This window comes from Styela clava, chromosome 7, assembly GCF_964204865.1.
Source record: "Styela clava chromosome 7, kaStyClav1.hap1.2, whole genome shotgun sequence".
Lineage (NCBI taxonomy): Eukaryota > Metazoa > Chordata > Ascidiacea > Stolidobranchia > Styelidae > Styela > Styela clava.
The window spans coordinates 11,803,441-11,947,240 of NC_135256.1; the positions used below are offsets into that span (position 1 = coordinate 11,803,441).

The 143,800-nt window shown below is 34.8% G+C and overlaps 12 protein-coding genes and 1 long non-coding RNA gene across 17 annotated transcripts in view; 7 read left to right on the forward strand and 6 right to left on the reverse strand.

The window, feature by feature from the left end:
• Positions 1-5,262: 5,262 nt before the first annotated feature.
• Positions 5,263-6,712, forward strand: LOC120327498 (inorganic pyrophosphatase-like). The gene has a single exon (XM_039393805.2). It carries the CDS (start codon positions 5,457-5,459, stop codon positions 6,405-6,407), a length of 951 nt encoding a protein of 316 aa, XP_039249739.2. The 5' UTR covers positions 5,263-5,456; the 3' UTR covers positions 6,408-6,712.
• A 573-nt stretch (positions 6,713-7,285) lies between these two features.
• Positions 7,286-9,731, reverse strand: LOC120327500 (uncharacterized). Of its 2 annotated transcripts, XM_039393807.2 has the most exons (4): positions 8,474-9,730; positions 8,257-8,310; positions 8,103-8,158; positions 7,286-7,818 (listed from the first exon to the last, which is right to left on the reverse strand). In XM_039393807.2, exons 1-4 carry the CDS (start codon positions 9,525-9,527, stop codon positions 7,372-7,374), a joined length of 1,611 nt encoding a protein of 536 aa, XP_039249741.2. In that variant the 5' UTR covers positions 9,528-9,730; the 3' UTR covers positions 7,286-7,371. The 2 variants fall into 2 exon arrangements, with proteins under 2 accessions (XP_039249741.2, XP_039249742.2); XM_039393808.2 differs by lacking the exon at positions 8,257-8,310 and having other exon boundaries at positions 8,474-9,731.
• An 8,133-nt stretch (positions 9,732-17,864) lies between these two features.
• LOC144425120 (uncharacterized) lies at positions 17,865-19,688 on the forward strand. Its single transcript, XR_013477274.1, has 2 exons — positions 17,865-18,245; positions 18,539-19,688. It is a non-coding gene; the product is annotated as an uncharacterized LOC144425120 (long non-coding RNA).
• Positions 19,689-26,214: 6,526 nt separating this feature from the next.
• On the reverse strand, positions 26,215-32,333 carry LOC120328768 (uncharacterized). Of its 2 annotated transcripts, XM_039395306.2 has the most exons (7): positions 32,231-32,333; positions 29,614-29,690; positions 28,973-29,125; positions 28,581-28,797; positions 27,982-28,048; positions 27,652-27,708; positions 26,215-27,195 (listed from the first exon to the last, which is right to left on the reverse strand). In XM_039395306.2, exons 1-7 carry the CDS (start codon positions 32,276-32,278, stop codon positions 26,804-26,806), a joined length of 1,011 nt encoding a protein of 336 aa, XP_039251240.2. In that variant the 5' UTR covers positions 32,279-32,333; the 3' UTR covers positions 26,215-26,803. The 2 variants fall into 2 exon arrangements, with proteins under 2 accessions (XP_039251240.2, XP_039251238.2); XM_039395304.2 differs by lacking the exon at positions 32,231-32,333 and having other exon boundaries at positions 29,614-30,857.
• A 111-nt stretch (positions 32,334-32,444) lies between these two features.
• LOC120328769 (sodium-dependent glucose transporter 1C-like) lies at positions 32,445-37,789 on the forward strand. The gene is made up of 8 exons (XM_039395307.2): positions 32,445-32,668; positions 32,937-33,044; positions 33,353-33,490; positions 35,394-35,665; positions 35,743-35,880; positions 36,259-36,352; positions 36,628-36,761; positions 37,316-37,789. The coding sequence occupies exons 1-8, from the start codon at positions 32,518-32,520 to the stop codon at positions 37,490-37,492; spliced, it is 1,212 nt and encodes a 403-aa protein (XP_039251241.2). The 5' UTR covers positions 32,445-32,517; the 3' UTR covers positions 37,493-37,789.
• Positions 37,790-40,425: 2,636 nt separating this feature from the next.
• LOC120328854 (uncharacterized) lies at positions 40,426-42,035 on the reverse strand. The gene is made up of 3 exons (XM_039395404.2): positions 41,850-42,035; positions 41,514-41,706; positions 40,426-41,234 (listed from the first exon to the last, which is right to left on the reverse strand). Exons 1-3 carry the CDS (start codon positions 41,892-41,894, stop codon positions 40,630-40,632), a joined length of 843 nt encoding a protein of 280 aa, XP_039251338.2. The 5' UTR covers positions 41,895-42,035; the 3' UTR covers positions 40,426-40,629.
• Positions 42,036-51,286: 9,251 nt separating this feature from the next.
• Positions 51,287-54,046, forward strand: LOC120328853 (translocon-associated protein subunit alpha-like). The gene has a single exon (XM_039395403.2). The coding sequence runs from the start codon at positions 51,442-51,444 to the stop codon at positions 52,348-52,350; it is 909 nt and encodes a 302-aa protein (XP_039251337.2). The 5' UTR covers positions 51,287-51,441; the 3' UTR covers positions 52,351-54,046.
• A 36-nt stretch (positions 54,047-54,082) lies between these two features.
• LOC120327978 (mitochondrial import inner membrane translocase subunit tim16-B-like) lies at positions 54,083-54,898 on the forward strand. Its single transcript, XM_039394351.2, has one exon. It carries the CDS (start codon positions 54,089-54,091, stop codon positions 54,479-54,481), a length of 393 nt encoding a protein of 130 aa, XP_039250285.1. The 5' UTR covers positions 54,083-54,088; the 3' UTR covers positions 54,482-54,898.
• Positions 54,899-54,905: 7 nt separating this feature from the next.
• On the forward strand, positions 54,906-63,858 carry LOC120328852 (uncharacterized). The gene is made up of 11 exons (XM_039395402.2): positions 54,906-55,041; positions 55,628-55,791; positions 57,541-57,671; positions 58,167-58,293; positions 58,440-58,561; positions 59,491-59,697; positions 60,083-60,177; positions 60,558-60,837; positions 61,528-61,656; positions 62,127-62,289; positions 62,557-63,858. Exons 1-11 carry the CDS (start codon positions 54,913-54,915, stop codon positions 62,861-62,863), a joined length of 1,854 nt encoding a protein of 617 aa, XP_039251336.2. The 5' UTR covers positions 54,906-54,912; the 3' UTR covers positions 62,864-63,858.
• Positions 63,859-66,585: 2,727 nt separating this feature from the next.
• On the forward strand, positions 66,586-71,171 carry LOC120328879 (uncharacterized). Its single transcript, XM_039395439.2, has 7 exons — positions 66,586-66,796; positions 67,583-67,994; positions 68,252-68,368; positions 68,584-68,836; positions 69,200-69,351; positions 70,191-70,319; positions 70,604-71,171. The coding sequence occupies exons 1-7, from the start codon at positions 66,778-66,780 to the stop codon at positions 70,809-70,811; spliced, it is 1,290 nt and encodes a 429-aa protein (XP_039251373.2). The 5' UTR covers positions 66,586-66,777; the 3' UTR covers positions 70,812-71,171.
• A 121-nt stretch (positions 71,172-71,292) lies between these two features.
• LOC120328880 (uncharacterized) lies at positions 71,293-80,697 on the reverse strand. Of its 2 annotated transcripts, none has more exons than XM_039395440.2 (16): positions 80,522-80,697; positions 79,630-79,745; positions 79,340-79,423; positions 78,655-78,753; positions 78,152-78,299; positions 77,715-77,865; positions 77,178-77,296; positions 76,496-76,636; positions 76,071-76,177; positions 75,656-75,739; positions 75,142-75,240; positions 74,595-74,742; positions 74,246-74,393; positions 73,983-74,101; positions 73,480-73,599; positions 71,293-72,133 (listed from the first exon to the last, which is right to left on the reverse strand). In XM_039395440.2, the coding sequence occupies exons 1-16, from the start codon at positions 80,577-80,579 to the stop codon at positions 71,955-71,957; spliced, it is 1,920 nt and encodes a 639-aa protein (XP_039251374.2). In that variant the 5' UTR covers positions 80,580-80,697; the 3' UTR covers positions 71,293-71,954. The 2 variants fall into 2 exon arrangements, with proteins under 2 accessions (XP_039251374.2, XP_039251375.2); XM_039395441.2 differs by having other exon boundaries at positions 73,498-73,599; positions 80,522-80,696.
• A 27,373-nt stretch (positions 80,698-108,070) lies between these two features.
• On the reverse strand, positions 108,071-114,305 carry LOC120328900 (uncharacterized). The gene is made up of 8 exons (XM_039395464.2): positions 114,151-114,305; positions 113,446-113,585; positions 112,771-112,904; positions 112,497-112,681; positions 111,561-111,684; positions 111,020-111,141; positions 110,291-110,395; positions 108,071-110,029 (listed from the first exon to the last, which is right to left on the reverse strand). The coding sequence occupies exons 1-8, from the start codon at positions 114,254-114,256 to the stop codon at positions 108,495-108,497; spliced, it is 2,451 nt and encodes an 816-aa protein (XP_039251398.2). The 5' UTR covers positions 114,257-114,305; the 3' UTR covers positions 108,071-108,494.
• Positions 114,306-117,256: 2,951 nt separating this feature from the next.
• The window catches only part of LOC120328585 (uncharacterized), a 45,351-nt gene continuing 18,807 nt past the window's right edge, over positions 117,257-143,800 (reverse strand). For both annotated transcript variants that reach the window (XM_078114220.1, XM_078114221.1), the window contains 44 exons: positions 143,291-143,413; positions 142,811-142,945; positions 142,590-142,684; positions 141,169-141,349; positions 140,547-140,712; positions 140,132-140,229; positions 139,888-140,001; positions 139,367-139,525; positions 138,459-138,725; positions 137,172-137,432; positions 136,520-136,647; positions 135,644-135,764; positions 135,238-135,501; positions 134,975-135,096; positions 134,447-134,585; positions 133,752-134,015; positions 133,234-133,381; positions 132,940-133,067; positions 132,485-132,748; positions 132,032-132,185; positions 131,573-131,709; positions 131,383-131,494; positions 130,158-130,306; positions 129,298-129,561; positions 128,410-128,661; positions 127,880-127,990; positions 127,607-127,747; positions 127,248-127,505; positions 126,675-126,873; positions 126,485-126,594; positions 126,223-126,330; positions 125,417-126,131; positions 124,774-124,889; positions 124,163-124,305; positions 123,338-123,461; positions 122,955-123,209; positions 121,243-121,432; positions 120,710-120,810; positions 120,136-120,289; positions 119,355-119,533; positions 118,915-118,941; positions 118,458-118,536; positions 118,024-118,070; positions 117,257-117,694 (listed from right to left, as the gene is read on the reverse strand). In XM_078114220.1, the coding sequence (XP_077970346.1) occupies positions 117,570-117,694; positions 118,024-118,070; positions 118,458-118,536; positions 118,915-118,941; positions 119,355-119,533; positions 120,136-120,289; positions 120,710-120,810; positions 121,243-121,432; positions 122,955-123,209; positions 123,338-123,461; positions 124,163-124,305; positions 124,774-124,889; positions 125,417-126,131; positions 126,223-126,330; positions 126,485-126,594; positions 126,675-126,873; positions 127,248-127,505; positions 127,607-127,747; positions 127,880-127,990; positions 128,410-128,661; positions 129,298-129,561; positions 130,158-130,306; positions 131,383-131,494; positions 131,573-131,709; positions 132,032-132,185; positions 132,485-132,748; positions 132,940-133,067; positions 133,234-133,381; positions 133,752-134,015; positions 134,447-134,585; positions 134,975-135,096; positions 135,238-135,501; positions 135,644-135,764; positions 136,520-136,647; positions 137,172-137,432; positions 138,459-138,725; positions 139,367-139,525; positions 139,888-140,001; positions 140,132-140,229; positions 140,547-140,712; positions 141,169-141,349; positions 142,590-142,684; positions 142,811-142,945; positions 143,291-143,413 (7,427 nt within the window). In that variant the 3' untranslated portion in view covers positions 117,257-117,569. The remainder of the gene's footprint in view (positions 117,695-118,023; positions 118,071-118,457; positions 118,537-118,914; positions 118,942-119,354; positions 119,534-120,135; positions 120,290-120,709; positions 120,811-121,242; positions 121,433-122,954; positions 123,210-123,337; positions 123,462-124,162; positions 124,306-124,773; positions 124,890-125,416; positions 126,132-126,222; positions 126,331-126,484; positions 126,595-126,674; positions 126,874-127,247; positions 127,506-127,606; positions 127,748-127,879; positions 127,991-128,409; positions 128,662-129,297; positions 129,562-130,157; positions 130,307-131,382; positions 131,495-131,572; positions 131,710-132,031; positions 132,186-132,484; positions 132,749-132,939; positions 133,068-133,233; positions 133,382-133,751; positions 134,016-134,446; positions 134,586-134,974; positions 135,097-135,237; positions 135,502-135,643; positions 135,765-136,519; positions 136,648-137,171; positions 137,433-138,458; positions 138,726-139,366; positions 139,526-139,887; positions 140,002-140,131; positions 140,230-140,546; positions 140,713-141,168; positions 141,350-142,589; positions 142,685-142,810; positions 142,946-143,290; positions 143,414-143,800) is intronic.

Below are 143,800 nucleotides of genomic sequence, written 5' to 3' on the forward strand. Positions count from 1 at the left end.
ATGCGAATTTTTTGGTGAAATTTCTGAAATATTCTGGTTGAACATTGATTTTAAAAATCTTAAATCTTCAAATTTGAGGTCTTCCTGTTCTTTAGACGATTATGCTGATTAATTGCTTATTTTTAGGGCATACTTTGTTGAATTTTGACAGAATGACCCATTGTGCCCCAGGGTCTGTCCGAATGTGCCCCACAAGTCGGGTACAGTGGGACACTTGACAAACGTTTTTCAAAGCATTTTGGTGGTAAGATGTGTGTCGCAAGGGAATTTCTTAGTCGCTGAATAAAAACTACATTTACCCCTCTCTGCATCAATCCCGCAAAGGTATATGAATGTGCAGAATAAAGGGCTCCAAATATGCAAACGAAAAAAAGTGTCCCAACCTTCCCCACTTTCCCCTACATTAGATTTATGCTTCATTTCACATTTTAGACGACGCAACTAACCACTTGTTTGAAGATGAAGAGCAATTAGCACAACATACTATAGCGAATAAAACAACTTAGAATGGCATCATGATTTTATTTTTATTTTATTGAATTTGTTTTAATCAGAATATATATATACAGTAAAGTATTCATTTGATCTAAGTGAAATTCAATATACCGTGTTCTCATTTTCAAGTCGAATCTGCAAACTGTACAGTTAGTTGCCTGTCATTCTAATCGGTATGATCCACAATATAATATCGACTTTCAAGTTTAGGTTGAGTATCCCTTAACAAGTAGATGAATATCCCGTTAGGTCATGCCCAGGTCGAAATCCTGCGAGATTGAGGTATTTAGATCATTTTGGAACCTAAGCAAAAACATGCGCTACAGTCGGAGGTTGGCACTCTTGACTTTCCAAATAAGAAATGAAGCTATCCACTACCTAATAGGCATCTGAAACTTGAAAGCTTCAAGTATAATACTCTATTGACATTGACAACTTCAGCCAATCCCGGATTCCAGCACATGATCTAAAAAAAAAATTCTGATGCTTATTCTATGTATAAAATGGTTAGGTAGGCCTTAGAATGTTATCGAGTTACGCAAACCCAATAACGTATACGAACATAATATAAACTGTCATTGATAAAAAAGGCGAAAATGAAAAATTTGTTCATCACATACAGACTATTGAAACTGTACGCTGGACTACTCAGTAAGAAGAAAATTAATACACGTCTGCACTTGCTTTTCAAAAAATCAAATTAGGGCAGGGTAAAATACAATTTGCAGAATTTAGACTAGTTTATGTCTGTCAGTTGAACTGCAATGTAGTAGCACAAATTGATAGAAGTTTAATGAACACTTTTCTGATGTGGCAACAAGTTTCACAACCATGACAAATCCACCTCTCATATCTCAGAAAACATTCCACCATGTTTTTAGTCGACAGCTTAGAACGGATTTTCATATCAGGTCGAAAGAAAGGGTAATGAGAAGACTTTATCTGATAAAGGCCTACGTTTCCCCATCTGGTTACCAGTCCATGTCGAACATAAGCAGTGGTGTGTCAAACTTTCGCGCTACTCGGGGCGAGATTCTGATAATGCTGCCCCTTAAAAGTTATACCTCGGGTTACCATATTTTTTGGACTTCAAAGCGGGACGCCTCCAAAGACACGACCTCTTAGCTGTGATCCTGTAACTTTACAGTTTCCGATTTTACTACATAGGCCTACATTTTAAGGCCATCCCGGCTGTCTTCATTGACCATATTGTCATCGAGAATTCATGCGCATATTCTATATCGGATTCAGTTCGAAAAATAGAAAGGATTAGACGCTAACGATACAAATGATCCGAATTTAGATTTTTCTATGTACAGCAAAAGGAATAAAGCATAATGAAATAGTCTGCCGTTTTCAAGCATTGGGAATTTACTTATTCACTAAGCATGCTTTTCTGTAGATAACACTTTCTCAAGAAGACGTTGCTCAATGTTATATTCACGTGAACGTTCGAACAGGACCAATTGGAATTGATTTTACATGTGATACGTTCGCTAACATAACGGAACAAATAAAATAACGCATTCACCTTCAGTAAGTAGACTAGCGTTGCGCTACACGGCAACAACAGTAACGAGAACATGTTCGTGTATTATGCTGGATGGCAGAACGCAAAAGCGGGACTTTTGGTTGACTTGTCGGGACGGCGGGACAAGACGCTAAAAAGCGGGACTGTCGCGCCTAAAGCGGGACGTATGGTAAGCCTAGTTATACCTAACTTCAAAAATAATTATTATAGATGTTGTTATACACGAGAATAAATATATAAGTTAAAGGCCAAGTGAGAGAAAAATGCTTGTAATAGTATCATTTAAATGCCAAGTGAGAGAAAAATGCTTGTAATAGTATCATTTAAATCAGGGGTGTGCAAAGTGCGGCCCGCGAGGGAAAATTGTGCGGCCCGCGGAGTAATGCCAATTTTGAATGGTGTGCGGCCAGCTAAACTAGTTTTTATATTAGTTTGATATGGTGTCCTTTGCGTTGCAAAGCCTATATTCGAGTCCAATTTATTATCTATGCCTATGACGTTACAACGTCCAAACAGCGAAGCAGACAACGCGATGCAGCGAACAATTTAAAGGAAAATGCGGAGAAGACCCTAATGAATTTGTATGAACGGGCAATTGAAGATTAGGCAAATGGAAAGCAGTTTGAAAAAATTTAATATTAAGAGATACAAAAGCAAAATGAGTTTTGTTTCCAGTTTATCAGTTGATTTTGTTCAAATCTAAAACTAGAATAAGATTTAACAGCAAATTATTTGGAAATGAATCTTGGCGTATTTTACCGAAAACATCTCAACCAAGATAACTTTGCAAATTTGAAAAAAGTCATGGCTTCAAATATGGCACTTTTCGGCTACATATTTTATTCTAAAATGGGCGTCATATCGAATTGCCCGCACTTCCATTAAAGCAAATTTGGATAAAACTAGTCCGGAAAAGAATCCAGCAGCAAATTTCTCACTGAATTCGTCAACATTGGGTGTGACAATATATTTGAATTACAGTTTTAAGAAATTTATGCGTTTCAACCTATCATTTCTGTATGGACCCTAATGATGACGACATGAGATCAATAACAAAAAAGACACTATTTTGTGCCTGCAACTAATAGAAAGCATATGTTAAATGAAGGTGCGGCCCGCGGGTTTACCCAGTTATTGATATTTGGCCCGCCTGTAAAAAAGATTCCCCACCCCTGATTTAAATCATCAAACTGAGCAACAAACTCACTCCTATAACGTGCTGCTCGGGTCGGTTTCCCCTTTGCCCCCTCCCGACACGCCACTGACCATAAGACTTTTAACCAGTTACTTTTTCAGGACGCATGTACTTTTATATAGTGGATGTCAAATAACCATCCAGAAATCCTCTTGTATAATATTTCCATTAGATGTATTCGTTTTTGCAAACTCAAGGTTAATTTGACAAACTGTAGAACTTATGTCAGGAGTAGTTAGCCGACCCATAAGTATTGGCAAGCGTCTTGTAATATCTGCAGATTACAATTTTACATTGCAATAAACGTTACATTGCATAACCGTTTTCAATATTGATAACTACAAAAACGAAATAGGCTGGATGTAAGAAACACGTTACGTGCGTCCATGTCGACCATATCTCGAATATGTGAACAATTAATGGCCATCAAACAAATAAAGATATCTCATTAAATAGCATCGCGTCGTTTTTAGTACATTGTCAACCTAAATTCACTAATGCGTATAATGTATTGCATAGGCTTAGTTCGTTTGTATAAAGGTGGTCCGCCAAATGTTTGGTCATGCTTTACCGGTCCGTCACTTGAAAAAGGTTGCCGACCACTGTGTTGAAGGAACACACGGATAATATTCAGTATATGCTTGTACAGAAATCAGTTTATAGCATATAATTTCGAATAAATACTTTTCATATCTCAAAAGTTGCTTGTTCGGGCCTATTTCAGAGAGAAGTTTTGAATAAACACCATCATGCTTTTGTACCGTAGAGTAGTGTTCCGCAACCGGTGTGCCGCGAGACGATGCCAGGTGTGCCGCACAGGAATTGCAACTTTTCTCTTCTTTTTCAATTTATTTTTATCTTTTGTTAATTTTACGTCAGTCTACTTCTCTACTAAAATGAACTTGCTTTTACGTTAGCTTGAGCGACACCAAATCAAATTCCTGACTTCCCCACTATACATTTGTGACGTAACGAGGAGTACCCCTATATGTCAAGTAGATTGCAATCATTGTCGAGGGTAAAACATAGCGCGTGTAGTAATCGAATATAAATAAACCTGAAATGTGAGTTTGCAGAATCATTGCCCATAGTGGTCTTTGATTAAAAAAGTCAAGGAACGTTAAAGTTTAGCAAAATGGATAAATTTTTAAAAAGAACATCCAAAACATCTGATACTGAGCAACATATTGTACCTAGCACAAGCAACGTTATAAAAAAAACTTATCAAAAGGAAATACAGGGAAGATTACATAAACTATGGATTTTCTTGCTGTGGTAACGGAGATGCTCCAAATTCAGTCTGCGTTATTTGTGGGGAGCAACTTTCAAATTAGGCAATGGCTCCGAGTAAACTGATGCGCCACTTAAATACAAATCACGGTTTCGTGTGAAATTTGGCGAAAAAGCACTCAAATCTAATGGAGCAAAGATATGACAAGTACTGGTACTTTTTCGCAATTACCAATGAGCGATACGACTGGATCCGAAATCCTTTATCAACTAGTGCTGAAATGTCAACAAAAGAATTACCCCTGCGTATTCGAGAAAATTTCTTTGAAGTAAGAAATGACAGAACGTTAAGACTCAAATTCAGTGAAATTCCACTCGATGTGTTTTGGATTTCAATAAAAAGAAGACTATAAGCGCACATTTCCAATGCAGCTATTGAAGTATTGCTCCATTTTTGCATAACTTATATGTGCGAACAAAGCTTTTCCTTTTTATTACTGATCAAAAACGATGAACGATCCTACATAAATGATGTTGACGGCGAACTTCGAGTTGCTCTTTCACGTATTGATCCTAATATAGAGCGATTGTGCTCTATATACAACCACAAATTTCTCATTGAAATATGAACATACAAAGTTACACTTTTTTTTTTGTTTGTTGTGGTGTGCCGTCGAATTTGGTAAGTTTTATAAGTGTGCCGCAAGGTAAAAAAGGTTGCGGAGCACTGGCGTAGAGCGACAGACGACACTGATGTACAATAGATGTTTAGTTTGAGCTCTGCACGGACTTTGCTCGAGTAACTGGTACATCAAGTTTGATTGAGTCATTCACACCGTTTGCGGCGCCGGCCACGTTTTCGTTGCGGCCGCGTCTCTAAATCGCGGAATTGTCTTTGATTGTTTAGTGGAGGGCGGGGTGATCACTTTTTGTTTGTCAAGGCATAAGTTACGGTAAATCTGCGTAGCAGGCTTTTTATAATAATATACGACTGTACACCGGTCTATGTTGTCTTTCGTGCATAGAGGATTTTGCCGAGTAATTTCGAATAATTCACCCAATATATCAAGAATCATGTCTTATGTCGCTGAAGAAAGAGGGCGTCCAAACACGCTTGATTATAGAATATACTATAAAAACAGCGAGGGGCAATACATCTCCCCTTTGCATGACATTCCATGGCTGGTTTCGGAAAGCCCACGAGTGTACAATATGGTCTGTGAGGTTCCAAGATGGACGAACAGCAAGATGGAAATTGCAACAAAAGAGAGTCTAAATCCAATTAAACAAGATGTGAAAAAGGGGAAACTCCGATATGTTGCTAATTGCTTTCCACACAGAGGATATATTTGGAATTATGGAGCAATTCCACAGACTTGGGAAAACCCAGGACACAAAGACAAGAATACAGGTCAGTGTGGTGACAATGACCCAATTGATGTTTGTGAAATTGGATCAAAAATCTGCAAGCGTGGTGAAGTTATTCAAGTAAAGGTTGTTGGTGTTCTTGCCATGATTGATGAAGGAGAAACTGACTGGAAAGTGATAGGAATCAACGTTAACGATGAAGACGCTCCAAAAATAAATTCAATTGGAGATGTTGAGAAGATGAAACCTGGATACTTGGATGCCACTCGTGAATGGTTTAAAATTTACAAGATACCAGATGGAAAACCAGCGAACTGTTTTGCATTTAATGGAGATTATAAAGACCGTGAATTCGCTGAAGAAACAATTGCTGAAACTCATAGGTTCTGGGTTGAAAGTCATTCCGGAACCTTGAAATGTGATTTTGCAATGGAAAACATTTGCTGCAGTGACAGCAAATTCAAAATTGATGGTAAAGCCGCAACTAAAATCCTAGAAGCTGCACCGGCACTTGACGAAGCAGAAGAGGTTACTGATGAAAAAGCTGAGAAGTGGTACTACACCAGTTTGCTTCAAGGTCAACTTTAATTAGCCAAAGAAATTTACTTTCTGCGTGGAACTGCTGCTACTATCTATGATTAAGCAATTTATGGAAGTTGTAGAACAAGGCCAGGTGCACGCTAAATAATTCAATATCTACGCAATGCACTTTTTACCTTTTGTTCAATTCATGAAAAACGAAGTCTGGTAAATACAGATATCTCGCTTTGGTGATTGTCATATTATTTGTTAAAATCGAAAGTTCATCTTTATATTTTTGATTTCTGTATGTCGGATTCTTGTAGACAAATTGGAACATGTGTTTCTGTTTTGAATAAAAGTAATTAAAGCAATCCAAGAGTTTGCTATTCCTTGATAAGCTATCGGAACTCGACCACCTTTGGACGACTGCTTGACTTACACAGGCTTGTGCAACCCTAACCCATTCTTTATAGTTAAATTTTTTTTAACTTGCTCGAACATGTTTCATGACATTCCTGTCAGGGTGTGTAAAAACACCTGATTGGAATGCACCCAGTCAAGACAAAAACCCTGGTCTAATAGTTGGGTCTTTACGTGATGATTTCCCAATAGTATAAAAGCCTCGGGTGTTTGCAAAAAGATGTATAGTATTAGGTGCCCACATCAGAGTGAATACTATTCGATACACTTTCACTGCTTCGATCCATAACACGCGATTCTATTACATTTCATCCCTTTTGCCACTGCTTTGATGGACCTTACAAGCCTCGGGTGTTTGCAAAAAGATGTATAGTATTAGGTGCCCACATCAGAGTGAATACTATTCGATACACTTTCACTGCTTCGATCCATAACACGCGATTCTATTACATTTCATCCCTTTTGCCACTGCTTTGATGGACCTTACTTACTATGCTATCACAATATTGTATAGATGCCATTGCCCTAAAGGACAGTGTATTGGCGCTTTATCTACACTCATAAATACATTTTTCATGAACAAACACACCCTTTATATTATTAACTTAGTTTAGTCCAATGCTATAGACTTCATTTTATGAATGTCAATGTAGTTTATTTTCCCTTTTGCTGGATCTTCTTCAAATCCCAAGCCTTTTGCTGCATTGCCCTCTTTTCTTTTTTGTAAATTAAATGAAAGTGTCTGGTTATATTGGGTCTCAAGGTTATTAGCAAGTTTTTTAGATTCATTTTCATCTGGGGCCATTGTCGAAAATGTTTTGTTATTGTTTTGTAATGTACCCCAAAGTTTCCTTCCTTGTGGTGGTTTCCAAACTCCAGTTAATTTACTGAGCAAGCTTTGACAATTTGTTTGAGTTAATGAGGTTTCTGCTGAATCTTTGGATTTAGCACAACCAAGTAATCTGGCAAATTTATCCTGCTGAGCAGATGATGCTAGTTTGGCCGTCTTCCATTGTCCAAGCTTATCAGTATCTAGATGTTCTTCACCTGTGACAATCTGCAGAGACATGACAATATTTTTACATTTGATATTATTAGGTCTGAAAACTAAAGGTTCTCATCTTTTATCAGGGAGAAGGTGGTATAATATGGGGATAAGATAATTATAAGTGGTATTGCAGTTTCCAAGTGCAAGCCAATAACATAGAATTGGTCGTCATTTTCATTATTTTGATTTGTCACAGCAGCTTTCTTAATGAATATTGATACACAATTTTCTCTGATATTTGCAAAGATATATCTGTAAGATAGAAGGTCAAGAAAAGCTAATGTGATACATACTTGGTGCTGACCATCTTTTTTCGGTTTGTCAAGAACATCATTTCCAGAAATATGACCTAAAATAATGAAGTATTTTATTGTATACCAACGTTAAAAATGCCTAACACTATATGTTCGTTAGGCAAATACTTGAAAAAAAACTTAGTCAATTTACCATATTTTGATTTCTTCTTCTTATGATTCACATCATTTTCAACAGAAGATGAATCTATTTTAAAATAGTTTTATCAAACTTATTCTCCTGAAAATTATTTAGTTAAAAAATGATAATGACTGGATATTTTATATTGCCACTGACAACAGGATAGAATTTTTTCATATCACAAATACTTAAATATATTCTTAATAAACAATCATTTTTAATCACTTACCTTTCATGTTCGCAACAACTGATGCTTCAGATGATGTTATTTCTTTGTGCATAGCTTTTTTCCGTTTCTTTTTCTTAACTGGAAAATCAGCTGAAGTATCATCTTGCGTGATTGCACTGCTTTTTCTTTTACGCTTGTTATTTTTCAGTTCATCGCTTACTGATATATTTGATTCATTTTGCGGGGACGTACTCTTACTGTCCAGCTCTTCCATCCCAGTTTTACTGGCAAGAGTTTCATTCACACCCAAAATAATTAGGTTGCTTGAGGTATTTTCTACGTCCTTTTTATTTTTCTTCTTTTTCCTCCGTTTTGTTGTATTTTCTAATGTTATAGATGTTGAAGTGTTTTTTGTTTCCTTTAATTTTGACTTTTTCTTGTCATTGAAACTCTCATTGACAGTAACAATCTTTTTACTTTTCTTCCTCTTCTTATTTTCAACAGTCTTTTCAACTTCAGTTGTAACGATGCCTATATCATTCCCCTCATTTAAGTTCTTTTTTGTTTTTTTCTTCTTTTTGACAGGCTTTTTCTCTATAGCAATTTCAGCATAAGGTATGTTACTATCCATGGCTGTGTTATTGACTCCAATTATATCAATTTCTACACCATTCTCCATTTCTTTTAACTTTCTTTTACTTTTTTTTTTCTTTTTGATGGATTTCTTAATGGAAATTTCAGCCTCAGTCATTTTACCATCAAGGGTAGTAGTTTTCTCATTATTATTCGCATTGGTTTCCACTTCCATTATGTCATTTTCTACATCTTTCAATTTCTTTTTTTCCCTCTTTTTGATGGGTTTCTCAATAGGTGTTTCAGTCATCTTATTATCATGAACCTTCTCCACTTTAATGTTTAGTTTCTTCGTATCTAATTTCTTTGTAACAACCAGGCCCACAGAAACTTCATTTTCACTTTTGATAGTGCTTTTGTCTATACATTTTTTATGTTTTTCCTTTTTTGGCTTGGATACTTTGTTTTTCTTGCTACTTTTTTCCTTGTTATTTTTCTGCACGCATTCAGCATCTAAATCTCCAGTTTGTTTGAGCTGCATCTCTTTTATTCAAAATCAAGAGGTGAGTTTTAATGAATTTCAGAATTTAGCAATGCATGTCAAGTTATCTGACGCTTGTGAGGTAAATGTAAAATGTTGCTTTTGAAACATTCACACCACGCATTGAGAATTATAAGACTATTTGGCCAGATTAATCCCCCGGGACAAATATGTAAATCTTAAAAAGTGACCAATAATGATATTAAAAAGAATGCTTTGTCAATGCCCTGTTCCCCTACAGCCCTCTTGTTCTCTCTATTGTACGGTGTGCTGGTATGTTGCATTGTTCTGTTGTAGTTTGGCACATGTATGTCTGTGAAGACCGTGATGTTGTTATCAGTTATGCTAAGAAACAAACTTATTTCAGCGCCTGATATCACCTTGTAAGTTATAGATTCGAGTCCGAGGGGTCTGGTATACTGGTATAGAATAGTGATCATGCAGATATCAGGTTATTGCAGAATGGTCAGATGGTCGGTCAGACAATCAAGTTACCTACAGTACAGTTCTGGGGGCCTCATGTAGTTTCTTACCTAACATCAGAACATACTTCTATTGAGCCTAGCATGACACTTTTTTCACGTATCAATCCTAACCCCCACCTGACTACACCATCCAAAAATTACGTCATATCGACGTCACAGTGACGTAATAGAGCCCTTCAAACTATACGAACTGCCATCCAAGACGCGCAAACGAGCACCCGAAATCGAACAGTTATTTCTCTCGTTTTCTCATCGCAACGATTCCAATAGGAGAGAGACCGATAACGTCAGTCAGTTCTTTATCGTCGGCGCCAATGCCATTTCGGTCGATCGTGCGTACATTTGGCAAGCTCTATGACGTGATTGTGATGTCGTAGTGATTTAGTTTTTGGATGGCGTAATCAGATGGGGGTTAGGATTGACATATCAAAAAAATGTTATGCTACGCCCACTAGAAGTACGTTAGGTACGAAACTACACGAGACTGCAGTACCGGTACTTCCATTACAGTTCACGACTTTGTAGCGCATCTGAATGAGATGATCTGCGCTGCCACCTGATGAAGCCTATACGGTATACTGACATACCGGTACCAACTACTGAACTCCCCAACGCCGACACACCAACATATCTAATAACGTACCGTATACTTCCCGACTATCACACAAGGACAACACTAAAAGGCTGAAGGAAGAAACGGATGAAGTGGAGGGAAAACGGAAGTTGAAGTGTTCCCAAAGGTGAAAAATTAAAAAACACTAAAAGGCTGAATACTAAAAGGAAGAAGTGGATGAAATTTCTTCCGACGGGTAGTTAGGTGGCTGAAGTCACTAAAAAGCTGAACACTAAAAGGAAGAAGTGGATGAAATTTCTTCCGACGAATAATGAGGTGGTTGAAGTCACTAAAAAGCTGAACACTAAAAGGAAGAAGTGGATGAAATTTCTTCCGACGAATAATGAGGTGGTTGAAGTCACTAAAAAGCTGAACACTAAAAGGAAGAAGTGGATGAAATTTCTTCCGACGAATAATGATGTGGTTGAAGTCACTAAAAAGCTGAACACTAAAAGGAAGAAGTGGATGAAATTTCTTCCGACGAATAATGAGGTGGCTGAAGTCACTAAAAAGCTGAACACTAAAAGGAAGAAGTGGATGAAATTTCTTTCGACGAATAATGAGGTGGTTAAAGTCACTAAAAAGCTGAACACTAAAAGGAAGAAGTGGATGAAATTTCTTCCGACGAATAATGAGGTGGTTGAAGTCACTAAAAAGCTGAACACTAAAGAGAATAGGTGGATGAAATTTTTTCCGACGAATAATGAGGTGGTTGAAGTCACTAAAAAGCTGAACACTAAAAAAAAGAAGTGGATGAAATTTCCTCCGACGAATAATGAGGTGGTTGAAGTCACCAAAAAGCTGAACACTAAAAGGAAGAAGTTGATGAAATTTCTACCGACGAATAATGAGGTGGTTGAAGTCACTAAAAAGCTGAACACTAAAAAGAAGAAGTGGATGAAATTACCTTCCGACGAATAATGAGGTGGTTGAAGTCACTAAAAAGCTGAACACTGAAAGGAAGAAGTGGATGAAATTTCTTCCGACGAATAATGAGGTGGTTGAAGTCACTAAAAAGCTGAACACTAAAAGGAAGAAGTGGATGAAATTTCTTTCGACGAATAATGAGGTGGTTAAAGTCACTAAAAAGCTGAACACTAAAAGGAAGAAGTGGATGAAATTTCTTCCGACGAATAATGAGGTGGTTGAAGTCACTAAAAAGCTGAACACTAAAAGGAAGAAGTGGATGAAATTTCTTCCGACGAATAATGAGGTGGTTGAAGTCACTAAAAAGCTGAACACTAAAAAGAATAGTTGGATGAAATTTTTTCCGACGAATAATGAGGTGGTTGAAGTCACTAAAAAGCTGAACACTAAAAAAAAGAAGTGGATGAAATTTCCTCCGACGAATAATGAGGTGGTTGAAGTCACTAAAAAGCTGAACACTAAAAGGAAGAAGTGGATGAAATTTCTTCCGACGAATAATGAGGTGGTTGAAGTCACTAAAAAGCTGAACACTAAAAAGAAGAAGTGGATGAAATTACCTTCCGACGAATAATGAGGTGGTTGAAGTCACTACAAAGCTGAACACTAAAAAGAAGAAGTGGATGAAATTTCTTCCGACGAATAATGAGGTGGTTGAAGTCACTAAAAAGTTGAACACTAAAAGGAAGAAGTGGATGAAATTTCTTCCGACGAATAATGAGGTGGTTGAAGTCACTAAAAAGTTGAACACTAAAAGGAAGAAGTGGAGAAAATTTATTCCGACGAATAATGAGGTGGTTGAAGTCACTGAAATGATGAACACTAAAAGGAAGAAGTGGATGAAATTTCTTCCGACGGCTGGTGAGGTGGATGAAGTCACAAAAAAAATGAACACTAAAAGGAAGAAGTGGATGGAATTTCTTCCGACGGGTGGTGAGGTGGTTGAAGTCACTAGAAAGCTGAACACTAAAAGGGAGAAGTGGATAAAAAAAATTCCGACGAATATTGAGGTGGTTGAAGTCACTAAAAACACTAAAAGGAAGAAGTGGATGAAATTTCTTCCGACGGGTAGTTAGGTGGCTGAAGTCACTAAAAAGCTGAACACTAAAAGGAAGAGGTGAATGAAATTTTTTCCGACGAATAATGAATGAGGTGGTTGAAGTCACTAAAAAGCTGAACACTAAAAGGAAAAAGTGGATGAAATTTCTTCCGACGAATAATGAGGTGGTTGAAGTCACTATAAAGCTGAACACTAAAAGGAAGAAGTGGATGAAATTTTTTCCGACGAATAATAAGGTGATTGACGTCACTAAAAAGCTGAACACTAAAAGGAAGGAGTGGATGAAATTTTTTTCGACGAATAATGAGGTGGTCGAAGTCACTAAAAAGCTGAACACTAAAATGAAGAAGTGGATAAAATTTATTCCGACGATTGATGAGGTGGTTGAAGTCACTAAAAAGCTGAACACTAAAAGGGAGAAGTGGATAAAAAAATTTCCGACGAATAATGAGGTGGTTGAAGTCACTAAAAAGATGAACAGTAAAAGGAAGAAGTGAATGAAATTTCTTCCGGCGAATAATGAGGTGGTTGAAGTCACTAAAAAGATGAACACTAAAAGAAAGAAGTGGATGAAATTTCTTCCGATGGATAGTGAGGAATACTTGAAAATTTAATATATTAGGAATTGGGTAATTTAATGTTTGTTCTGCTCGTATTTATGAGACAATGTCCTTGTGGATTCGTTTTTTGTTAATTTTTTATATGTTATGCTCAGTTCGAGCCTGGCGAATTGAAGGCCATGACATTCTCGTTATATTCTTTTTAATTTTGATGTAATGTGCAAACAAATTAATATATATATATTTTCATATCTAGCTGTTCTAGATCAACAAACCTTGTAATTTTTAATATGTTTGTGGCCCACCTCAAAATGCCTCTGAGGCTTACCAGTGGCCCATGGCCCATTGGTTGAGAACCAGTGGTCTAACAGGACTTCGATTTGACTAATACATAATTATTCAAAGTTTTCGTGCGTGAACTGCTTGCAAAATTTATAAAAACAGATATTAAGTTCAAGGAATGAAATACGGAATCAAAAATAAATTATATTCGGGCACAATATCACGGCAATCTATTATTAATCACGGCAATTATCACGGCAATTATTATTAATTTTTGATTCCTATTTTCGTATTTACTAAATACAACGGCGATCCATGGACTTAAAATGTGTGGTAAACTGCCCGATTATAATTAATTCTTGATACATATTTTCGTATTTATAAAATAATAAAAGATATATATGCGGACATTGAAGTGCCCGAATATAAAATAAATCCATTTGTATTTACGTACTCACGAAAAAGTTGTCGCAAGTCAGAAATATAATTTATACTTTATTCCGCTTTTTGGCAAATAATTTAGATAATGGTTGGTATTTAAAAGTATGGACTCTTACTAGGATGATTTTGTGTTGCGCAAAATGTTCAAATCTATGACCGATAGCACTATTTTAAATGCTTGCCGTATTAATTTAATTCTGATAACGTAACTCATGGTATATAAAAATATATCGCAGTAATCTGCAAACATGAAATGCATGGTAATATAGTCATGTTGTATATAACAGTTATTCCATTGTTTATTGTATGCAAATTTCCTCATATACTATAGATCAGTAGTCGGCAACCACCGGGCCGCGGCCCATCGCCGGTCTGCGGAAAGGTCACTACCGGTCCGCAGAAAGGTGACATGAAAACGTACAATGCCATTGGGTATCTTCATGTGAGGTTGGGTTTTTAAAATGGCAATTACAAAAACGAAAGATCGAAGTGGGGGTAACGTAAGAAATACGTTACGTGAATAGTATCACCTTCGTTTTTGAATGTATTGTCAACATACATTTTCTAACGCATATTATTTATTACATTAGATTAGTTCGTTTGTATAAAGGTGGTCGCCAAAATTTTGGTCAGGCTTTACCGGTCCGTTACTGAAAAAAGGTTGCCGGCCACTGCTATAGATCATTGATTTTCAACCGGTGTTCCGCGGAACACCGGTGTTCCGCGAGAGACCTCCGGGTGTTCCGCAGAAAATTGCTTTTTTGCAGTATTATGACGTCATAACTGATATTTAACCGTCCGATGGATTTATATAAATTTCACAAAGCGGGTTCACAACCGCTTCCAATCTTGCTATCATTTTCCACTACCTATCTTTGCGAAATGAGTTTTTAAGCATGGCCGGTCTAGGGCTGTGCAAAATATTCGAATAGCGAATACAATATTAAAATATTCGAATGCCATTTTACTATTCGTATGTACAATACCACATAATCTGTACCGCTTTGCTTGGGCACGGAATTCACGCCGGTAAATCGATCGCTTGGATTACGCGAGAATTCACCCTCGGCTTCCACTGTTATTATGCAAAAAGCGTGCCGACACTAGTCCGTAAATGTAGAAACGTCAACCCAAATAAGATATCTAAAATAAAGTTACCAGATTTTAAAGATGTTATTAGCCTCCGCATGCATGACCCGAATAGAAAATCATTTTCGGAAATTAAGAGTTACAATGACGTTTTTTTTGGAGTGTTGAATTCGCAAATTCCGTAAATAAAATTATGAATTTCCCGGTAACGATATTAGCTATGATATTGGTCGGGGTATTGATTTGTTGTAAAATAAATGGTGACTTGAGGTGATTAATTATAATTAGCGTCTTCCCTTCTACTAGGTACGAAAAGCACTTGGGCACAAAATTGTTTACAATTTTTTTGGTATCAGGTCGCGTATGTAAAATATCGTTCAAGAGTGCTGCCAAACGTAGAAATGCCTTTATTTCAGATTTTAAATCAACATTCTTTATTCACGCAATCACAGATTTATCTAATCACAGTATCAAATTGATTTATTTCGAAAATAACACTGAGCCTAAGAAAGTCAATTGTCGTCTCAATAATAAATGTGTGCATCCCGTTGACGATAATGATAATATTATTTGCTTAAAACTGGGACATTTAATTTGCAAACGGCGATAAGTTAGATCAGAGTCGGCGCAAAAGATAAATATCAGAATACAATTAATTTGGCTTTGAAATCACTCCTTAATGTCATTAAAATCTGTCGCTGATGTGAACTCATAGTTATATCAATAATATGAAACTTTGATCTCCGCCGACCCACGGGAATTAATAGTTGCGCAAAAGAACAAATGGCGGGAATTTAAAAACGTTCAGGGGGACAAAATATCAGCGCATATGACGAAATTAACCAGTAAAAATCGCTTTGTTGCCGATTTTCAATGTTTCTATTAATTTCCAAATCTACCTCCGACGTTCTGGACCCTGCTGCGTATAAAAAATATTCGGTATTGGACTATTCGGTATTTGTTAAGAATATTCGAATTATTTGATTCGAAAAAAATATTCGATTTTGCCCACCCTTTTCTTGGCCGCCATAAGAGTATAAAAACACGAAAAATTGAAAGTCGTCGAGAAAGAGCTGCGTGTTTGTCTCTCTCAATTAAATTCCAGCCAGAATAAAAAAATGAAACTCATCGAAACAGGCCCAGATATTACATTAAAATACCATTTCTGTTCCTAGCTCATCGGTAGCTCTGAATCGGAATATGTGTAACGTCTTTTCCAGCTGAAGTTGACAAGCTAATATTAAATCTCGTTAATTTATTTTTTTCCGAAATGATCGATGTCAGTTAATTGCATAATATAGTTTATTTCCAAAAATCTCATTTGGTGTTCCGTCACAATTTTAGAATAAAAAAAGTGTTCCGCGATACAAAAAAGGTTGAAAATCACTGGTGTACGAGGTTAGGGATCAGGTTGTGCGACATCTTGGTGCGCATACTTCAGTAGTACCAATATTTCATATTTCAACGAAGTTTAAATTAAATTTCAATCAAAATTAAATGTTTTCTAGAAGTCGGTATCTGATCGTTTATCAAATCATGTCAAGGCGTACCATAACTTAGTCGCAGAGAAGGTGTGCTGTTGCATATTTTTAACAAAATTGCAACGAACTTTCGGGTATACGATTCATTTAAATTTGCGTGTGATAGAAACTTAGGTCAGTCACTCAACTGACAGATTGAAGGAAATTAATTACCCACACAGCACGTCAGCATCTCGAGTGATGATCAGGGTGTGTTGCGCTGAACATGAAAATGAATGAAGGCAGATCAATAAAAGTAAATAACGAAAAATTCATTTACATTCCCGTCTGGCAATTGGTGTTATTTGGAGTGTTTGTTTTACTTCGCTAAACGGCTCTCTTTCTTTCGAATCGCGTAAATCAAATTCGAAAAAAATTGCGATTTGAATCGATTCAATTCATAAATCTAAAAGGGGCATGCCTACTCATCAGTCCGCTTTCAGGGTCTTCATCCAATCTCACTTCCGTCGGGATATGTTTTGGCTATTTAACTCTCCCAATGTTCGGTATTTTGGTGACTTCAACCGCCTCAAAATTGATAGGACAAAATATCATCTAACCCTAACGTACTTCTTCCTTATAGTGATTAGATTTTTAGTGACCTCAGCCACCTCACCACCCGTCGGAAGAAATTCCATCCACTTCTTTCTGTTAGTGTTCAGCTTTTCAGTGACCTCCGCCACCTCATTATTAGGCCGCGAGCCGAGGCCATTTATCTTTCAGTTTCGTAGCGCACATCAGGTAACTACCTGAAAATGATTTCAAAATGTTCCTTAGAAATTTAGTAACAAATATTGCCTTGTTCCCACTTCCAAAAGTTGCACGTTTTACAGAAAAGACGCTTTTACTACAATAAATATGTGTTACCATCTGTCCTATTTTCTCTGCTTTTCCGGTATCATGGGCCAATGAACGCAGACTTATGTACGACGTAACAGTCAAGTTAGTCAGCTGTAGGTGGATCCCCAGTGGTCGGATGAATATCAGATGTACTCAACTGCTCGCTTTTGCGTTGAGTAGCCTTTCCATAGCTTTTTTCAGTTACCGGTAATATTAGTCCAGTTATTCTAAGGAGGTGTTGAAAAGTACCCGGTATAGGTAAGAATGCTTAACTAATGTATTATTAACTTGAAAACATCTTGATATCACTGAATTGATATTACGGATTATACATGGATTATTGAACATTGGAATACTGAAAAATGGAAACTACGTCGGATATTATGGATTACAATTTGAGATAATAATGATTGTAAAAATTTTATTTCCCATTTTTTCTATGATTATTACTGTATCACATTTAACACATTTGTGAGCGTTTAAAAAAAAAAAAAAAAAAAAAAAACACTTGTATATCCTTGCCATAAATAGCAATTTTAGTTGAGCACTAGCTCATAAGACGTTGTTAAATAGGTACGGTGCGGTAACTCCAAGGAAGGCTAGACCTAGAATAATATGTCACAAACAACGATATTTTCTGGCTTGCATGAAATGTTTATGATTAATTTAATGACTCTTCTTGACTATTCAGCAGACTTATACTACTATATAGGCCACAGCATATTTGGAAATAGAAATGAATGGCTGTTTCTGTAATGCACGGTTGTGTGAAAGAGAAGAAATTAATCAATTTTACTAATGTCGGTTGGTCTAAATCTAAATTCATAGAGTCGACAAGAACCTGGGAAGCAATGATAAGTTATGCCGGAGTGGAAAGAAAGGTAGCATTGGAAATGATTGAGAGGTGAGAAATGAAGTTGTAGACAAACAGTTGACTGGTTGATGTTTCAAAATATAGTCTATAGTCCATACTCATACTGTCATAGGACATTTCAGACTGTGATATATCAAAATTTAGTGTAGATATAGTCTAGTAATGGTATGCAAACACTGCTGGACTGTAGAACATGCAATGAGCATATATACGCTCATTTAGTACATCAGATAAAATGCATTATGTATTCAAGGTATTAGTTAGTATTTAGGGGTATTTTTAAAATCATGCTGCTCCAAATATTATTTTCTTCCTCATTTTAGATACTGTACTACAAAAGAAAACGGCAATGTTCCACCAATCCGACCTAACGCAGGCTCTGATCCCTGCTGCTATCAGAGCTATAAAATGGATTAAACAAGAAGTCTTGAAGCTTAAAGGTATATGAGAATCATAATAGTTGCAAACAGCTTAGATGGGCTATTCATATTGAAATACTTTAGCACTTTTCTGCAATTGGAACTGCCCATCAAATTCATGTTGGAGACTTCATTGAGATTTTCAATTCATTTTTTTCCCTCGACTATGAAGATCTTTTGAGGTTAACGAGGTATTAATAAATAAAGCTGAGGAATTTGAAGAGGATATGAAGAATGTAAATGATACCAGGGCACGTCTATTTAACACTGTCAAACATAAGGATTATACTCTCCACCCAACAATGATTCACTGAAGAAGCATGTGGCCCTCAAATCAGTTCTTGAGTTGGCAAACTGCAAAGAAAAGTAGTCAAAATAATTTATGAAAGTGTGCCAAAATCAACTTAAATTGCACAGATTTTTGTTTTTGTATTGACTGCAGAAATCACAGTACACCTATAGAGGAAAAGTCGATTTTTGAGATAGTGGATTTCGAAAACAATTCAGAAGAAAGTGAATTAGATATTACAGTTGATTTAATAAGTATCATACATTTTTTTTCTTTTTTTCGGACATTTGTTAGTGTCGTAGTCCTGTTTCTAGAAATATTATTGCCTTTGTTCAAATACATAACCACATAAACTAAAAAAAGATTAATTGTAAATTGTAATATTTCTGTTCACTATGTTATGTACATATTGTACATTCATTTAATTTTCTTGACTTTTGCGGTAAATTTCTAAGTGAGAAATAACTGATTTATTTGTGTTTTCGTGCTCACGATGTTAATTTGTGACTTCATTGCTTAAAAATAAATACGTTTGATACTTGATAGCTTCTATAAAATGGATGTAGCTTTTTATGCTGTTCTTGTTGTAAACTGCTTGTGGTTATTACATAAAATTTATTCTCAAATGTGAATCAGCGTTGTTGGTGTCGCTGCTTTCGAGGTCACTCCCGACTCCTGTCACACAATTAAAGTATTTTTTGTTGTTGGTTACATGTATGCCATATTTTTCGTAATCTACCTAATAAATTATGATTGACTGAGGAAGTCCGATTTTGGTCAGGCAAAACATTACAGGAATACATTTGTGTTAGTGTGCTGTAGGGCTCTCGAATTGTATAGTTCTTATGTATGCGTTGTAAACTTATGGTTATTGAATTTCCGGGAACCTCTTATATTCAATTTCGCACCAGGATTGTGGAACAAGCTGTAATGCGTTCATTATGTTCGTTTTCACACAAAACTGAAGAATTTATTTAGTTACCAGATGTGCGCTACGAAACTCATTTTCTGGGCGTTTCCATGGTTTCGTCTCACGGCCCATATCCGTGGTAAGGATCTACAAGTGTTTAATAATTTACTTATACATTTTTCAACAACGTCTTAGCATAACTTAACTAATAATAACTAAACAGGGCTATGGAAAGCCTGCCCAACTCAGCGCAAGGTCGAGCAGAAATAACTAATATTCATCCGCTCGCTAACAGCTGGTTTAATTCAATTGTTACGTCATGCAGAAGTCATTGTTCAGTGCCGAAAATGTAGAGAATATAGGACAGATCGTAGCACATATTTCTTGTAGTAAAAGCGTCTTTTCCGTAAAACGTGCAACTTTTGGAAGTGGGAACAAGGCAATATTTGTTACTAAATTTTTAAGGAACATTTTAAAATCATTTTCAGGTAGTTACCTGATGTGCGCTACGAAACTCACTTTCTAGGCGTTTTTCAGGGCCTCGGCTCGCGGCCTATATCCGTCGGAAGAAATTTCATCCATTTCTTCCTTTTAGTGTTCAGCTTATTAGTGACTTCAACCACCTCATTATTCGCCGGAAGAAATTTCATCAACTTCTTCCTTTTACTGTTCAGCTTTTTAGTGACTTCAACCACTTCATTATTCGTCGGAAGAAATTTCATCAACTTCTTCCTTTTAGTGTTCAGCTTTTTAGTGACTTCAACCACCTCATTATTCGTCGGAAGAAATTTCATCCACTTCTTCCTTTTAGTGTTCAGCTTTTTAGTGACTTCAACCACCTCATTATTCGTCGGAAGAAATTTCATCAACTTCTTCCTTTTAGTGTTCAGCTTTTTAGTGACTTCAACCACCTCATTATTCGTCGGAAGAAATTTCATCAACTTCTTCCTTTTAGTGTTCAGCTTTTTAGTGACTTCAACCACCTCATTATTCGTCGGAAGAAATTTCATCAACTTCTTCCTTTTAGTGTTCAGCTTTTTAGTGACTTCAACCACCTCATTATTCGTCGGAAGAAATTTCATCAACTTCTTCCTTTTAGTGTTCAGCTTTTTAGTGACTTCAACCACCTCATTATTCGTCGGAAGAAATTTCATCAACTTCTTCCTTTTAGTGTTCAGCTTTTTAGTGACTTCAACCACCTCATTATTCGTCGGAAGAAATTTCATCAACTTCTTCCTTTTAGTGTTCAGCTTTTTAGTGACGTCAATCACCTTATTATTCGTCGGAAAAAATTTCATCCACTTCTTCCTTTTAGTGTTCAGCTTTTTAGTGACGTCAATCACCTTATTATTCGTCGGAAAAAATTTCATCCACTTCTTCCTTTTAGTGTTCAGCTTTTTAGTGACTTCAACCACCTCATTATTCGTCGGAAGAAATTTCATCCACTTCTTCTTTTTAGTGTTCAGCTTTTTAGTGACTTCAACCACCTCATTATTCGTCGGAAGAAATTTCATCCACTTCTTCCTTTTAGTGTTCAGCTTTTTAGTGACTTCAACCACCTCATTATTCGTCGAAAAATATTTCATCCACCTCTTCCTTTTAGTGTTCAGCTTTTTAGTGACTTCAGCCACCTAACTACCCGTCGGAGGAAATTTCATCCACTTCTTCCTTTTAGTGTTCAGCCTTTTAGTGTTTTTTAATTTTTCACCTTTGGGAACACTTCAACTTCCGTTTTCCCTCCACTTCATCCGTTTCTTCCTTCAGCCTTTTAGTGTTGTATGATTTGTGTAACCACATGTCCTGCACTGTTTATTCCTGCAACCTATGACCCCGACAAATCACCCGACTAAAACTCTTGGTTCTAACCTTTTCTTTCTTGGCCCACTTTCGTTGCATATAAATTCTGTGGTCCACTAACTTTCTCATGCAAGGGCAAAAACTGCAAGAAAAACGAGAATCTTTCTGCAAAAATAATTTAATAATTAGAATAAAAAGCGGCAGCATCATTCATTGCTACTACAATAGAAATGTGACTATAATGATACAAATGAAAATAAACTTTTCAATAACTACAGTAATTTTTAATAGGTTCGTGGCCCACTCGAAAATGTCTCTATGGCCCATCAGTGAGCCATGGCCCACTGGTTGAGAACCAGGCGTCTATAGGGACATTTCCCCGACCTTTAACCCCCGTGAAATTCTTCCTATACTTTACCATTGCAAAATTTTCGGGGCTATTTTAGGAGTGCTTTTGCGAGTTGGCGCCTGTAAAATGGTGCATGTGTTTCAAACCATCATTATCATTCATCGCATACAACAATCTGTTTTTAAAAGTACCTGTAAAATTTTTTAGCCTAGTCTATCACAGCTATTTCTACACTATTTTTTTTTATTACTGCAATTAAATTAAAACTCCTAGGAAGACAAAGTGATCATTGACTTATCTGATTTATATTTAAGTTTCCGAAACACAACTGAAAACTAACAAAAAGAGTTCAAAACGCGAAAACGAGGTAATGTTTACGACCACGCTCGAAAATCTGTCTGAGTGAGAAAAGTGTCTGAGCGGATGCGAAAAGGGGGCATTGTTACGTCACTCTTTGCATCTTGTTGATTGGCCAATGTCACGAAGTTAACAAGGAAGTCGATGCTCGGGGAAAGATCCAATAAACAACTGCCCGGAAAAAAAACATACAGTGAAAAATGTAGAGAAATGAAATATAGCTTTTGGTAGAATTTTAGAAGCACACTACAGTACAGTACATGATTATGCGGTCGAGATAAGTGTGTAATTAGGGTTGGGACCCCGGGAAATTCCGATCCCGGATTTTAAGGCTTTGTTATCCACATATAGATACTCTCACAAATGGCAGGTTGTCCCATTTTATTTAATACTTATTTTCAAAAAAGGCCATCCACGCTCACAGTTTGAGTCAGTCAGACTAAGTGGAATTACTGTGCGAAATTGTTCTCAGATTTTACCAAGGAAGTAGTATTTGACTAGTAGAATTGCCATTATTGCCGACTTATTTAATCATCATTTGAAACCAAAATAGCATTCAGGGTTACCGCAATGACTTTGCAGGGTTTTTATTCACTATTTAATACAAAAATAAAACAGCCACAATAGAAAAGTAAAATCAAGAAGGTCAACTATCCGCTCCATAAATATCCGCATTTCGGCGTCAGAAATGATAATATTTTTAGCTTACGATTGGGACAGTTAATTTACAAACGGTGACAAGAAAGATCAAGGCCGATCCAAAACATGAAAATCGGGAGAAAATCCCGAATTCAATCAATATTCGACAATTTTGTTAAAATTATTCGATTCGATGAAAATATATACTATTTTGCCACCCTTGCGATCTGTAATCACGCCAGTAATCTGCAGAAACGCGTGATAGTCCGAACACTCACGCAACGAAACTTAATAAATCCTAAAATTAGTAAATTGCATTACTTCACGAAAGCGTGGTGGAATTGACGATTATTTCATATCTCGAACACAAAAACGGTTATATCTTTTCGGATGGTTTCTGCGGTCTGAAAATTCGAATAAGCGTTTCGACAGAGTAAATGCTAAGATCAAATTATGCTCGGTCCTTGCACGAAATTCATAACGTGAAAAGATACGTCCAGCGGCAAAAATTGTATATAATAACTTTAGACCTATTTAGTGTTTTTAGCGATAATAATTGATTGTTGTAATGAAATACAGTTTGTTTGCTTCTTTCATTTCTCTCGCAAGTGCCGACAATAACACTATTTATAGATTTTGGCAATGAGAGAAACATATATATTAAATTGTAACAAAAATGAATTAGGCTTTGAAAAAGTGAGAATACATGTGATAATAAAAAGGGCGTAACGTGGAACAGAAACAGCGAGCAAAACTGAAGCGTGTGATCGGCGGTGCGTCTGAAGACCACGTATTACCCGTGCGGCCGCGCAACTTTCGAAATAATCTGAGGTGCTCCGAAGACGCTCTCGTTTACATTAATGTAAGAAAACGGTTGTAATATCGGTAACTATTAACCATTTGTTCGCGTTCGACTACCGTACTCTTTATGAGTAGAAAATGTTCGGGTTTTGTGATAGGTGTGCCGCGATATAAAAAAGGTTGGGAACCAATGCCCTAGGGGCCTAGTGCCTAGATGCTCTGATGTTTCTGCGTCGATATTACATGAAATAAATACGCGATATAAAAAAGGTCGGGAACCAATGCCCTAGTGCAGGGGTGGGCAACCTTTTTCGGCTCGCGTGCCAAAATCGGCTAAATTTAACGACAAAATTCTCCCGCGTGCCGACCAAAATTAAAAACCACGCTTTGCTACTTTCAAAGCAAAAATACACAATAATAAACATTTTAAAATGAACAGACAGATTCACTATTCGGGAAAATATCAGTCCGGGAGGGTGGCACAGACGAACTATATATACTACGTAAGAAATAGGAATGTAGCCAAATTAATGCTGCGCTCTTCTCGACAAAATTTCTCGAGAACTCATTCATTTGTTACGTCATAATATATTTCTCTGTAGACATATGTCATAAAAGGACGAAAAGAGTTTGAGAAAATAACGGATTCTCAACGAACGATAATGAATAAACGAACCCTAGTTTCATCAGATAATTCCAAGTCTTGAAACTTTTTATCTGAAGGAAAATGATCTCGTTTCCGAGGCATCGCTCGCATGCCGAATAAATGGGCTCGCGTGCCAGGGGTTGCCCACCCCTGCCCTAGTGCTCAGATGCTCTGATGTTTCTGCGTCGATATAACAGGAAATAATTACGTGATTTTATTGTCATGCAAATTGTTTCAATCTTTTACCTAATCCCGAAAAATCCCTCGGCTCAATCCCGGGATATCCCGATACCAGGATTTCAAAAACTGGCTCCAAAATCCCAACCCAATGTGTGATCGCAGACAAAATTGTCGCCATTACGGTAAGTAATTTACATGAAACAATGTGGTGTCATTTCATTGTAGTATGTAAAAGTCGTATTGTAAATACTTCGGGATTCATGTCGGGATCTAAACATATATGTAATTATTACCATCATCATATTTTCGTTAAGTTTGGGATTCAGTTCGCACCTGGTGCATGAAGTTTTCTATCTATGCAATTCGTTGTCATCTCATGTTTTGTGCATACTGTGTTTCCCCGAAAATAAGACTGGGGCCTATTTCAATTTTCTTCCAAAAAATAATACTAGGGCTTATTTTCAAGGGATGTCTTATATCTTCATTTATCAAGAACAAAATTACGAAATAGAGCATTACGAGATCTTCAAATATACAAAATATGAAAACCGATATCTATTTACTTATAAACAAGAGAGCTACGCCCAAATATATGGACACGTCTGTTCGCAGTACAGTACGGTTTACCGTACCGTCAGATCACAGTCTACAAATATATTCACACCAAGCGAAGCAGTACAGTAGGACACAAAATGGCGTCCGATGTCCGCAGAACGTGCATTAAAGACGTCATAGCAAACAAAAACAAATCTCACAGAGCTAACAGAAATATTTAAAATGAATAAAAGTAAAAGCCTTCTGGGGAAATTTTTATCTTCAACCACTGAAAATTTCAAAGCAATTGGTCCAGTATTCGAAGAGAAAAGCGGTTTTTTAATATTTCCACTAGGTGTGTTACTCTGTGTCAAACAACAAGAACAACATAATATTGAAACGATCGTTATGTCCACTACGTGTCCAATAACAAGTTTTTATTCAAAATACCTGCAAAACCTAACTTTTCATCATTCAAAACGCGTAGGAGAAAATTTCTTGCTATCGACTAGGTCAAAATTTTTTTTCGCATTTTCGACTAGGTCTTATTTTAGGGGAAGGGCTTTTATTAAAATCATTTTGAAAATTTTTCATTATTTTTTGTTTTGTTTGTTTCGGTATCAGCGGTATTAGACAAATAATCAACTCAGCGCCAAGTGGGATAATTTGAACATGAGAGGTTCTTCTCACGCAGGGTTTGTATAATTTCAGAGTATGATCTGTGATGTGACAATGTCTACTGGTGGTAAGGGCATAAGGTCCACTACACATTTACCATTACTGCCAAATGAAGACACAATAGTTTCATTTCTCGCAAACTTGCCCAGACATTGCTCTGCTCTTCTCCAAAAATGTGGACATGCTTCACTTGAAACACCTTTCCTGGAGTCGACGCTTCCAGTACACAATTTTTCCATGCTGAAATTCGTTTTATTCTCTGAAGCTCGAAATTTGCCGTCGTCGATTTCAACCAAATCCATCGCCGTGCTCGCTACTGCCACAGATAGATTTTTTCTACTGTGATCGTAAGATCAGAAGACCCAAGATTTCGAATTGGTTATTTATTGATACGGCAACTTCAAACTTAAAACTCAACACAGCAAAAACAGAGGACATAACAAAACGCGGCCGGAGAAAAAAGATGCACATAAATCAAATTGACTTGATGGGAGAAAAATAAATTTTTATTTGAGAGAGAGTAAGAGAAATATTTTATTTCCACAAACGATGAAACATTATAAAACAATATCGACAATCGCTATAGAAGTATAGTATATATAGGCCTATCTAATTTACACATTGTTTTGTGTAAAACGTTTTACGTGAGTAAACGAATGCTTTTCAAGATCGGTGAATTGCGGTAAAACAGAAATTTATGTTGGTTTTGCACATAATAAAAATTTTTGGTTTAATGACTGTTAAGCGTATTTTAACAAAAACTTCTGTATCTATTTTTTGCTGACCTCGCGATGGTTTCTCATTCAAATAGTAACATGTGTTTATAGTATATATTCCCCTTTCCTCGCTAATTATTTATAGGTAGCACATTCATATCAGTTTCGATTTCAGTCGGCTGTGCGAGTATCGTATTTCTATAGGTCACTTGTATACTTGTTCGATATTTACTTCCAAATCTTGTTCAATAATGCAATCCTATGTTTACGCAATCACCCAACTGGTGTCAAAGAGTTTTGCGAAAACTTACCTACTGTACGAATATCTTCGTAGCATAAAGATGAAAACGTTGTTCCTGATTCCATCGAAGAAAGACCGTCATCGTCTTCTTCAATGACATCAATGTTCATGCCAGTATAAATTATTCCATGCTGCGGAAGTGCGACATTGCTATTATTACTAAAATGTCGTGCCTGGGATGACATCGATCGATGGTGATAATATATTTGACTGGATGGGGGTTCAACCGCAATGGAGGGCATTCCACTGGCTTGAATCAGCATTCTTTGTTGGTAATTTCTGTTGTGTTTTCTGTACCAAAGTCCAAGGATGATAGAAATGATAGCAAGAGCCACAATGACCATCAAAATTGCTAATAATGGACCTGTATTGAAATAGAAAATAAAAATAAAGAAAAGTTTACTGTCATACGTAAAGGATGTGTCGATTACGTTATCAAATTGTACGCGCCACATTTCACCAGCAAACGAGCCACTACCATTTTTGCCCAGGATACCGTATATTTCTACCAATTTGTGGCATTCGGACTGGAGCCTTTATAGATATGCTATAATTGCCACTATTTTTACTGGGATAGGACGTGTATTCTGGCGAATTGTAAAGTAAACCCCATCGCTCCATCTCGGGTCTATTTTGTAAATCTCTAAAATTAAATGCCACCATTTCGCTCAGAGTGTAAATCATGCTCAGGATGATTTATAGTCTACAAAACTCAGTATCCACATTTAAGTAACTACTTGTGCAAAATCTCGTTAGGAGAAAATGCGATAACGCCTAATAAAAAGTCAATTGATTCACGGAGTAGAAATTCACAGCTTACTTGATGCAGCGCTGATACGACTTGGCTTTGTATTTCCTCCCTTCGGAATTATTCCACCTGCAAGAATGAAAATATCGAGTATCTTTATTTTACTTCCGTACACTATTTTTTTTCAGATTTACCATTGCTTCCATGTCAGTTTGTTTCGCTTAAACAACTCAGTACTGCCGCTATGTTTATATACTTTTTTCCAGTAAAACGTATTTAATTCACTCATGTGGTTATTCACAGCAGAGGAAAGTATACAAATGACAAATCCATCAAGAACTTGTTTTGTTCGACATCTAAAAATGTTATTGTTCTTCCCTAAATTAGGTATTCAGCAAATACCTCCGATGGTTTCGTTGAATCCAGGTGTTTCTTCGTTAATCGGGTTGTAATTCATGGACGCGGTTGCCTGCATAAATTAATAAGATGAATATTTTATGAGATTTCAAGGAAATTAAATATTAAAGGTTATTATTTCTATTTATTTTTGCTAACATATGTGCAGCGCCTTGCCTTCATATGGTTGGAGTGAATATTTTACGAAAAAATATTTTTGTTAAAATTGATAAAATAATAATTTTTCCTATATATATCAACACTTCGAGCTACATTGGGAAGGTGTAAAATTCAGTTCAATATGAGTTTTTATACAATCGAAAAGAAGGGGAGTTTTGAATTGTCGAAAATCCGCTTTGTTTTGTACAATTTGTCATTTCTGTGATGCAAAGAAGAGCAGAATCATGATCTGTTCTATTTTACAGAGTAAAAAGCTGAACGTGTCATGATTCGAATGCAAAATAGATTCAGAACGATGTATTAATTTATTCAGAAGCACCAGGTATTATCCAAGCCGAGTGGTCACAATTTTTACTGAAAATATTGTATACATTGAAACCAAATTGCACTTTGTTTTAGATAAAAATGCAATCAAACAAACTAACTTCACAAATGAAATATTGTGGAGTCCAGCAGTCCAGCGGCACCCAATTTTCTTCATATATTTCTCCGTAAGCTGTAGAATTTATATTTAAAGCCACACATCTCTGTTCTACATTGTTTGAATTTTTATTGATATCCTTCCCCATCCACGGTTGATAGTCACCACTCTCCAACCAGCCATCTTCACAGTTCAGCCATCGGAATTTGTTTTTAAAAAATCTGTAAAAATTTATAAGTTGCCTATTTTTTTCATCACCAAAGTTAACAAGTCCTACCATTTGTCTGAATATGTTTGTTAGTCTTCATCCAGATGGAGATGGTTCCTGGTAACTTTATAAAGTATAACGTTGATAGAAGAAAGTACTCTTAAATAAGCTTAATAGCTAATAATTACCGGTCACTAAGTCCAATCCAAAAAAATATGTTCGACTCGTTTCCTTTCGATGCAGTTGAAGTCACATATTTTTGTGTTTCCTCATTTTTCACAGTAGCCAAGATTCCACTATGATTATTACAAAATTCAGTCGCCTCCCAATACGCTGCTTCCCTTGTAAAGTAAAATATCCAACTTAAAAATGAATATAAAACCACAAAATGAATTTGGGTCGTTTTTGAAATAGAACTAAAAAATTATTTGTTGGAATATTTAAGCTATGATGTAAAAATGGCAGATACAGCATAAAACGTTGACATTACATGATGTCAAGAAATCGAAATTTCATTTTCTTTTATACCGAATGTGTGTTTTTACTTCTTTCGGTAAAATGCACCACAATTAGCGTCCTAAATCATGTTATTAAACTTGTTTGGTTACTTCCCAGATTAATGGAACACAATAAGCGTATTCTAAAGAGCAAACCGCATTGATTTTGTTGGTATAATAATCCAAAAATTAAACAATTTTGTTTCCGTTCAGAAGTATTCTTTCTTTTCTAAATTAATTCACAAATTATGGAATGGTGCACGTCACGCCATTTCAATAACCCTCGCTCACTCACTGTAGGCTTTGTGGGCAACCATCATATTATCACTTACCTATTTCTGACGAATAGATAACAAATTGCAGTGTTGTTCCTCAAAGTGTAGTTCTCTGGACAGTCCAACTTGCCTACCTTGATTGAGAAAGATAAAGACGGACAAATTAACAACATAAACAAAATTGTTGCTTCAGGAATCATTATTCAAACCAATATTTCAATCTATACCCGAACTAATGCTATGAACTGTTGGCAGGTGTAAGTAATATTCTAAAATTCATACGTCGCTCAATTTTGTGCCCGCGTTCGAATGAATAATTTACTAGAGCAATATGAGGACTTTCAGATGACACGGTTTAGACAATAATATTTCCTGAAAATGTTTTTGAACAAGCAAGACTTTCAAATTAAATAGAAATATCAAGCATCGTGTTGATTGATTCAAAAAATACAGTAAAATATTACTCTCTTATTTTAAACTAAAATTTTGATTCCCTGTTTACTTTATTTCAGGTGATCCAATTATATTTTTTATCTGTGCGAACCCAAGGTTAAGCTGTAATCTGTAGCGGCCTATCCATTCCTAATACCTGATATAGTATACTTTATAGAAGAGAAAGGTTTGATTTAATGATCCCACTATACCGTGTAAAACATCTACTCTCGTTGTTGAGATTTCGATTTGCGGCAATGCCACAACTTTCTATTTACAGAAAAAATGGGTTTCAAGATTAGCATTTTTCGCGCTCGCCAATGTGGAACTCTATTCTTTGTTAAACGATTTGGTCGAACCTTCCTATTGTGTCGAATAATATATAAGTGAAATAGCAATTTTGTTTGCTGTTGCCAGTCGAACGATTGGAACATGTAATTGAAAAATGAAAGCTTCGAGTCAACCGCATTGGGCGAGTGGCTAACTTATTGGACCTCACTGTACAGTATACATGGAGTAGCAGGTATTTCGGGATGGTACCCTGCAACGTGAAAACAGCTTGCAAAAATATGGAATAGTTACATACACCATAATACTAGAAATAAAATATGACATTCAATAAATACAAACAAAATCAAATAAGTTCAAAATGGCTTTGAATTCAAACAGAAATGTCAAAAAAATTAGAAATATACTTCTGAAAGTTTGGCGATCAGTCGCCTGCCTCTGACGTAAATAAATGCAAACAAATTCAAGGACTGTTGTATTGAATGCTGCATTGCAAATATTTACGCCAGGCATGCCATACAAGCTATGCCTATTCAGATAATATTGACTCAAACATATAATATACATAAAGTGTGCAGATTTACCAACACGATTCACTATTAATCAATTCAGCAAACAGCGATAGGTATAATAGTAATAGAAACAGATTTATCAGATTTATCTCTTTACGAACTGATGATGAGATATTTTCGAAAAACTATTGAGTTGATATACTGAAGACTTTTGTTATCATCAAAAATTGCTCTTGACGTTAATCTATGTTCTAGTTGATGTATGGTTGACTTAGTGAGTAGACAGTTGCGGAATACTATTTCTACGTCGTTGATCACCTACGTAAATTTGTGGATCTTATAGAATTACTTAAAGTTAATGTGTGCTCGTACTTTGAGACATATATATATACAGCAGATTGCATTTAAAACTCAGTTTTTTTCACGTCGCAATGACACCAATATCCTATTACTCCGGATTTGGATATCGATAAATATAAATTACGGCCGTGAGGTAAAGAGGTGAACATTCAGAAATTTCCATAAGGTGTTGTGGGAGACGGCGGCATCTGCAAGAATTCTTCAAATTGCGTTAAATGCGTTATGTCGTCACGAGGGATAACATTATCGAGTGGTGAATAAAATTTAAAATCCGTTAAATTACAAAACTGTAGTAGCCAGTATATTCGGTCGGTATCAACTTGAATTGTATAAAACAGGGATTTGTAATAAAGTTTTTCGAACATACTTCTTTTATACGAATCAAATGATTTTTATCCAAGATTCTTCTAATAAACTATGAAATCTGACACAATATGGAAAACTTTGTTCGTGACATCTGTAACATTGGCACGGATTGGTCAGGTAATACAGCCTAGTACTCTTTTCGAATGATATTTATTCGAATCTAAACCAACATGATACCCTCAATATAACATATAGCTCGGTTGATTTCAAATCGCAATGAAAATTTCAATAGAATCATTTGATATAAGATATTTTGATTTTAAGAATTATTCAGAATGTTAGAAATAAAAGATGCAGTTCCATCGATTGATTCAAAAATATCAGAATACATGTAGTAATGCTATTTGTTTATCATATCCAAATTGATAGCGTTAGGAACGTATTCGTAGTAAAAGTTTTCTGTTTTGGACATTCTTTAACTTATATCCTACGATAGCACCGAGTATCACTTATAGTACACCCTAATCCATGTGTTATTTTTTCTTTCCTACAACAAGTATCTTGCAACCAACTCCCCCCCCCCCCAAAAAAAAATGGGGTACTTGTCCGGGCTATAAGAGTCATTGCCGCGATTGGTAAAAAATAGGTGATAAATCTTAATTAACAAATAAAACTTTCTATTTTCAGGGAATGTATCTGTCAATTTCTGGACCCACATTACTTTACCTTGCTGATCACTTCAATGTGGACGTTTCTGAAATTTCAATCATGTTTACCTTGAGATCTTCTGGAGCAGTTGTCGGAGCAGTATCGTACGGTGTCATTATGAATCGTTTTTCAAGGAAGTTCAATCCATTACATGCATTCGGTGAGATCGTGCATTTTAAAAAAAATTATCTTAAATATTGAGATCAAAATAAACATTGTTACTTTTCATCTTGCGATTTGGAATGCATATAGCCTACATGCGCTCACATTGAAGTCTTAGAGTTGTATCAATATAAGTCCCATAAAATTTTACCATGTTCTTGTTTGGTGAGTTAAATGATTAGTCGCGTTTTCAATGCACAAACGAATATTTTTTAATATTCATCAAGGTCCCACAACTGCACTTCTCGGCTTGATGATTCTTATAATACCGTGGTTAAATTCACTGGCCGGATTGTTGGTTTCGGGATTCGTTGCTGGATTTATGTTTGCTTTTGCGGATGGTGGTAAAATAGGCTATTTTATGTTTGTTAGATAATTAGTTCAACATTAAATTTTTTATTACTTTATTTATGTATATATATGTTTAAATAATCAAGCTGGATACATAGATAAGAGGTTTCCCGCTATTTGCACTCGCTGTTCTAACATTTGAAAGGGCGGGTTACAAATTTCTTTTTTAATTACGAGCATTATGTCAATTAGTTGGTATTGCAAAGTATTTGACTAAATCTACTATTTTAATGACTTTAACAATACGTTATGTTGTCATAGCCATGCAGTCGCTCTATTTACGCATTTGGGGCGAAGAACGTTCAAGACCATTCATACAATCTTTTCACTTTGGTATAAGCGTCGGAGGATTAATAACTCCCAGCATAGGTAATTATGTATTCATATACTATTTCTTGTGACATTGAGTATATTGCACGACCCATGCTCTGAACATATGTAATTTCCATTCTGTATATGTATATAGTAATATTCCTGTAGGGCAAGCATTTTTTAGAAATGTAGGAAACGTATATATGTGAAGCAATATAAATATACTGAAATCATCATCCAGCGATGAAGCATACTTAGAGAAAGTGCTGTCCTTTTTCCTTCTATAAGAGTTGCACACGCTGAACTGCTTCGAACAACGTCAGCTAAGTTGCAATGCAGTTAGTTTCGTATTCTTTCTTTTTAAGCATCTCCGTTTTTGGAAATGGCAAATAGCGACCAAGGTACCGATCCAAATTGTCCGGACTCTTCGAAACTTTTTCAGGACTATACAGGATTTACAAGTTCTTACCACAACATCAGTACCACTTTTCTCCCACCAACAGGTTCCAATTATGTGCATTACATTTTTTTTTCTTCATTTTTTATAATTAGACTTTATAGTGAATCCACTAAGCCAGTGAATCCCAACTTTTTTTTTAAATTTCTTCCTTCGCCTATTTTGGAACGCTTCATTCCTTCCTCATTAAGAGAAAAAAAACATTTTATTCATTGAATTTTTATAGTAACACAACGGTTTTCTTCTTGACTTTCCTTTTGCGACCTCCTTCTGTCTCTGCGCTGTTTTCTCCTATAAGCCTTTTTTTCCTGCCACCAGCTACTTTCTTCACTTGACCGGTCTCCATTCGTCCCCTTTTTTCTGATAACCGGGCCACACAATCGACACAGTTAGTAGTCTGTTTCCTCCGTCACGGGCCGCACAATCGACGTTGACCTGCCCACAGGGTTATTTCTTCCTTTTCTTTTTTTTTCCTGCCACTTTCTTTTTTCTCTTGACCGGTGGTAAAAGAATTCATTTTATTCATTGAATTTGTATAGCAGCACAAAGGTTTTCTATTTGACTTTCCTTTTGCGACCTCCTTCTGTCTCTGCGCCGTTTTCTCCTATAAGCCTTTTTTTCCCTGCCACCACTTACATACTTTCTTCACTTGACCGGTCTCCGGGTCACACAATCGACCTTTTTAAGGCAGGCAGTTAAGTTTTTCTTTCTCTACATCTGTCGGCTTTATCCCCTTACCTCTATCCCACTCTGCCTGGGGGTTCGGTCGCTCTGTTCGTCGGCCCTTCTTCACACCCTGGCGCATGCATCTTGTCTCTGTCACTTTTCTTCTCTTGACCCCTGTCATTCCATTTTCCAACCAGTGCACCAACTCCCTCAGTTAACCTGGGTTCTGTCTGTGTTTTTCATTCTCTCGACCTCCCGCATTTTCCCCACCTGTCACCCGCTTTCCTAACCACTGCCTTAGTTTTGACCTGTGCCTTCCACTCTTTCGACCTACCCTGCGCAGACCGTGTTACCTTCTAACTAGCTTACTACTTCTCAACCCAGTGGGTTTCGAACCCGTCCTCGCATCTGGCTTCATGTTTACCATACCATCACGCTTCCTTTGCACCACCGGTACCGATGGGTGCAGTCTTGATTAAAATCTTAATTAACCGGTTTTATCAACGTCGTCACACTTGGCTACCCGTGGCGAGGCTAATTGGGAAGCAACGTGCTGTGTCGGTTCGTAGCAGACGTTAATTTTGCACTATCGTGTGCGCTTTGTTTAACTTAGTGGTTCTCAACCTTTTTCGATAAATGCCTCATTTTGCTTATTATGGAACTCTTTATTTCTTTCCCACTTTGCATAAAAATTCGTTTTTGTTTGTTCAATCTGCTTTAGCTTAGGATACGTGCAACTCGCACTCTGGTTAAATATTTTGAGTATAGATTACGATAATAATGAATAGGTGAACAATACTTGTAAAACTACTCCAAATATTAAATGATTTTCAATTAAATGATTAAATGATTATTTCCTCCCCAAGAACATCAAAATTCCTCTTTGGAAATGAATTCCCATGTTGTTTACCCTAAGATAAACATGAAAGTACGTTGATCCATTCTTACCCTGTAAAGTTTTCAGTAGCCCAGATTTTCTGGACTCCCAACGTGATATTGCTAGTGGAGTCTTTACTACTAATATTGATTCATTATACAAAATCGTTTAAATTTCGAGATCGAATCAAATAGGTACTGGCTGCTGCAGTACACGTGTCACTTTGATGACTACAATTCTACTGTCTGCGTAAAACAGTTTTAATAGCATAATGCATTTATATGTTTTTATTAGTAGTTGTGTTCTACCTGTTCCCGTGTAAATTTTTGATTTTAAAAAATAATTCTTTTGCTACCACCAAAACCTGAAAGCACCGTCATCGTAACATCATAACAATGTTTTTCAGACGAACTAAATCCAGTTGCCTGGAGTTACGTCATTGTTGGAGGATTTTCTCTTGTTGCATCGATTCCTCTTTTTGCTTTCTCTTTTTGTGGACTCGATAGAAAAATTAAAATGCGGGGAGCAAGTACAAAACCAGATCACAAGGAAGAACCGTTACACGATGTTTGGCCCATTCTTCTTCTTGTATTTTTCTTTTATTTCCTTAACGATATGTTGGAAGCAATATATACCAACTACATTTATTCGATATCAGTCTGCGCGTCAGGATTCACGGTAAGATGACTCGTAGTAATATAACAAACTAACTTTGTCTAATTTGCCGCTTATTTCAACTAAAATCCATATTTCAGGTTACGCAAGCAGCTAATTTGACCTCTTTATTTTGGTTTGGAAACTTAGTAGCAAGATTTGTTGCTATTGTATATTCAAAATATTTTCAACCGCGAACAATCATCATATATGACATCTCTCTTGTGCTACTGTCCATGGTGAGATTCATATTTTATTGATCGGTTCTGCTACGAGCCAGCTGTGACAGTGACATATTGAGATTATATTTTATAAAAATATGAAAACCCTATGTTTACCAACCTTTTGTAAGACGAGTTATGGAAAATAGGTATACAAATATATAATACCAGTAGACTGAAGATAGCGTGCGTCGGTAAGAACAACTTTGGAACAAATGAAATTCGAAAGTGCGTGATTTTCACCTACACTGGTAGTTTCACTGAACTTTTTTTTCATCCATTTTCCTTAGTATACAACTGATATGGGAAAGATAAAAGATTTCTAGACACAATGGTAGCTCCTAAACGAGTAATACCGGTAAAAATTACTTTATTAATGTAAATACATAACTTCAGATTGTGATATGCATATTCGGAGAGTACATAAATCTTGTGCTTTGGATTTCTACTTTGTCCTGTGGGATCGGAGTTGCAACAATTTACGCGACAGGTAAATGATGCTTCCTAATTCGTTTATTAAAGGTTTATGCTTTATACTGTATATTTGACTGACGTTTCGACACAAAGATATGTCCAGTTGAATTTTTAAACTGACAATCTGGTTCTCCAATATCAAATTGTGATGACATAATCGAGTTCAAAAGAGAGATGAATATGAAATGAAAGTGATGACTATAGTATGGGCTCATTTTTCCTTCAAATTACAACATATATTGTATAATTGTTTTTTACTTGGTTTCTGATATAACCAATATTATTCAACAGGTGTTACTTGGGCGTCGAATGTGACTGATGTATCGGGAAGTTATATGTTTGTATTTTTGGCTGGAAGTAATACGTCTTCTATGATTACGTTGCTCATTGCAGGAATATTGTTTGATGTGGATCCGTGGAACGTAGTAAACACATTATACTAGTTTCTTTTGTATTAATAACGTTTTTACAGCCTAAGTCTGCATTGTACCATGTGTGGTATTTCGTTAATATTTGATCTGTTATTTCCCCCAGTTGTCAGATTGCGAATATACTCATATGAGACTGGCATTCCACTAGAAGCGCTTCAGCGTACTTGAATTCCTTCTCTTGGTGCGTTCGTTTCACGGCTAGTCTAGTTCCAAACGCTATCCCTGTGAACGCAACCCACATAACGCAACACCAAATTCGGAACCATCGATCTTGTGATATTCAGTGAGATTGTGGTCATATATTCCTTGCACAAGACGGGTCAAATATAATTGGTCGAAGAAGAAGGACACTCATTCAAGAGTTAGAGTAGTCTATCACAGGAACGATTCTGACCTACAGCTTACATTTGCTCCAGCTATATCTATCAGTCTTCTAGGGTCTAACCTACCACATTCTAAGAATTTATGTGAAAAATCACTAATCTCTTAGTTATTTTGACGCAGATGCATAAAATGCTTTGAACAAAAATAATTTTACCTTTCGACAGATGTACTTAATTCTCTCTGCTGCATTGACGATTGGTTTCGTTTTTACTGGCATGGAGATTGCAGCTCGCCGTCATGAAAGCCGAATAGCAAGCGTTTCAGAAAACAATCAAGATTACAAAGTGGATGTTGATTACAAAGTTTCTATAACAGACAATATTCAACAAACTAGATTGTGAGATATATTGAACTCGAATGAATCTCTTGAAAAATCATAACAACAGTAACGTTACTACTGCATCTGTTGTAGTTACATCGAACACTTTCATCGAAACCAAATACTTACTTTGATTATTTTACGACGTTTGAGGTACATATATGCTTTACACACTCTCGTTAATTTTACGATATTTAATCGACGTGCGATGTAAGCGCGATGTTATCAACTACTATCTACGATATCGTAATATGAGTCGTAAATTCTCGATTACATCACGTAGGGTCGTAGATTTACAATCAGGATTCAGTATATACAATTTCATACGGTGCAAAATCAATTTGATTTCGATTTCATTTTTTAAGAATAAGGTCTATTTCTCAATGTTTATCACATTTTATATCTTTCAAATTTTGTCTTATAAGAAACCTTTGACCTCTTGCTAGTCTCTAGTCTATTTATTATCCATATAATTCCATCACACAAATTGAACCAATTGCTGCGGCCACGATGACTAAACAATAGTCTTTTTCAATTGGTTAAGCTGGTCGAAGCATTGTTCTATGTCGCTACATAACAGTCCGAATATAACACTCCAGGTATATGAAAACCCTTGGTAATTTAAATTGCAACGATAGCAGTATTATTTTCAAGTTAATCGAGTCAACGTTGTTGGAAATCGGTATAACTGAAATTACTATTCAGTAAATTCAGCGTATGAAAACGTTATTGTTCGAATTCCTCAATTTTCCATGCAAGATAAATAACAAGTGGATCTATAAATGCAAGTATATTTTGAACATATTTGACTGATTTCAAATCACACGAGGCCTTAAAGTTACTTAAACTGTGTAAAAATTTTCTTGGGGTTTATACAATACTTTGCGACTACAACCAAATGCATACAGGATGGCATTTACTGTACTGCATTTGCCTTATTTGGGCGATGGCAAGCTCTATTGAACGACAAGGTGACTTTGGGAATAAATTTATTTTGATCCAAATATGCCTGTCTCTTAGCTGTGAGGACACAAGCCTATTTAATTCACACTTCGGCGAATAGGACCAAAATATATAATTGCACGAAATTTTTAGAGACCAGGACTAGTCTATAACAAATTTTATTTTTCATGGTAACAAATTGGAACACGGAGCATGATATTTTGCGACCACTTTCATTATTAAATGTGCAATGATTAAACCATGAAAATATTAATTTGTATTTCAGTCGTTTGCAAGTCGTAACTTAGTAAGCAATTACCGATATATGATCACTTTTTAATGTTCGCGGTCACAACAAAGAACAAGTTGTTTGATAGCTCCCACGAGGCCGAAAACTAATTGCTACCCCGCGTGGTAAACTATACTCTCGCATGCAATAAACTGACGTTTTGACAATTGCAATTTCGCGACTAATTAGTGACTCACGAAATTTAGACCAGCTAGTAGATTGGAAAAGAGTTAACGAGACTCCTGGCGACAACAAAAGTTTGAAAAAAGGTTGAAGTCGGGATACTTGGAGACATTATTCTATCAATCTAACTTTAAATCGCAATACCCGCGTACGACGTCTTGTAAACAAGCACATTATCGAGTAATGTTGATATACTAGCCTGCTGAATCCTTTTTGTACTTGTTCATTAGTGAAATACCTTGATAAGTACATGGTACATTTGAGTCATAGCGTCAAAATATAAACACTAAGCATGCCATACATGTCGTATTTTTGTAAACTTGAAGATAGCATGGTTTAGCTGAATCATCAAATATAATATATATATACATGATATTTTCAAAAATTTTCTGCCCATCGCGAATGATATCGCTAACATTAGGGTAATAGATTCCGATATTTGTTGCAAGGTTTATGTATATGTTCAAGTTGTAGTCGCAAATGTATAGTAAAATACATAAAACGACTGATGACAACGTGTTCTTAACTTTTGTGGAAAGGCTGCAAATTTGACCTTGAATTGAGAAGTACGTCGCTTTAAATTAAGTATACAAATAAAAACATCATATTATCGACCAGAATTATCTTATTAGACAATCACAATTAATGATGATATTATTACTCCAGCTTCATCTATTTACACAAACTAATCTTGTTTAGCCACGCTCAGTAAACATTCATTATCATAGATATATCTCGCATTTTAGCTATCGGAATGAGGGTCAACGAATGAATGATAATTTAATAATACTATGAACAGTTCGTGTAGCTGTCATGTTAACACCTCAAAACTATACAATTCAAACTTTAAATTGCAAATTTCTGTTAGATCATCCAAAAATGTTCGCAACATGTGGATGGGGAGTCGGTATGCATTTCAACACTCGGGAAAATAAAAGTTGAAACTATTTTGCCAGTTAACGTGACCTATACTGAAAAGTTATACTATTGGGGAAGCATCATTTTCCGTACTTTACATGCGAATGGGTTTTTGAATTTACAGAAAATTGATCGACGGTTTATTTATGATTTACTTCACTTAGATTGTACACAAAATGCAGGTCTGACTAGAAAATTGGGTTATGTATTTTTTTGATGTAAGAGCCGGAGTTCGAATTTTGAGAGACAACGGAAAGCAGCTTTTTTTGAGTTAAACTTGTTGTTAACTTTACACGACTCGAACTAAACGTTCGATATATGTGTGTTAAATTAATTATATTTGCTCGGTCTTCAACGAAAAATGTTATGTTTGTTTCTATATGTTATTGTTGTATCCATTGGTTGCTGTATGCCTATTGCGAATGCCTAAGACAGGCGTGTTTATTTGATACTTGTTTATATATACTGATACGGCAGTGCATTTGATATGATAGAATTTATTTTACTAGTTTTCTTTCTTTTATAGCGCGCGCAAGCAAACCAAGTTTGTTCATATAATTTCAGCTAATGATCGGTTACGATATAGGCTTCTCCTTTCTTTTTGACTAAAACGTATATTCAAATACGTATAAAGTAAAGTTTCATATTTTAAAGGCAGGTCATAGACAATGACTGAATTTATTGCTTATGAACAATATGTAACAAAAGCATCAAAGAAAATTCCACAGCTGAAAATGTGGCACAAACTTGAAGGCACGAACACAAATCAGAATATATAAACATAAGAAAAACTGAAAAGAAGATAATAATAATAATTATATAAGGTTTTAGGAAGCAACTCCCCATGGTCGCCATAGAAAATCTTCTGATTTTGGACAAATATTGAAGGATTGAGTTGATGAAAATTCGATGGATGAACTGCAGGAGCTTTCAGGTGAAAAACTGCGATTTCCGTTGCTCATAGTACAAGCGTTCGATGACATCGAGGTCCAAACAGGACATTGGACAGGTGGACTTTCCGGGTTTGTATTATTTGGAGAAGGTACAACTTGACAGCTGTAGGCTTGCATGCTGTTTTCCACTGGTCGAAACCTGCATATTTCCAATTCGTCAAATGTTGAATCAGTGCCACTCGGAGATGGCGATTTTGACGACGCTGAAGAAATAGGTGATACTGGAATCGGTGAATATTTTCCCGGAATGTTGAATGGAATAGTCGGAACTGGTAGTGTCTTCTGTGGACCATAACGTCCTATGTTAGACGGTACTACCATATGCGATGCATTTACCATCGGTCTTCGATATGGTTCAAATCGGCTGTCTCTTCTATCTTTGAGTGGAGGATATCCTAAATATTCGCATTTCATTGCTGGCTTCTGATGACTTTGCGTAGACTGCCGATGGTAACCATTTGAGTCCGAAAAGAGTGTTCCTGTTAATAAACATATTAGAGTTTTAGCTTTATTTTGAAATTATAAGACTATGTTAAGCAGAAAGTAAATCCGAGATAGTTTCAGTATGAGATTGGAGTAAGAAAGATACCAGTTAGTCACATTCGATTTTTCATAAAAGTTTCCAATAAAACCACTGGAAGAGTAATCACGCACAAAATTTTGTGAGCATCTAACAGAACTAATACTGGAGGAAATTCTTTATAAAAAAATCTTCGGATATTATAGGGCTGTCATGAACAAATGTTACTGGATCTTACCTTCTGAGTTTTCTGTTACAGTAGAGTGTTTCATGTTTCTGAGATATCGAACCGTCATTTCGAGAATATCTGCTTTTTCTAATTTGTTCGGCCTAGATTCTTCACTGACAGATCTCAAGACGATACTTTTTAATTCTTCGAGACATTTGTTTATTCTTTCGCGTCTTTTCTTTTCCATAATGGGCTTGTTAGTCTGTGAAAATTAGCAAATTTCATGCATAAAAAATCATAAATCTTTAAAAAATTAACTCACAATACGTGTGAATGACTATTTACTGTATATCATTTAATTATTACAAAATTCATAACTGTAACAACAAAAATTTAAAAATATACCTTGCGCCTAAGTTCTGCGCTTGTGAGTCTTCTTTCAGCTGGCATAGTGACGAATATAACTTATAATATCCAAATGATCTATTATATCCAGTTGTATTTGATGGTCTATTGAAAACGTTGCAAGTTGTTCCTTAGTAAGTTGATTGATAATAAATAAACCGATATGATTTGTAATCTTGACATAAAGAGTATATAAACTATTGGAGGTCCAAACCTTTTTCTCATTTAATGACCTCCTTTTTTCTGATTTCGAACGCGAGCACGTTCTCTCGACCTTATGCTGGATCTGCGCGTGTGCGTCGTTCGCTAATAGCTTATCTGTTTCAAATTCGGCGATAAATGACGCGATTTATCTGTAATTAAAATAGCTAACAATTACATAAACGTGGACGCTGGACAAACATTACATTTGTAATGATAACAGATACTATTTTGTGTCAGCCTTCTTGATGATATTGTAACAAAAATCATTTGTTCAAAATTCATTGTTACCCTGGCAATTATTACGTGATTGAAAATGAAAAGACTATTGTATAAACATTTGCGCTTGACCTTAGATATAGATATTTAATATTTTATATTAGGCAAAATATTATCGGCATAATTATTAGCAAACGCGGTGCAATCGACCGAAAAATTATTTTTGTCAATAATTACGTAAGAACAGAACATGGAGAACGACGACCTTATACATTAGGTAATATATAAAATAAAATTTTATTCCAAACTAATTTGGAAGAGCAAGTTTCGATATTCTAGAATACAATTTTTTAAAAACGAATGAGATCAACGTACAAGTGCTCTAGATAAAAATTACGAAAGTTTAGAATATGAATGAGACATAGGTTACGTAATATTATGTAATTCTAATACATGTAAAGTTCGTTTGAGGACAATTTACGTTTCACAATTCATTTAGGAAAAAAAACAGAAATTATATCATTATATGGCATCAATTCTCAAAAGAGCGTGCTCAGTGAAAGTTTATTTCAGAGAGTACTACACCTCGTACAAAAATTCTTGGAAAAATTCTCATTTTCCAAACGAGACCCAAATATTCCTTTGATGAATTTGTTTTTAATAAAGGTGAAGGCAATCTCTGCACGAGCGCTAAATACAACCTTGAACCATTTTATAAAGCAATTGAAATTGAACTAGATATAATTACAGGTTGTCGAACCTTGTAGCATTGACTGATGGATGAAGCGAGTTGTGAATAGAGTTTGTGATAGTTAGTTGTAACGTAGACGCGCTTTGTAAATTACCTCATTAAGTTACAAATGAACTTCGCTATTGTTACAGTTTCACCGCGTAAGTTGAACAAAAGAAACACAATGTCTGAAGCCCAAACTCTGGCGCTTTGATTGTTATTGAGAGACAGTGTTTCATGTTGAATGTACTCACTATGATTGGAACCAAATATGAATTTTTGCTCACGTCAAACTACCTACCCTTGTGCTGATTTTCAAGCAATAAATGCAAGAACAAAAATATTTCCGGCCTCCACATTTTAACGAATATGCTGCGGGATAACTACACATGTTGCAACAATTATATTCAAATTTTAATTGTAAGCGAATTTTTCGGTATATGGTGAACTCGTGGGACAATTCATAATTATCATCTTAATTGGATATGTAATTCAATAACGGAAGAATTGATGGAATAATAAGCGATTGTTTTAACAATAATTTGTTTATACTAAATGCGTGGAAACACCAACAACCATGGCGATTATTGCGACACGAAAATTTGAAGTAAATAATATGATGGTGCTGAAAACTGGAGTTACATTTGCAAAAGATACGTTTGAGCTTCAATCACAATTTTTTTAATATGATCACAAACGAGTCCGTATTACATATTTATCAACAGTCCCATGTTCAGAACAAATCGCCTGAGCTACATACTGACTGTGGAAATGTCTAGAATTTTGAAGTATTTTTTTTAAATTGGGGTTCGAATCATATGCTTTGGATTATGGTACAGATTGATAAAGTGAGCATATGCAAAAAAGGTTCCTTTCCCACGAGAGAGATTCCAATACATGGATTTCATTCGAAAACTGATACTGTTAGAAACAAGTAAAGTAATATCATTAAAAATATTTTAATGTGCCGATCTCCGGCTGGATTATGTATATACTATAAATGCGATGACGTGTGCGACGACACGATCGTGTGCTTGTATATTGCAAAATGCTGGTGAATTGTTTTTTAAATGGCATTGGCGACCGACACGTATAAACAATTTAACAACCTGAGAGATGTTTATATCCCTGTCTGACTGATTAAACATTAAAAAACTTAATAGAGTTGCATGGTTATATAATAAGAACTTCTATATCGGATGCTATAAAAGTCACGGTAGTATTCATTTTCCTTAAGACTATGATAATTTTCGAATGAATTTATGAATTTAGTATAAAATCACAAAACAAGGATGGTGTATTCCAATCGCAATAATTACCACTGCTCAAACTGCTGTGGCAGCATTAAGTCTAGACTGGGGTCAAACGCCAAATTTTCGGCGCCAAATATTTCCAGGTGTTTTATTGGATCATAATAGTCAGCTGCGCAACATGGTTTTTACCCACTTCTCTCGCGTGCTTCCTGAACACCTCATACAGACTTATTGGTGCCATGTTTTAACCTAACCCCTTTTGCGGGAAAATGTGTAAAGATATGCAAAGCTCCACGCTATTATTCAGTATGTGCTTAATACAACGTGATGAATTGTCACACAGAACACGCTTAATTTTCTGTTAACATTCATTTGAGTCGCGTATTATTTCACACATTATGGGGTAATTTGTTTCACAAAACACTCTGTAACCAACAACCACCGCCCTAGTATGAATCCTAGAATTCCACGTTATGCAAGAACATTTCTCTTAAAAGTTGTTATAATTGTTGGGATATAAACCATTAATCAAATGTCTTGTTGAAGAAAACAATGTCAAATAAGATATAATATTTACTCAATTATATCCACAACAATATATGATTGCATTGAAAAACAATGCACTTGAATAATAACGATAGTATCAAGTGGTTAACACCAAGATTGGGAAATCACTTGATCGGATAATGTCGTGGATGGCACAACTTTTAAATGCGTTATTTTGGCGCCATTTCAAGTGATGTAAATAATATTGCATTATATGGCGGATGTAAACGCCTAATTTCTAATTACTGAAATGCAAACTTTTTAGAATTTGTGTAAAATCTATAAAACAAACATAGATAAAATATGTTGATAGGAAAAATATGTCTGCGTTTTTAGAACAATGTCGCAGTTTTTTCATTGTCCATGTGAATCCGATTAGAAATGATTAGAAATATTTTAATGTACTGTTAAATTATAAGAACAAGAGTTTGTACGGCCAGAAGTTCAAATCAAGTGAATTGATATACACATAATAGAATATATATACATATTCATTATAATGGGATAGTCGAAGCTACATATGCACGAACACATGAAATTTAGTTATTTTTATTATTCAAATCGAGTATGTTGTACATTTACGATTATGATGCTTGTCATGCGAATTAAAATTTTACACTTTCAAATTTAATTGATTTAAAACTAGTGGTAATGTTCTTGTTGACTAATTACCTCGCATGATACAGTATTAATAATAATATTAATTAGTTTCGTTGATAAGAAGTAAATTGTGCAAACAAATTAAATATCGCGCAAAATCTTCATTACAAAGTTGATATTTTATCTATTATCGTGTTAGTTTAGGCACAAATTCTTGTTCGTTGTTTTTCATTGCTTTTCGTATCTTGATTGACGAACTTAATAACATAGAAAATGACCAAAAAACAAATAAAAATACTTGGTGGTAGTTGTCACAATATGCAATTAACTACCCTTATCTACTTTACTAGTTGTTTATACCTACACCACCATCTCACCATAAGGATATAATACTTAATACTGCACTTCATTTATCAAAGAGGCAAACTTACTTGCGACCGACTTGTGGTTCTCGGCCTTAATGTTTACTAAATTTGATACCATATTAAGGTGAATGTTTCGGATATTTTGTAATTGAATTAAAACTTACGTGTACTTTATAGATGACAAATTTTAAATGACATCATTAGTTGTAAACACCGAACTAATTTTGCCAATTTGTTAACGATGGCTATTTCCTTTTCTACTAGAAGAACCAATTCACTTGACAAAAGAAGTCATTCTCAGGGCGCCTCTATGTCTACCCATAGACGTACGGTGTGCAGTTGACTGAGCTCAGTGTAAACAAAATGTTGGCGACCAAACGGTGTGAGATAAACAAGCACGACATAATTACTCTGTTTACAGAGTCGTCAGTAAAGAAAATGTTGGTTGTATCGAATAAATTATTTGGAGTAATTAATGTGGCGCCTGATTTTGAATTAATCCCTTCCTATTTCATTGTTCATCTCCCTTCATCCCATTTCATTATGTCTGAAAATAGTTTCTCACAGATATGAACGTTCACCCAGCAGAAGTTTTTACTAAAACAATTAAGTAGAATCTTGGAAATTATCAAGTATGTGAATGCAATACTTCGCGAAAAACAAAATGTTTTCAAGTGGTAATGAATGTGTTACAATGTGCGCAAAGAGCGGCCCGCGGGTGATGCCACTCGCACATGTTTTTCGCACTTCATTTAGAAATTGCATTTTTATTTATTTTGGGTATCGGCGCATGTTAAAAAAGCAAAGATTCATGCTTTACAATAAGGGACATTCTATACTTTCGGGGCAGTGACAATAATATAGGATGGCCCAAGAACGGAACCCTGGAACATATGGCATGGAATTCTCCGGTTTGTTGGGTGACCCTCCACCCAAAATGGATGGGTTTTTTTGCGCCTATTATGTTTCAACAAGTTTGCATAACCATTAAGCCAGAATGAAATACGAAACCTAAAACAACTGGGATATAAAAAGGAATAGCACATGAAAATATAAAGCTAAATTTGTAGAACTCAAATCAGATATAGTTTGAAAAAAGAAACAAATTGATTTGCAGTTCAGACGACTAAACAAACAACAGCGTTAGCATGGTATTTATAGATAACTTCCTATTTCTCTAGCTTTCAATTAATTATAATGTGATATTTTGGCCCCATTTACTTGAATCCCTTACAATTTGTACTTGACATTTATGTGGAACAATTTAGGCTTGCACGTAATTGACAAAAATCAATTCCGTAATTACGGCCAAATCAATTACGTAATGACCCCGTAATTGCGATATTTTTTTCACACATTTAAACCTATCATAACAACCAATTTAATCCACTTCTATTCCGAATGGGACATCGAAGTTTGGTTTTAATATTCCCGGCAGTACTACACGCCGGCGACAGATGTTAAAGATAAATATCAAGGAGTGAATTCAAAATAATTCTATTCTGATTTTTATCTTTTGTATTAGCTTTGATTTTTTTAACCACTTTATCACCAAATTTTATGCGATCAATTTTATCATTACCAACACTGGTAATATATTTAAGAAACGATAGTTCCCTTTTTAAAATCGTATTAACGTATTAATACGACTTTCGTATTAAATAAAAATTCCGGGTTGCTAATTTATTAATCAACTACAAGCGTATTCTCTCGTTTGATTATACTTTCGCTTGCCTCGCGACGAAGACTTGTTATTTCACCGTTTTTTACAATATCCGACTTTATTACTTAGTTAGCATTTTATAATAATTATTGATGCCGACTTATTGACGATATTCCGAATTCCATGCTCCATTTTACATTAAATCATTTCGCGGCCTAAAAGTTATAACATTATTTGCGATAAATTTAGATCAAATATTAATTATTTGCGCATTATTTAAAATACCATACTTATATGACATGCCTTCTCCGAAAATACAAAGTTATCTCGCAAAACAATGCATTCTGTGACATTTATTTTGCACTCATGAAAATATTAATTTATTTTTCTAACTCAAGTCGACAATCCTATTTGCCAAGATTGACACAAGTTTGGTCGAGTGCTGGTGGCATTCGAGTCGACGATAAATCAAAATAAGTTGCCGCATTTGGTAAAGACAGGTAATCATATTTGGCCGACATATTGCGAGGCATTGTGCAAAACATATTGAGCAATGCCAAGTCCGGACAGATATATAACGATAAAATCGGTAACAGAACATCAAGATTTTGTAATAGAAAATGGATCTCGCGCAGAATAAACACGGGAAATCCCGTCGTATTGTTGTTTCTCTGCCGTCTCAATCTCTTTACCGATGCCGAAAAGACTAAGTTGCGTTGGTTCATTACGCAATTTCTCTTCCGTCTTTATATTGCTGTTTGATAAGCGCGACATTAATTATCACGGCATTTACAAATAGTCCATGTTTTATAAGTTGATCTCTTACATTCTTTAGTCATTTCACCCGAAGAAGTTGAAACCAGGTGTGTTGACGTCCATCGGTCTCAACACAATTTTATTCCTTATCTACGGTTAATATGTACATTGGCCATCCTAGATAAGTTGATAATAGGTTAGTAAATGACGCGTTATGCCTTCCCCATCTGCCTAACAAGAGAGAGAAAAACGGCTGCGAATACCGGAACTCTAACTTCTTTTACTTAAACTTTAATTTTTTACAATCGACGAAATTGACTGCTCTGAAGAGAGCTCGTTTCAATCGCGAAAGCGCTCGACCAATAATTACGACTTTACGTAATTCGTAACTTCGCTTCCGTAACTCGAAATAATTCCGTAATTCCGTAAGTCCGTAAATTACGTGCAAGCCTATGGAACATAAACTCAACCATCAAACTCAAGTTTATCGCGTTTGCCTTATTATATCTATGTGGAGGTATGTGTGAGTGTGTGTGGATTAATTATTATTTTCAGGTAAGTGAACATATAGCATAAATGATTGGTAAATGAATGGTATTTATAGCACAAATGGTTGTTAGATGAATGTGATGTTACCGTATATTGCTATTTCGTAGACAGTCTCAGAACTGCCAGTCGTTCGTTCACCCTTCAGCTTCAACGCCCACGTGAATGAAGATGCGTTAAAAATCTCTATATGTTTTTATTCGTAAATTTCCACAACACACAGAATATAAATTTTAATTTAATAATGACTGGGTGGAACCTGTTATGTTCTTAAAACTGATGTAATTTGATATCTACGAAAGTCTTTGTTCGAATTTTGGGAAAAATTTACTTTGTCATGATGATTTCAACATGAAACGGGGTACATTTAGGGGTTAGTTGCTATAATATCTCCCCATCTTACTAACTGGAAGTTTAAAGATTTGGCACCCTCTAATAAATTGAAAATATATAGAAAAATACAATACACAATGCTAAAATTAATGATATATATAGGTCAAAAAAATATTTACATGTATATGATCTACAATGAGACGAGACATTGAAGTAAAGAAGAATTTATAGAAAGGGTAAAGGTTGTAAAGTAGAATTACAGAAGGATGGCGTATTTTTATTTTAAAAATTGTGGTTTGGACGGTTAAAACATATTTTCAATTTGATGTATTTCGCTACGCTAAAATACTCAACGCTCGCATCATCGCATTGTTACGATTTTGTAGACCTAGTTGGTCAATATATGCTTGTCCCATGTCGGGAAGAAAAAACGCGTTGCGACCTAGTTGGTCTATATATTTGTCCCATGTCGGGATGAAAAAACGCATTTTTAAGTTTATGCCATCTCAGAGCTTTTTTGAAAAAATAACGCTTTTGGATACAATTTTTGTTAAACGAGCTTATTATTTCACCGTTCTATATGGCGGCTTTGTAAATAATTAAAAGTACGACTCGCTCGAATCTACTTTTAAGAAGCATTTTAATTCTAACGAAATCTATTTAATCGAAAAGAAATTCTAACCACAAATATTCAATAATATAAATCTCTTAAAAGGTATTTGAAATTAGATTATTCAAAGTTGTTACTATTAATTCATTTATAAAAATTGAAAACCGAATGAAACGCCATGTATATATAAGAAGAAAAAGAAGTACTTTACCTTAGTATTAGTGGAAGAATGAAAAATGTCTGTCTCAATGAGGAGAAAAACCTGCAAATCATGAAACAAATTGTAGAATTACATGCTCCTGATCTGTATATCCATTAGGTACGCGCGACAATTCCTATCTCTATTATTCGGATTAGAGCGCGTAATTTACCGTAAAACAGTCCATATAGTTCATTGTTTTCAACAGTTCGTTTTTTGATTAGGTTTTTCACCTCGAACATATATCATGTTCTAAAAGAGTTCATTTCGATCGATGTTCAATACAGTCCATATTCATGATTTTAACGTTTCCATAGTCCGTTACCATAGTTCAACTGTTTTCAATTGAGATTATTGTCGTTTCATAATGTTTTTGATTATTTCGGCTTGTCAGCAATTTGCTACTTCAATCGTTGTTCCAGGCAATTTGAATCTCCCCGACGTTCGTAAGTTGGTCGAATTTGATTTTCGCACGTATTATAGAGACGGTTTCTCGGCAATTGTTGAAAGCTTCTGCTTGGTCAGCTTTTTGGTTGATTCCGTCAAATTGTTGCTTGTCCTGGTTGTTGTCCGTTGATCTGGTCCGTTTCAGAAGGTTAATTCAGGTCGGTTTTGTCACCATTTATAGCATATATAATTGGTAAATGAATGTGATGTTACCGTATATTGCTAATTTGTAGATTGTCTCTGACTTGCAAGTCACCCGTTCACTTTTCAGGGTTCAACGCCCACGTGAATGAAGATGCGTTAAAAATCTCTATATGTTTTTATTCGTAAATTTCCACAACACACAGAATATAAATTTTAATTTAATAATGACTGAGTGGAACCTGTTATGTTCTTAAAACTGATGTAATTTGATATCTACGAAAGTCTTTGTTCGAATTTTGGGAAAAATTAACTTTGTCATGATGATTTCAACATGAAATGGGGTACATTTGGGGGTTAGTTGCTATAAACACACATCACTTCTTTTTGGCAGAACTTTTTAATTTAAATTCTGTACACTTCAAGCTTTACTTAAGATTTTGTTTGCTCTCTTAATTCTATAATTAGTTCTTATTTATTCGTTTCGTCAATTATTCCATCGCCTGTTATGCTAATTCCGTTAGTCGAATCAAACTTATACTATTACATTTATTACTATTACGCCCAGGGAAACGCTGTTCAAAATATTCGTTGTTTACTTACGACATCTAACGGATGTATTTATTCCTCGGGCAGCTAGATACAAAATTTTTATATTCTACTTGAAAAATAATCTTTTGAACTGCATGTGTTGTAGTTGTCAAGCAAAATATTTATTTTAAAATGTGATAATTTTTTGTGCTGTGTAGAACATGATAAAATTTTATTTCTATTACGTCACAGAGTCAGAATTTGAAGCGTGGAACTTGAAATTTGCCACGGCATCGCCGCTTTTCAGGGGATTCCCCGTATTTCTTGCCACATCACTGAGCGCGCTGGCAATCCCTTTCAATTTTTCGCTGGAACTGGTTGTTTCTGAGTTAGGTCCGTTACAAGGTTTTGAACTTTTTGTCAATTTATTTTGAATTTTCTGTTTGGAAACGATGTGGAAATGGTCACTACTCTTCGGGGCGTTGTTCGCCACCCAATTTTTAGCTTTCAGCGGCGTCGCTTTGGCAGCTGAGGATCAAGACGAGGTAGAGGATGAGGGAGCTGTAGATGACGAAGAAGATCAGCTTGATGATGAAGGCCAAGTGGAAGACGATGAAGCAGAAGTGGAAGACGATGAAGGAGAGGTGGAGGAAGATTCTGAATCAACTGAAACTGATGTAGAAAAAGAAGATGAAATAGAAACCCTAACTGCCCATCCTGACACTTCTACAGCCGTTATCTTTTCAACAGGCGAAGAAGTGGAATTGGTGGCCGGAAAAATGTTTACTTCATACATTCACTTTGCAAACACTGGTTCAAGAAATTTTATCATGACCAGCGTCACTGGATCATTCAGGTACCCTCAAGATTATTCATACGTCATCCAAAATTTCACTTCGTTACCGCTGAACAAAATGATTGACGGAGGCAAAGAAGGTTCTTTTGTTTACCAATTCTTAGCCGCAGAAATGGCTTCGGGTCGTCCATTTGGCTTAGTATTGAGCCTGAACTACAAAGACACGGAAGATAAACAATATCAAGACACTGTGTACAACAAAACAGTAACGGTTCAAGAGAATGAAGAAGGTGTCGATGCCGAGACATTTTTTATGTATGTGACATTAGCTGCTCTTCTTGGACTTGCACTGTTTGGCATATATCATGTCGTTGGTTCGAAGAGTAAGAGAGTGAAACGAGTAACAACCTCCGCTCCTGTTGAAATGGGCACTGGGGATGGCAATGTCGACTACAGTTGGATACCGCAAGATACATTGAAATCTATGAACAAGGGATCTCCATCTCCTCGCAGATCTCCGAGAAAACGCACTAGCAAAAGAGCACCTGCAAATGAAGCAGAATAATTGAGATATCTTTATATAAACAATGAAAAAATAAAACTTGGGGAGTTGCTTGATAATGATCTAGCAATTTTCGCAATGGAAACAAATGTACTAACTTTTGATGAAATAACTGAAAAGGAAAGAAATTTTTAATAATGGGGCCTTATCTTATTTGCAATGAAGCGATACGTTATGAAGCACAATTAAACATTTTTCTATAGTCCACACATTCGAAAATGTTGCCTATTGCCAGTCATGATTAGTTTTTTTTTCGTTTTGAACTTGAAATTTGAATGGCTTTTTATTATCCAAGTTTTAGATATAAAAAAGCTAGTTTAAAAATATATGTTTGCCAAATTCATTTTGAAGAATTTTAACTTATTCAAAGCTTGTAAAATAAGTATTGCAAAAATGAACCTATGAATTGCCATATTTATATCTAGTATTTGGCCGATGACACCTTTTTTTCCAAACATTATTGGGGACTTTAACTGGAACAAATTGATTGGAACTATCTATGAGGCATAATTTGCTGTAATATTCTCTAATTTATATGGAGTGCAAATATGCATGTGCAATGAAATATCAGTTGAATTTATCCTAAATCTGAAGCCTTCTAGTAATATTAAAGCAGTGTGAAAATGATGCATGTTTCTAGATTTATTCAAGCCTCTTACTTATTTTTGACAATGGCTTTAAATCCTTGGGTGGCTTAATAAGTAAAAATTCCATCATAGCATAGTTTAGATGAAGCTTATGTACCGTAATTTTTCTGTGACCTCTGACTTCGCTCTGTTGTAATATTATTCATGGACAAAATATTGAAGTTTCATAAAATAGAATTTATTAAATTTTTTCGCCAAGTTTTCCCATCATTGTTAAGCATAGATAATTATTGGCAAATTGACATTTTTAGCGAATGGCATGCTATTCTTTGTTATAATATATTAGAATTTATTTGGTTTTTGTCTTATATGAAAAAAAAATATAGAAATATATAATGCCCGACACTGAATGAATACAATAGTGGTCAGTCATATACTTTTAGTGTAGATGCTCATCAACAATTGAACAATGACAGTTAATTGCTTTTCAGTGTAATTTTTCATAATTTTTTGTGAATTATTGATAATCTTTTCAATTAGGTGAATGAAGCTGGTGTACTGCATTATTTTATAATTACGGTTAGGACGTGTTTCTAATTATTGAATATTTGCTAAAGTTTATTACAATTCTCATAGCAATGACCTTGGTTGTATTTCAATGATTTCTTATTCAATGTGGTGTAAATTAGTCGTTAGAAGTTTGTGAAGCACATATAATATTGTTGCATACATTATCATTTCAAATTTCCAATTGGCCACTTATGCAGCGAATTACCGTACTATTCATTTTGGGTATTGCTTTTGTGATATTTGATGCAAATGGTAATCTTGCTGCACAAACTATTTATTGAAAATGTCAATTTTGTTTATTTGTCTCGAAAGTTATACAAACCACTGATTATATTCTGTTTGAATTTGGTTGTAAATCATTGATATCCCTAGACAAATTTCAATTTAATCATAGTAATTGCATTTTTTCTTTGGGTTCATGAAAACTTTATTTCTCGATTCTATGTATTATCTGATGATTTGTCAATGCTATGTTTGCTCGGAAATAATATGGTTTCGATTTATTTGAATGATTTATCATGACTGCTTTCCTTGTTTCCAGATTCTTTTATACGTATGGTCCAAACAAAATATTCAAATAATAAATGGCAAATAATTTAATAAAAGTTATTGTTGCTGGAGTGCAAGTTGTTGGAAGAGCGTTCACGAGGGCAATAAGGAAAGAATTTGCCGCTAGTCAGCAGGCAGCTGAAAAGGCAGGAGGGGGTGAAAAAGGGACTAAATCCGCTGTCGCGACGGGATTCCATGGAATATCATTAGACGAAGCGAAAAAAATATTAAACATTGACAATATACAGGACTCTGAAAATGTTATAAAAAGTTATGACCATTTGATGAAAGTGAACGATAAATCAGAGGGTGGTTCTTTTTATCTTCAATCTAAAGTATTTCGGGCAAAAGAACGGATAGATGCTGAACTTGGCCATGAAAATGAAACTAAATCTGAACCAAAATCAGACTCTGAAACAAAAACGTGACAGCACTACATAAAGTTTGATTTTCTACATTTTGTGTTTTGTTATTTATACGCCATACCACATTTAGTTTGATAACTATATGGCCATGCATAATTACTAATTTGTTATTGGGGCACATGTTCTTGTCTGCTAAGTAAGAGTAGTAGCGGAGATGAGCTTTCATTTGTCATCTATTCAATGAGCGACTGCATTATGCTTCATGATTAAATTGCCATTTGTTATTTCCTTCTGTCGATTTTGAAACAAACTAACAATCACTAGATACAATAACTCAATTATTTGTTGTTAGCATGTAATTTTTGTGTTTTCATTTTTTGAAAGGATTGCCATTGGTATTACACTAGTATTGTGTGCTATTTGTGAATATCTGTGCCTGATTTTTTAACTCTCCCTTCTTGTCATATAAACCTTTCATAGTTTTTCTTGATACAATGGATACTTCAACCGACCAAGATCAGGAAAATAGTATAAAATTCATTCGAAAACTCAGGAAAAAACTTCGTCAAATTGAACGATTAGAAAAGACGCAGAGAGAACTGACTGATGAGGAAAAAATTAAGGTGCAATTTTTGGTTCATTTTGAAATATGTCTTTGTTGCTTATTCAGAAAACAAGAAGCAGGTGTAAATTGTGCAGTATGTACAATTCTGTTCATATTGGAACTCATATCTGTTAGTAATTCTATTTTGTAGATGAAAAATTAAAAATAGTCATTTATAAATGTATGCTTGTAAGTCTTAATAAATAACAAATTGTATAAATGAAGGCATTAGATAATATAAAACAAAGCTGTAACTTAACAACAATTTTTTTCTGAAAAAAATTCAATTACAGTTTATAATTTTATTGAGATGTCCAGGAATCGTAATCAGATAAGAACAGTAGCCTACTATTTAGCTATCCTATGCTCACAAGGCACAATGATTGTTGCCACTCAATTTACCCTCATAAATATAATTTATTTAGAGTCTATAATTTTATTACAAGCAATCAGTGCTGTGATATCAATTGTGTTTCCGTCTTTGGCGTACTGTTATACCAATCTTTCATTCAAGCCTTTATGCATTGACAACTTCTTAATGTGTTAAAGAAATTCCTAAATTTGGGACATAAAAAGTTTTATTTTTTTGTTGTTGTTCAATTCAGCTCTCTTGCAAGCATGACATAAGATCTAAGCTTCAACTGATTCTTTCAACAATAAATGAACTGAATATATCATTCGAATCAAATAATCACGAGAATGAAGATGAAGATGATCATGATGTGATAATCAATCATGAAAAGGATGAACCTCAACCTGAGGTTAAAAGGTTAGCTTTTGAATCTAATACATCACTAATCCTTACTCATATGCTGTTCCCTTTTAGATGACTATTCACATATAAGAAATCATATGGCCAACAACGGCCTCCCGTCCGGTTCCCAGTCCATGTCGTGTGCGAGATTAGTTGGCTATTTATTTTTTTCCGATGCATTGACTTGATGGTGGAGGAAGCCGTACCTACAGCAAGGAGAAGTTCAGCAATCCTCTCACACATAATTATACCCTACAGCAGGGCTACTCAACTATTTTTGCTAAAGGTTCATATACAAAACTTGAAAATTCCTGGGGTCCGGTCTGGCCAGAAAATGTTTTAATACTGTCCAAACTAAGTTTTAGTGACTCTATCTTCTCAGTTTGAAAGTTGAGAAAATTGTGGAAAACTGAGTGGTCGCAAAATTTTTCCCCCTTTTTTACTTATCTAAAGTTAAATGGAGACAATCCTCAAAAAAAAAATCACACACGTTCCGAATCGAATACTTGAAAGGTTCAGATTCGGACCGCGGTCCGCCATGCCTTGCCCTACAAGATTTGAACCGTGATCATGGGTGCGGAGGCAAGCGTGTGCCACACCGCCAAGCCACTGGATACTACTCTCTCAAATTGAATGAAATTAAATGACGTATTTTGTATCTTCTGAAAGTCATTGTACAGATCAGAAACCTCAAAAGGAGTTTAAGGAGTATTGCCATCATACACACAGGATCTTGCAAACTTTCATGTGCAATTGTTCAGTAATCAGTGAAAATCATCAACAGATTCAAAACTGTAATAGTGCTTTATTTTGTCTATAACATGTTTGTTTCGTGGATCCACTATAGACAGTATTAATGTATTATATTAAGAATATAATATTTGTAATTCATGAGAATTTCATATGTTTTACACATTTTCATTACATATTTAAGAATAGAAATGAGTTTTATATTCCATTCTCGACACAACTTTTCGTGTCAGTCAGTCCATCTGATGAAAACACATCCTGATTGTAACTAGTTAAAAAAATCCTTATTATTTTTATGGGTTAGCTCAGTGGTCGGCAACCACCGAACCGCGGTCCATCACCGGCCCGCGGTCCATCACCGGCCCGCGGTCCATCTCCGGTCCACAGAAAGATGACACAAAAACGAACAATGTCCCAATAACACCTCTAAAACCATCTAACAACCACAGACCCCATGATTGGAATTTTCAAGTGATAGTGATTTGAAAAGCGTATTTGCGATATATACCCTGATAGTCTTTTTGTCAATACTCTTTGATACCCAAAGATTGCAAGTAAGGCTTTACAAGCATTGTTACCTTTTTTATCTTGAGTTTTCAATATTGACAACTACGAAAACAAAATACTGAAGTAGGATGGACGTAAGAAACGCATTATCTGTATCATTGTCGACCATATCTCCAAATTGGAAACAGTTAATAGCCAGTTAACAAATGCGTATCTCACAATGAATAGCATTATCATTGTTTTCAAAGATATTTTCAATATAAATTGTCTAACGCATCTAATTTACTACATAAGCTTAGTTCGTTTCTGTTCGTTCGTGCTAAAATTTTGGTCAGGCTCCACGGCCAGTCACTTGAAAAAGGTTGCCGACCACCTGGTTAGCTTACATTTATCATTGTACATATCTAACCATCTAATCCAGGCATGCAATTTTTAGGTGTGGTGAACTGGTGACGAAATTTTATTTTTTGCCATATTGAAAAATAAGTTGTTATAAATTAATTTCAGTGTTAGTCAACCAATAATCAGTGTTGACAATGAAAAATCAGAAAAAGTGATATTGGAAGAAGCAGCACCTCCAGAACAAAATAAAAATGAAGCAAAGGTAGAAAAGGAAAGCTTTGATAAGGGAAAAAAAGGTTACTACTAATATATATTGCTGGAATTGAAAATTTATTTACAAGTAGCCAGTACTTTTATTTATCCATTTGCTGAAAAAATCATTGGATGCTGTGGAATCATTTTATAATGCTTGAATATATGGGGCAAAATTTTTTACCCATTTGTAATGAATGTAGTTGATTTCGCTTATCTTTCTAAACTATTTCATGCGTTCCAGATCTCCATATAATTTTGTTTTGGGGAAATATGAAACTGATAGATTTAGAATCAAATTTGAAAAATTTTGTAGCTTGGCTATATAACAAGATAAGTTACTCAGGTATATTTTTTGTTAAGTTCTATTAAGGAAAATTATTCTTTCCAAGTCTGAGTGAATTTCTAATCCATATAGGGCTACAGTTTTTGAATTCGTACATCCACACCTTCAAGAATTTCAGAAATAGGAGTCACACAACATATCGCTCTATTAATAAAAACCAACTCTTATAGATGTAATTTTTGTCAATTTCTAGTTCAAAATGTGAGATCTTGTCTAAGAAGATTCTGGAGGAACTCGACATTTGAAGTAACAGAGTTGAAAGGTCATAATGACTCAGTAAATTGTGTTGACGCAATGGATAACTGGATTGTAAGTGGTAGGTAAGTGAACTTCCTATAATTTTTTTTAATTTCGTGGTAATAATTTGGTTCCTTCCATAATCTTTTCCCAGATAAAAAAATGGAATGTTTATAAGTTTCTAAATATTTTTTCGTTTGATATTATTACGGTACCTTCGTTTTTTCAGTCGTGATACATCATTGAAATTATGGGATTCAACTTCAGGAAAAATATTAAGAAGTATGGGAGGTCATACTGGGCAAGTTACTGCTGTCAAAATACTCACAATTCACGAAACAGATGAGCTTCGTAAGTACCCTGTGCAAAATATAGAAATTGTGTAGTACGTCACTCCTAGAGACCGATGAGACCAGTGATCTTGTGATGCAGTATTTCAACCTGCACACCGACACAGGCAAATTAGGCATTGATAAAATGTAATTCACTGACTTAAATAACTCTACTCATTAAGAAATGCTCGAGATTTTAAAAATCTAATATTATACCGTATCGTTCTATCTTCTATCTAAATTTTTTCTTTTAGAATTGATTTAATTTCCACTTAAAGTGAGGTAGTTTTTTTACTTCTCTTTGATTTAGGGCTATAGTTTGCATAGAAAGGAAATGAACTTCAAATTAATCTTCTTTTGACTTTGATTGAGTCGGTGTGTGATGGCTGAAATAGTCCAGCGGTTATTAAACTTTTATACTCCATGATCCATCTTATAAAAATGTCTAGTTTTTCTTTCAACACGATCCCATCAGTCATTTTATACACCATGTTTAATGAGAAGTAAGCAATAGCAAAAGAATATGTCCATTTTACAGTCACCTAATTAAACAAATATAAGGCAAACCTTTGCTCGTGGCCCCCAAAGAACCGCTTTGTGTATGAGAATGAGCTTGAGGGCTGAATTTGAGAAACTCTAACCTAGACTTAACCTAGACTGATTTGATATGTTTAACCCATGTTGTCATTGAAAATAAAGCATTTGATAAGTTGGCAGTATGCCATTAGTCACAAGCACTGGGATTTAATATTTATCGCGAGGAAGAAGAAAGTACATAAGACGGCTTAATCATATGGCTTACCAGGGCCTCTCGTCAGGTTACCTGTCCATGTTGGGTATGGGATTAGTTAAGGAGTTCATTTTCATGTGTATGGACTACTTGAGTTTATTCTATGATGTAGTATGTGTTCTACAAAATATGACGGATTCTTTTTATCTCACATTCAGGAAGAAGCATTGATCGATCAACAATAGAAATATTTGCTGATATCGATGAAAAACAGAGTAAAGATGAAAAGATAGTTATCAGTGGATCAACTGATTGCTCGATTCGATTATGGCTTCTTCCACAAGGATTATTTATTAAATCAATTTATAACTACAATCCTGTTTCTACAATTCTATATATGCCAGAAAAAAATTGCGTAGTTGTAGGTATATAATTATGTTTATACTAATAGTAGTGACAAGGCTTACCTAGATATTAATAAGAATCAACAGATATTGGTAGTACAGTATTGTGATGGGATAAAATGCAATAAAATAAATGAGACACTCATCAGTGAATTTGAATATGTGGCAATATAGAATACTTTCAAAATATGTGACATACACTGTTATAATCTGTACTTATAGCCTCACATTGGTTACTGTCAAGGGGGCCTATAACTGTATAAATAATAAATTAGCTGCTTATGCTTTTGTCTGCCTTTTTAATGTTCAGGACTGTAAATCTTTTTTGTCTTGCTTGGGCTGCATCTTGTATTCTTGTGGGAGTTTAAACATTTACCCTTGAATAAATGACATGCTTTTATGATAGGATCATCCAGTGGAAACCTGACTGTCTACAATATTTGTTCGAACTTACAAGTTTATTCTTCAACAATTCATAAAAATCGAATCACTAAAATAAAGGTATGGTATGTTATGTTTTTTACATGACGAAAATAAACGTCATTTTGGTTGTGTTCTGAATTTTTTCCCCCAGGTTTCTTTCTACTATGTCAGTAAAACTTGTTTTGCCTTTTTCTATTTTCTCCTACAAGTTGTTGGATATTCAGAAATTATTTTTCCACTCGGTTCCATTTCAGTTCGACATTGCCTACCTAATTTATTACACCTCGTTCGAAACATGGGATTCGAACCCGAAGGAGGGATGAGTGATCACGTAATTGAGATAATATATTGTTTATTTTTATGGAACTATAATTATGAGAATTTTTATTTTCAAATTTTGCCTTCGTTTCCAATTAGAAAAAGGGTGCATTCATACTTATTTATACATATAATTTCAGTGTAATGGCAATCACCTGTTCACATCTTGTGATGATGGAAGTTTGAAAGTCTGGAAAATTGAAGTGGTAGATGCAGAGCCTACACAGACAAAACGGTCGAAATTTGATGATCTGGACTTCAATATAAAATCTGATGAATTTGACATCACTTTGAAATATTCATTCGATAATCATGATTCCTATATTTGTGATAGATCTATTCATTCTTTCCTAGTTCATGACAATTTGCTTTATTTCGGAGATGATGGTTCTAATATTAAAGTTTGGAATCCAAGATCAGGTAATAAATCATTAAAAGTAGGCGGTACATACCGATCTATACTACACATAGGCATCGAGAAAGAGGCAGTAGTTAGAAACATGCTACTCCGGTTACTAAAAATATTTTTATAATGTAGGATTTGACAAAGCATTAGCAAATTATGTTATGAAGAAACAGAAGGAACCCACCAATGTTATTTATCTTCTCATTTGCGTAATCATTTATCATATTGTATTCAATTAGACATTTATTATATAATTATATCCATTTTTATATTCACACTTCACAGCACAGGGTTTCAAAAATGTTCTGCTGTACTTGTCACTCTTGTTCGGCTAAAGTACTACCTGAGGACATAAATTGAATCTGACTTCATAAGCTTTCATGATCATGGTCTTCTTCCAAAGACTCTCAGCATTTGTGGTCTCCTGCTCTTTTATAAAATACCTGCCGAGTTTTTTGAAACCCAGCGTTAAGCATTTGCCATACAATAGGCAACTACTCCAATTCAGAACAGTGGGGCAGGGCATACATTTTTGAGATACCGTTCACAACATTGATATTTGAAATGTTATGTTTCCTTTTTGTGGCAATTGAGGTAGTGGATGGCAGCACTAAATGAAAATCAGAATCTATTTTTAGATTTAAGTCTGGAAGTATTTTCATGATTTTTACCCTTATCCTTTTTTAAATTTTGCATCAATTTAGATGTTCTGTCGAAACTTCGAAATCACAAAACAAATGTTCCTGGTATTACAGATGCTATTTGTGTATTGAATAACGATGTATTAATATCTACCAGTTATGATCTAGATTCTGGACATGGATCATTGAATAGTAAGAAGTTTCTTTCTATCTTGTCTTCATGTTGTGAAATTATCATTTGAATAAAAACTGTATTGTTACATCTGAAACTCTATGCTTATAATATGATGGCTTGGGTTTTCATATTTATCGCTTGAGAGAGCCACCAATGAAACAACTTGGTATACCATGGCCTTTTGTTCGGTTACCATATTGGGTATTGGAATAGACATCCTGTTATTTGTTCCCAATTTATGGACCTGATGCTGGAGTAAACCAGTGCCGCCAGCCCGAGGGTTGTGTAACTTGACCCACAATGACAATGAGTCCAGCAATATGGTCGTACACAAATTCACCACATGATTTTAATTTGCGAACATATGCAGGGTAATCTGACATACAATGGCAAGCGTGTCCAAATGCTTAGTACGGTGAGGCAACTGCCAATGTGGTACAAATTCATTTGTAAAAGTTTTCTAGAACATGTTTCTTATTATTTTTAGTTCGTTCCTTACATCCTGAATGCAATGGGGCTTACATTGGATCTTTCAATCATGAAAACATTGCACGATTGTCTACGTTCATCTCAAATTTTACTGGTGATATCAAATACCTTGTCACAGGAGGTGAAAAATTATTACTCTGGAAGTTCTATGAACCTGGAAAGTGAGTATTAGGATGTGTAGTAATTGCTTTCATAGCAACATCTAGGATTACTGACCATCTTAATGTCCATGTAAGCATTTTGTGTGGATCTCAGCAGATTCTATTCATGTTCCAGGGTTGGCTGGAAAGTTTCCCTGCAACACAACACCTTACATAATCTGATTGAAACAATTTCGAATTCGTCAAATTTGACAATTCTCTGAACGCATACGATTCATTACAGGGTGTTTTCATGTTGATAAATTGCGTCCATGCTATAATTTTTAGGCAATTGGAAAGTGTTGGCAGTGATGAAAATGCATCTTCTATAAAAATCCGCGGACAAAATATTACAGAATTGACAAAACCAGCAACAGATTCAGATGTTCTGTCTGAAGACGAGAGCAGTGGTGGAGAAGATGAAGGAAAATGGTTCTGGCAATGGTCTAAACCCAAAACAGACAAGTCTAGGAAATTGAGTGACAGTAATCAAAGTGATACACACTCAGAAAGTGATGCTTCAAGACATTGGAAAGATGAAACAACAATGAATGTTAGCTCGTATTCATTTTGGGACTGGTGCTCTGTTGTTTGAAGAAGTTTTGTGAACAAATGACTTCACCGAGTAGTGGTTATTCTCTTTCATATATCGATGTTGTTGATTGTTGCTATTTGACTGCAATAAAAATTTATCTTTTTTTAGTATCAAAATCAAAACTATCTTTGAACTTTTTGAACACTCGGAAAGATGTTTTTGGATTTATACTGCCATCAGTAATGAATCTTATTTAATCATAATTAAGCTATCAATTTGTTGCAAACATATATAAACATACAGGGCTCAAATTTTTTATTATTTTGTTTTTTGTCTTAATCCTTTATTTTCAAAAATCTTCATTTATGTTAAATTTATGATGGGTATTAAATTTGACAAAAGCATGAATTGGTGGCATTTCTCCCACTGTGGCATCACATATTTTCGTTACCTATCACTGAGCCATCGTTATTCTTGTAATTTTGTACATGGTTTTTGATATGAGAGCTTATATACGAGTGTAAAACCATTTCTATCTATGATACTGAAGTTTGACAATTACACTATTACATCTCCTCTATGGTGACATTCAAAATAGTTTGTGAAATTAATTTTCTTATAAATATGAATTGCACTGTATATACACTCTTATGCCATTGTTCTTGTGCTATCGTTGAAGAATAAGATTAAAAAAAGCCCTCGAGTCCTTCTAAGGCGTGGCATCGCAACATGTAATGTCCAATATGACAACAAGAACAAATGGTGCCATCAAGGGTATATATATGTTGAATTGACTGTGGATACGTGTCGGGGTGCCATCTCCATGATCACCTATTCATACCAGGGTCTGGCATGTTTTCACGAGAGTCGTTTTGCAAACTTTTCACAACACTGATTTGCGCCATCTTTGTTTCTATAATTTTGTACATGATTTTTGAAATGCGAGTTTATATATGGGCGTAAAACACTTTTGTTTCTCCTATAGTTCAAAGTATGCCATATAAAATAGTTTTTGCTTTCAATTTCCGAATAAATAAACTAAGAATTGCACTGTATATACACTCTTATGCATTGTTCTCGTGCCATCGTTGAAAATCAAGAGAAAATAGTTTTTTTTTGTTTGTTTCACAAGCCCTCGGCGCCCTTGTAATTATTTTTTTTTTGTGATAATGTTCATATTCTCTTTAAGTCCGTGGGCAATGGGCATCGAACCTATAATATAACGCTCGACTAAAAAACGTCTCGCCGCAAATTACCACCCGCTTTAAAAGTAAGAACAAATGAATGGTGCCATCGAGTAAATGTACTTATTGGAATCGCCGTGGGTAAGTGTCGCGTTATCATCACCACGGTCGCCTATCCAAACCAGGGTCCTGGGGTCGAGGTTGGCATGTTTTCACGTGAGTCGTATTCACATTTCAAGCACGCATTTTGTGAGGGTTGATCAATGTCGCAGTGAGAATAAAAATATCGAACACTCTATGACTCTGCTTTTTGTATTACAAAATGGTAGATATCGCCTAGTGGGGAGACACCCATTTTATCGGGACAAAGTTTCTTGATATCCCACAAAGCAAGAAAGTTAAATGCATGGTGTTTCCTCGCCATGAATTCCTTGCGCAAATATGAATTTGCAAGAATGTGGTATAGGGGAATAAACCCTATCTGCGTGTCCGCACTTCCGTGTTATTGAATTGATGCAAAATGTTCGTATACTGGAAAGTTTCACAATCCAAATACAGATATATTGAAATACACTTAAACTTAACGCAGATGTTGTGATGAAACCAAATTTCTAACTAACAAAGAACGAATGCTTGGGCGTGGGAAAATATCATAAAAGGTTTGAATTAGATCAGGGTGGTCCAAGGTTTTCGGCTCCGAGGGCCACAAAATTATATTTGCATTGTTCGCGGGCCACAATAGCGTCAACAAATAGGTAAACAAGGCAATACAAAACAAACACTATCGCTCAACTTCGCTAGTTGCCCCATACAGCCATACGACTAGTCTATTCAGTAACATTAGTGATGTAATTCTGGTTAATTTTATGACGAAACAATACCAAATACGATTTTTTGATTACTCTCCGACTGCGACGGGGGCCACAAATAATGAGGCTGTGGGCCTGGGTTTGGACCACCCTGAATTAGATCAACAACCTTGTTTCAGGCAAATAACATGCACTATTAACAATACGTGGTGAAGAATATTAAAATATCGTACACAGTAACTATCCTACTGTCCTCATGTACTCGCTACAGTGGGATGCAGTTGATTATTCTTGAACTTTGCGGAAATGAAACCGTGCTAAAATACGCTTTACGTTTTAGATCGATTTCATTTAAAATTCTCGTTCAGAATATTATCATCAAGACCGAAATACCAGGTCCACATGGCACCCATAAGCATCCATTTTTATCCCGCCGATTTATATCTATGTCTCCGTTCGCACGAGTCGTCGTCAAGGATGGTGTTTATTTGCGTTCCAAGTTGTTCTTGCAGATTGCTAAAAAGATTTGTAAGATAAGCTCGTCATAATATTTTCACGCAACTCACCTTGTGACGATTTGTTTTTTATACAGTAGGTATTTATAAAATGCTGCGCTCAAGTCTGTTAAAGCTCAACTCAAATTTTATCAGATGAATGTCGAAACGCATAAAAGGGAAATATTACGAGACAGGCACATTTTTGCAATTGTTATAAATATGAATTGCACTGTATATACACTCTTATGCCATTGTTCTTGTGCTATCGTTTAAGAATAAGATAAAAAAAAAGCCCTCGCGTCCTTCTAAGGCGTTGCATCGCAACACGTAATGTCCAATATGACAACAAGAACAAATGGTGCCATCAAGGGTATATATATGTTGGATTGACTGTGGTTACGTGTCGGGGTGCCATCTTCATGATCACCTATTCATACCAGGGTCTGGCATGTTTTCACGAGAGTCGTTTTGCAAAATGATCAGTTTTTGGATTAAACATGGTAGATACTGTGAATTACATACGTTTTACGAATGTGAGGTTTTCAGGACTGATGGATTTAATTCAATTGAAAAATGCCCTGTCATAATCACGTTTCTGCGTGAGGTATGTCGCGCTATAATGATGTCACAGCCTGCGTCATACATATAAATTTAAATCCGGATTACTTACTCTAGGATTATTTACTCTTAATGAAATAACAATTTTTTTATGTTTTCCTCAAAACCGATAAAATGACTTTCTTTACAATTTTGTTATTAGCGTGAAGGTATGCTATTGCCTGGCGCATTGTGCAAAATCAGAACGCAATGATTGCATTCTTAGAAGTGCATTTTTATTGTATAGATAGGGCGACTGACACAGGTATAACAAAAACGAAATTGGCAAATTTCACGCCGATATAAGTTCAATAATTGATGACGAATATAACGTCATGTATATCATTTCCGAGTAAAAGCTATTGATTAGTTTACAGTGTGCGGTTTCAAGAACCTGGCCTCGAGTAAATTGACTCATTAGCTTTGAGATTAGCAGATTTGCCAGCGTTAATTTAACCTCAATACGTAATACCCGGAGGACAATAAAATTCAGCAATCTAATAATGGGAAATGTATGTACACATATAGTTTCACGTGAAACGTGAAAGTACTTGATAGTAAGATATTCAAAGTAGCAAGCAGGGTGTCAGAGGAATAGCAGTCCGACCTTAATTTCTTAAGCCCGAGCCCATATAAAAGAAATTTATTTAGAAGCTACAATTATTCGGGAGCTCATTTATATTGCACAAGTTAGTTAGAGTATATAAATGACCCAGGTCAAGTGTCAATCATCGTCGGGCCACTGAGTGAAATTTTGACTTCTGCAGGTTGAGATGTTGTAACTTGTTGTTTGATTTGAATTATAAAACCGAGTTGTCCCTTTTTCTGATCAGGTAATGTTTCCTCTATTTAGTTCGTACACAAACGTTTAATGCCTGCAATGCATCATGGCGATACGAATCTTAAGTAAGTATGAACCCTAAATCATTATGTGGAATTTTGCACGCTGAATCAAATTCTTGTTGTGCATTATTCCATATTTAGTTTCAACTAATGTTGGAGAAATTACTTCTTACACTCGAGATATCTACCGAGACACGATATGAATTATTCGGCTAGCATTTGATATTCCTTGAGGAGTTGGCCTAGTGAGAAAGTAGGCTCATTTCATATGTCGTAGGGTAAAGTCAGTATAGACGACTGTGTGTTAATTTCACAAAATTGCACGGAAAGGCAAATAGAAAGATATCATGTATCACAATATCGCGTCTGTAATTTTGCATATAAAAATTTGACCGTCAGTGTTCTACGCATTGTTAAACTTACCGATCGCTGCACGATGCATTTACAATGGTCGTCGTGGGGATGTACTACTTCATTGATCCAATATTTAATCATATTCCAATATCTCTATAATTTATTTTGGCAGAAATATTCATTGAAAAGCTAATAAGTGCAAATTTTCATGTGAGCAAGTTTTGCTATGGTAAATAGTAACTAAACAGGCTTAAATCTGTGTGATCGCAAATTTATATGCATGTACTTAATTCTACGTTAATAAATACGATCGAAGCCAGATAACATTTTTATCCGAGTTCGTCTGTGTTTAGGTTTTATTAGATTAAGAGAGTAAACGAGACGTCACCTGTTGCCTCGAAGAATATTTTTGAAATATTTTCATACGCCGTTCGTACCAGACGACAAATGTTTGATATTATCTTTTGATTCAACTCTAAAACATTTTTTTTTCAGGTGCTCAAAGCAAATTGGTCGTAAAAATGCTATCGATATTACATAAATTAATTATTTTGGTTGGGATGACTAGTGCTATCATTTTATGCCTGCTTGGGTCTTCCGTAAATTTGGTCAAGAGAGAAGAAGCAAAGCATAGAATTTTACGTGAAGCAGCAATAAAGAAAGAAGACAGTTTTGATCAAAAGTATTTATCTCCGTATACTCAGGTTATAACGAGTCCCACTGTTCTTAAAACAACAAAACTAGTGCAGATATCTCATCCAACTACCTCAAGGAAAATGAATACTGAACAACAGGATTACTTTCTTAAAGACGTGAATGAAGACACGATGAGAACATTTAACATAGGATGTAATGAATTACGAAAATTACTGGATGAAGCTAAAAAAGAATTTTCGAAAACTTACAGGTAAACATTTTGATCTATCTTCATTTTAACAAATTTGGATACTGATATTATTTATCCAACTTCAATGGGGTCATTTCTTGACATATGTATAGGACTTGACTTTTTATTTTTAATTATTGTTCAGATACTTTTACCTCTCAATTAAACACACGTACATATTAATTAAACACTTCGAGTTTAGAATACGAAAGCTATTTGAATAAGAAAACTGTTGAATTATACCTTTCAAGTCAACTAATCTCATTTATTTCTTTAAGAACGGAGAATAAATACGGCAACAGAGGAATTTATTTTGCAAAAACAATGAATAACGGTCCGATTGTCTTAAAAATTGCAACAATTCAAAATCAGTCGGATGCAATAGAAATTTACAGGTATAAGAAAGGATCTAATGACACAGCTAAAATGTGATTTTAATGCTTGTCCATTATGGGAATAAAACTGAACACTCCAGAGTAAAAGGGCAGCAATGGTACAGAATAATTTTGTATGCACGGATCCAACAGTTACCTAACTAGATTACATCATTCTTAATAGTTTTATTATGTGTACATTAACAAGTTTTGAATATATCGTCATCTTTATTTAGATATAACTCGGCGCTGAGAGAGATAAGGCTTTTGCAAGATTTACAAGAATTCGGATTTGCAGGTTCACCCCAGGTTTGGGGCAGTTGTGTGTCTTCAAATCATGTCATATATGCTGTGACACGTTTTGTTGATTCTGAACCACTGTGTGCAGGAAATGGTACAGACATGAGTTGTGCTATGGCACAAAATGTCGTTCAGAAAATAAAGATATCGCAATCTCCAGGAACAGCTGCTTTAAAATTTTTAGAAAAGGTATGAAATTCAGGTATTTAATTGAATTTTACACCTAATTGTGTTCGAATTTTACGAAATTGACAATGAAAAATGCATTAGATATTCATTGCGATATGTTTGACAGGTCAATGACTCGATGCATTCAATGATCAATAAACCATAATACCCAGATAGTTGTGAAAAAAAGTTGCGATTCACTGATTTGAAATGCGGTTGGCGTTGAATTGAAACGTTAGAAGTTCTTATTTCATATTTATTTTAGTAACTTTTCATGTTGAGCGCTTGGGCAATGGAGAGAAGTGTGCGTCTTGTGAACGGCGGACCCAATTTAATTAATGAACTGAAATTGGTTATTGCGTAAAATGCTTGCTATATTTACAGGCTACCTGTTTCTTCTCTCAGTTTGAAAAATATCGTATATTAATGGAAGATTTTTCAGGATCAAATTTTCATATTTCTCCAAAAACTCTCGATTTTTATCTCGTTGATGCCGATTCATTAATTTTCTATGAAAATGTCCCTTTATTATCCAGGTTTGTGCAATGATGTTACCACATTATTTTTTAATTCAATTTAAATATCCTACCGGATATCTCCATATTTGTTTACCTCTGATATATAAAATAGCATTACTGTATTCATTTATTGCGAAATCTGCTTAAGCGTGATACGCACATACTGAGCCTAACCTCACAAAAAGTTTTAAGAGATTCACTCTCAAAGATTCAAAATCCAAAACAATAAAACAGAAATGTTTTGAGTAATTGAGTAAAAATCTTTGAGTTTAAAAAAACGAATGTAGTACAAAACTTAAGTAGTTGAACTCGCCGTCAAAAAGTCAATTAAATAATATGCTATTACCGACATCTGATATTTATTCATTATACGAAATTGATATCTACAATAATTAGCATATATCTGACGTCAGCTTCTGTCCAATTATTGAAAAAGAGGTTTATGGATTATTGCAACTCTATTACATATTAGATTAAAACGAAAACATTGCCCGATTTATTCATTCAATTAATATTATAAAATGTGAATCGCAGATGAAGCCGCGTTTTTGTTGCAAAGTATCAACAGCAAAGTATCTAAAAACCAACTAGATTAAGTTTATTGATGATACATTACAACTATTTTGGTTGTCAGTGTTACTTGATTTTAAAATAAAATGCAGTAATTCTCACAAACAGTTTTAAAAATTGATACTTTCAGCTCAATAAAATAATAACATTATTATTTCCAAAACTTCATTTCCCAAATATCGCAGAACTGATATAATTATAAGTATTATATTTAAAAAGCCTGATAATAAGCTAATTTTGGCAAAATATTTACAAGAAGTAATACGTGATAATAATGTCTATTACAGAATGTCTTGTCACAAAGATTCAGACTGCCCAAAACCCTCAGGCAACTTATGGCCATCACACGCACTCAATAGAAAAATATATTACGGCTGTGGAGAAATGTACGGAATTTGTCGTAATAATACATGCCAGTAAGTGGAAAGTTTTGGTGGTAATTTTAAGATTATCGAAGTCGCGGTTAATTTGAAACGAAAATTATGGGAGTGTTCAAGAAATAGTCACATTGTTTGTACTCAAAATTTACGAGGAAAAAAGGAAATTAATCCATACTTGAAACGACCAATGTTCATGAGTCATGACATTCTCTTAGGTCTTAAAAATTACATGAGAATTTGCCTATTAAAATAAATTATTGCAAATATTCCATTGTGATTTCTTTGTGAAGCTAATGTTTCCCCGTTTTTTTCATCACAAGGGGTATTGGATCTGAACTTCATACATGTGGCGTTGGTAGATGGTTGGTTACAGCTGTCAGAAGCTTCATTCCAGTTGAAGTTTACAATGAATATCGTAAATTAAAAGAATGTATGAGCGAAAGTAACCCACTCCGAAGATGCAGTGCCCATTATTCATGCTCTGCAGCTAAGTTTATACTGAATAAATACATTACGCGGGCAGATTGAATTTGATATAACACTCAATCTTCAATTCGAAGCAGAAGTCTCCTAATCTTAGAAATAGGAGCTGGATGTCAAGCTTTGATCTACTTCAAATCTGTACAAGGCAACATCAACGATATATAATATGTAGCAAGTGGCAATATTTGAATGTAATCTGTCATTATACTTTAGACGGTTTCTAGCTGAATGGTGAACCCCATTTATAGATTGCGTTCAGAAGTGTACTCAATTGGAAGATGACCGTTTGAAAGGAAAAAATGCGGAACTTTTAATCCTTCTGTTTACAATACTATAACTTGCTATTTTAAAATTTTTGAAAATATTTTTTCAATGAATATGCACACAATAAATATTAAAATTTCTCACTCTTTCTCTTTTTTTGTGATAATTTACTGATGCATTTCTTGACATTGATGACTAAATTATAAAGTGTAAAATATTATTCACCTTAAATCCTGCATTGCCCAAATACTCAAGTCCAGCATGAGAATTATGTGTATATTTTGAAGGCTGCAATGATAGATTTACATATAAGCACGAGAGACTAAAACAGAGATTAAATATCATAAAACCCAGAAGTATTTAGTCGTTTCAGTTTTCAGGTCTATTTTTATTTACATCTAACAACTAGTCTGATGAAGCTTGTACTGGTATTTCTATTCACTTCCAAGCATGACTATATTCATCTTAACCATTATCGGAGATAACTTTTTACAATGCCTAATCAAAAGGAGGTCAACTGTGATGTAGCAATTGAAATTTGGACAGCTGTTTGAACATCTTGGGACAAAATGGTGACGAATGAGACATATTGCACGCGAAATCTCGCTTCGAATAAGCAATAGAAAATTTGCAATGAAAAAGTATCACCAGGAAAACATCTAATGATCCATAAGCTAATTTGAACAAAATGGCAAAGTCATTTTAGCTCAAATCTATGTTGCACACCATAACTAATAAAACACTAACTAATAACTATAGATAGGTTTAGTATCTAATATGAAATCATCATTTTTTACGTAATAAGTTTTCTTGCACTACACAATAGTTTTTAAACTTCTAATTCTTGGCTGAATATGATACCAAGATTAGATCATGACTGATTATATGTTTCATCATCTGCCACTAATGCCATTTCATCAAAATTCAATGCAAATGTTCGCAGAACATTGCAACTGATGGTAAAATCAGAAGCAAGCCCAAGCCTGGTGAAACAATGGTACCGGCATTCGTGGAAGTCACGTATCCTTTCAGCGACAAAGTCCTGATATTTACCTTCCCATTTTGTAGCTTTTCTACCGCAGTGAGTTTTGCTTTATCTCTTCCTGAAAGATATTGGCTGATTAATTTTCTACCCTAAATTTAGGTATACCTGAGAGAAGGGTTTATCGAAGTATTTTTCACTCTCCAGCCTGACTATATTTACAATAACCATTATCGAAGACAACGTTTTACAATCCCTCATCAAAAGGAGGTCAACTGTGACGCAACAGTTAAAATTTAAACAGCTGCTGGAACATTTTGGGACAAAATGGTGACCAGTTGGACAGTTTGAACGCGAAACTCGCCAAGATACTCTTTGAATGGATGTTTCCCCGATCATCGATTTCTTTGTTTATTTCTGTAACAATGACTAATCAGCAAAAAGTAAACGATGACGTAACAAGGGCCATTTTTGCAGCCGCTCAGACACTTCGTTCGCTCAGACAGATATACAAGCATGGTTGTAAATATTGCCTAATTTTCGTGGTTTTGTGTGTTCTTTGTCAGATTTCAGTTGTGTGTCCAAAAATTAGTTGTAAATGAAGTGATCTAATTGCCCTTATGTCTTACGAGATTTAATTTAGTTGCAGTGATAGACAAAATAGTCCCAGAAAAGCTGCGATAAACTATGCTATCGCTATCCGTACCTGTCAGCGGTATATCTGGTTGTATATTTTATTAGAAATGATGGTTTTGATCAAGTAACTCAGTTTGTGAGTGCCAACTCTCTAAAACACTCGAAGAATAAGCATCCAAAATTTGCAATAGTAAAAGGTGAGTTTTTCTGAGGTCAAGGGTCGGAGAAACATCCATGAGCAATAAAAATTTCGCAATGACGAACTATCGAGATCAATCACCGGGCAAAAATGTAATCCATCTCTATGAGGTGAAAAACGTGAAAAATAAAGGGAAGATTTGGATAGTAAATAGTCTGAGTTTCAAAAGATATAGCACGTTTAAACGTACTTTTATATAATTATAGACTAGATTTAAATATAACCTAATAACTTTTGAAATGACAACAAACATTTGATAGTTGGTTTTTAATATTCTTTAAAAATGAGGTACAATGATATAGAAAAAAAGGTTGCAAAGCTAACTTGAACAGAATGGAAAACTCATATAGCTAGAGAGAATCATATAATGAGCAAACTTGGACTAGTAAATCTCTTTCATACATTCGAGATATTAGCTCAAATGAAATCATGAATTTTAACGTGATATGTTTTTCTTGCATTACGCAATAGTTTATAAACCACTAATTCATGGCTGATTATGATACCAAGAATTAGATCATGACTGATTATATGTTCCATCATCTCTGCCAATAATGCCATTTCATTAAAATTTTAATGCAAATGTTCGAGGAACAATGCAACTGATGGTAAAATCAGAATAAAGCCCAAGCCTGGTGCTGCAGTGGTACCGGCATCCGTAAAATATCCGCATCCTTTTGGCGACAAAGTTCCGATATTTATCCTTCCATTTTGTAGTTTTTCTAACGCAATAGGACATGCTTTGCCTCTTCCTAAAAAAATATTGGCGGATTACTTTTCTACCCTAAATTTAGATACATCTCGAAGTATTATATATAATTGTAACATATCAGAAAAAATCCGATATCCTAATATCTTTGTTTTTTATATTCGGCTGAATAATAATCCACTCTTGAGAATATATGGACTATTTTACAATGTGACAGAGAGGATTTTGAACGAAAATAATTTACGAATACGAAAGTAACTGGATCATCAAAAATATGACAATGTTATTAACGACATAGCAAGACACTAATACCACAACATACTTTCATAACCTTGCTAGTTTATAATCAACTAGCAAATAAATTTGAAGATATTATCTTCAACTATATGAATATTTATGCTAATGCATTGCAAAAGAAACTTTTACCGAAAACAAGAAACGTCATATTTGTGCATCCTTTAGTTATCATATCCAATCTCTCAGCCGTGTGAATTTTTGATAACGGTACTCCCAATTCCTTTGACATTATAATTCTTGCATCAACTCTGAAATAATCAATATCTGCTATTTTCGTGCGTTTTTAATATTTATGTGAACGTAAATGTAAAAGTAGTAATCCAATTTAAAATTTTATTCGAACAAAAAATGAGTAACAAGATTGTATAAAGAGAGAATTTCATTCAACTCACAAATCTTTCAGATTCAGAAATTCAGGAAACTTCACTGGAATATTTACTATCTGTGCTCTTGTCATTCGCGTGTTCAGAATAATGTTAGCACAAGCCCGCCTAATTTTTGATTTAAAGCCTCCATGGACGTTGACAGAATGACCAATCACTGAAAAAAACAGAATTTATGTAGTATTATATATATATATATAAAGTTTTGTCCTATATATAAAGTCAAGCGACAGTGGGAACTGAATCAATGTTTTATTTAATGTATTATGTAACATGGAGGTTTCCGTGGACTCGTTAATGCGCTCTTGGTGCGCTTATAAAATGTTAGAAACTTTTTAATATAGGCTCTCGATATCACCTGTATAAGGTCCAACTACTGGAAGAAGAGGAACATTATAATATTTGATGACATTTTTTCCAACACTTGTCAAAGTTGTCTTCGTACTAATGTCGCCGATCTCGCAATAATCAGGAGTGTTTCCGGAACAATAGGTTGTATAGTTGAGCTAAACATATGAAAAAATACAGAATCAAAAATCCCTTCCGTAAAATACTGAGTTCATATTTGTCAGCTGAAAAACCGTGATAACTGATAAGCATTCACAAAAATGAATACAAATATTTATAAAAATTGAATCAAATCATAGTCACAACAGTGGTTATTAAGTCAAACTAAACTACCAAGTTACCCCATAAATACAGAAACTGTATGAAAACCTTCTTTTTCTATTGTTAAATAATAATGGTACATTACAATTTATTTACTCATAACGTTACAAGGGTGATCTTTATTCGTCGGTTCAGAATTTTGATATACAGCGATGTTGGAAAAAAATGCGACTAATAGCGATAAAACAGCGTTACCAGAAACAACAAAAAACAATGAACTGAAGATCTAATATCACCTGTTTTGTAATTCCAAATGGTGCAAAATGCTTGTTGACAGAAGAACAAGATATGTTTGCTATTGGATCATGCTCAACATGCCACATGTGGTTTATAGTCTGAAATAAAGGGCCCAATATGAGCATGATGTGCAAAAGAATGTGACATTTATTTCCTTTCTGTAAAAGTGTTATTTTTTTGATGCATTTTCACAATTTCGTTCCGTGCAGGGATATGATATGACCCCCCCCCCCAAGACTCTCAAACTCTTAAAGGGTCCGCTATCTGGTATGGCCTAACTTAAACCCATGCTACCAAATTTGCCGATTAAATCCTACCCCGCTCTAGTCACAAACTGTCTGGAATTCGTATTCCGCCATGGATAATTAACGCGTTTTTTATTGATCCCTTTTGTAAGCCCAATAAATATATTCGGGCTCAGATCGGATTGTACATATTTCTTACGACTGCACAAAAATATTATTCTCAATTCTATTTCTACGCAGCAAATACAAAAATCGAAATACGACTTACTGTGGTGTCGTTTGCAGGATGCTTCAATCTGACCATCACATTTGTCACTGGAAAACCATCCTGACTTGATGTTACTTTTTGTTTCTGAATAAAACTTTTTTATGTCAACCCATGTGACGAATGGCGTATGGAACGAATTATTTACCATGCCTTTTATTGGAATAAATTAGGCATAGGTATAGGCCCATTCATCCATCGCCACCTGGATGAGTTTCCTCCGTAAGGGGGCTGGCATATAGGCCGTGTTCTATCAAAGAATGCAAATAATATCTAAATTATATTAAAAGTAAGGAGGAAAATGATAAGGTTGATAAACATTACATCCCAGTTTAGTTAACCGTTTCGGTTCATTTGAAATTGGAAGTTCCGCACGCCTTAGTCGTGGAAAGATTTTGAAATTTGTATTTTTACACACCATTCTAACAATTCCTTCGTAAACTCCTTTAAATACGGCATCTGCATATATATATTCGTCTTCAACTTCGCTTTCATCTGTTTTTGCTTTTCCCTCCTTTTTGCCATCTTTAGAGAATAATAGAATACGAATTTCAATTTTCAATAAAGGAAGTATCTAACGCTGAACAAAATTTTTTTCGAAATTTGATAGTATTCCCTAAAAGTGTCAGAAAATATTTACATTCCAAAATTTCGTAAAATTACTTTTCTCGAATAAGATGCGATTTCGCAATTGTTGTAGTAAATTATAAATTTTGGTATCCATCGAAAATAAATATTGAGTATATATCATGAATACGAGATAAATATAACATTAAAACGTCAAAAAATAGTAAATGCATTGAACAAATATTTCGTTGGTACTGGGGAGATACACATTCCTACCATTATTGGCGCATGTCTTTCTAGAATCAGCCTTTTGAAGGATCTGGCCATCTATAGTGCAACCGACTGGAGACAGGGCACCAATGCTTCGCTTTCCATTTTGTAATTGGAGGAGAATTTTTTCGTCATAAGTTCCATAGCCTATAGTAAATGTTAAAAATAGTACGTCTGATATTGCTGCAAAATTAATGAAATTATCGATAATATTAGTAAATCGCACGTCTATAAATTTTATACCTCGGACAATAAATCAGTTAGAATACTTTTCGATTCCGAGTTGCTATATGAAACAAGTTTTCATAAGTTTACCTCTAACTCGTAGATGTAACTCGTTACATCTCGTAGCGCAAGTTCCCAATCGACATACAATGATTAGTTCCTCTTGCCTGTTGTCCAAATGGAGTGGATTGATTCTATGACGTCACAAATGAGTCTACTTTGTCGTATGTACTAACTACGGTATTTAGTATTAACTTGTCTCATGGTAATCGTTAATTATGTTGTTTATTGTGTTTTTATTTATTTATTTTGACATTCTATACCTAAATAAATTGGAGTACAGTTTTTATATTTCGTGATACAGTCAAAAATTAGTACAGTTGTGATTTCATATTTCTATTGTATGTAATGATAGTTTGAAATATTAACTCATTATAATAGAATTAGGGAAAAAAATAATCACCGAAGACGAGAAACTTTATGGTTGTGCAATTGGTTCCTGTATCGTAAAGTCCGCCAGCGGTTTGGATTTTTGAAACTGCGAGTCCAAGTTCTTCTGCAATTCTTATTCGTGCCTCTCGACTAAAATAAGGAATATTTTTCAATCCAAAAGACATTATGACCAAACAAACGCTTTTGTGACCAAATAATAGCCATAAGTAATTCATGACATTACTCATCGCTACGATTAAATCTACTTTAATTAATTTAATTAACTTTAATTAATTATACACTAAAACTTTGTTGCCGGAATGGAACGCCATAGCTTACAATATTCGGGGTATACGTAATCTGAAACATAATTTGATGTGATGAAAAACTCAATATATATATATGTCAATATAACTTTGACTGCCTCATCTTACTTTGGAATACCCACAAAATTTCAAAAATCAATTTTTATTCTAATTAATTTTATGTCCTAACGAGTTAATCTCGTCCGACGTACTGTATATTTATAAGTTAAAACAGGATTATTACGTAATAAACAAAAACATACACTGTTTTGATGTCCAATACTGGTTGCGATATTTTTACGTTCACTGAGATGACCCTGGCAGGAGTCATTCTTGTATTTAACGCAATATTCCCACAAGCTTGCCGCACTTTTGATTTGTAGCCTCCGTGTATATTAACAGAATGACCGATTACTGAAAAAATATGGACGATTATTTGTCTCTTGTGAAAGAATTTGTAGTTAAGCCACACTACCAAATTCTATTGATACTATAAAATAAGTCTTGAGATATTTTGATAAATATCGTTTCGTAGAGGAATTGCTCAGTTTTTGAGATGACTTATATATATATATATATGCGGACGAGTAAGACAGTGATGTTACATTCTATATGAGAGTTGCGCGACACTGAAAGTTGTAACCATGGTAAATGTACGGTTGTCGTACATTTTATTTATTTACATTTTTTTGATACGTACCCGTCCATGGACCGACGACTGGCAGCATTGGCACATTGTACCAGTTGACGACATCTTTTCCAATACTTGTCAAAGTAGTTTTAGTGCTTATATCGCCAATCTCGCAATAGTCTGGGGAAACACCGGAACAATAGGTTGTATAATTGGGCTAAAATTTGTGAAAATAAAATTATATATTTTGTGTATATTTTTCTTTATAGTAATAGTAGCGATAGTAATAAGAATCTCTTTGATTGTTTATTTGTCACCCTGCGACCAATGCAGACCCTTTTGCGGATGGTCCCATCAGCATTGATGCATCTGAAGGTTAGGACAAAGGGCATGATGGTGTGGCAAGCTTATTACGGTATGCGAAAATTCCTGGTCGGTTAATCTCTTCCTGACACTGATTTGTTACCGATATGCTTAAGGCATTTACATCAACTTCTTTTTTCCAAGGAAATGAATTTCAGACATGACGAAGTGAATAAGCATAATAGAAATTGTACACCATCCGTACACACCTGCTTTGTGATACCGAAAGGAGCGAAATGTTTGTTAACAGCATCACAATCTACTCCTGTTATTGGATCATGTTCAACATGCCACATGTGATTTGGAGTCTGGGAAAGAAATGAAATATTTTTAGGCTGTACCGTATTTTGCCTTCAGCTTAAGAACGCCATTTATTTATAAATATTAATATATAATTCTCTAATTCAAATCTCAGAGCTGTAAAAACAATCCTTCTCGACTTATTTAAAAATTGAAACCAAATATGCCTTCTGGGTTTTCGAATAATTTTTTAATAGTTGTAAACTTTATTTTTTTTGGTACGAAATCGAGACTTCAATAATAGCTGGTTAGGAGTTGAGAAAAATATATCATCATTTATATACCTATTTTGAGCTGCCACACAGATAGATTTTTAGTTACTTCATTCGATTATGGTTTGAAGATATGGTTATATATTAGATAGGATATTCTACATGGCTATATATCAAAAAACTGACTTACTTAATCGGTAATAACACAAACCTAGAGTTATTAGAGTGCACATGACCCAATACGATATATTTAAAACAGCGATCAGGTTTTGTCTGAAGTTTCGGAGAAACATGCAAGTTGCAGTGCAATAAAAGACTTCAACATAAGCAATTAGTCTACAATTAAATATAGTAATATCACAATAAATATTTTTTGTTTTACCGAAGAATCATTTGCTCTGTGTTTGACTCGAACCATCACTGTTGTGGTTGGAGCTCCACTGTCATCGTCACTAACACGTTGAATCTGAAAATACATTCTCCTACACATTATGGCATTTCTTTAAAGAGCACGGACACTTGCATTACGATTTCGTCTCAAGTATTTACTAATGGAACTTTCACGCTTGTCTCTATCGTGCTGAGAGGGAGCCAGTTACAATATAAAATCGAAGCTCAACACATATATAGAACTTTTTAAATATATATATAACAATATTCTTAAACGCATACCATTCGTACTATTCCAACATAGACTCCTCGAAAAACTGCATCCGCCACAACAACATCTTCACCAAATTGTTCAACATTGTCTAATTCAAAATCTGTCGCGCCTCCCATCATTGCCCCTGGAAAGAGTTTGAGTTTTATTGCCAAAATGTTGCAAATAAAATCCGGCAATTCTTTAATTAAGCCAGATACGGCAAGTATTGAAGGGCGTACACAAGATTAGTTTATCATACCAACAATCATACGCAAAGTAATTAATTCGGGTTAATCAAGTTAACATTTTCGTATCGTTGATGTTTAGTGCCAGCGAACTTAATTGCCAAACAACTATTGATTATCCTTTATCCTCACAGTGATGTCGTTCGTTTAACAGTCGTCAGTATGGTACATTGATGACTGCAACCGTTTGTCATTAATAGGGATGAATACAAAAATGATCACTATTCGAACAAAACAATATATCTACCAATATCCCAAGCTAAAACTACTACTAATATTAATATCGATACAAACTTAATTTACAGTAATTTCTAATAATATTTAACTGCGTACGCAAAAGCAAGTGAAGAAATTTACCAGTTTTTTTTATATGTCGGCGGTGTTACGCTGGGATAATTATGTGCGAAACGATTGCTGGAGTCCTCGCCGCTGTAGGGTGGTGGTTCACGTAACCGCTGGTCGGTTACGGCTTCCTCCACCATCAAGTCCATGCATCTGAAACAAATAAATGGCTAACTAACCCCATACCCGACATGAACTGGTAACCGGACGAGAGCCCGTGGTTCACCGTATGCTTATGTCGTCTTATCAGCTTCCCTCTTCCTCGGGATAAATATGTAAATCTCCTCTTTATGAACATTGTGTCTAATATCAACGTAATGTACTTTTTTCATACCTGCTAAGCTTCGAGCACACAAGACAATGCACACAAATTGAATCCATCTGTACCTCATTTTGAAGGAATTGAAATGCTTGTACTAAAATAGAATTTCTAAAGTATACCAACAAAAGCGGGCACACTGAAACTCGATATAGTAAATTATATTATGCAAAGTTGACAATATTCTAGTTAGATAAGTTACCATTGAGATAAAGTCTTGAAAAGCTTTGGTAATTTGCTAAACTGAAGATTAGTAATAAACTGACCGTCAGCAGGCTAGGTCGCAACCATTTTCGCAATCCATGCGAACGAATTTAAGAAACTTAGCCCAACACATTACGTTTATTCTTGTTTCCGTTGATATTTGTTACATTCATTATATATTATCGTATACCCAAACAGGTGTTTTTTTGAGTTGGTATTCTTTATTTATTTATTTTATTTATTAAAGTGGACTACTTGGTGCCATTGGTAATAGAGTAGATGTCGCCAGGCGACAAAAATACTGGCTCGCGTGGTTGCTATGTAGCAAGCCGTTTCGCGTGGTAAATTATCTATTGTTTTGATGTCATCCAAACGGTTTTGATTAGTTGGAATCGATTTAATTTCAATTAGTTTGAATTATACAGAAGTTAACTCAAAAGTATCTTGGCAATCGGGATGACGAGGTTCTGAGTTTGTTTTTCTTACGGAACTTCATATTAAACTCGATATAAAAAAAGAAGAGCAAAAAAAGTGAATTACCAATATACACCATTTGCAAAATTGTAAACACTAAAAAAAACGCCCTAAATCAAATTGCGTCTAGATATTGCGATTGAATATTTGACTGATACTAAGTGGTCCTATGTTGTATTTACAGCAGTACACTTTGGAAGACATCGAGAACAACATGTACCAAATAGAATATAAATTATTTAAACAATGAAGTAGCCATACTAATAGAGGTACATCTATTTATTGTTAAATATTCTGTTTATTTTGAAAAATGCTATTCAACGATTGTATGCTGGAAAATCCTGACTATATATTCAGTATTATTTAATGTATATCTGCATTTAATATAGTTTTTTATATATTTAACTGCTCTTAACCAAATGAAATACACACTATTTAAACAATGGAACGGTCGTTCAACCAATGCGGAAGACTACTTCTCGTTACCATATTAGGAAAAGTTGAAACAAAAAGATACGATTGTGTTTCCAGTTTTTTTTTCAAAAGAATCAGGCCCTTAGTCGCTATTTATGTACGTCCATTAATTTTAATTTTTTTGTATTTATAAAATTTCTGAAAAGGCATTCATTGTATGCTGAAACATCTCGGTCAGATATTTAGTATCATTTTATATATGCTTTCGTAGTGATACATGGCTTTGGCGCTATAATACGTTGTGGTGGACTAAAAGTGATTTATTACAATAAATAGGCTTGGATAATATGTTACTGTAACTTATTGTTCTTGGGATGTCAGAACAACAACGAAGTCAAATGCCATATTCTCAATTAGTAAAACACGAATGTTGTTTTTGTTGTTAGATTCTTGTTGTTGTTGTTGTGTAAAAAATCACTTTCCTCTTCAACCACTGGACCAATTGCTTTGAAATATCCAGTGATTAAAGATTATTGTTGTTGCTAGAGGGTTCTACATGTTCTTATTATTTGATATTTCATTCAAAATTCTATTCACGGGAACAACGTTTTTATTCCGCCAAGCGTGGCAGCGACCTCGGTCAAGACTGTCCTCCATTTTGATTTTGCGAACTTGTTCGACGAGAAAATCGGAAGTTTCTTTTAATAATAGTTACGGTAGGCAACCCGGGGTCTGGTGTGGTTTACTACCACAAGTACTACACAAGTAACGTATAGCAATGACGTATTTTTTAGATGACGTCAAGGCTGACATATATATTCAAAAATTATTCCGTCACGCACATTATCATAGAATTATTACCTAAAATATATAAACTGATCCTGTACTAAACAACGCCCCTGCATCGAGATGCACGTTGGAGGAATCTGCATAATTTGATTTTGAACACATATCGTCACGCTAATAACCGAAATGCGTAGGTCATTTTTAGCAGTTTTGAGAAAAACGTAAAAAAAACTTCCTAATGATATTGTTATGCCATTAGAAGTCAATAATTTGCCATGGTTAAATTTTTTGATTCAAATTAATTTGTATGACGCAGTTATGTGACGTCATAATGGCGCACTGGGACTTGTGTCTGTCTTGGCGACATACGCAATTTTGCAACTTGACTATAAGCACCAGTCCTGAAATGTAAACATTTCAAAAACGAATGTAATTCTTAGTATCTACAATGTCTAATCCCCGAAAATAGCTAATCTGTTTTAATTACATTATTTTTTATGTTTAAAAATATATATATTTCATCAATATCTCACGCTCTGCACACCAACCGAAATAATACTGAGATTAAATATAAAGAATAAAACAGCAATGCACCCTATATGGAAGCCAACCAAGGTGAATTGGACTCCGACTGTGACTATCACGTCTTACTATACTGTAGTATAAATTCAAATTTATAAGCGCTAAGCTAAAAATACTTCGCCGAGGTTATTTTGCCTAAGTGACGTCACAATAGTCATACGGTAACAATGATAATTCATTATGACGAAACAATCATACAAAATCTCCAGTTTTTCTGGGTTTCTGAATTCTTAAAATGAAATCTGAGTTAACAGACAGGTGCGCAGCATTACATAAATACCTATTTGAAAAAAAAACTCAAAACCGCCAAATATGACTTAGGCAATTCGGTTATTAGCCTGACGATATTCATAGTTATATCAGAACTGGCCGTTTGAAATCACAAAGAGTGATATATATTTCGATTGGGATTTAGATCTCAACATGAACCTATACTCTCAGTTCCTCTAACTCTGTGTTCAATTTACTGACTGTCTTCCGGATAGATTTCAAGTAACTTACTGTCAGATTCGGGTTGTCACAAATTAAGTGAACTTTTTGAAAAATCTTCACGTTGCGCATAAAACAGCAATGTGGCACTGTCCAGTCAAGCATCCGCAACGTTTCTTGCTAGCCAATCGATCGTTTTTTGAAGAAATGGGCGCGCTATGATGAGTACCTGAAAAGTAAATCAAAATTAAAAGTGTGTACTCATTTTTGAGACACCCTGTATATATGCACAAAAAAAATTAAAAATACCACTCTATTTTAGTGAGAGCACTGTCCTTGCTTTTTTCCATTCAGAAATTGGCTGCGATGAATCACCCTTAAAAGAAATAAAACGCAAATACCTTATTTCCCGGCGAATAAGTCTACCCGGCGACTAAGACGAGGCCCGTTTTTGGGCCTGAAAATGGGTTTTTGCATATGACCGGCCATTAAGTCGGAGTAGTAAAATCGCATCAACATCGGAATCTTAAATTACCATGCAATGCTTTTTGAGCGGTCGCCGCGTTTGCGCATTGGCTAAAAAAATCTATAATGACTTCATCACAGCATTGAAATTCCAGATTCACGGCGCGAGAATGTCGATTTATTTAAACTGACCTGATGAGTACGTGGGAGATGCTATCGCCGAAGGGATTTTATTGTCCGGATTCAATAATAGGGCGACACCAAAAAAATGAAAATGATCATACTCGCCCAATAAGACGACCCCCCCCCCCCCAAAAAAAAAAACCCGGCCAAAAATTTGGGTCTAGAAAAGCGGCTTATTCGCCGGGAAATACGGTACCTGTATGTGAGTGAACAATGATGACGTGAAAAAATGATGAAAATAAATGGTAATGACGAAATGGGTTAAACACAGCAAATATAACCGCGTATTTCGCACAGGTTGTGTGGTACATGGAAGATCATTATAAGGGCTGTAGGGGTGGTTAAAGCGACAAGCTGCATATTCCACCATTTTCTCTTCTCTCCTCTTTTTCTAGCGTCACCTAGTCATGTGATTCCCAATAACCAATGGAAAGGCGTCTCAATTTCGTGGTTTTCTCGGTTCTCTTTGTTTCTTTATTACATCCAAACTTTTTCCCTGCCACGTCAAGATTTGCCTGCTCCCACGCGGTCTTTTCGAATTTGACGCCGCAAGGTGAGCACTGATTTTGTTTTCGTGATTTTTTTAAGTTTAATGGTTTGTGTACATATTTTTGTCGCTAATCTGCCTATATTTCAACGCTTGTATTACGTTACTGTTATTTTCTAAGATTTTACAGCTTACTAATGCAACTAAACTAAACTTAGGTCTACTATATTTGATTTAAATATCTACAAAGTGGCACCGAGATTACCAATTCTGTATTGGTGAGGTGAATCTAAATCGGAGGATGCTATGTAGATAAACTCATTTTTTCAGTTAGGCCATAGCATAGTACTAAATGGTTCTTGGAATTCAAAAATTGAACCAAAGACGAAGACGTAAACTAATGGAAGCGACTGAGAACAAGAAAATGCTCAATTGAAATTAAGTAAGAAACCCAAAGTGTATTTAAATTAAGCTTTGAATAGATTTCTAAATCTACCAATTACCCCATTTTAGCTTGTCTTGGATTTTATTTAGTCTATATATTGCATCTTGGCTATGTTATATATTTCAGATCGTGTTTATGCAAACTGACTGAATGTAAACAAGCTGTAAATGTTGACATCAGGTACTGCTGAAGCGGAACGGAACCTACAGTTACTAAATATTCATAAAATTAGGGATTTCAGTTAGGTCATAACATAGCAATATATCTGATATTGAAGAAAGTCTTTGTGTGGAGTCCATGACCCCGGGGAAGATGTGACTGTGCAAAGATGTTTGTACCATTTTATAAATAAGTTCTACTCCGAAGTGGAAATGTTGAAGGAAAGGGGGAAAAAAAGATCTAAACGAAGTGTTAATGCGATGGTTAATGCGAGTCGGAGACTCTCGAAAGTATGGTTGAAGGGATGCGATCAAGGATTAATAAGGTAACTGTTAATATATCCCTTAACTTAAAAGAACTTTCAATTACATATGAAGGCTGCATACTACTGGGCACATACTTTGAGCAGCGTACTATTGTTGCATTCAAATTTACATTTTCAATAAATTCCGTTGTATGCGATTTTATACATAAACTAACCCAACTACAATTAACAAATGATTTGGATTTCTTTGCTTTCTTCTGTTTTCTTACATGCGATCCATAATTTTTTTTAGTCGTATTTTTTACTAAGCAGTTAGAATATAATTAGGCCTATGATTCGGGTTGGAATCGGATCACAACTTTGGAATTGTTCGAGTGAAAACGAAAACAAGAGTACAAGAGATACAATGCAGCATAATGTTTTAATTATGGCTGTTGGCGAAGACCTGAGGTGATTTGAGTCGTTCATATGAATGTAATGATTGGACTCATAATTAATTAATCTGGCAGTCGGGCGTAACTCCGTCAGTTGTTCGACTTGTGATTGGCGACTGGACTTGGCCACAACAGGGCTTAGTGCAGTATGTGATACTTATATGATTAGATAAAACGACATGTTTTGATTCTGTCAGACACTGTATTGTGTCTTTACATATTTCTAAATACTAGGATTGCGATTTTATAAGATTGCATGGTTTTACTAGAATCTAGGCGCTGAACAACAAGTATATATTTATATAAGTATAAACAAATACGTGTTTTGAATAATCTGACAGTTTTGCATGTTAGCTAAATTTGGTTTCGATCGTATTTACGCAAACTAAGACGGGATGTTTTGAACTAAAAAATGTTGGCATCGGGATCTGCCGTAGCAAATGTGGTCCGACATCTATTTAGTTATAGTATAAAATATATAGTATATTATAGTTGTTTCATTCTTTGTAACTATCGTATATCGTAAAACCGATATACTTGTAACTTTTTCACCAACCATTGAGTTTATTTTTTTTGACGAACGTAAAAAGTGAAAGGGAAATGAAAGCGTAAACATGATATTGAGTTATAGATGGCCGTGCGGCGTCTGACAGTTATAGGTGAGGGAAGATAAGTTTTTGTCATACCAGGTTTAGAAATTTTACCAATTACGGTTTGGCGTATTAAATCGGAAAGTGTTAATTTGTTATCGTGTTATTAAAGTAATTACCTATAGTCTATTTCACTGCTTGAATCTAATATTCAGTTCGAAACTACCTGTTAAATATTTCGATTGATTCAAGAAATCTTCTGGATTTTACATAATAATCACCAACAATTTATATGAGTATTATTCATCAATTTCCTTTTTTTTGCAGGACTGAATGTGCAGATAAGAAAAAAACGTCATCGCACAGCTAGACCACATTTCTCAGAACAACATAACTGAAAGTAAGTCCTTATCAACACAAAATAAATCTTTTAGCTTTAACTAGATAATTTGTTTGCACCAATAATAGAATCGGTCATTTTTCTGTCTAACTTGCAATTATTAGCCTCGCGAAGTATAAAAATGTGCTCCGTATTTTAACATTAGATAGCTGAGCAGACCGGACCCACTTTATTCTGTACCATATATGCTATCTTTACTGTTGGGCATTCCAAATTATTTAGGCGCATGCATAACAAATCCAACTAATCCTCGATTGCTTTCAGGTATTTATCTACAAAGAAAAATGAAGTACATCTATGAAGAACATTGAACGAAACGTCGTGAGGAAAAATTGTTGTCAAAATTCCTGCTATTTTGAATCAACTATTGTCGCACTCGCATAGTTCACATTATTTTTTAGTGATACTCTGCGCATTCACATATATTCAGTGTTTCTCAGTCGGTGGGGCGCGCCTCGCAATGGGGGTGTACACTTTATTTTGGGGGTAGAGGCGAGCTAATTTAGAAAATAAATAATTGTTGTATTTGATCCTGCCTGCCTTATTTCATATAGTCACTTTTCTTTATTGTTCAAAGATTGCAATTCCATCCACATATTTTTAACTTTTATCCTAATTTCGCCTCAACTTGTTAGTCGTAGCTTATTGTTAGCAAGTTATTTGAGGTTGGGTGTGATAATGACAAATTCTAAAAAAAAATGGCGCGGCTTAAAAAGTTTGAGAACCACTGAATAAATGGATCATTTTAGTAATACATTGCGAATCGAGATGGAGAAGTCCGTCATCTTGATTTTAAAATCTACTAAAGGCCTATCGAGATTTATATTGGTCTTCCGGCCTGTCTATTGTTTTACATGTGCGTCGATTTTTTTTCTCCTAATTAAGAGTTGGCGATACTGAAATGAATAGGCCTACAGAAAATCAGATTTATGGTAGCAGTGTGTGCCGATTAAAGTCTATCACGAGGAAAACGGCGAAGGTGAATTCCACACGAATTGAATTAGCTCGTATAATGCATACAAGTGAATATTAATTATTTCTAAAATAGATAGCACTTAAAACCGCAAGTTTCCCGAGAGTACATCAAAATTTCAAACTCCATTTCAAAAGCTTTTATCAGTGATTTTGCCACCAAAATTTAAATAAGCTGCAGATATAAATAACTCAACGCGGCTCCTACCTCGACCGCGTGAATAATGTACTGTTTCTGTTGTCTTGATATATATATCATTTTTTAAATTTTGCTTGACGTTGTGAAATGTTTTCAAGTCGATCTTTTTTCAAGATGACCTTGAATGTGATTTCGTTTCTTGGCGAAACAATAAAATATTCTCGAAATCATTACATTCATACATTACATTCCGGGCAGGAAAAGTTTGAATCTGAGCGGAGGTTACAGGGCAGCCGGGCCCGTGATCCAGGAAAAATCATCGTCGCTATGTTCGGGTATGTATGGCCCGACGATAATAGCAGAATTTTCGACAAAATATATATCCCTGGCCACACTTGATCGATGATAATTTTTCGGATTTGGATTTTTGCCCTTTTTATTTGATAATTGAAGCCTTTACTTCTTTTCATGACGTCACCTCCACCTCTCCTTTCCACATTATGCAATCGATATATTTCAAAATACTGCATTGGATTCGAACTTTGGTCTTAAATTTTGCTCGATGTGCACCTAACCACTACACCACGATGATGTTGTTTTAACACTAATACTTATCTTTCAAGAGACGTGATGAAGACTCTGAAATGAGGTTGATTACCCCTTTGAGAAATCAATATTAGAGTTAAATCCTATGAAAATCAACACTGTTGTGGTGTAGTGGTTAGGTTCACATCGAGTTAAACTTCAAGTCCAAGTCCATTGAAGTCTTTTAAAAAATACGATACGAACTCTTATCTGATATTACGGAAATGAAAGTGACGTCACGGAGGGATACAGAACACTCAATATTGACAATTAATTATCTGATAAAATGGATGGCCAAAATCGACAAAAATCCAAGGGGTAACCCCTGAAAATATCAAAATCATCATCGATCAAGTGCGGCCGAGTATAATTATTCGGGCGAATTTCATTTATCATTGACCAAGTGTGGCCATAGATAATTTTTGTCAAAAATTACTTTATCATCGTCCGGCCATACATATCCGAACATAATAATTTAATATGACTTTCTACAATTTAAAATTGTTCATTTCACTGTGTCCGATTAAGTCTCACTAAAGCTTTATCTGATCGCATATTTTACTGAAATTACATCTAGCCTTGGTAGCATCGTTAACTTTCATTGGGTGCTCTCAACCCCCTGTGCAATTTTCATCAAGTGATGAGATTTGGGCAAATTAGTTAGTGTCAGGGGACTCTTAATTAATTTTTTAGTCGCAAATTTAAACTAACCATTTCGAAGCATTAGAAGCTTTTACCAATTAAGATCGGTAAGCTCAATTTTAGTGCAAATCCGAAACAGTAATTTCAATAAATTTGGAACATTATTGGGAACTGTGTTGAGCCGAAATATTCGATGGCGCAGCTTATTTTTAGCACCAAATTGAATCTTTCATCTCATATTATTTCAATTTTTAATTAAGCAAATTAAGGTTTGACACCCAATTTATCAGTGAATGGTGACCGCTGGTCGGTTATGGCTTCCTCAACCATCAAGTTCGTGCATTTGAAACCAAGTCCGTACATCCGAAACAAATAACTGGCTTAGTAGTTCTATACTCGATATGAAATGGTAGCCGAAAGAGAGGCCGTGGTTTGTTATGGCTTCCTTTGCCACCAATTCCTTGCATCTGAAACCAAGTCTATACATTCGAAACAAATGGACGAAACTGGACGAAAGGCCGGGGTTCGTCATGTGATTAAGTTGTCACATTGGCGTACCTCTTACCCCAAGATAAATATGAAATCCTAATAAAAATTCCAAATAGTCCTTTATCCTTATGCAAGATTTTGGTAGGCAAGATAATGTCAAATTTTCAAGTCATCTATAATTCGCTGGTCTGATTTACATAACTCATAGCACTCAGATCAAAGTTTCGGAACTTTTCGACAGTCGAATTTGTTTTTCATTCTGTTAAACAAATTTGTTACTTAAGCGTTTTAGCAGGGTTAACGCCCTATTTCAGATCAATCTGAAGTACAGTGATATATATAGTCATTTCACATTTGCGGGAACTTGTTAATTCAGGCAAATATCGTTTTTGGCCAAATTTATTCTATGTGTCAATTCAAACTAGCCGTTTCATATTATTGGAAAAGGATTTTCAAGTCAATTGATATGGATTCGGTAATTAAGCTGGATCAGTCGAATTAAGTTATGCATTGGCAAATATTATTGAATATAACTAATGCTCATCTTTTGTAATATCTGAAAATATGAAAACAGTGTTAGTTGACAAAATGATAGTACTTTATATAGGAGCAAATTTTCGAGTAAATGATTACTAAAATAACACACAAAACAACAAATATGTGAGGAATAAAGTGCCGTACATTTGTTTGCACGGCACTGCATATAGATGCATTGCATTTGAATGCACGGCTATATGGTTTTTGTCTCAAACACAATAACCATAAAAACAAAATTAATGTCTTGCATTTGATTGCACGACAGTAGGGTGTATATAAACATGATATAGGACTAAGTATGTACATAATAAATGTCTTGCATTTTACCGCACGATATCACCTTGTATGTGAACACGATGGAAAACTAAGCCGAATATGACAAATGCTTTGCATTCTATTGCACGGCAATGTATAGACAATTTTTTACATGGGTCTGTCGCTAAGACATTGAACCATGAAAAAATATAAACTATGTACAAGTGTAACAAATATAGCGTAGTAGATTAGAAGAGAACGAGTTTCAATTGCCAGACAAGATGTCTGGAACCGTTACATGATTCATTCTCCTACTGCGTCCCTATCACCGTGAAAAAGTAAATTATCAAACCCAGCTTGAAGTCACAAGAGAGGACAACAAGTGAGAGTGATAATAACTTATCACCCTACTTCCTATCTATCCCTAACTAAGTACTAACCATTCGGCCGTCCCAACCACCCATCTCAACATTCCAGCGACATGCAATTTTTAACCCTAGTTTAACAAAGTCTATTCAGCGCCAACCTGGTCTAATATTGCAATGATCGAAACGTTCCCTACATATTCTAACCTGCCTTATTAACCAAAACTGTATTTATCATGTGCGCGGGCGATTTCACTCCGCTACGTTGAGTGAATTCTGGCTAAATGGTGCAAGCACCAGGGGTTTAGGCTATCTAGATCGGAACGCGGGCGTTGGCTCCCCCTGCAATCATAAACACGAACCCAAATATTGCAATTTATGAGTTTGTTTATGACTACCGTACCAAACTCTTGATATATCCTGAAAGCTGACCGGCCTAACAAACCCCAAGTTGCTGGAGAACCTAAGGCAACATCTAGGAGGCATAGTAGACGACTTTGTTTTGGCGCACAGTTGATCGAATCCTAATATTTAATTTCAATAATGAAATTAAATTTCAGTTTTACATCATCTTTTGTCATGGTTCATGGGTCTAATTGCATAAGAGTACAATTGTGTGCGTCACAATGTCAAGTCATCAACTACTACTTGCCCTAGTCTAACTACCTTACCAGAAGCGTTGTGCTACTGGGCTTGGTAATATTGAAACTGGGTTCAACGTACAGAAAAACCCGTTCAATATTAAAACAAGACTTCACCTCCTTGAGCGCAATAGTGGCCAATGGTTTTCAAATAAATCTGAATATAAAATAAACCAAACATACGATTCAGAAAACAATTTTTGTAGTCAAGTTTAGAATTTATGGCCATTTATTGCACCAAAGAGGAATTGTGGTACTATTGTGTTACTTTTCGATGTCCTTCGTCTGCTTCGTCCCACAATTTGCGGGCACCCTGTACTAGGGCACAACATGCAAGGGGGAAAAGCCCAAGTCTCATCTAAATATGTGCTCCATGAAACCGATTTAATTTAGGAGACTTTGAAGCTTAATCCCCGGAGTTATGAATAAACCCTATCGCCCTATCTAACTAAACAATACATAATTCAGTGCAGTGTTAAGCCTAACCGAAACCCTTCTTTATTTAATTCGGCCGGTCGAATTTTGAGGAGCAAATTTTGTTTAATTCTGAAGATATCACATCGCTAATTACAATTATAGGAAGGTTTTCGGCATTAATAAAAGAAAAACATGGTTAGTTTGCCCTATTTCACATAATTTCAGAAATTTATACTCATTTATACAAGCATTATGTACACGCCCATAAAGAGCGGATTATCATCAGAAAAAAAATTGATATTTCAAATGTACCATTATAAACACTCCTAATAACTGCCAATAAAACCGCTATAGTCTAGATTCGTCTGTCCAAACCTAATATCCATCTAGCGAAGCGAAGAATCCTATCTTCCATCTTCGCGCCCTTTGCACTTCGCCCGATGGCTCTAATTCTACATCAAGAAGTGTTCGTATAACAAACATAAACGACAAGCGAAACGATACGTTCAGTAGACCTGGGTTAAAAAACAAGAGAACACTAAGTATGATATTCTGATATGTTATAGCAATTTATATCTACTTTTTTTTCAGGGTAGAATCCAAGCTAATCCGACAACAGCTCTATATATGAAACGTTGTGCTTGGCCTAGCAAGGCTCAAAAAATAACGAAAAAGGCCAATTATGAAATTTAGTGACTCATTATTTCTTATTAATTGGGTGTTTCTTAAATCCGTGTTCTGAAAAATAGTCTAGAAGCACCAAATTCTAAACAATTATTATCTCGGCATTTTAAAATCTTTTTTACTGCATTGAATGAATGATTATTTATCACAGTTGATTGATGTCCTAGTCGGTCTTCTCAAACACTAGAACATCAGGAAATTTTCTTCTCCTGTTAATGACAATAAAACAATCATGTTATTTTTCATTTAAATACATTGCATTTAAAAAAAATTTATTTAATCCGACTTTGGCAGACTTTGATAATAGATTTTTGACCAAATATTAACAGCTTAAGCAGACAGTGAGTAAAGTTATCTATAGTTTCAACAATTACCTTTTTGAAATTAATAATATATTTGAGATCTTCCGAGCATGCGTCAGCCCATGATGACGTCAGCTTGCATGAGAGAAGTTGAAATTCAGTTCTCACACCCGCCGCGCAAAATTGAATCTTTGTCGGTTTCTGTTAAACATTTAAGAAACTTTTTACAACAGTTATCATTATTCATGAATTACTACTTTGCTTATGGTGAAATAGCAGATGCCAAATTGAAGTTATTTCGGATTCAAACGTGGGATAAAATAACTCAAGTATTTTGCAATACAACTTTGGTAATATATATTTGTAATATTTTCTTATTTCATCAAAGGACGGTGAAACCAATAATATGATATCTATATCAGAACCCGGACTGCACAGCTAGCTAGTGCATTTGAAATGGAAATTTTAAAGTACATGGACTTGGTGTGAAACTATCTCCGACCTACATCCACCTGAACTACCTTGTACGAACGCGGCGTTATCAGCAAAGCTACAGGAAAGAGTAACTAGCACCTCGGAATTCCACCTTTCGAGTTCAGGCCGAGTAATGGTGATCTGGCTTGTATTCCTAACGAGTATCACGATGTGCATGCCTTAGTATAACTTAAAATAAATCTATGGACAATATATAGTACTTACCCGAAAGTTCTTTGACCAATGCGAACAAGACGAATGCGTTATCTTTGCAACATGCAAGGTATTTATTTATATACCGTATATTAAACTGAAACAATAAAATAAGTTGATAATTATCACACTTGAACAATTGGAACATGAGATAAACCCCACAAGATACAGGATTTAAACGGGTGCGAGATCATAATCCCCCCCCCCCCCAAACAAGACTTTGGAAGTAGAAAATGGGATTTTCACCTACATTGTTAAATAAATAACGCGTTCTCTTAAAACCCATCTATAAAGGCTTTGTCGTAGAGCCATTTATCACTTTGAAGACGGTTCTTCCTCCATAACTTTTGATTATATTAAATAATATATTATCTTGAATTACATGCATACGACTGCCCCGGAATCGCCATGTAAACAAAACACAAACGCAGCTTCTGGGCAACCTGACAACACACGCGCGGCAAACTGACTGACGTAACTCCTGTCGAGTCGGCAATGGTTACCTCAGTAATTATTACCCAAAGCAATTTTTAGAATATTCGGTCCTACAACCAACGCAAAATTTGTCTCAGAAGCAGAAAAGCAACAAATATTTTGTTGAGTATGGGTAAAAATCCTTACAAGGAAAATTACGTGCACTATCTGTTTTTTATTTGTTGTGGTGCTCTTATCATTTATTATCATTTCATGCTCTCAAATTATCTTCAACTTTCCTTTTTGTGGATTAAGTCCTCGAAAATGTCTGCTGCATAATATTATACATTGAATTCGATGTGTAATAATGATGCCATAATTTATTGTTTCTGACACACTTGTGGGAACTTCGTGATTCGTTTCGCTTTTTATCCAACACAACACAAATATCAGATATCAGCCCAACACAAATATCAGCCGTTCTATTCGGATGACTGGAATTATTTACTGGGTTTGACAGAAGGTGACCTTTAGTCGAGTCTATCTTGTCTCCCAAACACCAGCAGTGACGCCCGTGAGTGGAGAACCGTTTATACGAGCAAAGAATGATCGTACAATTGCAATTTAAGTTTATACGAAGGATAATTGATTAATACGATCGCCTTGAAAGGTAAGTTATTTATATCCCTTGAGGTGATATCGTAGACAACACAATATAATGACACTCATCGAGACCCAGCTGCAAACAAATATATTCCAATAAACACAGATTCCTAAGAAACGAACACTTCCAGGTCCGATCTCTGAAACCTTAACATTACCCTGTGCATTGTATATATTATAACAATATTCACAATTTGTAAGAACTCAATTTTACGATTGAAATTTATAATTCATTTGCAACGCATAGAAAGAACAAAAAGAAATAACAACAGAACCATACATGCACACAGTTGATATCCTGTACCAAAAACTATTTATCATTATAATTAAATAATTCTCGTGATGGCCAGTAGTTTGATATTCTTTAACGTTACCATAAGTGTCAATTTGGCCTACTCTGGGAAGAAGAGATAGATATACATGGTGGGCAAAAAACAAAATTCATGAATTTCCAAATTATTTCCACGAAAATGAAGAAATTTTATTCAATACTTATGTTTGTGTGTTATTGTACCCCAAAATTATAATATGTTCGAAATAACTGGATTCTGTTTTTTGTATTTTGTTTATCGTAACTCAAATATGTGGCATGATAAAACGATTAATTTGCTCAAACAAAGTATTAAAAACCATGCTTGCATTTATGAAAACTGTTAGAAGCGAAGGAATGTTGTAAAAAATATAAAATCTATTTTTGAAGACATTCGATTTGACAATACGTTAAATTCCCTATTGCTCATTTTAAAAACATATATATACTATTTTTGAAATGCAATTTTACTAAATACAAAAATTATTGAAATCAAAAACATTCCGACAAAGCACATTTAAATCAGTCCTCAACAGCGTATTGGAAATGCGTGCATGAAATGACGATTTCGTCAATCACCAAAATGGGCCGCTGTAAATACTACTTCACATTTACAGAACATGGGGGCCTTCAGATACCTTCTTTTGCTTGCAGTAGGTTTCTCTTCGTTCGTGACATGTCTTGGAATGGGTATAACAAAAATTGGAAAAGAAATACTGGACTCCACCCAATCAGGTTGTTGACACTTGATATTGCTCCGATATGTGGTAATTAGCAGGGATCTGTGAAAAAATAGAAACCTCAGATCTTGCACCATGTGCATAGACGAGATCGAGTTGGTGAATCCGGGGCGTATAATTTTTATTATTGGCATATTTTATTTATTTACAAATGCAATTCTCGAACTTTTTTCATAATGTTTTCAATATTTAAAACGTGAAATATTTTATTCATCGACTAAAAGTTTTGTCAGGATATGAAGACAAAGTTAACCTCGCTATAGCACTATTTGATGACGGGACAACAACCCTGGTAATGTTGGAAGGCGTCAATTTGATTACCGCAGATATATATAGTTTTGTGACTTAAAAGTGCGACTTTGTGTTTATATTTAAATGACTATTTAAAATTCATTTTTCATAGATGAAATATCATAAATCTTCTGAAAGCGTTGGAAAAGGCAAACATTTGTGATATGCTCTGTGTATTTCTCAGTTTTAAATATATAACACGTTCGGATCAATTTGTTTCGATTTGTCTACCTTCACGTTGCATTTTGAGTATTTTTTGACATGGAAGATTATTTCCAGCACCAAACACAGGACATCTCCCTTGTACGAAAGACTGAATATTAAAAAAAACGCTATTCTCTGTGATAAATATTGCTAAATGGTTCTAATCCATCGGAAAATAAAGCGAGGTCATACACTTTAAAATGTGTAGTACTAACATGAATATCCGTTTACATTCATATATGTCAAATAAACTATTTGCTATTATTAACAATTTCCCGCAAATGAATTGTTTGTTATGCACTGAAAAGTTATTGGACACGTTTATTGGACAGGTTTAGTGGCCATAACGATCGTTTCAAAATTTTGTTGTTATTGTTATTTTCTTTCGTCATTATCCTTAAAAAATCGCTTTTCTCTTCGAATACTGGACCAATTGCTTTGAAATTTTCAGTGGTTAAAGATAAGGCTATTACTTTCTCCAGAAGGCTATTACTTTTTTTTCTCGCTATGACGTCATCAAAATTATTGCCATTGGGTGGCGCTACGTGTCCATATATTTGAGCATAGCTCTCTTGTTTATACAAGTAACATCATTTATGTAAACATCCAAGGCGATATATAAGAGGGGTCCGGCTTAGTGACGACATAGGCTAAAACATTTGGTGGTCTGAATTAGGTGGACGAATTAAGCGGACAAAAATTTTATATCTGTTATCGAGAGGATTGTGTTGTCTCTTTTTCTCCGTAGTTGTCAACGACTCTCGCGCTCCCCGAGCACGTATTTAAAAGCAATGATACGGACACAGGAACGACGTCCGCTTAAGTACTGCAATTATGGCAGGTCCGTTTAACTACCGTAATAGAGTTATATATATATATATATATGTACATGGTTGACCGTGTATATACGAGTTGTTCATCCTATAGTATTTCACCCACGAAGGAGTCCTGAATGAGGATTCATAGAAACAATTATTTTTAGCAGCTTATTTTTAGCACCAAATTGAATCTTTCATCTCATATTATTTCAATTTTTAATTAAGCAAATTAAGGTTTGACACCCAATTTATCAGTGAATGGTGACCGCTGGTCGGTTATGGCTTCCTCAACCATCAAGTTCGTGCATTTGAAACCAAGTCCGTACATCCGAAACAAATAACTGGCTTAGTAGTTCTATACTCGATATGAAATGGTAGCCGAAAGAGAGGCCGTGGTTTGTTATGGCTTCCTTTGCCACCAATTCCTTGCATCTGAAACCAAGTCTATACATTCGAAACAAATGGACGAAACTGGACGAAAGGCCGGGGTTCGTCATGTGATTAAGTTGTCACATTGGCGTACCTCTTACCCCAAGATAAATATGAAATCCTAATAAAAATTCCAAATAGTCCTTTATCCTTATGCAAGATTTTGGTAGGCAAGATAATGTCAAATTTTCAAGTCATCTATAATTCGCTGGTCTGATTTACATAACTCATAGCACTCAGATCAAAGTTTCGGAACTTTTCGACAGTCGAATTTGTTTTTCATTCTGTTAAACAAATTTGTTACTTAAGCGTTTTAGCAGGGTTAACGCCCTATTTCAGATCAATCTGAAGTACAGTGATATATATAGTCATTTCACATTTGCGGGAACTTGTTAATTCAGGCAAATATCGTTTTTGGCCAAATTTATTCTATGTGTCAATTCAAACTAGCCGTTTCATATTATTGGAAAAGGATTTTCAAGTCAATTGATATGGATTCGGTAATTAAGCTGGATCAGTCGAATTAAGTTATGCATTGGCAAATATTATTGAATATAACTAATGCTCATCTTTTGTAATATCTGAAAATATGAAAACAGTGTTAGTTGACAAAATGATAGTACTTTATATAGGAGCAAATTTTCGAGTAAATGATTACTAAAATAACACACAAAACAACAAATATGTGAGGAATAAAGTGCCGTACATTTGTTTGCACGGCACTGCATATAGATGCATTGCATTTGAATGCACGGCTATATGGTTTTTGTCTCAAACACAATAACCATAAAAACAAAATTAATGTCTTGCATTTGATTGCACGACAGTAGGGTGTATATAAACATGATATAGGACTAAGTATGTACATAATAAATGTCTTGCATTTTACCGCACGATATCACCTTGTATGTGAACACGATGGAAAACTAAGCCGAATATGACAAATGCTTTGCATTCTATTGCACGGCAATGTATAGACAATTTTTTACATGGGTCTGTCGCTAAGACATTGAACCATGAAAAAATATAAACTATGTACAAGTGTAACAAATATAGCGTAGTAGATTAGAAGAGAACGAGTTTCAATTGCCAGACAAGATGTCTGGAACCGTTACATGATTCATTCTCCTACTGCGTCCCTATCACCGTGAAAAAGTAAATTATCAAACCCAGCTTGAAGTCACAAGAGAGGACAACAAGTGAGAGTGATAATAACTTATCACCCTACTTCCTATCTATCCCTAACTAAGTACTAACCATTCGGCCGTCCCAACCACCCATCTCAACATTCCAGCGACATGCAATTTTTAACCCTAGTTTAACAAAGTCTATTCAGCGCCAACCTGGTCTAATATTGCAATGATCGAAACGTTCCCTACATATTCTAACCTGCCTTATTAACCAAAACTGTATTTATCATGTGCGCGGGCGATTTCACTCCGCTACGTTGAGTGAATTCTGGCTAAATGGTGCAAGCACCAGGGGTTTAGGCTATCTAGATCGGAACGCGGGCGTTGGCTCCCCCTGCAATCATAAACACGAACCCAAATATTGCAATTTATGAGTTTGTTTATGACTACCGTACCAAACTCTTGATATATCCTGAAAGCTGACCGGCCTAACAAACCCCAAGTTGCTGGAGAACCTAAGGCAACATCTAGGAGGCATAGTAGACGACTTTGTTTTGGCGCACAGTTGATCGAATCCTAATATTTAATTTCAATAATGAAATTAAATTTCAGTTTTACATCATCTTTTGTCATGGTTCATGGGTCTAATTGCATAAGAGTACAATTGTGTGCGTCACAATGTCAAGTCATCAACTACTACTTGCCCTAGTCTAACTACCTTACCAGAAGCGTTGTGCTACTGGGCTTGGTAATATTGAAACTGGGTTCAACGTACAGAAAAACCCGTTCAATATTAAAACAAGACTTCACCTCCTTGAGCGCAATAGTGGCCAATGGTTTTCAAATAAATCTGAATATAAAATAAACCAAACATACGATTCAGAAAACAATTTTTGTAGTCAAGTTTAGAATTTATGGCCATTTATTGCACCAAAGAGGAATTGTGGTACTATTGTGTTACTTTTCGATGTCCTTCGTCTGCTTCGTCCCACAATTTGCGGGCACCCTGTACTAGGGCACAACATGCAAGGGGGAAAAGCCCAAGTCTCATCTAAATATGTGCTCCATGAAACCGATTTAATTTAGGAGACTTTGAAGCTTAATCCCCGGAGTTATGAATAAACCCTATCGCCCTATCTAACTAAACAATACATAATTCAGTGCAGTGTTAAGCCTAACCGAAACCCTTCTTTATTTAATTCGGCCGGTCGAATTTTGAGGAGCAAATTTTGTTTAATTCTGAAGATATCACATCGCTAATTACAATTATAGGAAGGTTTTCGGCATTAATAAAAGAAAAACATGGTTAGTTTGCCCTATTTCACATAATTTCAGAAATTTATACTCATTTATACAAGCATTATGTACACGCCCATAAAGAGCGGATTATCATCAGAAAAAAAATTGATATTTCAAATGTACCATTATAAACACTCCTAATAACTGCCAATAAAACCGCTATAGTCTAGATTCGTCTGTCCAAACCTAATATCCATCTAGCGAAGCGAAGAATCCTATCTTCCATCTTCGCGCCCTTTGCACTTCGCCCGATGGCTCTAATTCTACATCAAGAAGTGTTCGTATAACAAACATAAACGACAAGCGAAACGATACGTTCAGTAGACCTGGGTTAAAAAACAAGAGAACACTAAGTATGATATTCTGATATGTTATAGCAATTTATATCTACTTTTTTTTCAGGGTAGAATCCAAGCTAATCCGACAACAGCTCTATATATGAAACGTTGTGCTTGGCCTAGCAAGGCTCAAAAAATAACGAAAAAGGCCAATTATGAAATTTAGTGACTCATTATTTCTTATTAATTGGGTGTTTCTTAAATCCGTGTTCTGAAAAATAGTCTAGAAGCACCAAATTCTAAACAATTATTATCTCGGCATTTTAAAATCTTTTTTACTGCATTGAATGAATGATTATTTATCACAGTTGATTGATGTCCTAGTCGGTCTTCTCAAACACTAGAACATCAGGAAATTTTCTTCTCCTGTTAATGACAATAAAACAATCATGTTATTTTTCATTTAAATACATTGCATTTAAAAAAAATTTATTTAATCCGACTTTGGCAGACTTTGATAATAGATTTTTGACCAAATATTAACAGCTTAAGCAGACAGTGAGTAAAGTTATCTATAGTTTCAACAATTACCTTTTTGAAATTAATAATATATTTGAGATCTTCCGAGCATGCGTCAGCCCATGATGACGTCAGCTTGCATGAGAGAAGTTGAAATTCAGTTCTCACACCCGCCGCGCAAAATTGAATCTTTGTCGGTTTCTGTTAAACATTTAAGAAACTTTTTACAACAGTTATCATTATTCATGAATTACTACTTTGCTTATGGTGAAATAGCAGATGCCAAATTGAAGTTATTTCGGATTCAAACGTGGGATAAAATAACTCAAGTATTTTGCAATACAACTTTGGTAATATATATTTGTAATATTTTCTTATTTCATCAAAGGACGGTGAAACCAATAATATGATATCTATATCAGAACCCGGACTGCACAGCTAGCTAGTGCATTTGAAATGGAAATTTTAAAGTACATGGACTTGGTGTGAAACTATCTCCGACCTACATCCACCTGAACTACCTTGTACGAACGCGGCGTTATCAGCAAAGCTACAGGAAAGAGTAACTAGCACCTCGGAATTCCACCTTTCGAGTTCAGGCCGAGTAATGGTGATCTGGCTTGTATTCCTAACGAGTATCACGATGTGCATGCCTTAGTATAACTTAAAATAAATCTATGGACAATATATAGTACTTACCCGAAAGTTCTTTGACCAATGCGAACAAGACGAATGCGTTATCTTTGCAACATGCAAGGTATTTATTTATATACCGTATATTAAACTGAAACAATAAAATAAGTTGATAATTATCACACTTGAACAATTGGAACATGAGATAAACCCCACAAGATACAGGATTTAAACGGGTGCGAGATCATAATCCCCCCCCCCCCCAAACAAGACTTTGGAAGTAGAAAATGGGATTTTCACCTACATTGTTAAATAAATAACGCGTTCTCTTAAAACCCATCTATAAAGGCTTTGTCGTAGAGCCATTTATCACTTTGAAGACGGTTCTTCCTCCATAACTTTTGATTATATTAAATAATATATTATCTTGAATTACATGCATACGACTGCCCCGGAATCGCCATGTAAACAAAACACAAACGCAGCTTCTGGGCAACCTGACAACACACGCGCGGCAAACTGACTGACGTAACTCCTGTCGAGTCGGCAATGGTTACCTCAGTAATTATTACCCAAAGCAATTTTTAGAATATTCGGTCCTACAACCAACGCAAAATTTGTCTCAGAAGCAGAAAAGCAACAAATATTTTGTTGAGTATGGGTAAAAATCCTTACAAGGAAAATTACGTGCACTATCTGTTTTTTATTTGTTGTGGTGCTCTTATCATTTATTATCATTTCATGCTCTCAAATTATCTTCAACTTTCCTTTTTGTGGATTAAGTCCTCGAAAATGTCTGCTGCATAATATTATACATTGAATTCGATGTGTAATAATGATGCCATAATTTATTGTTTCTGACACACTTGTGGGAACTTCGTGATTCGTTTCGCTTTTTATCCAACACAACACAAATATCAGATATCAGCCCAACACAAATATCAGCCGTTCTATTCGGATGACTGGAATTATTTACTGGGTTTGACAGAAGGTGACCTTTAGTCGAGTCTATCTTGTCTCCCAAACACCAGCAGTGACGCCCGTGAGTGGAGAACCGTTTATACGAGCAAAGAATGATCGTACAATTGCAATTTAAGTTTATACGAAGGATAATTGATTAATACGATCGCCTTGAAAGGTAAGTTATTTATATCCCTTGAGGTGATATCGTAGACAACACAATATAATGACACTCATCGAGACCCAGCTGCAAACAAATATATTCCAATAAACACAGATTCCTAAGAAACGAACACTTCCAGGTCCGATCTCTGAAACCTTAACATTACCCTGTGCATTGTATATATTATAACAATATTCACAATTTGTAAGAACTCAATTTTACGATTGAAATTTATAATTCATTTGCAACGCATAGAAAGAACAAAAAGAAATAACAACAGAACCATACATGCACACAGTTGATATCCTGTACCAAAAACTATTTATCATTATAATTAAATAATTCTCGTGATGGCCAGTAGTTTGATATTCTTTAACGTTACCATAAGTGTCAATTTGGCCTACTCTGGGAAGAAGAGATAGATATACATGGTGGGCAAAAAACAAAATTCATGAATTTCCAAATTATTTCCACGAAAATGAAGAAATTTTATTCAATACTTATGTTTGTGTGTTATTGTACCCCAAAATTATAATATGTTCGAAATAACTGGATTCTGTTTTTTGTATTTTGTTTATCGTAACTCAAATATGTGGCATGATAAAACGATTAATTTGCTCAAACAAAGTATTAAAAACCATGCTTGCATTTATGAAAACTGTTAGAAGCGAAGGAATGTTGTAAAAAATATAAAATCTATTTTTGAAGACATTCGATTTGACAATACGTTAAATTCCCTATTGCTCATTTTAAAAACATATATATACTATTTTTGAAATGCAATTTTACTAAATACAAAAATTATTGAAATCAAAAACATTCCGACAAAGCACATTTAAATCAGTCCTCAACAGCGTATTGGAAATGCGTGCATGAAATGACGATTTCGTCAATCACCAAAATGGGCCGCTGTAAATACTACTTCACATTTACAGAACATGGGGGCCTTCAGATACCTTCTTTTGCTTGCAGTAGGTTTCTCTTCGTTCGTGACATGTCTTGGAATGGGTATAACAAAAATTGGAAAAGAAATACTGGACTCCACCCAATCAGGTTGTTGACACTTGATATTGCTCCGATATGTGGTAATTAGCAGGGATCTGTGAAAAAATAGAAACCTCAGATCTTGCACCATGTGCATAGACGAGATCGAGTTGGTGAATCCGGGGCGTATAATTTTTATTATTGGCATATTTTATTTATTTACAAATGCAATTCTCGAACTTTTTTCATAATGTTTTCAATATTTAAAACGTGAAATATTTTATTCATCGACTAAAAGTTTTGTCAGGATATGAAGACAAAGTTAACCTCGCTATAGCACTATTTGATGACGGGACAACAACCCTGGTAATGTTGGAAGGCGTCAATTTGATTACCGCAGATATATATAGTTTTGTGACTTAAAAGTGCGACTTTGTGTTTATATTTAAATGACTATTTAAAATTCATTTTTCATAGATGAAATATCATAAATCTTCTGAAAGCGTTGGAAAAGGCAAACATTTGTGATATGCTCTGTGTATTTCTCAGTTTTAAATATATAACACGTTCGGATCAATTTGTTTCGATTTGTCTACCTTCACGTTGCATTTTGAGTATTTTTTGACATGGAAGATTATTTCCAGCACCAAACACAGGACATCTCCCTTGTACGAAAGACTGAATATTAAAAAAAACGCTATTCTCTGTGATAAATATTGCTAAATGGTTCTAATCCATCGGAAAATAAAGCGAGGTCATACACTTTAAAATGTGTAGTACTAACATGAATATCCGTTTACATTCATATATGTCAAATAAACTATTTGCTATTATTAACAATTTCCCGCAAATGAATTGTTTGTTATGCACTGAAAAGTTATTGGACACGTTTATTGGACAGGTTTAGTGGCCATAACGATCGTTTCAAAATTTTGTTGTTATTGTTATTTTCTTTCGTCATTATCCTTAAAAAATCGCTTTTCTCTTCGAATACTGGACCAATTGCTTTGAAATTTTCAGTGGTTAAAGATAAGGCTATTACTTTCTCCAGAAGGCTATTACTTTTTTTTCTCGCTATGACGTCATCAAAATTATTGCCATTGGGTGGCGCTACGTGTCCATATATTTGAGCATAGCTCTCTTGTTTATACAAGTAACATCATTTATGTAAACATCCAAGGCGATATATAAGAGGGGTCCGGCTTAGTGACGACATAGGCTAAAACATTTGGTGGTCTGAATTAGGTGGACGAATTAAGCGGACAAAAATTTTATATCTGTTATCGAGAGGATTGTGTTGTCTCTTTTTCTCCGTAGTTGTCAACGACTCTCGCGCTCCCCGAGCACGTATTTAAAAGCAATGATACGGACACAGGAACGACGTCCGCTTAAGTACTGCAATTATGGCAGGTCCGTTTAACTACCGTAATAGAGTTATATATATATATATATATGTACATGGTTGACCGTGTATATACGAGTTGTTCATCCTATAGTATTTCACCCACGAAGGAGTCCTGAATGAGGATTCATAGAAACAACCGGCTCCTCGAATAATAATTTTGTGTTAAATCCACATATAATTGTTGTGAAATTTTTTAGGCGACTGCTATGAGATAACGTAAGCGGGTAATGATGATTCTCAATTACATGTATCTGGATCCACATGTGATCTCACTGGCAAAATGAAAATGCTGGAATATTAAATCAAAATTCAATTATTATGTAGGCCTTTTTGCTACAGTGTAGCCTATACTGTGTGAAAATACTTAGCAAAATATGACAGGCCATAAATTAATAGCATTGTCCGCATACTACTTGCGTAAGAACATGTTCATGTCCGAATACTGCCATTTTTATTGCACAGAATTTCGTGAATGATGTCTTGTGAAAATTGTTATGATTTTTCACGAGATTCTATCCAGCAAATGGAATCTATCAAAAACGATGGTATTGCAACTTCGTATTTTCAACAAAGTCTTGTGCACTTCTATACTGCTAGGTCATTTCAATATGCAAAATGATCCTTACTGAAGCACAGCACCTCCGCAGAAAGATTTATAGAGACCTTTACACTTTATAAAGTACACACCATGCATAGCCATTTACAAACATGGTGTGCATATTCGGTCCGTATTGGTTTAAAGACGAAATTGAAAGAGCTCAAGAGGTGAAACTTTATGTAGAAGTGCTTAGGCCTTGGGGAGTTCTGGACATCACCCATACAATGTAGAGGGATTGATGTAGATGAACAGTAGTTCCTGCAAGACGGTTTCACACAAACATTGAATCACACCATTGACTGTCTGGGAGAGGAAAAGCTAATCAAGTCTGGGAGAGGAAATTTTAGGAAAAGCTAATCAAGAGTAACTGTGACTTGACTGTCTGAGAGAGTAACTCCAGGTAAAACTGATCAACAGGAACTGTGACGTCGAGTGGACAGCAACACATTTATCAAAATTGAAATCTTCAAATTTTTTGTTCATATGTGGATATATTCGAAGAACGGTGTGTATCAGAACCCTCCTGAAACAATTGGTGAACTGAAGCGAAAATCAGTGAATCCCCGAAAAGGAGTGTGTGCGAGTGATCAACAATTTACGCAATGGATGCAAGTCTGTCTCTAACGTCGAGGAGATCATTTCGAAGATATTTTAGCTAGAGAGTACATAACCTTTGGGTACAACCATACAAATGGCTTAATACGTTTAAGTGTAAACAAAATAATTTAATTTTATTTTTGGAGAAGTTATCAAGAAATATATATATTGGTTTCATTTTATAGGCCACCAATGTAAGGTAGATGTAATAGGCACAAATTCGTGAACTCAACTTAGTCGACTTATGGACCTTTCCCCGAGCATCGACTTCCTTGTTTACTTCGTGACATTGGCCAATCAGCAAATTGCAAAAAGTGACGTAACAATGCTCCCTTTTCGCATCCGCTCAGACACTTTTCTCACTCAGACAGATTTTCAAGCGTGGTCGTAAACATTACCTCGTTTTTGCACTTTTGAACTCTATTCGTTAGTTTTCAGTTATGTTTTGGAAACTTAAATGTAAATCAGATAATTCAATGGTCACCCTGTCTTCCTAGGAGTTTTAATTTAATTGCAGTAATAAAAATCAGTGTAGAAATAGCTGTGATAGATTAGGCTAAAAATTTTTAACGGTACTTTTAAAAAACAGGTTGTTGTATGCGATGAATCATAATGATGGTTTGAAACACATACCCCATTTCACAGGCGCCAATTTGCAAAAGCACTCTTAAAATAGCCCCGAAAATTTTGCAATGGTAAACTATAGGAAGAATTTTTCGGGGGTCAAAGGTCGGGGAAAGGTCCATTGAAGAAATAATTTACAAATGACATTTAATGTGACACTTGTTGTTGCATCACGCTGGATACGTTTTCGACATCACTAAATGGAAACATTTTCTAAATGGGACACTGTATGACACCAAGATTAAAACAATATATATGATAAAACATAAGCGATTATATGGTAGACTAATGTGTCGCGGCACGATGGATGAGAACCACTGCTCTACAGTCTATACCAGGGATGGCGAACCTTTTTCAATGAATGGGTCAAAAATTATAAATTTATCGCAGAACAGAAGAGAGTGGGTCACAGATATTTAATTCACGTTTGTATCTATAAGATACTTATGAAACAAATCTTATAAGCTGGTGTTGGTATAGTTTTGGGCTTTACTTATGCAGCACTTCTATCAGGGACTTTTCATGGCACTCGGTTTTATGATAATAGAGTACGAAAACACGCACATAAATTACCAGAAACGTTTGGGATGATGCGTTAAATTATTTTACGGTTCTAGTGTTTGGAGGTATTTCCGCTTTGATAGTGTTATAATTTTCGATCAGTTTCCAACCACATTAAGCCACTTTTACACTGCCCCATTGTTATATCAGATTTCTAGATTTTTATTTCAAGTCTGAAAGTTTTTGTTTTCACAACGGCATTGTAGACGAGAAACTAATAAAATGCAAAGTAGCATTTAGTTCTCGTATTACCCCTAAAACAGTCTGCAGATGCACTCCCAAAAAAGACAGGCGTTGCGAGAAATGAACAGATCAATTGCATTGTTATGTCATAAACGATGTCAGGCCCAATAGCTGAATTACGGTACACAGCGGCGCATACATGCGTACAAGATTAGGGGTTTTGAAAATTACCATACCGGCCCGAAAATCAACATTTTGAACATGAGCGATCGCAGCCCTTCCTGACTGTCCAACTGACGGTACATTATAATAGTTTAGTTATTGTTAAATTAATTTAAGGCCGGTTTTTCATCAATTTTTATCACTGATATGTTAGCAATTTTTTCATTTTATTCGTGCCTTCGCTTGGCGGGTCACAAATAAAACGCGGTGGGTCACTTTGTGACCCGCGGGTCAGTGGTTCGCCATCCCTGGTCTATACAATCTTAAATCATGATGTTTGCGCTTAATGATACATACGACTACCGGCTCTCGTGGTAACAGCTAATCCTTCATAATATGAGAAATGTGTTGGCGACTACAACAACATTGAAATTGAAAATCGACATCTAGCCTCTTCTCAGCTCAGCTCCAATTAAAGTGTATTTCTTTATGCTCTGTCGCTTCGAACACTTGTTGATTTTGAAAGAAAAGCAACTAACAAAATGGCAGACAAGAACGAATACCCAATCGATATCTGATTCATATAATACAAATAGTATGACGCCTATTTTCTACGTCACATATTTTAATAGAACCATATGCCAAAGATACAATTTTAAATTTGATACTTTAATGGACATCAGCAAAATGTGCCTCATATGACCAAACGACCTTTCCAGCATTGCACAAAACGTTAGAACAATGAAAATGAATACAGCATAGTATTTTTCTAGTTAGTCTTGTAACCATATTTCGTTTTTTCTGTATCTAACAGTGTTCATATTAATGAACACCTTTTAATTAAATGATGTATTTTTACGAATTTATACAACAAAGATGCATTTGCAATTAAAGTTGAATATTGAAAATTATCGACAATATTAATATTTCTTTGTAACGAGAAAATTTGTTTTAATCCTTGCCACCCGTTTTCATCCCCTTGGCGGTAATTCTAGTATCCATACGGGACATCTTGACCGTAATTCTGGTTTCTATACTGACCACCTTGACCGTAATTCTGGTTTCCATACTGACCACCTTGACCGTAATTCTGGTTTCCATACGGGCCTCTTTGCATTGGACCAGAGCCATAGTTGTTTTGGTAATCGTTGCCGTAATCAGGGCCAGATTGCCACCCACGTTGGTTTTGGTTCCAGGGTTTTCTTCCACCATATTGTCTGAATCCATATCCCATTCTTCCTCCTCTTCCATATCCATATTCGCGATCAGGGGTAGCATAGTCGTCCTCACCATAATAACTTCCTTGATCTCTGTTTCCATCACAGGGCTCCTGTCCTTGTTTCATGGCTTGCTCGGCCAATTTCTTAAGAGAGCAACCCTCCTTTATATCATCGCCTGACATGAGCATAAGACCAATGGTCATCAACTCTTCCACGGATGCCTCTTCCATCAAATCTTTTCCTTTTTTCATTAATTGCTCAGCATTTTCAGCGATAAGTTCCATGAACTTTTCTACCTTCATAAGCATATCGGCATTCTCTTTGACACTGAATGGCACATATATTAGAGAAAATATTGTTGTTGCAAAATCATCAAATCCCTCTCCAAACATATTGCTATCTTCAAAAAATTTTGTTATTTTTTCAATGTCGAGTTTTTCAATAATCGGTTTTAGGTACATGGGTGCGCTTGCATTCATTCCCCATATTGCCATCGTCACACGAATTCGATCTTCTTCACTGCTACACTCTGTGTTTGCATTGAATATCTTTTGAAGTTTGTAGGTCACTTGTTTTTTGAAATCGGCTTTGGTTACGTTTTTCTTTTTATAATCACCACTTGAAAGTTTCTTAAATACAGCTTCGATAACATACATAAGTTTTTCTTTTAGAATTTTCTTTCCCTCTTCGTCAGCATTTTCAGCTTTTTCAATTCTTTCTTTGGCCATTTTCAAATATTCAAAACTTTTGTCCCCACCTTTAGACATCAGACACAAAGCGGCTCCAGTCATGAGTGCGCGTTCTTTGGCTTCCATCTGCAATTCTGCAATCCGTTCACCTAACATTTTAATCTTGTAAGTGTCAACTTGTCCTGCCATTTGTCCTTTCAAGAGTTCTTTTAGTTCGGCTGCCTTCTCCTTCAATTCATCTCTTGGCCCCATTCCCACATATTTTGCAAGGTATTTGAAATACATTGTATCTGGGTCTTCTGAATCTTGGTAGTCATCGCAGTTACATGGCTCACTTTGCTGTCTTCTGTAATATGGTTGTTCTCTAGCGCCCTCGCCCTCTCTAGCGCCATCGCAGCCTCTGCCTTCGCCATCGTATCCATCATCATTTCCCCATTTTTTGTAATATGCTTTCACTCGTTTGTTGTAGTCTTCCAACGTTTTCTTGTAGTTTTCAGCGATTTGTTGAACCATGCACGAAGAAGGACATTGCGATTTTTGTTCTGGAGCATAGTCCTTTCCTTCTTTCATGCAACCATCACCTTCGGCAAATCGTTTTGCAATATATTTGCCGACAACTAAAAATCGAATTTCAAATTTTTATTAATTTTAGATTCTATCGTGTTGGTACTATTTTTGTTGTTGTATTTTTGTCAAAACGAAACAACGAACAATTTATGATATTATATCAAAATATTTCCATTTTCAATTTTAATACATATACAGTATAATATTTTAAAAACCAAGTAACGAAATCCAATTATTGAATAGCTTTTAATATAGATATTTTAAAAAGGCCAGTTGTCATTTTAGTGGTTGATTTATATTTTGAAACTCACATCCAGACATGTAATCAGTTTTGCATTTATCATTGGAAGAATAATATCCCATGTTTGAATCTGTTGCCAACATCGAGTAAACATTTTTCAACAGTTTATTGTCTTCTGTAGATAGAAAATAAAAATATATATTTAAGCATCATCTTACTTGTCAGGTGATTACGACGGGGAATGATTTTTATACACAGCCAAATTGAACTATCGAAACTGATCATTCGAATATCAAGTTACATTTCAATTTTGTATTTATCAGGTTTCTGATTATCAGTGGTTTCCCATCAAGAAAGAGTCTTGTTCAAATCGAATATGTGGATCACTTCATATAAAATTATCCTCAACAGTTTGTTACGATGATTTGCAGTGTTATTAAAGAAAAATGGAAGATGATTTATATAAGATATAATGTATAATATTGCCGCTTTTAGACAATTGGTTTAAACTCTCGAATAAATATTCTAGAGCTAAGTAGGCACAATGTTCACAGTTGAAAAACGGTGCTCCTGAAGTATGTGCACCAATATGTCGCATAACTTGGACCCTAACCTGGTACACAACCTGAGTTCAGGTTGTGCGCCATCTTGGTGCGCATACTTCAGGAAGTCCTAAAAACAATTGAAAGTTTCAATATATATATATACACGTTTTGTACAAATGACCATATGTTCCACCGTATACATAACAATTTTTCATTAGTGGTTGAACAGTGAATAAATAGCCTATTTGACTTACTAAAGTCGGAGTTGAAGTATACATCTACCACGTAACACCCATCCATAACGCCCAGGTCGCGTAATTGAACTGAGCCTTCCGACATATTGGTTTTCAACACGATCATCTTAGTGATCTGATCCCTTATAATACAAAAAGCTAAGTTATATATTTAAACTGATACTTACGTTATGGTCGCTGCACATCATATTATACCGCATATTACGATCTCAGTGATGTCGGGACGTGACATCGAAAGACGTGACATCCACATCTTTAATTTAGGATATCAATGTACATAGTAGAATCTTTATTGCTAGCTACAAGGTATTATTACTATTATCAAATTCGAGAAATCAAATGCTGGAATAATGTAACACAGAGAAAAATACCTAAATTTTATTCAAATTTTACGTTCGTACATATCAAAGATTTGAGTATGAATGGTGTTCAAGTTTCAACATCACTTTTGCGTAATTTTTTGTGCTATATATAGCCATCGGATATTTATTTTATCATTTGACCTCGGCTACAACAAAATAATGTGAAATCGTTTACGCACCTGTCAAATCCGCTTGTGGCAGCATATTTGATTTTAAGCATCTTCAATCCTTTTGTTTCTCCCATTTTTATTTCCTTGCATACTCGAACGTCTCCGTTGATAAAAACCAATGTAGCTCCGATCTCTAAATAATTATATACATACACGTTTATAAACAAAAGATGAGAGATCGTCTCGAAAGATGGATTTAAAATGGTTTTCTAGTTTTGTGTTCACTATATGAATTTGGATGTCTACCAAATTTAGTCCCATTTCAATCCGCTTGCTAGCAGCCTTTGTTTACTTATTAAACAGGATTCTTATCGTGACGATGCGGTTTAATGGACAATGCTTGTCAATAACTGGAGCGACACTATTACAACATCGATAAAAGAGATTCATACCAGCGCGTATGGTAGACCCGAAGTTGAAAGGGCGGCAAATATTGACGTACTGACCAACTTAAAACCTGTATGATTGATTATGACGAATGTATGTGGACTTATGGAATGACGAGCTAAAACATTTTTCTATATTCCTGCATAGCGATTTCTCATAACCCGACACTAGTCGGTATATCAGTGTTCTTGACAAGGCAGTTTAAAAATCTGTTAAATATACTTGTCTATGTAGGAAACGGCACGCGGTGTCTACAGTGATGGCGGATCGACCTTAGGGTGTATCTTTGCAAAGTTTGGGAAACCATTTACCATGGCATAGATAGGAAAAAGAGCATCTTGTAAATCAGACATGCTTAAAAATATAAGGCCCGTGATAACATTTTTTATTCCTCTACAAAATTGCTTCTATTTGTCGTAATCGCTAATGCGTAAACGCAAATTTGCATTCCTCATAGAAAAATCATCGAAATGTTCAACTGTGGAATTATTTCCGAACGGATTATATTACACGGTTTCATCATATTTTATAAATACTAACGTGAATTATAATACATACTTTCAAACAAGTTCCCGCCGTCCGGAATCATAATCTCAAGTATTTGGCCGTTCGTGGGAGCTGCAGCAGCATTTCTTCGACGGCGTGCACCGCCACCTTCCTCCGATGATCCAGCACTACCACCTTCCGGCACTGTGCCACCACTGCTGTCTCCTGGCATTGTTCCTTCACTGCCTTCTGGGGCCCTTGAGTAATAAAATGAGGGCGACGGTATAGAAAAAATGATTTTGAGTAGTTTCTATTGAATAAATTGATTATTTTAGAATGTACATACATTGCAGAAATCTTTTCTTGTATCATTTTTGATAATTCCACATCACCTTCTTTCATTGTCCAATTTCCACATTGATCAACGGTCACGCTTTTTGTAAAGTACACTTTCATTGCTGCTGCAGCGGCCGCCAGATCCTGTTCAGAGAACACGTTTAGGCATGTCGATAGTTTAAATTGGCAATGTCCTGGTGGGAAGTAACTATGAACTAAAAAACTGTCGTTATTCCTAACTTTCATTTCTGAATCCAATTGTAATTTTTTAATTTAATGATATATATTTATCATGATATGAACTAACATATATATTAAATCGCAGTTAGGTTTGCTTGAGTTGTTATCTCTGTATGCGCTAAATTACTTACAATCAATGTTTTCATAGCATGGGTTTTCATAGCATAGTTTTCATACCTGGGATAAATAAATAAAATATTTTTTCAGAAGTTCTGCTGCACAAACTTCTTCATTTTTGTCCGATATGAAGTTGTACTTGGTAAGCGAGTGACATAGATATTTTCGATTATTAGTGATGATTATAGTAATGCTGGATTGATCAAATTGGATACTCACAAATTCAGAAAACCGTTAGTACATGAATCGCATGGTGTACCATATAAACCGTAGATAAATTCAATATAAAGGTGTTAAAGCTACAATACATGAATTCTATATTGATTACCACTTCACTTCCTTCCATTTTAATACGAATATTGACATCTTTTGACTCTTTGCCTTGTAAGAGGGATTGCATGAAGTATAAATTGATTTTGACAGTTCCATCAGGATTCTCGTACATCGCGCTAAGGGTAACTGATGGTTCTGCGAATGAAAAACATTAATTATGGAAAAATAGGATATGGATTCTGTTAATACTTTCGGGCGTATTCCAATCTTTGACTCCGGATACCACGTTTCGAAATGTAATATTTATGAAAGTTTTTGCATTTCGCAATTTTTCAAAAAATTGAACTTAAAATTGTAATTATGAATTGAAATAAATTACGAAAATCTAATGTACGGATATAAATTATTTGAACAGAAATCGAGTTATGGCATGCATGCGCTGAAGATTTGTGAATAATTTGCTATAAATATGATTGTGTTTTCAATAATTTCAAGATTTTAAAATTCATACGCTATACGACATTTGCATTTCAAAATTTTAGACCTTTTTGAAATTTGTCACCGTTTACAAAATATTCGAATAACAAATTTACTCTACTAAGTTACTAAATTGCACAATATTTCAAAAATATCAAATCATCTCGAACTATTTGTTGGAAATTCAAGTATATATAAGGGTAATTCAATTTACATAGGAATATTCTTCGGAAATTGTAAGGTTTACTTACACCTCATAATAAAACTAAAAAATTTAGCTCACTTTCATTCTCTTTTTCACCATCTTCGTTTCCACTGCAATAGCCAAGTTCAACATATGACAAAAGCAAAATTGCCGCACAAATTGCAGTCAAGCTGCGCCACAACATTTTGCTAAAATTTGTTTAGTTAGTTCGGTCGAATACAAGACAAATTATCTGATAAAAAAAAAAACAGTAATAGGATTAGGAACCAGGATAAATTATTGCACTAAACGAAGTTTTTGTAATTTTTTTGAGGTTTTTGTCAACTTCAACAGGAGGTGATAACAATGTTGCCGCAGTATTTATATAATTTTGAGTTGAAAAGTAAAAATAGCTTACTCATGACAAAAGAGTATAAATCGCGTGATACATCGCTCCATTAAACTGCAAAAGCTTTCCATCATTTATTGGCACTCTCATTTCTCCTCAACTACGTCATCAATTCAATATAGTTCAGCTATGTCGATACGTAGTTTGCTTTATATATGTATGTGTAATAAACCATCGTAATTCATAAAATTTATTCCGACGACTATCAAGTATAGAATTGAACAATTTAGCATACCTAAATGGTCAAAATTTGATTTGTTAAAAAAAATGTATTTCTGTAAGTGAAAGTTATTTTGTAATATTAAGATAATTAGGCTATTCAAACGCATTTGCATTCAGAGGAAATTGGGTAAAATGCAATATTCTTTGTATCCTCGCCATTAATATGAACTGCAGATATATATAAAATACGGTTGCTAGCTCAAATAAATGCGAATATGCCCCGCCAATTCAATTCAATCAATTCATTGTTAACAACCCATAGAGTTGGGTTGGGCAAATTTATCCACAAAATTGCTTTCAGCACATGACAATCGAACAAAGGAAACCTAATATGTTGCCGGGACAACTAAGTTCATAATAACTGGTGTATACGGTTTATTATGTCTCCATAGCAACAACCCTGCTAAGCGAAAAAAATGAACTTCTATTCGAAATCTAGGCATGTCATCATGACTTGGACTTTTATTGAGAATCTACACATTGCTTTGTGGACGTATAATGGATATGGTTTAAACTAGCAATAATGAAAATATATATAAAAGTTTCTGGGTCATGACAAATAAGTGGGTGGAAGCCCACCCATTATCATACTTGGATATAATTGAGAACATTTTTTTTCCTTCATATATATATCGTAATGGAAATATATTACTACATGATTCAAAGATAATTTCGGGAATTCGATGTTTTTGTCTACCTATTGTCATGTGTGTTTTATTATTAATTATTGAGATGCCCTTGCTGCTTTTTTGTTACACTCGTATCGTTTTTTCAAGTCGTGACATATCATTTCATCACATGGAAAGGAATAGGCTTCTTGCTTGGTTGCCTTTGCTTAATCATTTAACATACATGGGGTTCGTTGGAATTAAATTAGAGTATAACGTCAATGTGGCTTTTGTGTCACGGTAGATCAACTAGTTACAAGTAGGTAGTGCGTAATGAAATCTGGTCGTCACACGCGACAGTCGCTTTTTCTAGAAGTCAATTCCAATAACATCACGCATCAATCACGTATTTTCAATAACAAGTTTTTCTGATTTTGTCCTTTCGTCGTGTACAAGTAGTCTGATATTTACCTTTTCAAGTTTATTAACTAAATATGCATCAGTATTTATTTGGGAAGTTCATAACTGTGACGCCACATCAATTTCGTAAAGATGTTTCCAACCACCATGAGAGCTGTTGTGCGCTTGCCTAATATGTTGCCGGGACAACTAAGTTCATAATAACTGGTGTATACGGTTTATTATGTCTCCATAGCAACAACCCTGCTAAGCGAAAAAAATGAACTTCTATTCGAAATCTAGGCATGTCATCATGACTTGGACTTTTATTGAGAATCTACACATTGCTTTGTGGACGTATAATGGATATGGTTTAAACTAGCAATAATGAAAATATATATAAAAGTTTCTGGGTCATGACAAATAAGTGGGTGGAAGCCCACCCATTATCATACTTGAATATAATTGAGAACATTTTTTTTCCTTCATATATATATCGTAATGGAAATATATTACTACATGATTCAAAGATAATTTCGGGAATTCGATGTTTTTGTCTACCTATTGTCATGTGTGTTTTATTATTAATTATTGAGATGCCCTTGCTGCTTTTTTGTTACACTCGTATCGTTTTTTCAAGTCGTGACATATCATTTCATCACATGGAAAGGAATAGGCTTCTTGCTTGGTTGCCTTTGCTTAATCATTTAACATACATGGGGTTCGTTGGAATTAAATTAGAGTATAACGTCAATGTGGCTTTTGTGTCACGGTAGATCAACTAGTTACAAGTAGGTAGTGCGTAATGAAATCTGGTCGTCACACGCGACAGTCGCTTTTTCTAGAAGTCAATTCCAATAACATCACGCATCAATCACGTATTTTCAATAACAAGTTTTTCTGATTTTGTCCTTTCGTCGTGTACAAGTAGTCTGATATTTACCTTTTCAAGTTTATTAACTAAATATGCATCAGTATTTATTTGGGAAGTTCATAACTGTGACGCCACATCAATTTCGTAAAGATGTTTCCAACCACCATGAGAGCGGTTGTGCGCTTTTATAAATTTGGTTTTACACGTTTATTCCTAACAAAGTTTATGCTGAGACTCTGCTTAAAAGGCTATTGTTCTTTAAGTTGTCGTTCAAATTTATATCCCGTTATAAGCTGGGTGCAGGTTTGGCCAATCTGCAACCTTTATATATTTGATACTAAAAATGAATGGATATGCGATTATCGAGTAAAATTTTATTCATTAATTTTAGCAAGAAACTACACATATAAAATGTACAGGAAAACAACCAATAAAGTATATATATACACATATTCGGGAAATTAACAAATCCTGCATCATGTGACTTTCATGTGCCGTCAGCAAGAACCAAAGTAACAAAAATGACCAAATTGATTTGTTTTATTTTGACCCTTTTATCGAGAATTTGAATTTGAAAATTTGAAAAATTACCAAAATAACTTGTTTTAATTGAAACCACTTTCAAAACATATATCTATTACTTATTTCACATATATCTCATGATTTCCACTCTTTTTATTGTAAAAATGGCAGGCCAAAACACTGCACATGAGAAATAAATTATTAATTATAATTCTTGAAAATAACAACGAGGGAAGGGAAAACGAAATTTTGAGATATATATGTAATTTGTAAAATATGCACCTTACATTAATCTTCTTTTTATTTCGTTCTTTTACTTTGTTAGGGCATATAGTTATGTTAAATATAAAAGCGCCAAACGATAAATTGTACTCAGACATCTGTCTAAACATTGAAAGGAAACAGGCTGTTTAAAATTGTATATGTATGAACAATGACATAAAAAATGTATTTTACAAATGCATAACTGATAAAAGTTGTCTCCTCAGGGAACTATGTCGGTGTCTCCTCTCTTTCGTCTGACTATATATACAATGAGCGCAGCTATCAACATGACGAACAATACTCCACCAATTACTCCAAAAGCAATTGCAAGGTTTCTGTATATTGCTGCAAATATATAATAATAGGGAACTTCGGTCAATTAAATTTTTGGCCATACGATGCACTTGTTGCTAAAATTGTTAAAATGGTAAATATTTTGAAAATGTTCTCAAATTAATTAGTTAAATTAAAAAAATAGATTGGACATATAAATTTTTTTTTACTTTTGATCACATTAAATGGTACATTTTACATTTACCATATGATCCAATTTTTTTTCAAAACTTTTGTTTCTAAGCGGTAAAAATACAAGTATTTTGGGGATTAAGTTGAGAAACTGTTTCCAGACCGACTCTTATACTCCACTTGGTTTTGTTTATAAGGCAGACACTTACGTGATTCCTCATCATCACATCTTGGTCCTTGGAAAGTAGATGGACATCTGGAAGAATTCACAAGGTATAAAAGGAAAGAATTAAGAAAACGAAATCCATTTGAAATGTCTTGTTAAAATAGAGATACAGAATTGGAATATTGTCCAATATGTAGATAGTGTGATTTCGAAACGTCTGCACAAAGCATGTATTTTAACGGATATGTACATGTGAAGACTTTTATTTTTATTTTTTAGGAAATTTACAAATTACAAATGATGAAGTTAAAGATATTAAAAGAGTGAATATACTAGTGGTAGTAAATAGCAATGTGCATTTAAAACCGACTTGTAAATCTATGGTAATAACAATAAAAAGTTATTAGTGTAGTAAGTGTGCCGTTGTGCTCCTGATCTTATGACAAAAAATGAATAAAAACAATTCCATTTACTTACAAACATGTTGGAGTATTGCTGTTATCAGTTGAAGGTACACACGTTCCACCATTATTGCAGTACGGTTTATCACATTGACCTGATATTGAATATATTCAGTTTAATAAATAAACTAAAAAGTATTTCTCGGGCCTATATCTGTACGTTATTTTATTGTGCGGTAATGCTGAAAAATTTTGACCAGAAAAATAAAGTAATACACTATAACAGCATAATGACAATCCATGTGTCGTGATATTTCATAATTTAATTACAAAAAGATAACAAATTATGCAAGGATTACTAACGAGCTCCATTTCTTTTTATCGGCTAGTTAAGATAATATCTATTTTTATTAACATTGCTGACAGTCTCTGTTAGCTAATACTTTACGGATATTGTTTAATAAAAAGTCAAGTCACATGTGAAAACTGCTAACAAAATGGACGTGTCGATAATGTGATATATTATCACTCACCCGTACACGACGCGTTGTCTGCAGATTCTGTTATGTAAAAAATCAAAAATGATTGAATTTAAAATATAAAGATCATAATTAGGTGGTAACAATTATACATGGAACTGTTTTCACTAATGAAATCTTACAGACGGTAATTAAAAGCTTTTTTATACTTTTGGCCACTCCTGGGGCACTCCCCATCCTTGACGAATGTAATTGGACATAGTCGTGTTTGAACTTCATATTAAACACAAAAGAGTTAAGTGAGTATGTTATATAATTTGTTGCTTTACGTGAGAATTATTAAAATTAAATGAAGTCATACTTATAATTTGAATTTTAAATCAATACAAAGAGACGTCTTTCTCATGTCTTTTTGTGCCGAAGAAAGATCAAAACTAAAATGAGTATCTTATTAATTTGTTTTAAATTGAACAACATAATTGCTCAAAACTCACTCATATATCCAGCAACACATTCACATTGGTACGACCCAGCATTATTAACACATTCAGAATTAGCAGAACAAGTTACAGTCAAACATTCATCAATATCGGAGCAAACAGTTCCATCTCCTTCATATCCAGTCTGACAAGAACAAGTATAGCTTCCTTCTGTATTGGTACATGTAGCTTGCCTAAAATATTTGATATCATATTTTCAAGTGCATACTGGTGAAATAACAAATGAAATCGTGTCACACATTGGAGAATTAGAAAATGAAGACTCTTTTACATATTTTATTATCGACCCAAAAATAAATGTTTTAATCCAAAACAAAAGGAAACGTCTTGCTTCAATAAAAATCATATAAGTACATGTATTTCATTGCGTTCAAAATTTGTTATAAAATATTACAATCAGATATATTTAATACTGAGATAGATTCACTTTTATCGTTGCATCAAAAATATTTTTTTTATTCTTGCAAAAAGAGAATCAAAAGAAAGTTCCAGAAAATTAAAAATAAATTGACTGGTAATCATTTGAAAAAAGATAGGATTTTACCAAACATTTTTGCAAAAAGTGAACCCAAAAGTTGTATATTTATTCAAAGAATCGACTACGAATAATTAAAAAAAAAGACTTTATGTAACATTTGTCAATGGTGCTTTTTTAATTGTTAAAATTCATACTATGCTATATATTTTGTGAATTATGAACTTAGAAATAAAAACACGGTGCGCTTGGTGAATTTATTTCAAATGTATCAATAATAAAATGATTCGTTCGACATACATGTCACAAGAAGAACTTAAAGATGCACATTCATCTACATCAACGCAAACCATCCCATTCAAGATATATCCAGTATTACAACGGCATTGTGGTATGTCATTCAATTCAATACAATATGATCCCGTATTACATTGCTGAGAACCGCAATTTTGTGCTAAAAATAAAAAATTCATGCTTTGAATTTTCTAAAATAAAAATAAATTAGGCATTTTCATACAAAACAATATACAATTCAAATACAAAAAGAAGAAGCAAGAAAAGAAACAGTAAAGAAATAAGGGATTCAAACCATTGTCCACATAAAAAATTGACTGGTAAATATTGCTTTTATTAACATCCTGCATTACCTGGTACAAAAATTCGAAATGCTTGTGTGAATAACATAGAAATAAAAACAAAGATGGAATCGTGGGCAAAAATTTAATTTTCCAGCCATACTGCAGCAATAAGGTTAAACACATGATATAGAAATTCCGTTATTTTTAAATGATATTGTCGTACGTTAGTGCACACCAATAGATAAAATGTTATATGCTTTACATCCTGTTTAATAGCATTGAATCAAGGAACTTACCAAGCAAAGGTGTGGAAGAAAATAGCGTTGTATCACCTACATCGGATTGGTAATAAGATAGTATCGGCACAGTAACTGGCATTACAGTCTGTATTACATATCTGAGAATATAATATATAATTTCAGAAGATATTTAAATGGCATACTACAAAATATTATATTTTTTAATACATAGAGAGCAGAATGCACAAAAAACTTCACAAGTCGCTTTTTCGAACCAACGCAAAATCTGATGCTAGTTGAGTAGGGAAGTGAAAATGAACAAAAATCGGAAAACAGACTCTTGGTCGTGACAGGTAAAACGCCCCTCCCTATTTTCCTCTGGCGATTGCTAGTTGAGTAGAAAAGTAAAAAATGAACAGAAATCGGAAAACAGACTCTTGGCCGTGAATAGTTAAACACTCCACCCTATTTTGCTCTGGCGATGGCGTTTTCTATTCGCCTTTCAAATGATTGAAGATCACCAAGCGATCGAACGAATTAGTGAACTATTTAAAATACATTCTTATATTATATAGAACCAAAGTACTTACGCTGTTGTGATAGATGTACCAGGGCCATTCAAAAACACAACAGACACAAAAGTAAATCCGGGGAATTGCAACTCAACTTGTGCTTTAACTTCTGCTTCTAAATCAGGTCTATTTGCTGTTGCTCGAGATAATGCGGATGAATACTCATATTTTGTGATTGTTTGTTCAATGTATGCTTTCGTTATATTTCCTGAATAACAAATATAATACAGGTTGAAATGATAGAAATACGATTGGACGGAAATTATACCAACGCTACGACCTATCGGCTCGAAGTTAAAAATAATGTTGGCAAAAAAGGATTAAAAGCTAACATAATATTAAAATTATAATAGTTTATTAATTTATTTATTTATATTAAACAGCTAAAACACGCCAGTTTGCTTATTTTATGATTGGCGTAATGTTCAAGCTTTAAAAAACTGTCGAACAATTTTATATACAGTAGGACTGCAATTCTCAAAAGGTGCGCCGCGGCGATTTGCTGAGTGTGCCCCGAAAATGAACAGAATTGTGTTAAACATAACTAATATATGATTGAATATTTTACATATTGTTTTTATCGTTTTCTATTTCAAATGCTGTGTATATGAATCAATAAATTCATTTTACCTATCTATGTCTTTAATTTCTGGTGCGTAGTGTCTGCCTATATTGTTACGTAACAATATAGAAGTACACATTATTTGCTGCAATTTTGCGAGTTGCAGATTATTTATCTGCTAAACCGAGTTTAGCAAACATGAGGGATTTTTAAAGTATCTCAAAGAAAAGATGACGAAGAGTTGACTTTTTGCCTTTAGTCTTTAGGCCTACATGTTTACAATGTTTACAAGGCATAGAGTACACATTAACGATCACAAAATTGAGTTTTATTTATAAAGGTAGCATTTGTTTTCGTGTAAGTGCGACGTGAGTTGTTTCCCTGATAATTTGGCGCCGCACGAACAAAAAGTTTGGGAACCGCTGCTCTATAAATTACCCTGAGCACTGGTCCATGTACTGTTAGAGCCATTGATTGTCCACAAAACTTATCATTTTTCTTCGGGTAAGTGTGTCACGAGTTTTTTTTCTGGTAATTTTGGCGGCGCACGAATAAAAAGTTTGAGAACCGCTGCTTTATAATTTATCCGGAGTCGCGGGATACGCACTGTTAAGGCCATTGATCGCTCACAGAAAATCAGCATATCACTAACATATAAATGAATAGCTACTCAACATAATTATAATGAAACCTTTTTCGTTACGCAAGTGTTGCTATTTTTCTTCGAGCGCACGGGTCGGCAACCTTTAGCATTGAAAGAGCCATTTGGTATTCTTTTCGACATTCTACTCTAATGTCAGTGTCTCAGTGAACAATAAAATTTTCGAAAAAAAACCCTTTGTAGGCAAATGAAATACGAATGATGCAATAATTCAGTCTATGACGAGATGAAAATAACTTGTGTAATGAAAAAAAAAATTTCTGACATACTTGAACCACCTTAACGCGACCGATTTTTACCGCTTGCAACTTGTAGTTTGGGAACCGCTGTGATGTGTAATTAGTGGGGAGTATTTGCCTTTTATTGAATCGTCACTATTTCTAACAAAAAACTGCTGTAACCACTTTGATTCACGGCTCCGAGAACAAAGAGCCGCAAATCGCTGTTCTAGCGGCTATAGCGATGCCTTCGGGTGAAATTGAATAAAAAAGAAATGTCATGTTATACCTGCGCAAGTCACACCATCCCCAGCATAATATTGTTTGCAACTACAACTAAAAGATCCAATTGTGTTTGCGCAATCCGCATTTGCATCACAATTATCGGTTTCTAACGAGCATTCATTCAAATCATCACAGTTAGTTCCACTGAATCCAGGTTGACAGTTACATGAATAACTTCCATCATTATCAGCACAAACACGATCGCTTGCACACGGATTTGGTGTTAACTGGCATTCATTCACGTTCACGCATGTTGAGGCTGAAATAGAAATACTCAATATTTTCATTTTTTCAGACTCCAAAAAATTCTTTCTTTTATGGATACTTTCTATAAATGTATTGCACAATAACCGGTAGGGCGTATAGGCCAATATACATCACACTCACCGTTTAGATAATATCCCTCCGTGCAATTGCATGAATAGAATCCCATCGAATTTACACATTTCGTGTTGTTAAACGAAGCACAAGGATTTGGAGATTGAAGGCATTCATCAACATCCACACAGACCTGTGAAGTATATTTTGATATATTCAGTCAAATGTTGAAAAATTGGTTATTCAATAAAATATTGACAGGCTAAGAATTAATTTCAACACTTAAGTCTTCTAATATTTGTTATGTATAAAATCGTTTTCCGCAAAAGATCTTTTTGGTACAGTGCATACTCAAATCAATTACTTAGCCTTCCAAATAATATCTCTTTTTTACACTATTTTGATAGAGGTGAGGTGCAAAGAATTTTTCGGGTCATTTTCAATTTATAAAATGTTTGAAGACCGCCCAATCGTTGGATGTATTTTAACGCTACTGTCTACAAATAATGACTGTCGATTGAAACTATATCGAGCAGCGCAAGTAATGAATTGAGATTTGTCAGAATCATGGAGTTAGATATATATTGTAGACATTCGATCACAATTAACATCCTCGCGGAAGACTCGAGGTAATACAATCGAATCATTTCACTCAAAAAGATCGGCAGCTATTCATCATTTATTTCGTGAAGTGATGTCTTAGATTGTAAGCAGTTTGCGAATTTCGAACTTTTAGAAATGTATCATTAATAAAAATGGTCGGTTATGGTGAAAACATCAAATTGATAATTTTGATATTTTTCGATATGCACAACATAGAAGATTTCTTACATAAGCTATTATATACTTTAAACATGATATCTAACATAGTACCAACTATTATTATTCGCTTACATTATCACTTCCACTGAATCCAGATTTGCAGTCACACCTGAACGTTCCTATTTCATTTACACAATTAGCTCTGTCAGAGCAAACATTTTCGTTCGATGTACATTCATTAATATCATTACATGATCCAGCATTGTCATAGTAACCTGTCATGTATATTCATACGCAATCAGCACTAGTATGTTTAAATGTAGTAATTTTCTTAAATTTCAGGTTGGTCTCTCTTTTGACGCTTCAGGTTCATACAAATCCTTACCTACAACATCTAGTCCAATATAATTACAACTAAGTACGAAGCTCGTTCGTAAGGTATTTGCAAAAAGCTCTGATCATATGTAAAAAAGTGCCGCTTTCGCAAAATGTTGTGATAAAAGCACGATAATTAATTTTTTTCAACCTAAATAACACGTTATTGATGTTCAAGAACAAAATCCCATTATACCATCAAATACCAGCTCCGCTTTATGATAATATTCAAGTTCAAGTTTGAACTTTTGAATAGTTTGAAATGAATGAGTACTTGTATAAAAATTTGCTTCACCATTTGCCACCATGGTCAAGCAATACTAAAACTTCAAATTATACAAAAAAATTTCAACATAATAAAATATTACCTGAGTTACAAGTGCAATAATATGATCCAATACTATTGCTACAGACACCATTTGGCTGGCAGTTATTTGTGGAAGCACATTCATCCACATCGACGCAGGATGTCGATACATCTCCACTGAAATAAACCAACAATATTAGTGGATTTGTTTGAACATTTGAAGTTGTATATGAGGAATAAATTCACAAATCCATATGGACGTTCATTAGGCGGCGCTCCAGAAGTGTGTGTACCAATGTAGAGATAACTGATTTTGTTCGCCTATTTTACATCAAGTTGTGTAAAGGGACTGAAGCCTATGGGCAGGGGTATATTCACTTGATCAACACAGACAATCCCCGAACTCGTAATAGAACTAAAATAAGGAAAATTGGAATAAAATTATGACCTAACCCTAACCTGGTACACATACTACGGGAGTACCCATTTGGATAACATAAAATTGAACAAATCAAATGAGAAGAGAATCTTTACACATTTCCCGACAGTGGTGATGTGATGTAACAGCGTTGCAATGTTTAGACTTAATTTTATGTTAACCAGCAATCTAAGATTTGTGGTATACTAGTGAACTCTCATATTAACAAAGTGGAAAGGAGTTGTAACAAAATAGTCTCATTTTAGTAAAAATGAAAGATACTTACACAAATCCTACTTTACAAGAACAAAAATAGCCAGGAACCGTGTTGGTGCAGGTTTCATTTGCCCTGCAGATAGTCGCATTAGACAGACACTCGTCAAAGTCATTGCAGTAAATGCCATCGCCTGTGAATCCAGCATTGCAAATACATGAATAATTTCCAACACTATTAGTGCACGTTGCCGCTGAATGACAAGGGTTAGTTGCACATTCGTCTTGATCAATACAATTGGAGCTTCCTAGATTTTCAACATAACCAGTTTTGCATGGACAAGTGTAGGAACCATCATTATTTGTACATGTTTGATTCGTGGAACAAATTTCTGGATTGTTTTCACATTCATTTTGATCTGAACATGTTGTGCCATCATCGGTGTAACCAATGCAGCATACACACGAGTAACTTCCTGGCAAGTTGGTACAGTTTGCATTCATATCGCATGAACTGGCAATCGCACATTCATCATTGTCCACACACGTTGTCCCATTGTAGATATACCCTGATGTACAATTGCACATGAAGCTTCCTTCTGTATTGGTACATGTACTTGCTCCACTACATGCAGAAGGACATTCATCAATGTCAGAACAAGCAGTACCATTGCCTGTATAGCCAGTATTACATGTGCACATATACGAACCAGGTTGATTAGTACATATTGCATTTGCATGACACACATTTGCTTCATTACACTCATTGATATCCTCACAAGTTAGGCCTGTAAATATTAAATTTTGTTTTGTATAAATTTGTTACTTAATTTGTATTAATCATAATGTGATTGCTTATAGTTTTGCAGCGTTTCTTACCATTTCCAGAGTATCCACCAGAACAAGTGCAAGTATATGATGCTTCTGTGTTTGTACAAGTTGCATTTGTATCACATGGACTTGGAGAATCGATGCATTCGTTCAAATCTGGAAATAATTTAGATGATTATGAGCAATGTTATGATGAAGACCACGACAATATCTTATAATCAAATGTTTAAGCCTTTATAACAGTCCGATTTTTAAACTACGCTTATACTGTAATTCAAATTGGTTTGACCAAACAGTGATTGATACCTACTTGTTGTCAAACCATTTGTAGAAAAAGTAGTTTTATCTGCAGTCGATGATTCAAATGCGTTTACAATAGCATCTCCTGTACCAGTTGGTGATGAAATGGTAACATTCACTCTAGGAAATAAATAGCATCTTAGTTTATGGGATCACATTTTCTAAAACTATATGAAATAAAATAAATATTTCTAGCTAACCTTGCTACCACACTTCCTTGCAGAAATCCATTGATCTTAACTTGAACAAATCCACTAACATTCGATAAAATCATGGCAAGCCTATTTTCAACGACAGATTGCAGAAGAATAAATTCTGATGACGATTGGTTTCCAAGATTGGCGGAATACGTATATGAAGTATTCAGTGTTATTTCGAGCTGGAATACTTTTACATCAGCTGAAAATATACATAAACGGTAGTACTTCTATAACCATAAGTTGTTATTTTGAATCTAGTTTTGCTATGATCAACTGTATTAATTTATGCTTTTTGTACTGAGATATATAAAAATTATTCAATTAAAATGAATCGCATTGATGACTCAGTCATAAGTATGGTGCTTTTATTGAAGACTTCATACCAAGACAATACTTGACCAAACTTGTATAATCTATCGTTGTGTTAAACAGTGTTTATAATACTGATGAAATTCACAGTAGAAAAAAACACTACAAATATTAATTAAATTCAATGCCTTAAATTGATTGACTTCCAAAATAGGAAATGATAATTTTACAATATGTTTTAATTTACTTAATAATACAACAAACCTGCTGAAATTGAATCAAGAGTAGCCGCAGGTCCCAACATTGCATCACTATTTATTGCTCTAATAGAAAAGTTATAAACAGATCCAAGTATAGTTGGTATGAGTTGAGGTGATGTTGTATAATTAAAAGACAATGATCCAGTAGATGTTGATGCTGTGATTTGATAATTTGTTGCACCAGATACTTCTGTCCAACTGAGAGTTATTCCTTCGTTCTGTGTATTGCTTGATACAGCAAAGTTGGTTGGAGCCACTGCCACTGTAAATGGGTTCAAATGTAAACTGTAAATTGAACTCAATATGTACATAATAATTATTCAAAAAAAAAAATAAAAGCTTAATATATTTTTGGCAACTTACATGTTGTTGCTGAGATAGCTGTACTTCCTGAACTTCTTCCAACAGTTTTATAATTAACAAAGACAGTGATTGAATAAGTTGTTCCTGGACTTAATCCATCAATTGAAGATGAATTTGTTGACACGGAAATGGTCTTTGAACCTAAATCAATAACAATATTAAATGAATAACGAAATATCAAGACTCTTATAATTAACCTGTACCACAAAGATATAATATAATAATAAATTATTAAAAATCTACCATGTCCTAATTAGCCTAGGTTATATTTACCAGGTTCGACTACTATATCGAAATTATCTTTATCTTGAATATCTGGGAATGAAACCGTGAAGTCTGTCGTTGTAATATCAAAAATTGTAACTTCGGGACCGGAGTTGATTACTGAAACATAACGTACAATATCATCTGGTGCACTGTTCCTTTTAATAGTAGTAACATTCTAGCAGATACAGATAAAATATTGTCAATTTTGACTGATTTTAACTCATTAAGAATGACCTATTAAGTTCTAGTTTGGGTCACGCCCCTAGTGACGAAATACAGTTTCTAAAAAATTTAGTAAAAACCTAACAACTGCATTATGACCTATAGTCCACATCTATACGATGTCATCTGTTAGAGAGAAACACTTTAAATCAGAAATACATAGGGATTACGAACGTTCAAGCAGCAATGCATTATTATGCAGCTTGATCTTGTTTTGAGCTGCATTAGATTCATGTATGTTTAGATTTGTTTCAAAAGTGTTAGAAACGTGAATGAAGGTTGAATTCATTCATTGTAGAGCGATTGTTACTCACCTGTTGAGTACAGCATCACTGTATCATTGGATCCAGCATTGTTGACTGAACTTATTGTAACAGAATAAACTGTTCCAGGTTGCAAGTCCAAAATTTTATTCGAAGTATCGGTAGTGGTAATTTCAGTTGCATTAGTGTCCGAAGCCATCATGTATGATATACGATAGTTGTTTACACCGATGATTGGGTCCCAGGTAAACGTAAGTGAATTCGAAGTTCGATTGCTAAGTGTCACGACTGGAGCATCAGCAACTGTATTTAAACATAAGAATGAATGCATGCATAAATTAGAGAAGATTTCTGTCGTGTTCAAGTTTCTATGCGTTTACTTTATGTTATTAATGTTTAGTTGAAATTCCGTTTGCTTAATTTATTAGAAGAGAGTGGAATGAGTACCTCACCCTGAAACAACAATAAAAAACATATGATTTGCTGCAAAGTGGGTGTAAGTAAATTAAATTGGATTCGATAATGATATGTTTTAAATATAAATATAAAACTTTACACAATTGTAAAATTGAGCTTTAAATGTTGTATTCATGGTCATTTTAGCGTTCCCCGCATATGATACCAACTCCAAAAGAGTTGCGTCGATCAACAGAGTCTTGTTAAAACCAATGCATCAAAACATAAAAATATAGTTTAAAATGATTTTATCAAAGCAAGCTTAGAATTACTCTCAGCGACACTTCCTCAATGTCATGTATAAACTTAGACTTTTAAATCACAATAATAAAAGAATAAACGAGATTAGATGTTCCAGTCAAAGAAATTTGAAACATTGAATATTTTCCATCGAGCACATATTAATTAACAACTTTCACTAGTGATTTGATCATCTTTGTGGAAAATACTGCCGTAAAACGTGTTATCGACGTTAATATATACCTGTTATTTGAATCATTATATTTTCTATACTATCTGTAAGTTGACCGCGAGTTATCATTGAAATAGTATAATTTGTTCCAGCTGAAAGTTTTGTGATTGTTGCTGTTGTTCCTCGGAAAAATGATGTTGGAAGAGAGATTGCTACATTATCACTTGTACGTTTCACTGCAACACTGTATCCCAATGCACCAGAAAGAGAAGTCCACACCAATTTAAACGAAGTCGTTGAAATTTCAGTCACAGAGAACTCGGGACTTGCAGGTCCTGTAAAGAAACACATTTTGTTGTTTAATAGATTTACGATTAACATAATATTCAGATTAAGATTCTCCGTTGATCATGTCAACCTATGCCTCAACATTTATTTTGTATACAGAGGAATCCTGCTATGATTTGATAAAAACTCCAATGTCAATTAAGGAAGTGATTTCCAACTGGTGTTCCCTGGAACACTGGTGTTCTGTAAAAAACCTCCAAGTGTCTCGTGTCAAATTACTGCGTAAATTTTTTTCTGATTGGCATAAGTTTGTTAACGATATCACAACGTGTACTGCGGGGTATATCAATTACTCTTGTTGTGGTGGGTAGATATTTGAGAAGAAAAAAAGAAAATAAAAACGATTATTTCTGAAAAATCGGAAATTCTCATTCGGTGTTCCGCAATAATTGTAATATAAAAAAATTTTCCGCGGGTATCAGTGCATTCCATCTTCATTATGTTTAAAATTTGAAAACAACCTATTAAATGCATTTCGTTAATGTAATAAATTTTAACACATTTGATATTTGATGGATTCGATTTTGTTAAACTGCTTTAATTTTGAGAATTATTGGAATTCTTCTAATACAAGGAACTTTACGTGTTGTCAATGTTCCACTGATGAGAGAACTGCTTCCAAAACTGTTGATAGCTTTGATTTGAATGGTATACGTCGTTCCACTAGACAGTCCAGTTACTGTTGTGCTCGTTGTCGTCACATTGACTGTTTTCATTATCGTTCCGGATTCACTGAATGAGTGAATTTAATGGGATAAGAGTTTATATCAAAGCACTCAACTGGTATTACTCTGTCAAACAGTAACAAGATATGGTATAAAATTGGCGGTAACCATTTCAATATTTCAGATAGGAGTGAATTGACAAAAATGCTATGATCAGTATTTATGTGGGTCACTTTGTAGTTGCAAGATCCTCTCGCACATAATCATCCATACAAAACTGAAATCTACGACCTGTCACATTAGCTAGTCAATGAATAACAAAGGGAATGGGTTACTTATAAAATTACATAAATAGGAATATTTTAAGCTGTTAATTAAGCTGACCAGATTGACTCAGGGTGTCTCAAAAGTAAGTATACACTTTCAATTTTAATTTGCTTTTCAGGTGCTCATAATAGAGCGTTCATTTCTTCAGGAAAGAAACATAGTATGGATAAATACTAAAATTTGGGTATTGTTTGCATTTTTCAACAACCCACAGAATGACAAGGAATTAACCCAAGAAATGAGGAGCAAACTTGCTGTTTGGCAAAAAGCATGTTAATCAGTAAGGCAAACCCAGCGCTTCGTTAACAGAAAATTTGAAATTATTTCAGCTTCGATTATTTTTTTCCGAGCTTCCGCTTCTTGGTCTTCCTGATCTTTGTGCATCAACTACAGATCCAGTTTCCATGAATTTTTGAAGAATTTCGTAATTCTCCGTCGTAAAAATGCAGAATGCTTACTGTTTTATATGCTTCTTGCCAAACAGCAATTTTTCAACTCATTTCTCGGGGTAATCTCCTTGTCATTCTGTAGGTTATTGAATAATGCGAACAATACCTAAATTTTACTACTTATCCATACTATGTTTCCTGAAGAAATGAACGCTCTATGATGAGTACCAAAAAATCAAACCAAAATTAAAAGTGTATACTTACTTTTGAGACACCTGTATATCTTCGCTTCACTTCGCAATGATTCAATTGGTTTTTAAAATAAAGTATACAGTAATACATACAGTTGGCATGCATGACACTGTTGAAAACATTTATATATCTTTTTAACTTCTACGATATAATTATAGCACGTCGGGAATCTTACTCAAGAACTTTAACTTCATAGATATCGGCTCCCGAAGCATCAGGCGTCCACCCAAATGTTAATGTTGTCTCTGTAGTGCTGATTTCTGTAGGTTTGCTTGGATCCACCGGAGCTTTAAAAGAAAGTTATTGAGGGTTTATTATATATAAAAAAGAAAGATTGTGATATATACAAAAAATGTTGTAAATACCTGTCCTAAATTCATATTTTGTTTCAGCACTGGTTTGTCGTATTCCATCAGTAAATGAAGTTTTTGCAGTTACTGATGCCGTGTAATCAGTACCAGCCGTTACGCCATCAGTTGAGTCAAAATCTGCAAACCCATCTCTGAATTAGAAAAAGATAATTTGGTCTAACAAATAGTTGCAAAAAATATAAATTCGTCATTTTTTGTTTAGTCGCAAAACATGTTTCGACACGAAATTATAACGTCACTATCAGAGCTGCATAAAAACTCATATTTGCGATTGCTAAGAACAATAACTTGAAAGTTTGAAACCAAATATTTTTTATCTAAATGACACCACTCTAACCACATGTTGTTCGCTTGCGCCAAGAGGTTGAAAGCTCGTTTCGTTATTCTAAGAAAACTAACATTCTCAATAGAGTTTGTATACAAGTTTACGTTACTATTAAGTATGATACATACGAGACAGTGTTAGTCATTGGACTCCCACTTCCATCAGTACGCATAACTGTAACAAAATATGCTGCTGCTCCTGTAACTGTTGTCCATTGCAACCTGAAACTTGTCGTTTGAGACGATCCATCTCTCAGTGCAAGATCCGAAACTTGGCCAGGAACTATTTTATAGATATAAAACAAAAGTATGTAATGTTTACAAAAGTTATGACTTGATATGGTACATTAAATGATTATTGACTTTTATAAATATACTTTTATTTGAATGTTTTTAACTAGGTAGCTTAGATTCTTTGTTCCAGAAGAAATGTATCAGAGTATGAAGCAGTAGTATAGGGAGAACAGTTATATTTTCCAAATTCTTGTTGATGAAACTTTCCGAACATATCAGACATGACAATCAATTTGGTTGAATATACTTCATAAAGAATTTGAGACTGAAACAAACACATGTGTTTACCTGTTATCTGGTCAACTGCTCTGCTAGCTACACTGAATCCACCAGTATTTCGGGCACGAATTGTAATTGTGTAAACATATCCTGCTGTTAAGCCAATGAACGATTGCATAGTGGTTGTCGATGTTTTGTTTTGAGAAGGTCCATCAGGTGCTTTTTGTTTTAATATAACTTCATAACTAGTTGCACTTTTGGAAGAATTCCATGTAACCTGCATGCCGCTCATAGTTATACTATCTGTAACTATGTTTGTCGGAGAAGGTGGGGCTAAGAGAAAATATAAAAAGCTAAATAATACGTAATTTCAGAATAAAATTTGTCTATTAAAAGTCTAAAATTTTTCAGAAAAAATTGACAATTCGCAAACAAATATTTTGACAATTTATTCTGGTAATGAAATATTATTTATTTATTTAATTAGAAATAAAATTGACAACATAATACACTTAATGTAATACCTGTTATAAACGAGATTGTAATTGATGATCCATTTTGCACGACTCCAATGGCTTTAGACACTGCGTATATGGTAGCATTGTAATTTTCGCCATCTTCTATCCCCGATATTCCATTCCATGGATTATCACTATAAACCAAAATAATTTCAGCTGTTCTCTTTCTAATCTTATCATATTTATCTTTTACAACCAATGACAATAATTTGTAAGATTCATTAAGTTACCATACCCAACGATTCACGTTATCCTCACGTTTTTTTTTATTTTTTTATGAGAGAAATAACGTCAACTCACGTTATGGAATCCGTCATGATTTCTGTTCCATCTTTTACTATCGAAATTTCATAACTTGCTGCACCAATGGTTTCTGTCCATGTAAAAGGTATTGATCGTTGTTCCACATTTTCATAATCAACTTGAAAGTTTTGAACTTCACTCGGAACTGATAAATAAGAAAATAAGGGAAATTGATAAATAGAATACTTATACATAAGTTATATTTGATTGATATTGATGCATTGTTTTTTTCATCTAGGTCAATGGCAATAGTGATGGTAAAATTATAATATTGAAATATAACCTCTTTCCAGGGCCTCCATTAATGACGTCAAAGTATCATGTCCCACTTGTCCAACGCTTGTTATACACCCGTCCCCTTTTTAGCACACTATAATACACTATTTGTTTGAGACACCCACCACATATACCGTCAATGAATTCATCTCTCAACAAGTGGCAAGTAGTGGCACACAATTAGGAGATTTTTTTTAAATAATAAATACACTACTATATTGTAATAATATTCACTTTACCGGTTATTTGACTTAGGGTTACGCTTTTTGTACTGTTTCCTCCAGAATTTTCAGCCATGATAATAAAATCATATTCGTATCCAGGTTGCAAATCATTAATTGTTAAACTTGCGCCGACCACAGACTGAATTGTGGGGAAAGCTTTTGTTGGAGCCATTTGCGTTGTTCGCACGTAGTAGGTTTTTGCTGCACTCGATTCACTCCATGACATTGTAATGCTGGTTGTTGTAGCAGAAACATATGAGAGCGATGGTGCAAATGGAGCTGGAATAAAATTGAGAGGACATGTTATAACTGTATTTAACATTTATAACTTAAAATACATCATCTACATCTCTGCAAACGATATACACGAAGAATACAATTAAAATCATAATGTTGTGTAACGATTTCAGTAGAAAAATTTGTACGCGAATCTGTCTGTGGGCTCCAGAAGTGTGTGTACCAATATGGAGGTAACTAATTTAGTTCGCCTACTTTACATCAAGTTGTGTAAAGGGACTGAGACCTAAGGGGTATATTCACTTGGCGAACACAGACATTCCCCAAACTCGTAATGGGACTAAAGTAAGGAAAATCGGAATAAAATTATGTCCTAACCTTAACCTGGTACACTCACTATATGGGGGCACCGTTTGTATTCAGTCAATGAATCAAAGAAGGCAAAGCGACTGAAGAACTGGGAAAGTGTTTACCTGATATTTGTGATACGTTTTCAGTGCTAAATGAACTCTCTCCTGCTTCGTAGGTACATTTTACATATGCTTGATATGTAGTTGCAGTTTCAAGGCCGCAAAGGAGAGCAGATTTACTTGTTGAGTTCGCAGTCACAATCTGCAAGAATATGATATTCCATTTGGCAGCAAAGTACTTTTGTTATATACAGATATATGGGCTGTCTAATCTTAAGAGTATTTGTTCCTTATGAAGAATACTGAATGTGACAGTGGTTTCCAAAGTCGATTGACCGGGGACCCAATTAGAAGCGGAAGGATGCCCGCGTGCCGGGAGAGGGAAGCGCCCGCTAGCCAGTTAGTAAAAACATAAAGTGGTAAACTATTTCACCTATGTTCGGCGGGTCATAGTAAATTGTTACGCGGGCCGCAATTGGCCCATGGATCGCGGTCTGGGAACCACTGGTCTAGAACAACAACAATGCATAAAAACAAGTTTTCAGATATTATTGTAACTGGTCGTTCGATATCCTACTGGAAATCACTCACATTTGTTGAACTATTTTCAAGTTCTGCAGTGTATGAGATTGCTGATGATATTGTAGTCCATGATACAGTAAAACAAGTTTGATTGTGTACAGCGATGGAAACACTCGTTGGTGCGGGCAAGACTGTAAGAACAAAACGAGAGCATTTTATAATAGATTTCAATCTTTAAAAACGAGATCTCCTATCTGCGACGGTACGCTCAACATTCGAACGACTAAGTATCAATCATTATTATGATAATTCAAACAAAGTCTAAATCTTACGTGTTGAGCACTGAGGTATTTCGCTAGCAATTCCATTTCCAGCTGAGTTTGATGATAACACAGAAGCATTGTAAAAATTTCCAGTTACCACATTACAGACTTCAGCACCAGGTTTTGTGTTGTTTACTGTAACTACAACACCAGTTGCTGTTCCTTGATTTATTTCTGATGCGTATGACGTTGCAGAGTTGGCAGCATCCCATGTTAATGAGAAACAGGTTTCCGTTGAAGGCATGCACTGAAGATTTTGCACTTTTGCGGGAACTACGATAAAATGATAAAATAAGATCATCAACAATAGGATGTCAAATGTAATCACAAATATATCGTTTCATCATTATCGCGACAGCATTTTTCATTCATTTCATTTAATGAAATAATATTATAATAATCGCGATGAATGTACCTGTTGTTTGGATAATTTCAAAATAAGTTACTGAAGTGCCAACAGCATCCAAGTACGTTACAACCTCAAGTGTGTACTCAGTTCCTGCTGTCAGTTCTGTGAACTGTCTGCTGCGATGGGGCTGAAATAACCAAAGTTTGCTTGATTAGGTTTATTTGTACATGAAACGTTTGCTAATCATTTACCAATTAAGTGGGGTGAATGATATTTTGAATAAACAACGATTTGAGCAAATTGTTAATCATCTAATATTTTCAGACTTGTCCGATGGGATGGGATGGGACAGCAACCTTTTCCCCATGGGACACGAAAACTCTATGATTTTCGAGGAAATTATGGTAAAACATTTCGGTATGGATTTCGTGTCCATATATTTGAGCATAGCTCTCTTGTTAGTTATAAAGAGCAAAATATATTCATCATTAACAATATACTTCGCGAAGGGGCTGATGGACACATGTATAATAGTTATGAATATAAAGTTTACAAAGTCCGTAAATTTTGATGTTTCGCGTGTCTCTTCGTACATGTAGTCCTATTTAGTAGACGCTAAACCTAAGTTTAACAATTTTCATTGAATTTTATTTCAATGGGAATCCCATGGGATGGGACAGGCATGATTGCTATGGGATGGGAATGGAACAGATAAATATGTCCCATGAACTAGCCTGAATATTTCAGACAGTAACGTGCGTAGAAAGTTAAATAACTAAGACACATTTCAGCACGAAACGAGTGAAATATGGCAGGATAAAATCAAAAAGTTGCAGTGCTTATCCTCTTTTACGGTCCGCTAACAAATATTGAATTTGAGAACTTTTTGAATTTTAGAACAAGCATTTTATTTAAATTTTGAATTAAATGTAAATATCCTACCAACTGTTGGTTTTGTGCAGGTCCTCCGAGTGAAATTGAACTTGTGTATGTCATGCTCGGGTTGTTTGATAATGCATTCCATGACAATGTTATGGTATCGGCAGTAACAACGTCAACAGAAAAAAAATCTGAATTGAATCGCAATAGTTAACAGATGAATAACTGATAATTCATACTTAATATGTAAATTACAAAATGTGGTTTTCTATTGCATGCCAAGTATATTTTCATGAGTATTTCCCTCCACATACCTACATTTTATATTTAATCGAATCGGATTTTAAAATACGATTCTTGCATAAAATACCGCTAAAGGCAGAGCGGGTAATACCATTACCACGGACCACAATTCATAAGCCAATTAATTCTGATAGTTTATAATTAGAATTATGATTTACTTGTCAAGCTATCATATCGTTGGCAATATTTCTTATTGGGAAAGTGTAGTAATATCACAAATATTCACTTCGTTTCGCCGATAGTTGGAATTCGGTATTAACAAAAATATAATATGAAAAAAGATTCTTATTTTGTGCATAGGAACATTGCGCGAGTGCATACAATTCATTAGTAATATTTCTTTTGTCTTATATCGAGTTATTATCAGTAAACAAAAAATTGAACCTACTTACAGTCAAAAATCATTTCTTACTTGTTGATGCAGGACTAGAGTAAGCACTAGTCAGTATGTCTGTCTTATACGCGACTGAAACATTGTAAATTGTATCAAGCGGAGTTGCTTCAATGTAAGTTGTATTCGACGTTGTTTCTACTATTCTCTCCACAGTACCAGTAACATATTTTACAACATAAGTGACTGGTGTTCCGCCTTGCAATGAAACAGTGTCGCATACAAAATTAAATCCGGTTTTGATAACGTTGAAAAGAATTAAGCCAGACACGGTTTCAGGACCTGAAAAGAATATTTATAGTTACTGCTTAAAGGATTCACATAGCATTGGTTTTTGCAAAAACTTAAATCATAATGAACCTTTCCCCGAGCATCAACTTCCTTGTTTACTTCGTGTCATTGGCCAATTAGCAAGATGTATAAAGTGACGTAACTAATGCTCTCTTTTCTCATCCGCTCAGATACTTTTTTCAATCAGACAGATTTTCATGCGCGGTCGTAAACATTACCTCGTTTTCGCGTTTTTGAACTCTATTCGTTAGTTTTTTAGTTGTGTTTCGAAAATTTAAATATAAATCAGATAATGCAATGATCACTCTGTCTTCCTAGGAGTTTTGATTTTATTGCAGTAATAAAAAATTAGTGTAGAAATAGCTGTGATAGACTAGACAAAAATTCTTTACCGGTACTTTTAAAAAACAGATTGTTGTATGCGATGAATCATAATGATGGTTTGAAACGCATACCCCATTCTACAGGCGTCAACTCGCGAAACCACTCTTGAAATAAGCCCCGAAAATTTTGCAATGGTAAAGTAGAGGAAGAATTTTTCGGGGGTCAAAGGTCGGGGAAAGGTAAATTCTATCACATTTAAATTTTGAATCCATAACGAAATAGATCTTATATATATAATATAAAACAGTTAAATATCATTTTTTTTGTAATAATAGAAATACAGCTATCGCGGGCTTATGATCCTCCAAATGGACCACAATACAATGCGCCATATAGGATCAGAATAGGATTTGAAATCTACCAACCAATCACTTTCTAAACATCTCTGTGCAGTGTGAATCCTAACCTTTGTAGTTGGTTGGAAGACCATTTGACATGCAGATAGCGGTTGAACCTAGCCTACTTACGCAATTCTAGCATTTTTCGTATTTTGGGAATGGTGGGGACCATGAGTACTAGTATGGGGGTTACGAGTCATAAAAGGGAACGACTGCTATAAAGATTCCAGGTTCGATTATTTTGATATTTTGGGTTCATTTGAATGATTATTCAAAATATTCGGTCTTTATTTACCAAGAGTTACAGTATCTGAAGATTCTGTTCCATTCACGCCACCAACTTCTGCCTGCACAGTTACAAGTAAAGTTGAAGCTGGAGTCAATCCGGTAATATCCTTAGTCAGTTTATTATTGACAACATCAGCTGCTGTTAACGTTTCTCTTGTCGTGGAGGTGTCATTCAAGGTTATATAGTAATTGTCTGCTGCGCTTACTGCATCAAACTCTACACGAATACCGGTGCCTCCCATTGAGCTGAGACTGATAGACGGAGTCTTGGCAACTGCAATTTTAATTTGAACGTCATTATATTTAAAATAAATTTTGACTGAGATTCACGATAGCCCAGCACAAAAAAAATTAATTTTAGACCAGGGGTGTGCAATCCTTTTTTTGTCAGTGAGCTATATAACCAACTTCGAACATCCAGCCGGCCTACATATTTAGTTTATCCATGCGAGAAGAGCGAAAGAAGAGAATGCGGCTATCGCTTAGCCTTGCAGTAAGTAAGAAAGACATCGGTCAAAACGGCGAACGATGTAACGCAGCGACAAGGACAAAAACAATGTGTGTTTTTACCTACGTGAGCGACTTTTTAAACGTTTTTGAACATTTGTATTTTATGCTCGATGGGAAAAATCTGGGTGTTGACAAAGGCAATACTATATGGTCTGTTGCACACCCTCGTTTTAGATTAAATTATTTTGACAATTTGCTAGACGATATTCAAATAAGTTAAATGAGCAACTAGTCGAATTAGTCTATTCTATCATCTACGCGTATATGAAATATTGTACAGTAAATGAATAAATCTCGTTTTCTGAGGTTGCTTATGAAAAAATGATAGATTATATATTAAAAATGTTTGTATTAATTATTTTTTTTCATTTCATTGTTAGAATGTTAAAATTTGAACAAACTCACGTGTAGTAATAGTCAAGGGAGGATCGGTAGATGAAGTAATTTGTGTTCCTACGATTGCACGAACTGTGGCTGCACAAGCTGTGTTGGGTGATAAACTGTCCACATTCGCAGATGTTGATGTTACGTATTGTGGAGGAGATGTCACATTGTTACATTGAACTGGAATAATTAGAAAAATATTTGCTTCTATTTGTAACATTTTCAATGGGTCAGTCTTCCACAGAAATAATATTCAGTTGTAAACATGTTGCGCTATATGTTCGATATAACAAATATTGTTTTCCATTATGCTGAACTAAATTCGTCGGATGAAACTTAGAAGTATTTTTTATATTAGTGATTTTCCATGAAGTTCGTGTTGTACTACAAAGAGTACAACACGAACGGACGAAAATCCTTCATCCACTTTTAACAAAAATTAATTTGAAATTTGTTGCGTGTGACCGTAAACAGATATATATAGCATTTTGACAAAAAAAAAACTTAGAATAATTTTGTTACTGTTTTTCATATCAACATACTTTCCAGAAGATATTTTGTTGCGCCAGTCACTGGATCCCAAGTTGCGGTAAATCCATCAGTAGTTGCCGAATTCAAACGGAAATTGGCTGGAGGGCTAACAGAACTTGTGGTACCTGTGCAAAGATAGTAAAATATTATTAAGACTTTTTAAAAGTATCCTGAATGTCAATGACGATTGTACTATTTTGTGACTACTAACTTTGCTTCAGAAAAACTAAGGAAATGTGTATAAAACTGGCTTACTCTCAGATATACTGCCACTTGTGACCGTTGCCCCTGAAATAGTCAAAGGCGACGATGTATTTTTCTCAATTTCCATCAATGCTTCAACACTTCCGGCGCTAAATATAAAACATAATTGGTTGTCACTGTATGAAAAAGTTTTCTATTTTCTCATGGAATCACGACCTCGCTTTTTTCGTAGGACAGATGTGGGGAAAGTGGTACGAGTGGTTGAAACGGGGTAAATGTAGGATAACTGGAACGTGTGTGAAAAAAGGGACGCGACAATTTTGATGTACCGTTTTATCAGCCTGGTTCGCTCATTATATACTTTGTCTGGTGATGGATGAGTAAATCGAACACATTTTCAAAGTAAACATCTTTTAAAAAAAGAAAGCCGTCTGAAATTGAAGAAAGTGCAGAAATCTCAACTCACAAAAAATCATGGATGGTAATATTGATGTAGTATCCTGGCAATGCACTTCCAAATCTCGATCTGAATGTATTTGATGTTGATACAAAATTTTCGCTTGTTCTATCCTGCAAATCCGTCGAGTATGTCAAATCAGTTAACACCATGAATATTACAACGGGGGCCGTTTCTATAAAAGAATGCATTAATAGTGTGAAATTATGGTTCATTATATAGACCGATGCATTAATAGAGTGGCGAACGTTGACTTTGCCGGTAAAAATGTAAGAGTAAAGCCACGTGCCGCTATATCACTTCGGGTGTAATTAAGAGAACGGTCCCCTAAAAAGCATATTTTAGCTTCCTACATAGTCATCGATGCTTGTCTGAGTCATATTAGTACATTAGTCACATTGAACACAAAAGTTAGAAGCACTGATTTTTGCAGCATGAGACATACGCCGTTTACATATGACAAATGTATAATAAGGAAAAGGGCGATTTTTTTCAAGATATCTCATAATTATCTAATTTGCACTACTGGTGCGTTCAAGATAATAATTTCTCAAAACACCAATTATTTTACAAAACATCGAATGTTCAATTTATTTTCAGAAGTATCTTGTTAAATAATATACGTGCTCACTTGTTTCAATGTTTAGTGTTGTACTTTCCGAACCAGAAACTGATGCACCGTTCTGAAGTTTCGTAATCCTTGCGGTAATGGTATATTTTGTTCCTTCTACCAAATTAGTGAAAGATGATATTTGAGTACTTTTTACAGTTTTTGATTCTTTCAACGTCCCATCTGTGTTGTAGATTTTAGTCTACAAAAATCCGTAGAACATTAGCATTTGTCGAATTGTTGCTATCTACCTACATATAAAAGCATTCTGTCTACCACATGGATGGCGAACCACTGACCCGCGAGTCACAAAGTGACCCACCGCGTTTTATTCGTAAAAACCGGCGTTGAATTGATACAACAATAACTAAACTATTGCGATGCGATCGCTCATATTCAAATTGTTAATTTTCGGGCCGGTAATTTTCAAAGCCCCTAATCTTGGACGCATGTCTGCACTGTTGTGTACCGTTATTCAGCTATAGGCGCTGACATCGTTCTTGACATACCAATGCAATTGATTTGTTCATTTCTCGCAACGTCTTGTCTCTTTTGGAAGTGCATCTGCAGACTGTTTTAGGGGTTATACGACAACTAGATGCTAATTTGCATTTGATTAGTTTCTCGCCTACAGTGCCGTTACGAAAACAAAATATTTCAGACTTGAAATAAAAACCTATAGATCTGAAATAACAATGGGGCAGTGTAAAAGTGCTTTAATGTGGTTTGAAAGCTGATCGGAAAATATAACACTATCAGAGTGGAATTCCCTCCAAACTCTTTGGAACCGTAAAATAATTTGTCGCATCATCCTGAACGTTTTTGGTAATTCATATGCGTGATTTCGTACTCTAATAATTTCATAAAATCGAGTGCCATAATAAGTCCTTGATAGGAGTGCTGCATTAGTAAAGCCCAAAACTACACCAACATCAACAGAACTTTATAAGATTTGTTTCAGAAGTTTCTTATATAGATACTAACATTGATTAAATATCTGTGACCCACTCTCTGCTGTTTCGCGATAAAAATATAATTTTTGACCCATTCATTGAAAAAGGTTCGCCATCCCTGGTCTACCACATCAAATCATATGACTGTCATTTAGAGCCGTGTTAAAATGTGTGCGAATTAGAAAAATAATTCGCAAAGAAAAAAAGTTCGTTCAACTTTAGTGTTTGCTAAAAATAAAAAGAATTTATGAGTCAGGGAGAAATTAGCATCTGACACATATTAGGGTCAACCAAAATAAAGTCAAAATAACACAAAGGAAAAATACAAGCATTCAAAATATCCTAAAATGGTTCAATTTTTTCTCACATCACCCAGTGCTTATGCTATATATTACATTATGAAAGACAAGTATTAAACTTTTTGTTATAGCTTAGTTAACCGTCTAGTGGAGACATTTGAGCGCAATATCGTCTTTAATAAAAATTTACCTCATATTCCTGATGTGGTAGGTCTGACTTTATTTCAAAAATGACCAAGTTTGTTGAGACGTAAATCCATTCAGGAGCAGAAAGAGTTTCCAGTTCTGAAAATAAAATTGAAAAAAATTAAAGTAAAACAATGTTGCCAAAAATACAAGCTTTGTAATAGAAGTAAAATAGTAAAATAGAAGTAAAATACCTACGAAAGGAAAATAATTAAAAATTTAAACCTTGACATGTTCCTGGTAAATAAGGATTCCCGTTGTATCCATTCTTACAAGCACACGAATAACTTGCTTCACTATTGGTGCAATTGGTGTTTCTGGTGCAATTGTTAGGATATCCCGAAGCACATTCGTCAATATCTATATATAGTACAGAAGGTAAATTTTAATCGCTAAAATTTTTTATTACATGAATTTGTGGCGTGGGAAACATTCTCACTCAGCATACATTTCAAAAAATTGTTGTGAACTACATGCTTGTTATGGCCCACAGAAACTACGTCTGAAATTGTTCCTGTCGGCCGTGATTTGCGGAGCGCCAAAAAAACCGTTAACTACAAAATGCACTTGTTGGTAGGTAAATATGGATAACATCCTTAATAAATGTTAGTAGTATTGAACTTTAGAATTAATTCTGGGGTGCTAATATACGCCAGCACGTGGACCTTTGTACAAATTTGATCACTGCAAAATACAAAAATATACCTGTGCAGATTATACCGTTTCCGGAATATCCAGAGTTGCAAGAACAACTGAAACCGCCTTCCACATTTGTACATTTACCATTGTTGCTACAGAAACTTAGACCTTCGGTACACTCGTCGATATCTTGATAAAGAGATTTCTTAACGTTTTTAGAAATTTTTGCTGAGTGTAAATCGTGAATAGTATTTGTAAATGTGGGAAGACGCGCTTTTGTCAATATTTGAAAATAAATGGTAGGATATATAAAAATATTTGTTTTTTTTATTAGTTTTGTGAAAAATTTTGACTTGAAGAATAGAATTCACCTTATATTGCAAGCAACAATTACCACAAATCGCCAAATATTTTTTACAACTTGCTTTATTAAAACAGTCGACTGATCAATATACTCAAAAACCCTCGTCTTAGTCTAATCTACAAATTTTAAGCTTCTTTAATTAACACCTTACTCAGTTTAGTTAACACGACTATGCATACGTTGAATAACTGAACTTAACAAGTGTGCTTTAA

Bases quoted from the DNA above. Each gene is read 5' to 3' on its own strand.
- LOC120328880 (XM_039395440.2), bottom strand. From the start codon at position 80,579: ATGAGGTACAGATGGATTCAATTTGTGTGCATTGTCTTGTGTGCTCGA. The intron at 76,178-76,495 runs GTAGGAATGTGT...TATTCTCTAAAG, and splicing joins AAAGACATGCGCCAATAATG to ATGGCAAAAAGGAGGGAAAA. The intron at 72,134-73,479 runs GCTTGGGCTTTA...AATATCTTTCAG, and splicing joins CGGTACCACTGCAGCACCAG to GAAGAGATAAAGCAAAACTC.
- LOC120328854 (XM_039395404.2), bottom strand. From the start codon at position 41,894: ATGCCAGCTGAAAGAAGACTCACAAGCGCAGAACTTAGGCGCAAG. The intron at 41,707-41,849 runs GTATATTTTTAA...TAATTTTCACAG, and splicing joins GCGCAGAACTTAGGCGCAAG to ACTAACAAGCCCATTATGGA. The intron at 41,235-41,513 runs GTAAGATCCAGT...GTTTATTAACAG, and splicing joins TGTAACAGAAAACTCAGAAG to GAACACTCTTTTCGGACTCA.
- LOC120328879 (XM_039395439.2), top strand. The intron at 67,995-68,251 runs GTAAACATTTTG...TATTTCTTTAAG, and splicing joins GAATTTTCGAAAACTTACAG to AACGGAGAATAAATACGGCA. The intron at 68,837-69,199 runs GTATGAAATTCA...CTATATTTACAG, and splicing joins CTTTAAAATTTTTAGAAAAG to GCTACCTGTTTCTTCTCTCA.
- LOC120328853 (XM_039395403.2), top strand. From the start codon at position 51,442: ATGTGGAAATGGTCACTACTCTTCGGGGCGTTGTTCGCCACCCAATTT.
- LOC120327498 (XM_039393805.2), top strand. From the start codon at position 5,457: ATGTTGTCTTTCGTGCATAGAGGATTTTGCCGAGTAATTTCGAATAAT.
- LOC120328768 (XM_039395304.2), bottom strand. From the start codon at position 29,756: ATGATTCCTGAAGCAACAATTTTGTTTATGTTGTTAATTTGTCCGTCT. The intron at 28,049-28,580 runs GTTAGTTTGTTT...TAATTTATGCAG, and splicing joins CACAATATTTCATTTGTGAA to GCAACCGCGTCCATGAATTA. The intron at 27,196-27,651 runs GTAAGCTGTGAA...ATTTCAATACAG, and splicing joins TCGTATCAGCGCTGCATCAA to GTCCATTATTAGCAATTTTG.
- LOC120328769 (XM_039395307.2), top strand. From the start codon at position 32,518: ATGCACAAACGAATATTTTTTAATATTCATCAAGGTCCCACAACTGCA. The intron at 36,353-36,627 runs GTAAATGATGCT...ATTATTCAACAG, and splicing joins TGCAACAATTTACGCGACAG to GTGTTACTTGGGCGTCGAAT. The intron at 36,762-37,315 runs GTAAACACATTA...ACCTTTCGACAG, and splicing joins ATGTGGATCCGTGGAACGTA to ATGTACTTAATTCTCTCTGC.
- LOC120328852 (XM_039395402.2), top strand. From the start codon at position 54,913: ATGGATACTTCAACCGACCAAGATCAGGAAAATAGTATAAAATTCATT. The intron at 57,672-58,166 runs GTTACTACTAAT...GTCAATTTCTAG, and splicing joins CTTTGATAAGGGAAAAAAAG to TTCAAAATGTGAGATCTTGT. The intron at 58,562-59,490 runs GTAAGTACCCTG...TCTCACATTCAG, and splicing joins TCACGAAACAGATGAGCTTC to GAAGAAGCATTGATCGATCA.
- LOC120327978 (XM_039394351.2), top strand. From the start codon at position 54,089: ATGGCAAATAATTTAATAAAAGTTATTGTTGCTGGAGTGCAAGTTGTT.
- LOC120328900 (XM_039395464.2), bottom strand. From the start codon at position 114,256: ATGTTGTGGCGCAGCTTGACTGCAATTTGTGCGGCAATTTTGCTTTTG. The intron at 113,586-114,150 runs GTGAGCTAAATT...TTTCATTCGCAG, and splicing joins TGGTGAAAAAGAGAATGAAA to AACCATCAGTTACCCTTAGC. The intron at 110,396-111,019 runs GTAAGTCAAATA...TTCTATCTACAG, and splicing joins ATACTTCAACTCCGACTTTA to AAGACAATAAACTGTTGAAA.
- LOC120327500 (XM_039393807.2), bottom strand. From the start codon at position 9,527: ATGCAGCTCAAACAAACTGGAGATTTAGATGCTGAATGCGTGCAGAAA. The intron at 8,311-8,473 runs GTAAGTGATTAA...ATTTTAAAATAG, and splicing joins AGTTGTTGCGAACATGAAAG to ATTCATCTTCTGTTGAAAAT. The intron at 7,819-8,102 runs GTATGTATCACA...ATGTCTCTGCAG, and splicing joins AAAAAGATGGTCAGCACCAA to ATTGTCACAGGTGAAGAACA.